Source organism: Neopsephotus bourkii, unplaced genomic scaffold, assembly GCF_033783945.1.
Source record: "Neopsephotus bourkii isolate Nb327-2 ecotype Australia unplaced genomic scaffold, CSIRO-AGI_Nbou_v1 NB_414, whole genome shotgun sequence".
Lineage (NCBI taxonomy): Eukaryota > Metazoa > Chordata > Aves > Psittaciformes > Psittacidae > Neopsephotus > Neopsephotus bourkii.
The window spans coordinates 2,164,641-2,305,797 of NW_026900918.1; the positions used below are offsets into that span (position 1 = coordinate 2,164,641).

The 141,157-nt window shown below is 50.6% G+C and overlaps 3 protein-coding genes and 1 long non-coding RNA gene across 7 annotated transcripts in view; 2 read left to right on the forward strand and 2 right to left on the reverse strand.

Moving 5' to 3' along the window:
- The first annotated feature begins 1,201 nt into the window (after positions 1 to 1,201).
- On the forward strand, positions 1,202 to 34,229 carry LOC133210289 (receptor-type tyrosine-protein phosphatase V-like). Of its 4 annotated transcripts, none has more exons than XM_061349550.1 (39): positions 1,202 to 1,307; positions 2,318 to 2,381; positions 4,346 to 4,612; positions 5,537 to 5,806; positions 6,295 to 6,561; positions 7,445 to 7,717; positions 8,089 to 8,349; positions 8,831 to 9,103; positions 9,920 to 10,189; positions 10,761 to 11,033; positions 11,214 to 11,486; positions 11,688 to 11,960; positions 13,278 to 13,547; positions 13,803 to 14,075; positions 15,121 to 15,393; positions 16,370 to 16,642; positions 17,499 to 17,768; positions 18,216 to 18,494; positions 18,714 to 18,848; positions 19,632 to 19,842; positions 21,909 to 21,994; positions 22,168 to 22,294; positions 22,594 to 22,641; positions 23,496 to 23,589; positions 24,269 to 24,359; positions 24,550 to 24,626; positions 25,429 to 25,563; positions 26,100 to 26,222; positions 27,169 to 27,329; positions 27,684 to 27,819; positions 28,305 to 28,384; positions 28,808 to 28,895; positions 29,213 to 29,303; positions 29,940 to 30,016; positions 30,330 to 30,464; positions 30,933 to 31,055; positions 31,538 to 31,695; positions 32,142 to 32,277; positions 34,087 to 34,229. In XM_061349550.1, exons 1-39 carry the CDS (start codon positions 1,242 to 1,244, stop codon positions 34,144 to 34,146), a joined length of 6,840 nt encoding a protein of 2,279 aa, XP_061205534.1. In that variant the 5' UTR covers positions 1,202 to 1,241; the 3' UTR covers positions 34,147 to 34,229. The 4 variants fall into 4 exon arrangements, with proteins under 4 accessions (XP_061205534.1, XP_061205535.1, XP_061205536.1 ...); XM_061349551.1 differs by having other exon boundaries at positions 21,927 to 21,994; XM_061349552.1 differs by having other exon boundaries at positions 16,565 to 16,642.
- Positions 34,230 to 39,980: 5,751 nt separating this feature from the next.
- Positions 39,981 to 118,108, forward strand: LOC133210219 (leucine-rich repeat-containing G-protein coupled receptor 6-like). Its single transcript, XM_061349382.1, has 6 exons — positions 39,981 to 40,716; positions 81,497 to 81,568; positions 90,882 to 90,953; positions 97,398 to 97,469; positions 110,317 to 110,532; positions 118,008 to 118,108. The coding sequence occupies exons 1-6, from the start codon at positions 40,097 to 40,099 to the stop codon at positions 118,081 to 118,083; spliced, it is 1,128 nt and encodes a 375-aa protein (XP_061205366.1). The 5' UTR covers positions 39,981 to 40,096; the 3' UTR covers positions 118,084 to 118,108.
- On the reverse strand, positions 104,024 to 112,227 carry LOC133210220 (uncharacterized). The gene is made up of 2 exons (XR_009724886.1): positions 111,205 to 112,227; positions 104,024 to 105,351 (listed from the first exon to the last, which is right to left on the reverse strand). It is a non-coding gene; the product is annotated as an uncharacterized LOC133210220 (long non-coding RNA).
- Positions 118,109 to 130,514: 12,406 nt separating the features above from the next.
- Positions 130,515 to 141,157, reverse strand: part of LOC133210288 (5'-AMP-activated protein kinase catalytic subunit alpha-1) — a 13,052-nt gene continuing 2,409 nt past the window's right edge. Inside the window, exons 2-6 of the mRNA XM_061349549.1 lie at positions 137,874 to 138,015; positions 135,426 to 135,519; positions 133,667 to 133,811; positions 131,807 to 131,894; positions 130,515 to 130,963 (exon numbers count right to left, since the gene is read on the reverse strand). Of these exons, the coding sequence (XP_061205533.1) occupies positions 130,735 to 130,963; positions 131,807 to 131,894; positions 133,667 to 133,811; positions 135,426 to 135,519; positions 137,874 to 138,015 (698 nt within the window). The 3' untranslated portion in view covers positions 130,515 to 130,734. The remainder of the gene's footprint in view (positions 130,964 to 131,806; positions 131,895 to 133,666; positions 133,812 to 135,425; positions 135,520 to 137,873; positions 138,016 to 141,157) is intronic.

A 141,157-nucleotide genomic window follows, 5' to 3' on the forward strand; every position in this document is an offset into this window, starting at 1 on the left:
GGCAGCATGCTGGTGGGCTCAGCTTGCTCCCCATCTGGAGATGGGTCCTAAACCAGGGTCCTTGTGTGCCCCTCAGCACAGGGCTGGGGCCTTCCTATGTCTTTGCCCAGGCACTGGGGCTGCTCTGTCACAGGTCCCACCTTGACAAACCTCTGAGGCTTTGTAGGAGGGAATCTGCTGTCCTGGGGCCAGCTGGGGCTTGCGTCCACCCTGACAGCTCTGTGGCTTACAGCAGCAGGCAGAGCCTGAATAGCCAGCTTATTGTTGGTGGCTGTGCTGGCTACTGGGATAGAGTCCCATGGCAACACAGGCTGCCCTGGCTTCCGGGATAGATGCATCACTGAACCTCTTCCAGCGCTGTCCCAGATCTCCGGCGCTGATGTGAAGCCAATGGCATCTCTGCTCTGAATCAGAGCTGGCACCCTGCCACGCACTGCACAGTGCAGGCCCCTCAGGGAGCACAGCCTGCTCCCGTCTTCGCTGTACTGCACACAACAGCTCCTACAGCACCCACGAGCAGCCAGGACAAGGCTCCGACGCTGCCAACCCCTCCCGTGGGCAAAGCACGGTCCAGGCATCGTTGCGCCCGTGGGATGTGCGCTTCCCAGCTCCCATCTGCCCACCCCTGCGCTGCGGGCATCGCACCCAGGAACACCGCTCCCTCCGCACCCAGCGTGACCGGACCCCCCGCTCCCTATGCACCTCGTTAAAGGGTGCACGAACAGAAGCACCCAGCGCTGCTCCAGCATCCCCAGCGCATTGCCCCAGGCTGCGCTCCGCCCCTCCGCCCGTCGCTGGGGGCTGGTTTGGGCACTCCCCTCCCGCTCGGAGCCGCCATCTGCCCTGTCCGGTCTCCTCCCCTCTCGGCACCGACTCCCACAACTCAGCGGAGCTCCCGCTGATGGCCAGAGCGGGCTCCGGTCCTGTAGAGTCCCCCCCCCGGAGGCAGCTCTGGGGCCGCAGCACGCACAGAGCCACGGCAGAGGGACGCGGACCCAAGGGGACAATAGCAAATGCACACAGCGCGGGGCACACGCACCCCCTGCGCCTCTCCCAGCCCCGCACCCGAGGCTGATGTGCACCGTGGGCCCCGCTGAGCTCATCCTGGCACCCGCACTCGGGAGGCAATGCGGGGATGCGGCCCCTCGCTGCATGGGAGAAGGGGGTGGTGACAGCCGCTGCTAAGAACCAACCCCCCCCCCAACTTGTCATCCCTCTCGTCTGCAGCCACCCCAGTCCCAATGAGGCCACCACTGCTGCCGCTGCTTGTCCTGTGGGTGCCACGGCTCCTGGGAACCCTGGCAGAGGTAAGCTCTTCTCTCTTCAACCCCTCACTTGTCCATGCAGGCTCTTGGCTCCGAGCTCACCGGTGGCAGGGGCTTTGCATAGTCCTACCCCGCCGAGGAATGACGGCATCTTCCTGGGCTGCCGCTCCGGCTCTGCAGCTGAACCAAATTAGCAACGTTTGCAATTAGGAGCTGGCTCTTTCCTCCACTTCCCCCTCCACCGCCGTGCCCAGTGCCTGGGATGGGAGCGTGGCACTGCTGCCATGGCTGCACAGCTCCTCACGCCAGGGGCTGGATGCTGTCCCCAGGCATGCAGAGCCCCTTCGCTCTCCTCCGCACCACGGTCGGTGCGGGAGCCAGCAGTGAGTCAGCCAGCAGAGCCAAGGGGGAAAGAACTAAAGATGATCTCTCCTTTGGGGCTTGTTGTGGGATAGGGAGTGGGCAGAGAGATTTCCTTTAATGTGGAGGGAACTGGACGCAACCTAAAGCAGGGCACACCCTGCTGCAAGCAGGCTCTGGGGAAACCGGTGTCCTGTGAGTGTGCTCAGCACCCACTGCGGTGTGAAGGGTGCTGGGTGCTCTGGAGCTCTCAGCCCAAGCCCTCGCTCCGCAGCACGGGGGGGATGGCAGGCTGAGGGTTGGGGTCCCTCCATCCTCCCCATGACTGTGGAGAGGTGCCTGTTGAGGGAATGAGCTTGCCAGGGCCTGTCTGGAGCTCCCTCCTTCCCCAGCTCTTCCCCCTTGTGCACCGGCTGGTTCAGTGGGTCTCCCCCAGTGGGCATGGCCCCATCTTGGTTTCTGCAGTCCCAGGAGCCATGCAAAAGGCCAGGGCAGCCCACAAGCCACATCTGCTGATCCTGTATCCCTGCCTTGGCCAGGGGAGTGCGACGTGAGCAGTGACCTGGGCTCTCCTGGGAAAAGGGGTCACAGCCCCCGGAGGGTCGCAGATGTGTGATGGGATGGGACCCTGCACCTCTCCCAGGCGCTGCTCTCATCCCATCCCTCTCTCACTTGACACCTTCAATCCCCAGGGCGAGGGATGCAACCGCACATCACGGGCAGGGCTGGAGGAAGAGGCTGCTCACAGTGATAGAGGTAAGTCAAAGCAAAGGGGTTCTCAGGGTGAAGAGGGTGGCCTTGGTGCAGCGAGATGGGTGCTAGGCCAGGACTCTTGGAGTTAAGAGTAGCTTCGTAAATGCTTTATCCTAACTGCAGGCTGCAGATCATGGCCTGAGAAAGGGAAGGACTCAGCCCCATCCTTCTCCAGCAGCCAGCCTTATGGGGAGCAGTGTGAGAGATGGACAAACCTCGCTCCTTCCCAGGGAGAGCCCCTGCAGTTGCCTGGGCAGGATCGTACCCCATGGCTGTGCTGAGCTGGCTGGGGAGCAGCACAGCCTCATGGCACTGGCCCTGCTACTGCAACCCCTCCCAGAGGATCCGCAGGCACCAGGCAGGGCACGGGGTGTACCTGGATGTGGCTGCCTGTGATGTGGTTAGCAGGGCTGCTCTATGAGCAGTGCGGTGATGCAGGGCCTCGGGGCTGGAGGATGCCTCTGGCCCATTTCAGGGATGAGTACACTTGTGCTGCAGAGGTGAAGGTGACTGGAGGTAGGCAGTGCAGTCTATTGGGAAGCCAAGAGAAGCAGACAAACATGGGTGGAGAACTCACCCCTTCATTAGGTAAGAGAGATAAAACAGTGATAACACATCCCTGTTTGAACTCCATGCAGGGCACAACCCTCCTGCCTGTCTTCAGGGGATCAACCATGCCCTGTGCTCAGTGAGCTGCTGCAACTGGGTCCCTGCTGACCCAACCCCATGGACACCCAGCTCCATTCACATAACCATTCCTGAGCAGGCTGCTCCTGAATCTGCATTTGCACTGCTCAGGGGTGGCACTGAGGCTTTTCCCAGGGAGAAAAGATGTGCCCCAGTTCCACTCATTGGCTGAGTGAAGCTCTCAGAGTGGCAGCAGGCTCCATTGCATCAAACACAACTTGTGTGCAGCTCCAAACCTGTCCAGCTCTGTGGGAAGGCCACACACAACCCTGGAGCAGTCCCAAAGGTGCCCCTGCCCCTGGGGCTCACCCCACACTGGCTGTATAAACCAGCCCCCAGGTAGACCTCCAGGGCAATAGCTGTGCTTGTCTAAAGCTCTTTTTGCTGCTCCAGATCGCATGTGAGCCTGTTACAACGTGTTCCACACCATACATCTTCAGGGCTAATTATTACACAAGTGTCTTATTAGCACTAGGGCTGTTGTGGTGTTTCCCAAAGGCTCAATGCAATAGGGAGCTCCTCATCCACAGCAAGGCAGGGATGGTGGGCACACACACACTCTGTTAATGGAGGCACAGGGACACGTTGCCAGCTTGCTCCTGACGGACAGGCTCTGTCTGGCTTCTGTTTGTGGAGGTGGTTCCAGAGCAAGGAGTCAAGAGCCGAGCTGGCCAGTGACCCACCAATTAGGCCAAGCCCTGTACGCCACTTCCTTGTCCCCAGACGCTCTCCCATCGGGATGCCACAGCACCAGCCCTGTGGCCGCAGCGTGCTTGCTGCAGCAAGGACACATCTCAGCAAGGGGGTGACAATCTGGCCCCACTTTTCTTCCACGTGTGCGGTGTCCTGCTCTTTCCGTGTCGTTCGTGCACTGGGCAGGACAGTGGGGTCTGTGCCTGGGTTGCCCCAAAGCAGCCTTTACACTGTCCTCTGTCAGAGCCCATGCAGAGACAGTTGCAGGGAGCATGTTTCTGATATAAACCTTTCTGGACAACGCACGTGATGGCCTGAAGCCTTCTGGACGTTCTCCAAAGGAGGAGATGCTCTATGCTTAGGAGCATCTCTTTCACATAGTGCCTTTGACCCTAGTCCATGGGGGTTTCTGAACCTTCCTGTGTTTTCCAAAGGCCACTCAGAGCCCTTGGGGTTAGGGGCCTGATGGAAGTGGGGCAGTCCCCATGGCGGTGCCCTCTGTGCAGTGAAAGGGGTGGGTTGGGGACTCTGGTCCTGCAGCTTGGCCACCCAGCTCCCTGCTGATGGTTTTGGCTTTGCCCCTGCAGGGACCCTCCTGAACCTCAGTGTGAGTGACCAGAGCCGGCCAGACTCCATCCTTCTATCCTGGCATGAGCCGGAGGTGGGTGCCAAGGGATACTGGCTCGCCCTCTCCCTGCTGGGCTCAGGGGCACCGCTGCAGAATGGATCTGCTGGACCCAACATCACCAGCTTCTGGTTCCATGGGCTGACCCCTGGCACACGCTACGAGGTTGAGGTGACAGCCACGCTCGCCTGCATGGAGACCACCAGCCAGACAGTCACAGCACAGACAAGTAAGGGGTCCACAGGGTCCAAAGGGTTTCAATGCTCCTACCGGTGGTTTGGAGGGTGTGAAGTCCAGGTCAGGGTGTTGGGCTTTTATTCACTTCCATAAGGCTCTTCCCTGGTCCCCAGAGCCCCAAGGGTCTTTCCCTCATCCATGTGGAGGGAGGGTCGTGTCCCTGCAGGGTTTATACTGAATCTGCTGGAATAATATAGCTAATGATGGATCAACTGATGATGTAGACTGCAGAGAGCTGAGGGGTAGGAAATGTGATGCCCGGAGGTGCAGAAAGAGCTGCAAGGAAAGAGCATCTGTTCTGTGATTTTTGGCACAACTCTGTCAGTTACTGGCTACCTTACCAAGCCTTGCTCTACACCATCCCTGGCTGATGCTAAGGGCTGAGGTAAGGAGGCAAGGCTGGTGAGCCCACAGCTCAGGTGGGGAGCCTTGAGTAAATCAGTGCAGGTGAAGGTAGAAAACCTACAAAAGGAGAGCTAATGAGGGACCAGCTTCTGATGTGGATTGCAGAGAGCTGAGGGGTAGAGAATGCCATGCCTACAGGTATAGAATGAGGACCTCAAAGCTCCTCCAGCTCCAACCCCTGCCACGGGCAGGGACCCCTTCCACTGGAGCAGCTTGCTCCAAGCCCCTGTGTCCAACCTGGCCTTGAGCACTGCCAGGGATGGGGCAGCCACAGCTTCTCTGGGCACCCTGTGCCAGCGCCTCAGCACCCTCACAGGGAAGAGCTTCTGCCTAAGAGCTCAGCTCAGTCTCCCCTCGGGCAGGTTCAAGCCATTCCCCTTGGCCTGTCCCTGCAGGCCCTTGTCCCAAGCCCCTCTCCAGCTTTCCTGTAGGCAATGGGGCTGTGCTTGGGGCATTGGCAGGTCAGCCACCACCAAAAGAGCCAGCGCCACCCGTGCCATGTCCAATGCAGGTCCTTCACCTGTCCGCAACCTGAGCCTGAGCAGTGGTGGGAGCTCTGCCCTGCTGCTGGCCTCCTGGGCACATGGCCATGGGCATCGAGACGGGTACCACCTCGCCCTGTACCACAGCGACTCCCAGACGCTGGTGAGGAACGCATCCATCGCACCCAATGCCTCCACGTTCCTGTTTGACGGGTTGCTGCCTGGCAGTGAGTATGCCTTGAAGGTCAGCACCCTGGCTGGATCGAACCAGGCGAGCACCAGCATCCACCACTGGACAGGTAGGGAGTTACAGGTCACAGGAGGGAAGGGGTGGGAGATAGGGTTTGGCAGGAGGGGTGCAGGACAGATTCCAGCTGTGTTGGGATGGCAGAGAGGTCTCCAGGCTTGGGATAGCGAGTTTGTGTAGGATGGGCAGTTCTTCACATCCTTGCTGGGAGCCCAGAGTGCAGGACCCGCAGCCTGGGTTTGTGTGCTCCATATCCCCATAGGAGAAGGGCAATCTGGCACAAGGTTTTGGCTGGTGGGAGCTGCCAAAACGCTGCATTAACCCAGGCTGCCACCAGCTCTGCAGCCTCAAGGAGTGTGACAGCATGGAGGGACCCCAGGAGCCCCCCAGCCTGCCTGGGAAGGGACATAGGAGGGACATGCTCCATCAGAGCCCTGCCAGCCCCATAGAGAGCAGCAATGGGCATAGGAGACCCTGGGGAGAGAGAAGGGTCCCGGAGGCTCCGTGCTGAACCTCGCTGCCTCCTATCTTTCCCCTCAGCTCCCTCCATCCCCACGCAGCTGAGGCTCAGCCCGGGCTCCAGCACCAGCCTCATCGCCTCCTGGATGGGTGCTGCGGGGGCCGCATGGCTGCACCTCGCGCTCCACAACCTCCTCACCCGGACGGTGACCACGACCCTGTCTGCCAGGAGGGGCCTCACCAGTTACACCTTCCAGCACCTCCAGCCTGGCACCCAGTACTGGCTGGGGCTCAGCGTCACGGCTGGGCCCTACACTGTGCCAGGGCCCAACGCCACCGCATGGACGTGTGAGTGTGATGCCCAGGAGCGGGTGACATCGGTGATGCTTCTCGCTGGGATGAGCCTGTGGGCTCTTCCCGAGGAGGAGGATGGAAGGGCAGCAGATCCCGTTGGTGTTTGGTGCAGCTTGGCCTCAGGGCTGTTCAAGGGCAGCAGAGAAAATAGGGCAAGGGGATAGCAGTTCAGCTGGTTTGAACTGGAGCATTCTGGTTCGCTGCCAACACCGTGCCCATAGCACTGCAAACAGCACTGTCCCTGGGCTTGCTCTCCCAGCTGTTCCCAGGAGAACCAAGAGGGGAAATGGAGAAGGCAAACAAAGCCTCCTGGATAGAGCAAGTTCATGCTGAATGCCAGGGAAGCGTTGGCACTCTCTAGTGGGGAGCAGCGCGCTATGGAGGTGCCAAGCTGCAGGCTCAGAGCTGTTGTGCCGGTGGCTTGCCCTGGGCGGTGATGCTGGCCCATGACAATCTCCATCTCTTTCGGGCTCTCCTGCTGGGCTGCGGAGCTCGGTGCTGATGCAGGGGGCTCAGAGCTCCACACCCTGGCTGGGTTCGGCTATGAAGTGACTCTGGATCAGTCCCACGGCTGCTGCCTGCGGCTCTGCCCTGCCAGACCCAGCGGAACTCCGCGGTGCCAGGGGCACGGAGCCAGGGGCCAGCACCGGCCGGCTCCCGGGAGCGGCAGCGCGCTCGGGGCAGGACGCGAATGGAGACGAGGGGGAGTGAGAGGAATTTCCCAGCAGCGCTGCCAGCGTTGTCTGGAGCAGGAGCGGGTGTGCGAGGAGGAGGATGTGTACGCGTGGGAATGAGGAAGCAGGGGATGCGGCTTAGGGGTGTGCGTGGGGCCGGGGCACCCCATAATCCTGACACACACAGCGCTGTTCCCTTGCAGACCCGCTGAGCCCTGGCAACGTGACCCTGAGCAGTGCAGAGGAGCAGAGCTCCCTGCAGGCTCGCTGGAGCAGCCCAGCAGGAGAGAGGGACTTCTACCTGGTGACGCTGCGGGAGGGAGAGGACGGTGCTCCGGCAAGGAACATCTCTGTCGGCGGGGACAGCGGTCATGTCACCTTCCATGGGCTGAGCCCCGGCAAGCAGTACTCTGTCCAGGTGACAGTGGTGGCTGGGCCTTACCGGGCATCAGCGCGCAGCGCAGCAGCCTGGACACGTAAGCAGAAAACCTGAGTGTCCTTTGAGGCCATTTCTGCTGCCTGATGGAGATGGGCTGATGCCCAGGGGGAGGATGAGGAGGGGGGCAGTGCAGTGGTACCTGCTCCCAAGAGCAGGTTGTGGGTCAGCCCGGTCCCTCCTGGGGTCTTATGGAGCCACACTTGGTGCTGCCGCAGAGCTGCCGTGCCAGGAAGGAAGGGATGGAGCTTAACCAGCGTGGGGATGCACTCGCCCAGTCCCTGGTGCTGGGGGTAGTGAAAAGCTCTTCCTGCAGCCCTGGCTGCCTGTGTTTGGTGGAGGGACCACTGGGAGCAATCTGGCTGCCTGATGCTCTGCCCCATGGTGTGATCCCATCCTTGTTCTCTGCAGAGCCGCTACCACCATCTGGAGTGAGTCTGTCCAGCCAGCAGAGCCCTCACAGCTTGCTAGCCAGCTGGGAGGAGGCAATGGGAGAAGGTTACGTGCTGGCCCTCAGCACCATGGAGGACCCCATAAAGAACAGCTCGCTGCTCAGAGGTGCCACCAACTTCACCTACGAGGGCCTCAGCCCTGGGACTCTCTACACCTTTGAGGTCAGCACCGTGGCTGGCCCCTACACATCCTCACCCCAGCGCATCACCAACTGGACATGTGAGTGCTACAGCCAGCCCCGGGATTCCCACTAGATCTTGCCCTTCCCTGTGATGTTGTGCCTCAGGGATGTGCTAGCATGGGTCTTCTGCAGCTTCATGCAATAAAAGGGTGAAAGGCTCAGGAAGAAAGCAGAGGTGGATGTGTCTGACCCTGGTCTGTATCCCAATCACCCAGCTCAAGGGTCAGCAGAGCCAGGTGCCCTCCTCCTCCTCCTCCTCCCTTGGGCTGCCCCTTATGGCACTGCCTTGAGCCACCTCTCCACCTTGCCCAGACCATCCCATCACTTTCAGCACCAAAGCATCCCTCTCTTGCCATGTCAACCTGAGCCCTGGGCTGTCCCAGTCCCCGCCAGACTGATGGGGTGGCAGCAGCCAAAGCGTGCCTATGGGTTTCGCCAGGGCAGGGTCTCCAGGCCCTGCACATCTGCCTGTTGACCCCAGCTGGGTGCTGCTCTGACCCTCGGCCTTTCCTTTCCTAGATCCTTTGCCGCTGCAGCAGCTGACCCTCAGCAACCAGGGCCACAGCACCTCCCTGCAAGCCTCCTGGAGAGCAGCTCCCACCGGCAGCACTGGCTACACAGGCATCCTCTGGGAAACCAAGTCCCAGGAGCGGGTCAAGGGCATGGATCTGGGGAAGGAGTGGAGAAACGTCACCTTTGAGGACCTGGTCCCCGGGCGGCAGTACACACTGGAGATGGCTGCTATGGCCGGACCCTACAGATCCTCTGTGCGATCAGCCACAGACTGGACATGTGAGAGCGATGCCCCTGCCTCAATCCTACTGCAGAATGCATCCAATGAGAGCGGGATGTTCTGGCATGGAAGCAAGGCAGAGTGTGGACCACATATAGGGGGGGCAGGGATACACAGACATGCAAAGGGCAGAAGGAGAAGCAGAGCCACATTTAGTCAGGTTGGAATTAGAAGGGTCTTCAGTGCAGGAGGAGCCCATCACTGAGCAGGGGAGGTGGGGACCCGCTCCCATGTCTGTTGCGGAGCAGAAGCTTGAGGTGCTCTGGGGTTTCACAGTATGTTAGAGATTGGAAGGGACCTCAAAAGCTCATCCAGTCCAATCCCCCTGCCGGAGCAGGAACACCTAGATAAGGTTACACAGGAACGTGTCCAGGCGGGTTTTGAATGTCTCCAGAGGAACCCACACCTCCCTGGGCAGCCTGTCCAGTGTTCGTCCCCACTGAGAAGAGTTAAGTGGAACCTCTTTTCCATTTACCCATTCCCCTTGTCCTTCATTGTTTGCCACTGGAAGAGCCTGGCTCCACCTCGACATCCCCTTTATATATTATATACACTAATAAGGTCACCCCTCAATCTCCTCTTCTCCAAACTATAGAGACCCAGCTCCCTCAGTCTTTCCTCATAAGGGAGATGCTCCACTCCATCATCTTAGTTGCCCTGCGCTGGACTCTCTCCAGCAGGTTTGATGTGTGCCAGGGCTAACTCTGACCTGAGCCCACCAGGGACAGGGGTGGAGGTGCCCAGGGCAAGCACGTGCGGTCGCTGCTCCGCACCACAGCCGCTTCTCACTGCCTTGGGTGTCTCTTCTCCCCCAGACCCCCTGGCTCCGACCGGTGTGACCCTCACCAACACCCGACGCCCACTGGGACTCTCTGCCTTCTGGGACAAGGCTGCTGGCGATGTGGACCGGTTCCACCTGCAGCTCTACAGCAGGAGCCTTCCAGTGCATAGGAACATCACAGTGGGGCCGGACACCCACAATTTCACGTTCCTGGGGCTGTCCCCTGGCATTCAGTACTTCCTGAAGGTGACCAGCCTCGCTGGCCCCTACAGATCCTCCTCACACTTCGCCACTGAGTGGACATGTGAGTGACAAGTGTCCCCAGCCCCTTGCAGGGATGGGGCACCCTGGCACTGCCTGCAAACCCGACAGTGACATGGATGTGTTTGGGTGGAGGGAGGGCTCGGGTGAGAGCTGCATGCTTCCTGCCGCTGGGAATCAGAGCAGATCATAGAATCATAGAATAGTTAGGGTTGGAAAGGACCTTAAGATCATCTATGATGGCATGAGTTAGGTGCTGTGGGATTGCTTCTGGGTCCCAAAAGACCTTCTTCCCCAGCTCAGGCGAACCTTCTGCCTAGACCCTCTGTGATCTCCTGGTTCTGGTGGGAGAGGGACATGAGAGAGGAACCATAGAGACCCATAATGGGCTTGTTGCTCCCTGTCCATGGAGCACAACAGCCCCCTGGTGAGCTGAGGGCTTTCTTCTCAGCACAGCACACATCTGCTAGCAGCACCTTGGGAACACGCACGGGCAACTTGCAAGTCCCCAGGATGTGGCAGTCAGCTTCTCCTTTAGCCCTATGCGGAGGTGCAGGCTGTTCCATTGCTCACCTCCTCCATCTGATGGGTCTCTGTGCTGCGTTTCCCCCTAGATCCACTCTCCCTGGCTAACGTGAGCCTGCAGCCTGGCCAGAGACCCCAGGAGCTCCACGTGAGCTGGATGGAGTCTGGCGGTGGTGGCAGAGACCACTTGGTGCAGCTCTCGGTGGCCGAATCCCTGTCCATCATCAGGAACGTGTCTGTCCCGCGTGGAGTCACCCAGCTCGACCTGGAGGGGCTGGTGCCGGGGTCCCGGTACCGCGTGGAGATCATTTCTCAGGCTGGGCCTCATCGCACCTCCTCCCAGACTGCCGTCGGTTACACTGGTAGGAACGGGGCTCTTCTGCACCCATCCCTGGTACCCAGCCTGGCTCTGATCCGGTGGGGGACTGGGAACCAAGAGCGGGGTCTTAGCATGTTCAGTGCTGACAGTCCTGCAGCTCCCAGCTTCATTCCCAAACCGGAGTCAGCCCTGAGCATCCTGTAATGCTGGTTCTCCCCTACAGTGCCACTACCTCCTCTTTCCCTGTCGGCAAGCCCTGCCAGCGCTGCCTGGGCTCTGGCTGTGCACTGGGAGACCCCTCCTGGGCAGAGGGATAGATACAAGCTCAGTGTGCACAAGGAAGGCTCTTCTGCACCAGCAAGGAACCTTGAAGCTGGGAAGGACAGCACTAATGTCACCCTGGAGCAGCTGGAGCCAGGAGCATGCTACCTTGTTAGGATCTGGGCAGTAGCTGGACCTTACCACTCCCCCACAAAGAACGTCACTGGCTGCACAGGTGAGCATCCATAGCCCCCATGGGTGATTTTGGGTTCGGAGCACTACAGGAGCCCCAGAATGGGATGGGGATCAGTGTTGGCACCCAGCGAGAGGAGGGCAGCAGTGTTTGCTGGCCGGTTGTGCTGCCTGCCTGCGGAACGCTGCCTGTTCAGAACTGGCTCTTTTTCTCTCTAACTCATGTGTCTCTCTTTCCTCACAGTCCCTGCTGCACCTACAAACTTGACCCTTGTCAGCCTAGGCAGCTCCTCAGAGCTTTACACGAGCTGGAACAAGCCCCCTGGCAGGAGGGACCACTACCGCATTATTCTGTATGGCCTCAGCACCCAGAGCAGGGATCGGGTCCAGACCTTGAGTCCAGATGCCCAGAACATCACCTGGACTCACTTGGAGGCAGGCAGCAGGTTTGCTGTGCAGGTCATTGCCATGAAAGGCTCATATGAAGCCTCTTCCACCAACGTCACCCAATGGACACGTGAGTCTGATGGGTTGGGTTGGACACAGCATCTCACTGTGCCACAGAGCTTCCATCAGAGCTTTGCAGAGCATCTACCACCACCTTCCCCATCCCGAACCATCCCTGCTGTGCCATGAGCTCCTGCATAGCTGTGCCACAGAGCTTCCATCTGAGCTCTGCAGAGCATCCACCACCACCTTCCCCATCCCAAACCACCCCTGCTGTGCCCTGAGCTCCTGCATAGCTGTGCCACAGAGCTTCCATGTGAGCTTTGCAGAGCATCCACCACCACCTTCCCCATCCCAAACCATCCCTGCTGTGCCAGGCTCCTGCATAGCTGTGCCACAGAGCTTCCATCTGAGCTCTGCAGAGCATCCACCACCACCTTCCCCATCCCAAACCATCCCTGCTGCGTCACAGGCTCCTGCATAGCTGTGCCACAGAGCTTCCATCTGAGCTCTGCAGAGCATCCACCACCACCTTCCCCATCCCAAACCATCCCTGCTGTGCCCTGAGCTCCTGCATAGCTGTGCCACAGAGCTTCCATCTGAGCTCTGCAGAGCATCCACCACCACCTTCCCCATCCCAAACCATCCCTGCTGTGCCCCAAGCTCCTGCATAGCTGTGCCACAGAGCTTCCATGTGACCTTTGCAGAGCATCTACCACCACCTTCCCCATCCCAAACCATCCCTGCTGCGTCACAGGCTCCTGCATAGCTGTGCCACAGAGCTTCCATCTGAGCTCTGCAGAGCATCCACCACCACCTTCCCCATCCCAAACCATCCCTGCTGTGCCCCGAGCTCCTGCATAGCTGTGCCACAGAGCTTCCATCTGAGCTCTGCAGAGCATCCACCACCACCTTCCCCATCCCAAACCCTCCCTGCTGTGCCAGGACCTCCTGCATAGCTGTGCCACAGAGCTTCCATCTGAGCTCTGCAGAGCATCCACCACCACCTTCCCCATCCCAAACCATCCCTGCTGCGTCACAGGCTCCTGCATAGCTGTGCCACAGAGCTTCCATCTGAGCTCTGCAGAGCATCCACCGCCACCTTCCCCATCCCAAACCATCCCTGCTGTGCCCCAAGCTCCTGCATAGCTGTGCCACCTTTCTGCTCCCTGCCCTCACTCCTTCCCCAGTACAGAGCCAATCCTCCCCATCCACCCCAAGGGCTCTGGGTATCTCCCTTGCCATTTCCAGCTCCAAACCCTGGATATATTGCATTCAGAGCCCATTTGTCCCCGTGCTCCTCTCTGGAGGATCTCTGGATGAGCTCGTAGTGCTGTGCAGTGAGTGGGGGCACTCAGAGGCTGACTCTCTCCCTGTTGCTTTCCAGATCCCTTGGCTCCTGCCAACCTCACCCTGCGCAGCCCCTCTGCCTCCTCCCTGCAGGCGTCCTGGGCAGCAGTGGGGCGAGGAGCTGAGGGCTACGTGGTGGATATCTATGACACAGCCTCCAGCAGTCACATTGGGCACATGGTGCTGGGTGCCGGTGCCAGGAGTCACATCTTCAGGAACTTGAGCTCTGGTACCCACTACAGCGTGGCAGTGAGGGCCACGGCTGGACCCTTCCACAGCAGCACCCCCAACCGCACCCACTGCACACGTGAGTATGATGCTCTCCTTGCAGGCTCCACCAGCTCTCCCCCTTCCTGGTTTAAATCAGAGGCCATACTAGAGCAGCCAGATCCTGCCTTCTTCTCCCACATGCCCGAGTGCCTGGCACTTGTGCCCAGCTCTGCACAGCCCTGTGGCATAACCACCCGTATCCTTGGTAGCCATCCACAGGCTCAGATGTGCAGCATCCCCTTTCCCTCCGCCCACACCTGCATCCTGGCACTGACCCGTGTCTCCTCCCCAGGCCCGCTGCCCCCGGCCGCCGTGCGCTTGCTGAGCACAGGACACCCCGACAGGCTGAGCGCATCCTGGGGAGCCGCGGCCGGGGGCCGAGATGGGTACGCACTGACCCTGTACCGCGCTGGGCTGGGCACGGCGGCAGCCAGCACCTCGCTTGGGAGGGACACCCACAGCTTCACCTTCACCGGGCTGGCCCCTGGGTACCAGTACTCCCTGGAGGCCAGTGCCACGGCTGGACCATACCAGGCAGCGGCACCCAACGTCAGTGGCTGGACACGTGAGTGCCTGGAGGAGCATCCCCTGCACAGGGGTGGGTGGGAGGTTTACAGGGACCCGATGGCTTTAGAGATGTGCACAGATGAGTGCATGGGTGCAAGGCACAGCAGTCAGTGCAAGAGCACAATCTTCCCCTCATCAGCACATGGATGTTTGCCTATAGTCTGGCACAGGTACATAGAATCATAGACTCGTAGAATAGTTTGGGTTGGAAAGGACCTTAAGATCATCCAGTTCCAATCCCCCTGCCATGGGCAGGGACATCTCACACTAGACCATGTCACCTAAGGCTCTGTCCAACCTGGCCTTGAACACTGCCAGGGATGGAGCATTCACAGCTTCTCTGGGCAACCCATTCCAGTGCCTCACCACCCTAACAGGAAAGAATTTCCTCCTTAGATCCAATCTAAACTTCCCCTGTTTCAGTTTGAACCCATCACCCATTGTCCTATCACTACAAGGACATGCTGGTGACATGTAGGTTTGCCCAGCTGTGCCCATGCAGGGACATCCGCTGCCCATGATGCCCCATCTCTATGTATATAGGAGCACTCATGCCATCACTGAGTCTCCTCCAACAGGTAGAAACCACACCACCATAAAGCTTAATCAGTGTAATACAAGAGGCTGGTCCCCAGTTCTGCCAGGAGAGCAGCTCTCTGCTCTGGAGATGGACCATTGCAGCACATCATCCAGAAAGACTTCAGGACCACACAGAGAATAGACATTGTGCCAGCTCTGCCCACACTAGCTGGGTGCTGGAGGATGCATGTGCACACAGCAGTGACAAAGGCACTTCAGCTTGGCTATGGGCTTGAGGGTGACCTGGATGAAGGGTTGGCATGTGAGGGACCACGGAGAGTGAGCAGCACTGAAGGTGAGGTGGGATGGGACAGGAAAGGGAAAAGTGAAGAGGAGGAGTGTGCTGAGGGCGCCTGAGTCCCAGCCCTCAGGAAGCATCTGCCCCATGGCACAACGTCCCATTGAGAGTCCGTTTCCTCCTACACGGTCTCCAGTCCCTAACATCAGGTTTGGTGACTCCCCAGGCCCGCTGCCCCCGACCGCCGTGCGCTTGCTGAGCACAGGGCACCCCGACAGGCTGAGCGCATCCTGGGGAGCCGCGGCCGGGGGCCGAGATGGGTACGCACTGACCCTGTACCGCGCTGGGCTGGGCACGGCGGCAGCCAGCACCTCGCTTGGGAGGGACACCCACAGCTTCACCTTCACTGGGCTGGCCCCTGGAAGCAAGCATCTGCTGGAGGTGGCGTCCGTGGCGGGGTCCTACCATGCACCTGCAGGGAATGTCAGCAACTGGACACGTGAGTGCCTGGGTTGGACTGGGATGTGGGTCACGACAGCTCACGGCAAAGGACATGGCCCCGCTGACCATGGCAGGTCCCAAGCCCTGCCTGAACTCAAGGGCATGTCGGTGCTGTGGCACTGAGCAGGGCTCTGCCCACCCTCACTGTCAGCTCCAACAGCTCCAGGTGAGCTGAAGCTCCAGGGCTGTGCTTCAGAGGAGAGGCATGGAGGAGGGAGCAGTCATCAGAGGCATTCAGTTGCCCCAGAATAGAATAGAATAGAATGAAACTGAACATAATAGAATAGTTTGGGTTGGAAAGGACCTTGAGATCATCCAATTCCAATCCCCCTACCATGGGCAGGGACAGCTCACACTAAACCATGGCACCCAAGGCTCTGTCCAACCTGGCCTTGAACACTGCCAGGGATGGAGCATTCACAACCTCCCTGGGCAACCCATTCCAGTGCCTCACCACCCTCACAGGAAAGAATTTCCTCCTTAGATCCAATCTAAACTTCCCCTGTTTAAGTTTTAACCCGTTACCCCTTGTCCTATCACTACAGTCCCTGATGAAGAGTCCCTCCCCAGCATCCCTATAGGCCCCCTTCAGATACTGGAAGCTGCTCTGAGGTCTCCCTGCAGCCTTTTCTTCTCCAGGCTGAACAGCCCCAACTTTCTCAGCCTGGCTCCATACAGGAGGTGCTCCAGCCCCTGAGCATCCTCGTGGCCTCCTCTGGCCTTGTTCCAACAGTTCCATGTCCTTTTTATGTTGAGCTTCCTTCTCACCCACCTCACTCCAGCTGGCGCAGGGCTATCTGCTCAGACAGACATCACTTGAAGCTTGCAAAAGCTTCCAGGCTGGTGGATGCAGCCGTCTACCTGAGACAAAGTGCCCTGAGCTGCATCTTGCAGCCCTTCTGCTGACACTGCTGAGATACCGAGGCAATGTTCTCAGACCTTTCACTGACCCATCTCCCATCCTGTCTCTCCAGACCCCTTGCCCCCCCGTAACGTGTACATGACGAACCAGGGGTATCCCAACAGGCTGAGTGCATCCTGGCAAGCCGAACCCCAAGGACAAGACAGTTACAGGCTCCTCCTGTATCACTGGGGATCAGGTATTGTGGCAGCCAATGTGTCTGTTGGGAAAGGCACCAGCAAATTCACCTTTTCTGGCCTGGCTCCAGGACACAAATACCTGCTGGAAGTGGTGTCCATGTCAGGGCCCTACGCAGCCTCCGCTGGGAACATCAGCGACTGGACAAGTAAGTGGCAAGAGCTGGAGGTCCTTGCATCATGCACGAGGCTCAGCCTTCCCCAGCAGGGTGGACTCAACACCTGCAGTGGGAAGGGGCATGGGCATGGCCAGGACTGCAGCCTGAAAGCTGTAGGAACCACCATAGCAATGGGATAAGGGAGTGTGAAGCCCCTTGGGATGGAGAGCAGGGCAGAGCTGCTGCTCATCGGGCAGTCTGGCAGCCATGGTTGCTGTTTCAGGAGGCAGAACCCTACTGGCTCCTCTAGACATGGGTCACTGAACAAGAGCAGGGGATCCCATAGCAGGAGTGATGCTCTGGTAGAGGACACCCACATCCTGGGAGCCCATGAAGCCTTACAGCCAGGGGGGGACATCCCACCATCCCTGCTGCCTTTTTCCCAGGCACTCCGAGAATTCCTGGCATGGGGAATAAAAGGGGGCTGGGCATCTGCTGGGCTTTTCCTCAAGGAATGTGAACTTTGCAGATAAGCATAATAAGCCTTTTCATGTGCTTGTCCCCACAGCCCCTGCCCTTTGCTTGGGTAATCCAAAGGCCTCTGCTCCCATGCTCAGCCAGCCGCTGGCAGGGTGCTGGCAGTCACATGCAGAGCCCTTCAGGCAGGTCTCTAATGAAACAGGCTAATTAGCAAGAGGGGGAGCCCGTCTCCCCATGCTCCTCACTCTGCATGTCCTCCCATTGCCATTTAAAGGTCATCTCTGGTAGTGGCAGCCGGCAGCTGCAGAACCGGTACCACTGAGCATATGAGGCTTCCTTGCATGTTACCCATCTTCTCGTGTCTCCACAGGGTGGAAGGGAGTGCATGCACACCAGTAACTGTCCCCTGGTGTGGTTCTCATTGCAGCCCCCTCCGTCCCCAAAAACCTCTCTGCGGTGGTAGAAGGGAACCGCTCGATGCTCATCTCGTGGGGCAGTGTCTCTGGACAGCAGGATGAGTGCCAGCTGTGGCTGCGGGATCCCAGGAACAGCACGCTGCCCTGGAGGCACATCCTCCGCAGAGGACAGCTCCAGCACCTCCTCCAGGGGCTGATCCCAGGCAGGAACTACTCTGTGTCCTTGAGCTGCGTGGCCGGGCCCTACTGGAGCAGCACCAAGCCATTGCCAGTGCCAGTGGGTGGGTATGCGCTGCCATAGGGATGGGGGAGAAACGCTTGCGTGGCCTCAAGACTGGATCAGTCATTGGGTATCAACGGGAGCATAGGAAGTCTTCATGGTGGGAGGTGCGGAAAGGCAGCTGGGTGATGCTCTGGTAGCCATCAGCTCCATAAGAGCCCCAACATAAGGATTTCAGAACCATCACCTTCAGGACTGGCTACCTGTGCAGTGAGTTGGCCTCTGCAGAGATCTCCTCTAAGGCACTTGCTCAGACCCTGACCCATTCACCTTATCCTGTGGCCCTTGGCACAAAAAGCTCCCAGGTTGCCCATGTCCAGCTCTGCTCCTTTCTCACTGACCTAGGGACAGGCAGTAGAGGTCCACAGTGATTCCGGGCTGATGTATGGACTGAGGTTGGGATTCCTCTGGTCCAGTGAGATCAGATCCTGCTGTATCTCCTTGACAGAGCCAATCCCAGTGGAGGATGTGCAATGCCTACCAGAGTCAAGGAGCCTTTACTTGAACTGGAGTAGCTCTCCTGGAGATGTGGAGGCTTATGAGGTGGTGACAGAGAGACTTTCTGATGGACCTCCTACCTCTAAGTATGTCATGAGCATCCCTACAAGCAAGGCCAGCCTGGAGGGGCTGGAGCCAAACTCTTCCTACCGAATCATTGTGAGCACAGTGGGCATGAACACGATGAGGAGCCAGGCTGTTACTCTGTTCTGCAACACAACAGTGGAGGGTGAGTCCCCTTCTTCCCTGCAGCCTTGCCACAGACGCCAGCAGAAGACACCCAGTGTTGCTAATTAGTAGGCATCTGGGTTCTCTTTCAGGTGCTTGTGACCCACTGCAGTGGGTCAGGGCTTGGGGCAGTCATGCTGGCATTAGTCACAGGCTGAGCAATATGGGAGTGGGAGCAGGGGACACACTAAAAGGCTGTGCTTTCTGGTTCCTCTTCCAGCCCTGCCTCCACCCCTGCGAGCAGACATCTTCCGGGTGGAGGCCAGCTCCACAGTTATCATTCCATCTGACCTGTTCAGCGAGGAGAATGGACAGATTGAGTACTATGGTGTCATCGCTACCACTAATGATTCCTGTAAGTGCCCCATTGCACATCCCAGTCTGCCCTAGAAGGGCAGCAGTTTCCCTGGATGTCATAGAATAGTTAGGGTTGGAAAGGACCTTAAGATCATCCAGTTCCAACCCTCCTGCCATGGGCAGGGACACCTCACACTAAACCATGGCACCCAAGGTTCTGTCCAACCTGGCCTTGAACACTGCCAGGGATGGAGCATTCACAACCTCCCTGGGCAACCCATTCCAGTGCCTCACCACCCTAACAGCAAAGAACATCCTCCTTAGATCCAATCTAAACTTCCCCTGTTTCAGTTTGAACCCATTACCCCTTGTCCTGTCACTACAGTCCCTAATGAAGAGTCCTTCCCCAGCATCCTTGTAGCCCCCTTCAGACACTGGAAGCTGCTCTGAAGTCTCCCCACAGCTTCTCCAGGCTGAACAGCCCCAACTTTCTCAGCCTGTCTCCATACAGGAGGTGCTCCAGCCCCTGATCATCCTCGTGGCCTCCTCTGGCCTTGTTCCAACAGTTCCATGTCTTTTTTATGTTGAGGACACCAGAACTGCACACAATGCTCCAAGTGAGGTCTCACAAGAGCAGAATAAAGGGGCAGGATCACCTCCTTCGACCTGCTGGTCACGCTCCTTTTGATGCAGCCCAGGTTATGGTTGGCTTTTTGGGCTGCAAGTGCACACTGAAGCTGGCTCATGTTCATTTTCTCATCAAGCAACACCCCCAAGTCCTTCTCCACAGAGCAGGGACATGTCACTTTGGAACTAACGCTGTCATCCTGTTCCTGCTCAGTGCTGAGGCCCACCCAGGAAATCATGTCCAGCACTTGGTATGACCACTATTATGGGACAGAAGACTCCTACCTGGCTGTGCTAATCCCCAACCCCTTCCATCCGAGCCCTGGGAGCACCCCGGAAACCTGGCGAGTGCCAGTGGGAACAGACGAGTGCGGCCGGTCCAGGGCAACGTGCAATGGGAAGCTGAAAGCCAACGAGCAGTACAGGTGAGAGGTGTCAGCATCCCTCCTGAGCAGAAGGGGCTGGCAGAGCGATGGTAAGGGCTAAAATGGATGATGTTATTTGTGGCTCAGAACCACTGAGTGCAGAGCTGCAATTGGTTTGGGAACTTCAGCTCAAGTGGGTGTCCCATTTCAGTTGAAATAGAGCAAGAGAGGCCAACCAGTGCTAGGAATCGCTGAGAGTGCTGGGGTAAAGAGAAAGACAGACGGTGATAAAGCATGTGCCTGGGGGAGAGCTTCCTTTCCCCTGTGAATGAAGCAAGAATTGGATCTGCCCTGAAGTTTTCCTTTTGTGGGATTGATTGTCCATCAAGCCCAGCTATTCATTAGTGCTAAAGGCTCCTGCCCAACTCACTCTCAAGCATTGCAGGGCAACCTTGACTTACTGAAGCCTTCTGCTTTAGCCAGCACAAATAAGACACAGGGCAGCCTGAGCACAAGCTGGGTCTGTGTGACAGCTCTTGGCTCAGACCAAGATGTGCCAGCAGCCTCAAGGGGAGTTTAACACCAGCATAAACACGCAGGGATCTGCCCTCCCTGCTTCCCAGCTGCCATTTTCACCCCAACATCGACCTCTTCTGTTAGGGCAGAGTCCAGAGGAGGCCATGGAGATGCTGCGAGGGCTGGAGCAGCTCTGCTCTGGAGCCAGGCTGAGAGAGCTGGGCTGGGGCAGCCTGGAGAAGAGAAGGCTCCTGAAGGGGAGACCTTAGAGCAGCTCCAGTGCCTAAAGGGGCTGCAGGGAACCTGGAGAGGGGCTTGGGACAAGGGATGTAGGGACAGGCCAAGGGGAATGGCTTGAACCTGCCCGAGGGGAGACTGAGCTGAGCTCTTAGGCAGAAGCTCTTCCCTGTGAGGGTGCTGAGGCGCTGGCACAGGGTGCCCAGAGAAGCTGTGGCTGCCCCATCCCTGGCAGTGCTCAAGGCCAGGTTGGACACAGGGGCTTGGAGCAAGCTGCTCCAGTGGAAGGGGTCCCTGCCTGTGGCAGGGGTTGGAGCTGGAGGAGCTTTAAGGTCCCTTCCAACCCAAATCACTCTGGGATTCTAGGAAGAGATCAGGAAGATGATGCTCTCCTGCAGGGTAGCAGCCTTTTCAGAGCCACCGGCCTCCCATGATTCAAGAACATGGATTTAACTGTCCATTTACTCAGGACTAGAAGATCCTTTTGCACCTCTGCACAGCTTGTTTTCATTTTGGCTGCCCTGAACAATGTGTGTCCTGAGTGCTGCTTTCCTTGTCAGCTGGCAGCAGCGTGGTAGAAGGCAGATACCACTGACAGCCCATGTCCATTCTGAAAGCCAGCCCTTGTTTCCTATCTTCCAGCAAGTTATTGATCCACAAGGGATGGGCTTGCAGTGCACACCGCTGGGAGGAAGGTGTAGGGCAGATCACCACTAGGTAGGGGATGCACCAGCCACTTCGTGCATATGGGAGTGTCTGGGTTGGGGCTCAGCCCTTGCAGCTGAGGTGTCCCTGTTTCAAGAAACTACCTGGGCTCAGCTCTTGAAGTTAATTAAGCTCTTTAATTAATGGGTTGACATGAACCAAGAGAGTGACTCAACCCTTGATTTTCCCTCCTTACTGCTGCCTTTCCCTATTTTTGTCCCAGAAGAGCAGAAACATCCTACTTTTGTCTGCAAATAATCCATCAGAGGAGAGCTGTTTCCCTTTGTGCTTTCTGAACATTTTGTTATGTTCTCCCAAGCACAACCACCTTGTGTAAGAGGCAGAAAAGGGAGGAAAGACCATTTCCATACATTCCCTAAACCCCGTTTCCATACATTCCCTAAACCCCGTTTCCATACATTCTCTAAACCCCATTTCCATACATTCCCTAAACCCCGTTTCCATACATTCCCTAAACCCTGTTTCCATACATTCCCTAAACCCCGTTTCCATACATTCCCTAAACCCCGTTTCCATACATTCCCAAAACCCTTTACCACAAAACTGGTTTCTTCCAATACAGCATTTCAAGACAGAGGTAGCTTCCTGTTCCCTTGGGTCTTTGTGCTGATGGGTGCTGTGCTTAGTTCAGATTGCCTTCATGACAGGTCTCTGCTTTGCCCTAGGTTCAGCATTGCTGCCTTCACCAAGTACGACCCTGTAGCCCCTGCAGTGACGTTCACCATGTTCTCAGGTAAGATGGAGATGCCATCTTCTCTATCTGGCTGTGTAGGTTAGATATAATTAACAACCTAAATGGCAAGCCAGAGGTAGATCATAGGCTGTAGCATGGTACAGTATACATAATACAGTAAATGTCACCGTTTACTGACTGACTTCTGCCTGTTCTATCTCTTGTTATTCCAGCTGCTGGGTCTGGAGCAGATGCTGCTCCTCTCTCAATACCAATAATCTCTGGAATCATCGTGGGATTTCTTTTGACACTCACAGCTGTTTTTGCTTTGGTCTACTGGAAACAGCTCAGAGCAAAGAGGTGAGGATAAAGCCATCTCTTACCCAGTGGGTGCAGGCTGAGAAACCCAACCTCCAGTGCCAGGTCAGGAGGGTGTGAAAGAGATGTAGGCAATAGGATACCTGCTGGTGGAGTAGTGCCTGGCAAGCCCAGAAGCAAAAGGCAGGGGGGGACACAAGGAGCTGCCTGTGTGCAGTTAATTCACAGCCCCTACACGTGTACAAGGCAGATGTGCCTGATGTGAGCTGAGACAGCAAAACACTCACCACATCTGTCCTGCACTGCAGGGAAGGGTAACATTTCCCATGCTTTGATTCTAGGACCAGGAAGAGCAGCCTGCCCCAGGAAATGGTGACCTACAGCTTGAGGTGAGTGCCGGAGCCTTCTCTTCTCTGTGTGTCCCCCTTGCACATCCCAGAGTGCTTCACCTACTTCCTTTCTCTTGCTTTGACTCAAGGAAAATAGAACCATAGAATCACAGAATAGTTTGGGTTGGAAAGGACCTTAAGGTCATCCAGTTCCAACCCCCTGCCATGGGCAGGGACACCTCACACTAAACCAGGGCACCCAAGGCTCTGTTCAACCTGGCCTTGAGCACTGCCAGGGATGGAGCATTAACAACCTCCCTGGGCAACCCATTCCAGTGCCTCACCACCCTAACAGGAAAGAATTTCCTCCTTAGATCCAATCTAAACTTCCCCTGTTTCAGTCTGAACCCATTACCCCTTGTCCTGTCACTACAGTCCCTAATGAAGAGTCCTTCCCCAGCATCCCTATAGCTCCCTTCAGACACTGGAAGCTGCTCTGAGGTCCCCACACAGCTTCTCTTCTCCAGGCTGAACAGCCCCAACTTTCTCAGCCTGGCTTCATACAGGAGGTGCTCCAGCCCACCTCTGTCTCCTCTCCTTCAGTTACTCTTTAAATCTCAGGCTTTCCCATGTTCAGTATTTCTTACCCAGCTCCATTCCATTGTCCACCCCTCCTCTGCAAGGCTTTTGCAGTAGAAAACTTGTCTCATTGTCCTGAAATCCCCCCCAGTACTTAAACAATGCTCTGTTGGACCCACTTCCCTGGGCAATGACATGGGCTATAAACCATCTCTATGTGTGTGTATCCAGGTACTGCAGGTCTCAAGGCTGGGCTGTCTCACTGGCCACCTGACTGGCCTGCCAGACCTCCCAATAGCTAAGGAAAGTTTTCCTCTGGACTTCATTTCCTGCAGAAACATCCATCGGCCAATTCCCATCCAGAGCTTCAAGCAGTACTACGAGATGAAGACAGCAAGTGCTAACCATGCTTTCTTCCAGGAGTTTGAGGTGAGATGAGGCTCCTGCTCGAGGTGAGGCTTTATTTCCCCTCTAGGTAGCTCATGCTGTTGGGTGGCTGGGATGGGCTCCTCCTCTCCAGGGACAGTAACCCGTGTCTTGGCAATGTTGGAGGACAGTGGTTGGATGATCAGGCACTTTGATCAGGTTCTGGTGGAAACACGGGTTGTCCTTGGTGTGGGGTCAACGCGTACTGTCCATAGCTGCTGGTGGACAAAGCTCAGGGCCCTAGGTCTGCACTGGAGGTGAAAACGCTGCGTGGTGTTGCAATGAGCTGTTCTGCTGCCAGCACCTTGGAGAGTCCCATCAGCAGTTTCAAAGCCTCCTCAGATCACCCTTCTCTAGCTTTCTTGGTGAGGACAGAGACAGAAGCAGCACCAAGGTATTTCTGGTTTCGCAGCACAAAATGCTCTGAACTTCCTATTGGATTTCTGATTTCTGAGAAGGTTTTTTATTCCCCCCATTACTTCTTGGACTTCTTTTCTTTTAAATACAAATGGTGCTGCTGGAAAAGGCACTGGCAAAAGCTCACAGTTCACAGGCCATACTGAGGGAGGAGCAGAGCAGTCCCCTGTGGGTGGGTGACCCTCTTCAACCACCAGACAGAGCTGTTAGCATTGAGCAGGAGCTCTCCAGAGACACATTTGGGCTTTTCTTCCCTGTCCTACAGGAGCTGAAGGAAGTTGGGAAGGAGCAGCCGAAGGTGGATGCTGAGCTCCCAGCAAATGTCTCCAAGAACAGATATCCCCATGTGCTGCCCTGTAAGTGCTGTCTCCTCCAGGGTGGGAATTCCCATGCAGTGCATAGGGACCGGGTCACCTTGCATCACTGCAGGGTTCACAGGGGCTGGCTCCTCTCCTGGGCTTCTCCTCATGATGTGCTACCAGGAGAAGAGGAGATGGTCGCTTGAAGGATGCATTGGGGGTGTCATGGGGGAATGGTCTCTTTCAGATGATCACTCCCGGGTCAAGCTGAGCCAGCTGGGGGAAGATCCACACTCGGACTACATCAATGCTAACTTCATGCCTGTGAGTGCCCACTTGTCTTCCCCACAGAGGGATGGCCACAGGGCACCACCAGAAAAGCTCTTCCTAGACTGAGGTTGAGGGGTGGTGGGAAAGAGCTGCCACATCCAGCACAGACGGGCAAGGAGCTGGGGGTCAGGCAGAGGTGCATCGCTGCCCTTTAGCAGGGGTTGATGGAGCCTCAGATGGCAAGTGCTGAGGTGTGTGTATGGGGAGGCTGGCTAGGCTTTCTGCTCTCTTCTTGAGGACTGCCCTCTTCCCATCATCTCCCAGCTTACTGTCCTGTCTGTCTGCCTGCTCTTTCTCCTTCTGGTCTGTGCAGCTGCATTTGAACGACCCCGGAGCTGTGCCCACGTCCCGCATCCGGGCGGTTTTCCCAGGTAACAGGCAGGGCACAGAGCATGCACACGCGGGAGCGTGGATCCACGGGGCATGTGTGTGTCACGGGGCAAAGGCAAAGGAGCAGCCTGAGGCCTTGCATGCTCACCCCACCTTCAGCAATGACTGCAGAGCACGAGAAAGACCCAGATCTGTCTTTCCCTGGTTAGGCTGAATGAGGGACTGCTTGGAGGGGAGCAGCAGGGCTCACGTCTTTATTCCAGATATGTAGAGAGCATGTGCTGGGCAGCACAGGATTCCTGTAAAATCGGCTGCTTCTGAGATGAGCTTCTTGGGAGCTGCCTGCATGTGCTAAGGGCCAGGGGCATTTCTCCCTCTGCCACAAGAGCAGAGCAGGCACTCATTCCATCCCAGAGCAGGACTCATCTCCCTTCACACCTTGCCAACTCTGTCTGCCTCTGCTCAGGGCTATACATCCCAGCAGGAGTTCATTGCCACCCAGGGGCCCCTGAAGAAGACGATAGAGGACTTCTGGAGGCTGGTGTGGGAGCAAAACGTCTGCAACATCATCATGCTGACAGTGTGCATGGAGAACGGGCGGGTAGGTCGGCACCATGGGGCTTCCATGTGCCAGCCCCAGCTGGTCGCGTGAGCCAAGCCCAGGGCTGGGTTTGTGCCCTCCACCAACCCCTGTTCAGGTGTAGCTCCAGGGTAAGCATGGACCACACAGTGTCCCTGATAGGCAGCCTGCAGGGAGCAGAGGCTGATGTGTGCAGCTCAGCGTTAGCTTGGGGTAGGAAAGGGGCAGAAGTGGAGCTTAGGTGGAGCCATGCCCATCAGCCCCAGGTATTCCTGCAGTACCTGAAGTGACCGCTTGCCCCTGGATCAGACCCCTCCCACGGGCTGTTCCTCTGGTCTCCAGGGATGATGAGACCCAAACAGGTCCTTTTCTCTGGAGGAGGCTGAGATCTAAATGAAGGGGAGGTGTGGGGAAGGGGTGCAAAGGGCACCTCTGCCTGCTCCCAAGACCTGCCCTGTTCCCCTGCACAGCTGCTGCTCTCCAGATGCTCTCAGGGAGCTGGGATGTCACCCAGTGGGACCTGGGCCCTCACTGACCCTGTCCTTCCTGTGCTTTAGGTCCTCTGTGACCATTACTGGCCGTCGGAATCTGCCCCGGTCTCCTACGGGCAGGTCCGGATCCACCTCCTGATGCAGAGCAGCTCCGAGGAGTGGACCATGCGCAAGTTCAAACTGTGGCACGTGAGTAAGGACCCAAGAGGACCTGGGGAGCTGCCAAGGGCTGGGGCTTTGCATGAGATGTGGTGGTGCCGTAATTGCTTTTCCCGTTAGCGGGGTTCAAGACACCCCAATCCCCTGAGGAGCAGTCAGAGCCTTGAGACTTGGTGGCACAGAAATATCCAACATCCATCATCGCCCTCAGTTTAAGAAGGACAGGGACCTGCTGGAGAGAGTCCAGCGCAGGGCAACTAAGATGATGAAGGGAGTGGAGCATCTCCCTTATGAGGAGAGACTGAGGGAGCTGGGTCTCTATAGTTTGGAGAAGAGGAGACTGAGGGGTGACCTTATTAGTGTATATAAATATATAAAGGGGGAGTGTCCCGAGGATGGAGCCAGGCTCTTCTCAGTGGCAAACAATGATAGGACAAGGGGCAATGGGTACAAACTGGAACACAAGAGGTTCCACTTAAACCTGAGAAGAAACTTCTTCTCAGTGAGGGTGACAGAACACTGGAACAGGCTGCCCAGGGAGGTTGTGGAGTCTCCTTCTCTGGAGACATTCAAAACCCGCCTGGACACGTTCCTGTGTAACCTTATCTAGGTGTTCCTGCTCCGGCAGGGGGATTGGACTAGATGAGCTTTTGAGGTCCCTTCCAATCTCTAACATACTGTGATACTGTGATACTATGATCGCCGAGTCCACCCTTGCTCTCTCCTTTCCGCATCCCTGCACTCAGACACAGCCTGCAGCATCAAGGGCAATCTAGGGCAGGTTTTCTATCACCTCCATGTGCCTCCGCATGGCAGGGAGGACAGCAGGATCTGCACGCAGAGCAGCAGACCTGGCACTGCCTGCTCCCTGCAGCAGAGCTGGGTTATCCCAGGTCCCAGGGTGCTCCCAGGGCTGTGGGGTGCAGCAGGTCCCTGTGCTGGGGGCTGCACACTGACCTCCAGCACCCGCTGGCAGGAGGGTGTCGGGGCAGAGCGGCACGTGTCCCACCTGCACTACACGGCATGGCCAGACCACGGGATCCCAGAGTCCACGACTTCCATTCTGACCTTCAGAGAGCTGGCTCGGGAGCATATCCAGAGCACCAAGGATGCGGGGCCGACCCTTGTGCACTGCAGGTGAGGCTCTGCTCTGGAGGCGGTGACGGGAGAGGGCACTGGGACAAGGGTCCTACTAATACACAGACTGGGAGGGAAAGCAGTGCCCAGACCTTGGCTGGTCTGTAGAGAGTCTTCTGCCTGGCCACTGGGGATAACAGGTCTTGTTGCAGACTGCCCTCCCACCCAGTCCCATGGGATGGGGTGACTGGAGATGGTCAGCATCAACCCAGGGCAATCAGAACGGTTCCTCAGCCTCACGCTGTGTTGGGACCGGTGCCCTGGGGTGCAGCATCAGGGAACCTCCATAGAAGGATGGGAGTCCATCAGCCGTGGGGTCGGGCTCTGTCTAACCCTTGCTGTCTGTGCTCTCAGTGCTGGGGTAGGCCGCACCGGCACGTTCATTGCTCTGGACCGGCTGCTGCAGCAGATGAAGCAGGAGAAGGTGGTGGACACGTTTGGGGTTGTTTATGCCTTGCGGATGAACCGTTACCTGATGATTCAGACACTGGTAAGACTGAGCCCTCTTCCCCCTTGCTTCCAACCCAGCAGGGCTGAAAGAGCTGGCTGCACAGCCCAGGCTGGTCCCCAGCCTGACACTGCATCACCATGCTGCTCAAAGCAGCTTGCTCGGCTTCATGCCTTGCTAGACCCACAGTGTACAATATCCAAGTCCTCCCAGGAGGCTCAAGGACATCCCAGAGTGCCTGGGAGTGGGATCAGAACGTTTGCAGGCCATTCTTAACCCTCACCACGTTGTTGGCCTGTGATGCTCCACAGCCCATCTACTGTTTCCAGTACTCAGGGTTAGGACAAAGTGTCCGTACTGCCCTTCAGGAGAGACAAACAGACCCAGTGGCTCTGAGACTGAAGAAGGCAAAGCCTTTTGGGCATGAATGTAGGACAACCTCTGCCCACTAGGCAGTGTCATCACCACCCTGCCATCCTGTCTGTGGGGTACAGTGCTCTGCACTGCTTTCTGCTTTTGTCTTCCAGTCCCAGTACATTTTCCTGCACAGCTGTATCCTGGAGAAGATCTTGGAGGAGCCACTGTTGGGTTTATCAGGGACAGAGAGGTGAGGGCCTGCTGTGTTTTCTCTGGTGCTCTCCCCACCCTGATCCACAGCCCCTCCAATCCAGGAATCTCACCTCAGCTTGAGCCTTGGCTCTAGGAGAACAGGACAGGGAAGCCCATTCCAACCATCTCCCCTGGTATTTTGAGGAGCCCAGCCCAGAACTGGGTGTACATCACTGGGCACACTGGAGGGGGTCACATATCTATCTTTCGGGTTAAATTGTCTACCCCATCCCTTATCCTTGCTGTGTCTTAGGAATGGGCCCATGGTTGTGGCACACGAAAGTCTTGCCATTGCCTAGGGGAGAGCAAGTTGGCATGGGTCAGAGCTGTGAGGGCCGCGGCATTTGGGGGATGAACAGACAGAGCCTGGATGCTGCTGCGTTTGCTCCACCTCACCCTCACACCCCGTTTCTCCCCGCAGGTCCTGCCCCATCCCTCTGAAAAGCTTTGCTCAGCACTATGCTCAGAAGGCAGCCAAGTCCCACGTGGGCTTCCTGCGAGAGTATGAGGTGAGAGCTGTCCTGAGCAGGGTGGCCATAGGCACTGGGGAGACCACACGGTCGGGCTGGGGGGACACGCAGGAAGTGCATCCTGAGTGGGTCCCATGCACCAGTTCCCACGTGATTGGCTGCATCCCTCTCCGTGGCATCGCATCTCCAGGCATGGAGCTCCCTCACCCATCCTGCACTGCTCAGAGGTGGTCCCATTGCACCCCACCTAAGGCTTCTGCGTGTGCAGGGATAACCTCCCCTCTGCTGAGCCCTGGAGTCCCCAGTTCCTCCTGACCCTTCCCTGCTCACGTCTTCTTCCGCTTCCACTCTGGCAGAACCTCCTGGAGGTTGTCAAGGAAGAAGCCAGCTCTGCAACACCATCCTCAGGCAACCAGCAGGCACGGCCCTCCTCCAGCATCCTCCCCTGTAAGTGCCGTGACACCTAGCAACCTTCCCTTCCTGTACCTGCATGGAGCCAGGCTGGACCAGGGCTGGTGCTCCACAAGGCAAGATAATCCTTGGACACCACTGCATTGGGTTCAACAGAAGGCTCCCAGGGTTGTTTTGGGGATGGAACGTGTGAAGTATGGGACTGAGATAGGTGGGTTTGTCCAGCCTGGAGGAGAGAAGGCAAGGGGGAAATCTTGTTTCATCTTAAACTACCTGCTGGGAGGGCACAGAGAAAATGTAGAGGCTTCTCAGAAGTGCACTGTGAAGGGCAAGAGGCAATGGGGGTGATTAGGAAGGGTAATCTAACTCTATAAGAAGACAAATGAATTCCCCAAAGGTGGCCAGACACTGGAACAGGGCATCTACAGGCTCTCCATCCTTGGAGATACGCAGCTCTCCATTGGCTTTTCCACTGAGCTACCTGCACTCTACATCTCTGCTTTGAGCAGGAGTTTGGGGTCGGTACCTGTCTTTTGGGACCAGCATCCATGAGCTGCAGAGGAGCAGAGCAGAGGGGAGCACCTTTGCAGAGAAATGATGGATGTGGGGTTGGATTTGCGTGGCTGTGGGCGCGAGGCTGCCCCGGTCCCTCCATCTCCACGTGTTTTGCAGATGATCGCTCCAGAGTGAAGTTTTCCCTGCTGGAGCAGGGCCCTTTCTCAGGTCTCCTGCAGGTGTGGCACATCCCGGTGAGTGTACCCCTATCAGCAATGCCCACCCCTGTGCCTGCATCTCCCTTCCTCATCTTGTCCCTGAGCAGCTCCACTGGTGGCTGCTGCTGTGATCCTGTGTGGACAAGAGGGGACTGAGGATGCGTCTTCCCTCACCTGCCCACTTTGTGCTCTCCTCGCTTCCCTCCCCTGGTGCTTTCTCATCACTCCTTGCTTCCTCACCCCCAGAGCTTCCCTTCTGTTCTTGGCCTCTCCTGCAGCTGCCTGGGCTGACTGGGATGCCTGTGCCACCCTCTCCAGCAGGAAAGTGATGTTCTCATTCCCCACCCAGGGCTGCAGCTCCAGCAGGGAGTACCTGGCTGTGCAGGGGCCTGACAAGCTCACCATGGAGGACTTCTGGACCCTGGTGTGGGAGCAGGATGTTCACACCATCCTAACGCTCCTGCCCTGGCAGGAGAAGGGGGAGGTAAGGTGCCTGTGCCACGGCAGGGCAGGGGTTTGTTTAATGGGGTTGGAAGCTCTAAAACCGGAATGCTTTTCACTGGTGCCTCGGTGCAGGTCCAGCTTAGCTAAAGCCAAACCTTCCCTGTGTCAAAATGCTCCCACAGCTTGTCACAGGAGGCAGGTTTTGTTTGCTCACCGTGCTATCCATGGCTCTGGGCTCTGCAAGCTGCATCTCCCTGGCACCCAAGGACAGGAGCTCCTGCCCCTGACCAGCCCAGCTGGAGAGCATTTGCTGAGCAGTCCCATTGCCAAGCAGCTCTGTGTTAACAGGGAAGCCCACTGCAGTCTGCTAGGGTTTAGCTAGCAGATGAACTGCCATGGAGTGATGCTGGGGTGCTCCTGGTCCAGCCCCATCACAGCCCCCTAAGGTGATGCCTGATGTGAAAGATGGGAACTGTCAACATGAAGCCAAACTTGCTGTTGCCCACAGGTCCCAAGTGAGGTGTGCTGGCCCCTGGAAGGAGACTCTCTCTGCACAAAGATGCTGAACATCCAGTGTGGTACAGAGAAGGTTGTGTCTGGATGGAGGTGTACCCAGCTCAAAATGAAACATGTACGTGTCAATGGGGCTGGCCTGGCTCCCACTGCTTGGGTGTTCTTCACTGCTGAGGGAGGAGATCTGTAGGGGTAAGGGTTGAAATGTCCACAGAGACTTGTCTTGAGCTGCAAGTGCTGGCAGTCCATCAATGCAGGAGGGAATCTAGACTGCAGCATCCACAACTTAGGCTGCGTGGATATAGGAGATGCACAGGAGAGGCCCTGGAGGCTTCTGCCACCCCTTGCTGACAGCTCTGTCCTACCTTCTTTGAGAAGGCCCCCCCTGTCCTCAGTCTCCCTCTTAAGAGGCAGGGATGCTGTGGGGAAGGAGGCACCGTTCCCACTGCACAAGCGATGGGCAGTGCCTCAGCAGAGACTGCACAGCTTTATAGAGGCTAGAGCTCAGGAAAGCACGTGGCAGCCGAAGGAGGGGGGAGCTGGGAGCCCTACGCATCTAAACTCACCCTCCAGACATGTCACCTCCTTGTGTCTCGCCAGGAGAAGAAAGCAAAGGAGAGGCAGGTACAGCGGTTCCTGTATACGCTCTGGAGCAGCAAGAAGCAGCCAGATGTGCAGAGCCTGGTGGAGCTCCTCACTGCTGTCACACGGTGCATGCCCCACCGCAAGCGAGCTGGTCCTCTCCTGCTGCACTGCAGGTACTGCTGCATCCTGCATCCACGGGCAGCCTTCCAGAGCTGGTACCCACCATGCTGCACAGCACCTTGCCACGGCCACCACCAAGCCCTGGGCTGGGATCCTGGGAGCAGCCCTGGCATCCTCAACTGCTTGCAGCACAGCCCCACAAGAGCCTCCACAGTTGGTGTATCAGCAGCGCTGGCTTGGGTGAGGGATGCACAGCTCAGCAGGGCAGGGGAGGCTGGATCCTGAAGGCTTCTTCAAGGGGCATTGTGGGGTCCCATCTCCCAGGTCAGCAAAGGCCTCCCTGCCACCTCCACCAGCGCTCACAGTCCTCTATCCCCACCATACCATACCATGCATATTCTCTTCATGGAGCTTATGACTTCTTGGGCTCATGCCCACTTCCATAAAGGCTGAGCTCAGCCTGGCCTGACATCAGTTGACCCTCCCTTGTCCCTTGCAGTGGTGGCGTGAGCCAAATGGGGACGCTGATCTCCCTGGATTGCCTGTTGCAGCAGATGAGAGCGGAGAGAACCGTGGATGTCTATGGTGTGACCCTCCAGGTGTCGAGGAGCTGCTGTCTCATGACCCCGACCCTGGTAGGTGGGAAGGAGGAAGGGTGATGGGCCGGGAACAGAGCAGTCATGCTGAGCTGCCCGCTGCCCAGGAGCTCCCTGCCACCCAGGAGCCAGTCCAGCCTATGCAGGGACTTATTCCATGCTTCCTCCCCATCCTGCAGCTCTGCCAGCCACCAGAGGCTATGGTCATTGTCTTTTCCCAGGGAAGAGCTTTCATGCCACATGACAAACCTTGCCACACTGGCAGCTGCCCTGCAGCCCCATGGGCTGCGGCACTATCTGACGGTGCTGTGCCAGCCCAGCCTCACAGGCCTCCATCGCGCTGCTCTTGATGGGCACTGGTGGCACAGATGCCCTCTGGACAGGGCTTTCATTTGCTGAATGAGCACTGAATGAGGAGCATCCCATGCAACCCTCCCCGCAGGGGACAGCAGAACTGGGGCAAATCTCTCTGGGGCTACCCCACTGCAGCAGCTGATTGTGTGCTTCACTAATGTGAGCCATGAGCCCAGTGGGAGCTGGAGGAGGGTCCCTGCTTCAGAGCTGCTTTGTATTTTGGCAGCGGTCCTGCAGGCAGTGACACGATGTGCCCATAAACTCACAGCAAGTGCCCATCAGAAGGCACTGCCTCCCCACCTTGCTGTGAGCAGGGGTTGCTTTGATCCCAATGAAGGACAAGAGCTGCCCTTCAGCCCCACAGTGCTGCCATGCGGGTGCCAGCTGCTGCCATCACCATGGGGGCTTGCCAGGACCCCTTTATCTCTGCTGGGGGCACCAGCTGATGTTTTAGGGAATTTAGCATCCAAACAAGGGGGAAGATGAGGGATTGCCCATGGATAACCACTGGGTATTTAAGCACCCCCAGTCCCAGCATGCTGTGTGCCTTTGGGGACATAGTCTTCCTTGCATTTGGCCAGGCGCTGAGTGTGCCAGGACTGAAGTCAATCCTGGGATGTCACTCCAGACTTCACAATCATGCCAGGGTCATTGAAAACAGGCTCTGGGTGACCTGGACCCGCAGACATTGTGTGATCTGTGGCTTTCCCAGCCCTTCAATGGGGCTAAACCCACTGCCGGCAGGGAGGAGGCTCCTCGTGACTTGCAGCTTAGCCAGCGCATGAGCGAGCTGCTCGGAGGCCCCTTGTCAAGGCCCTAATTCCTCTTTCCTATGGTTTCGACCCACACCATTTACAGGCTGGCCCTGCTTGTGCACAGCCTCCATTACCTTTGCCATGTTCTCCCCGAGCAGTGGTCAGTCCTGGGTGTTTTATAGCTGAGCATCACTTTGGAGCATCCCGGCATTTGAGCAAAGCTTCTTACCTGCCCCTGAGAGCTCGCAGAGATCTACCCTGATCCCCTGTCAGCACTTGGCTTGGGTACACAGAGACTACCACCAAGTCCTGCTCCAGAGGGCTTCCCTCCTGGCCTCAGGTCATTGCCAGACCCTGTGCCCTCCAGCAGGGCAGAGCTCTCCCTGCTTGCTGCCCTGCAGCATCACTGGGGCTGCTCTTCAGTCTTGGTTTGGATGCAGACACCATGCATGGCATGTCCAAGAGGAAGGCAGGTGACACTGTTCTACCCCTTCTCAAATGGGGAGGATGAAGCAGGAGGAAACAAACATGGTGGAACTATGACTCCAGGCCCAATTCTTCCTTTCTCATCAACTCTGGTGACACAGGACAAACGTGCGCATCACTTGGGAGAGCACATCCTGCTCTGCCATTGGACACTATTAGTTAATTAGGATCTTTTGAGGCAAATTGCAGGGTTAGTCTGCAAGGGGGAGGTCTCTGTCACAAACCTGACTGCAGCCTGTTTTATGTCTTCCAGGACCAGTACATGTTCCTGTACACCTGCATCCGGGACATCATCGCTCAGAAGCAGCCCTAACACCGCTCGGCACATCCTGGCACCCTCCTGCCCTCCACCTCTATGGGGTCCTCTCCATAGCCAGGAGGTGGTATGAGAGCACCATGGGGTGCAGCAAGAGGGGACCTGCTCTGGCACTGTCACTGTGCAGTGTTATCAGTGACATGAACTCGCTGAGCGGACGATGGGCAGTGCTGTCCCGCCACAGGCTGCTGTTGCCCCTTGCTGCAGACATGGTGATGGGCTGGGTGTGATGCTCCCCTGCTTTGTCTATCTCCCGGGATTCCTGGTGCCTGGAAGGTTTGTTAACCCCACTGCACTATGCTGGGAGCTCTGCATTGCTCTTGCCCCTCAGCACAGGAGAGGCACCCAGAGGCTGCTGAGTCTGACACAAGCACTGGGCATGTGGTCTCCATGTGCCTGTGGGTACCAGAGGTGTTGAGGTCTCAGGCCCTGCTGTGGGAGCTGGCTTGTCTCAGCGGATGGATGTCTGAAGTGCAAACAATAAACAGCCCTAGGGTAGAGTGTGCTGGTCAGGGTGGGTTGGCTTTTGTGAGGTCTCAGCCATACTGAGATCAAAAGGGCATTGTGTCCCCAGCCATCTTCATCCCAGGGTAACCCACCAGCGTGATGGGACAGGACACTTGCTGCTCAGCCTGCATATAAGTGAGCATCGCAGTGGCTTGTGGTGTTTCTGCTTCTGGTTGGATGCCAAGAGCTCTCCAGGAGGATTTGTGCATTCTTTCAACATGGAAAAAAAGGCCTGAAAACCTCAGTGGATATTCTTGTGTGCACAGAAGGATTTATGGTTTTGTCTTGGGATGAGCCTGGCACTCGGCCTTATGCTCATGGGAAGCCTGGTGGTTTATGGCTTTCAGGTCATCAGTAACTCCTAAACTACGCTTGTACTGCAGGATGGGGGTCACGGTGAGGAAATGTTCTCTCCCAGTGACCCCCAGCCTGGTGGGCATGAGTGGTGGTCGGGCTGTGTCCTGCTCATGCTGTGTGTGCACCTCGCAGCAGCACCCCTGTCCTGTTCTCCTGGGGTACCATGGGAGAGCACATGGGAGCGTGGCAAGGAGAGCAAGGATGCAGAATCAGATGTGGTCCAGAGAATGATGTGCCCATGCTCTGGCCAGGTTTGAGTGCATCTCCAGTGAGGTTTGGACCGGCCCAGAAGCACAGAATGTCACCAGTGTCTGGGTGAGCTCCCAGGACAGAGTAATCTCAAAGAACATCTGCCCTGCTGCCATATACACATGGGCACATCCTTCTTAGGCCTCCATCAAACAGCCCTCATGTCCAGCTTCCACCCTTCACCTCCAGCCAGCCTTAAAAACAGTTCCTGGGCTACAAGACATTATTGCCAGGAGCTTCAAGTCCATCCTAACAAACCCTGCAAGGATGCTGAAAGTGCTGCTACTTCTTCCCTAGAGCTCACATCTCTCTAGTGAAGGGTCCTCTCCTCACTGCCTTTGCCTCAGCACAGATGACTTGCAAAGCAGCTTGTGAGGCATGAAGACAGAGCTCTCCACACAGGAGCTGCTGATGGGGGGAAAGAACCAGTGCTCATTCCCTCAAACAGGGGCAAGATGACCTGGATCCAAGTCCAGCATCTCCCTGCTGATGCTGTTGAACAAATGAGAGTGAAGAGGTGCAAGAGGAGCCATTGCCATGAGATAGCAGGTGCCTTGGTAGGGCATCATCACAGATCTTGCATTCTAGAGCCTGGCAGTGTGAGGGGGGCTCGTACCCTGGGTGCGTGGTCATTGCCCCGTTGACTGTGCATCGACCCACAATAGTCTGGGGTCCTGCAGCTACCAGGGTGTCCCAATAGCCTGCCCAGGACTGGATCTTAATGGGGCAGCTGCCAAGGGTAAGGTAGGGCAGGAACTCCACAGCCTTTTCTAATTCTCTATCAGCGATGTTGTGCCTGGGGCTTTGCTCAAAGCCATGCTCCCTATGGAGAGGGTCTGAGTCGGGCTCTACCCCTTGTGGCACAGGAGAGAGGCCTCAGAATGGGACAGCATTCCCAGGGGCTGACTGTGGGCTCTTGCCTTTCATGGAGGATGAGACATCCCCATGAGACATCTTGGCCACCCTCTTTTCCCTTAGCTGATGGCAAGACCAAGCAAGACGAGGGGTGAGTTCTGCTGGCACCTGCCCCACAGCATCTCTCATGTCAGTGAGGCTCAGCTCTGCACATCACTGTCCATCTGCCTTCCCGTGTGGGCTACAGCACCAGGATCCTTCTGCAGCCCTTTGGGAAAGCGTCTATTCTCTCCCATGTGCCCATGCACAGAGATGGCAATCCAGGGCACAGCTGAACACAGGCATGCATGTTGGATGCACAGACCCAGGACTTGTGGCACGGAGAGGTGAGGGTCATAAGGAAGCAAGTGAAAGCCACGATGGGGTCGGCATGCTGCTGTCAGCAGAGCTTCCAAAAGTCCGGGAGCAAGTGGTCCAGAGCCCTCACATCTGAGCACAGCACAGTATTCCCAGGTGAACCTGCAGCATCTGAAGCTAAAGCACAGCTGCTCTGGTAGGTACGAAGGCACCTTCCCATCAATGGGATAGGCATTGTCACATAATCTGGCCCGCAGGTTTCACCCAGGGAGCTGGGTATGGCTGGAGCCTGCTGCTCCATGCTCCAGGTCCTGTCTAAAAGGAGGCTGCCTTGGTGATGACGATGAATTTACGACCTCCCACCCACTGGTGCTGGAGGCTGGAGCCACAGCTGCTCCCAGAGGGTGTCGGGGGAGCTGCGGTTTGCATGAATGATTTTCCAGCTCTGCAGCTCGGAGCCACGGCAGAGACAACAAAACAGCAGAACAAAACAAGCCTCCAGCTCGGGCCGCCCAGTGTGCTCTGCGCCGTGCTGTGCTGGTCTCCATAGCCTGCTCCAGCCTGGCAGCATCCAACCACCACCCTCCTCCATCAGCCCCCGTGCTGCCAAGACCCTGGAGATGAGCTGGACAATGAGGGGTCATTTGAACCCCCTTCCCATGGTTGCCAGAGCAGGGGCAGGATGGGCTGGCAATGCCAAGTTGGTACCCAACTGCTGCATCTCCTGGGGACCCACAGCTGCGGGAACCTGCTGGTGGCTTTCAGGGCACCACAGCTCCTTCATCCCACAGCTTCTCCTCTGCCCTCTTCTCTCCCATGTCCCCAGCTCACACCAGGGCACAGGAGTCCAGCAGCTGCCACATCTTCACACAACAGTAACAGGGCCCTGTTTGTCCCACAGGGACACCCTGCCACATTCCCATGCTATTAGGTGCCTGATACCAGGCTGTGGCTGCCCCAGCTGCAGCCATAGTGTGAGGATGCCGTAGCCGCTTATGGGTCTTCCACCTGAGCCATACCAGCACCAGGAGCAGCAGGACTGCAGCCTATTCCTCCCCAGGATCTCCAGTGCTGTCTTTCACCACCTGCTGCTGTCAGCACCTCCTGGAGAGCAGGAGTGCTAGGGCCAGGCAGATCCAAGCTAGGTCTGAAATGAATGAGGAATTCCCCCTGGAACAGCCACATAAGATCAGAGCTGAGGTTCCCTCTTCCACATCCTGCTCCTGCATGTGCTAGGCTTGCCATGGCTTTGGCTCCCTGAGCCATTTGATGCTGGCGGTCCAAAAAGAAAGGTCTTCAAGCATGTAGGACACTGAACCAGGGTCCTGGTTCACCTATCAGATCTTCTAACCAGCTCTGCCCCTCTTCTCAGGTTGCCTCATGGCTCCTTGGAAGTGATGTCTCCAGAGCAGGGAGTCCAAGTGCCTGAGGCTTGTGCTGTTCTATGCCCTGGGCATCAAGGAGGAACCATCCTTCACTGTGTGGCTTCATTGGCACCAGACCTTCCTGCTGCCAGGGAGCACGGGTACCTCCAGCCCCCATCCATCCCCTGCCCCAGCAGGCACCATCAGTTGCCCCATAGGAGCTTGCAGTGGCTCACATGAGCTGGACTCTGCTCCCCGTTTAGGATGTACTCTGGATTTTCCCAAGGTGGGTTTTTTCCCTGCTTGTATCAAGCTGTAGGAAGACCTGAGAGCATGCAGTGTGGAGAAATAGCACCGGGGATGTCACCTGCCACGCAGAGGTACCCAGTGCTAAGGTCCCACACTCAGCCACAGAGCTCTGGGATGTGATCCCAAAGCCTCAGCTCCATCCTTTAAAAGCAGGTCTCTGTGGATGCGGTGCAGCAGCGCCTGTTGGGGGCCTGGTTGATGCAGCTGCAGCGTGCGAGCAGCGCAGGGAGCGGGCGATGCTGCTCTGCTTGCTATGGAGCAGAGCCCTTCAGCTCCCCAGAGCGCAGCCTGCCGCTAGAGGCCAACACACCAACACGTGTGAGCCGGGTGGAGGAGCATCCATCCATCCGCGTTCACAGGGATGAGCTGGACCTGGAGCCCCCGATGCCTTCAATAAGGGCCTGGTGCAGCCTGCAGTACTGGCAGCAAATCACAGCTTGAGTAAGAGCCGGCTGGAAAGTGCCACTTCCACCCCAGGGGGACTTTGAAATCCCAGGTTTACCATGGGAACAGCAACGCTTTCTGCTCCAAACAGCTTGACTCCCAGACTCGGGTTTGCCAGGAGCCGGGCGCCACACTGGAATAAGTGAGCACTTTGAATATTACCATCTATTATCAGGTGTCAGAGAAGTGAGGCATGGAAATGAAACGCCGCAGCCAGGCTGGAATGAAAAGCAAAACAGGAAAGTTAAAGCAAAGTGAGCCCCGCAGAGCAAAGCCTCCAACTTCAGGCTGTGTCGCTCCAAAAACAACATGAAAAATGTCATTGCAGTCAATGCCTTCCTGAGGAAATGGCTCTGTTTCAGCAGAATGGCAGCTCTCAATAGGAATCTCTTTAGTGGGAGCTTTTGAAGAGCTCTATTAATAGTGAGCTTTGCCAGAGCTCTGGATCCCCAGGGAGAATGCATTAAGTGAGAAGCTGTCAGGAGCTCCCAATGCAGTTGGTGTCTGGCTGCTCTTAGGCTGGAGAGGGACAGGGGAGGTGGAGATAAAAGCTGCTGCTGCTGCAGGCAGGAGCAGAGGGATGGGCCTGACACCTTCTCCAAACTGACACCGGGTTCCTGGGTGCTGTCAGAGCAAATCTGACCATTTCAGGCCATGCTAAAGCCCCACAACAGAGCAGCGGAGGGGAAGCTTGTCAAGGAACCCAAGGAGGAGCCCTCTCTCCAAAGAGGGCTTCCCATCTCTGCACCAAGCAGTGTTTTACATTTGGAGCTGTCAAAACACATCACAAACATCTAATTAATGACATCTCCGGAACTGCTCTTGATGGAAGGGGCTTCATTCCAATTAAACCATTGCAGATCTGGTGCCCTTTTCTAAGCAGCTGCTTCTGCTGCCACAGAACTCGGTAGTTCCTTGACACCCAAGCAGGAAGAAACCCTGTTCTGATGCGCATCCCACATGTTTCAGGACACCCCAAAGGCTCTGGGCTGCACTGGCACAGGCCTGCTCCTGTCTTAAAACCCCCATTCAATGGACTATTCCTCTACTTTGACCTCCAGCCTAGGAGCAAACCAGCCGCCTGCTTGTGGCATCAGTGCTGTGCAGCTCCTGCAAACACAGCTCACACATGCTCTCGACCATGACCTGGTCATAGCAAGCAGTGTGGCTGCAAGAGGACCGCATCCCAGTGTCCTGGAGAGGTCCCACTGAGTTCCCACCATGCCACTGCTGCTCCACCCCCTGGCATCTCCCACGCCCCACATGGGGACAGCAAGGATGCTTCTTGTGGGTGAGGGTCCAAGTCCAGGACAGCCCCACAGCCCTGGGCATGGTCTCTTCAGCAAGCAGCTCATTGGGAGCTCCTCACTCCCTGGCTTTCAGTTGCAGCTGGGGTTAGCAGGCAGCACAGACACACAGAGTCCTTTAATTGGGGTTGAATTTCAGCGTCCCGAAGTCTGGAGCCCTTGAAGTGCTGGTTGGGTGCTCCTGCCTCTGTAGTTAAAATGCTCTGCCCTGTCAGAGCCAGCTTTGCCTTCCCCTGCCCTATCTCACAGCAGCATTGGACCCAAACAAGGGCAGGTCCCGGAGCTCTGAACAACTCTTTATTTGTTGAGGTTTCTTTTTCTCTCTTTCCCCCTTCCTTCCCTTTGAATGAAATTCCTGCCAGCTCCGAGAGGGAGAGAGAGAGGGGAAAAAGAGTAGAAAGTTTAACTCCTCCCATTGGAGCATCTCACGCCCCTGCCCAGCCCTTGAAACCCAATAACCAAGATCATTCAACAATGCCTCCCCTTCCCTGGCTGCATCCTTACCTCTCTCCGACCTGCCGGCGGTACCCTGCCCGCTGCACGCCAGGCAGCAGGATCGCTGCCCTCCATCCAGCCCAGCCGCAGCACCGGAGCGAGCCGGCGGCACCGGGGCAGGCAAGGATGGACACGCTCTTCTTCTGGGGCATTCTCCTGGCCTCTTCCACCAGCGTCCAGGCAGTGCCCGCAGAGCAAGGTGCTGCACCCTCCTGCCCACCCCAGTGCCACTGCGAAGAGGATGGCATCGTGCTCTCGGTGGACTGCTCCGAGCTGGGGCTTTCGGAGGTCCCTGCCAACCTGAGCCCTCTAACAGCTTACCTGTAAGTACAGCCCTTGCTGGGGTTGGGGTTGGTTCGCAACGCTTCCTCCGGATCCCTCGCCCAGCTGCAGCGTTCCTGCAGCTTGGAAGCTTCTGCCACATTTTCCTGACATTGAATTTCCTCTGGAAATCAGAAACAAAACCAAACAACAGCAAAAAGAAAGAAAAAAAGGCAGCTATGGCTCCAGGACCTGCCAAGCTAAGCCAGCTCCCCCTCCTCCCCGCAGCCCTCTGCAAATGCTGTTTATATTGCAATGTTATGCATGCTTTGCTTCTTGATTACAGTGGCTCAGAGGAGCTGATTTGCTGGGTAGATTCTGATTGTCTGGGAACATAATGGAGTATTTATACTGAGCAATTAGTGCAAACGGCTCTGGGGTCCTTCTGTCAAACATTTCAATAGCTGTGATAACTCCCGGGGTTTGGGTTGAGCTGGCCACCAGCGGTGTCCAAGGTGCCTCTTTAAAATGAATAGTAAAGTCTTAAAAGAGGTGCGGTGCTTTTGGTGGGTTATTTTGGGCTATTTGTTTACTTTTACATCCTTAATGATCTGAATATCTCCCGTCCTTTCTGGTGTTAATATCCCAATGGGTTACATTGACACAGGGCTCTGGTGTGCTTGTTTCTAGCCGCAGAGATGGTCTCAATGGTGCCATGTGACTAGAGATGACTGAGGATGTCCCCAGGGTGAGCAGGGGACTCCATGGAAGTATCTCAGGGTTTGACCAGGAGAGGAAAGACCTCTCTGCGGGAGACAAGCTGGACCTGGCGTGCGCTGGGGATGATGCTCATTGTATTCACAGAGGTGCTGCAGCCAGCAACTTCATTTGTGCAGATGGGCTGCTGAGGACCTTGGCTGTCCCAGCTAGGGATGCAGCTGAGGTGCTGCTAAGGGAAGCTGTGTGTACCAGCTGGTGGTCCCCAGGCAGTGCTGGGGATGTTCGGTTTGTGTTCAATCGTGCTGCAAGGGAGCTGGTGTCCCAGTGTGGCACTCAACCCGTGCTGCTGGCTTTCTGGTGTTGCTGGCTTCTCCTGATGTGCAGTTACTCAGCTGGTAAAGCTGAGCACCCTAACTCATTCGGGAAGGGCTTTGCAGCTTCAGGCTGAAGCTGCCACAGATGGATAAGAGCTTCTCCATTCAACCTGCTTGCCAGAGGATCGCATTGATTTGTCTGGTGCCAACCATTCGCTAGCCAGAGCTGTGTTAGGTCAGGTGAGAAAGAAATGTGATGATTTTCACTGGGAAGCATGAAAGATGATTGAAATGTGCAATACAAGCTGTGTTTCCCTGGGACGAGGAACCACAGAGCACTTGTCACACGAGGTGTGTCGTGTATAGAGCCGTCCCCTCTGCACACATCCTGGGGCTAAGTTTGGAGCCAGCTGCCTATGAGCACAAAGTCACTGTGGCTCTTGGATATGACTTGGCACAGGGAGTTAAAACCATGTGGGCTGCAAGCAGGGGGGCTGCAGAGCTTTGCAGCCCTGCCCAGCACCCAGCCCATCCTTGCGGTCATCACAAGACCAGGCACCTGCGGCTCTGCAGCACATCAGAGCCAGCTCCACTGCATGAAACGAGGGCAGCTTGGTGTTAAAGGGCTCTCAGTGCCACGGTTCCCCTGACCGTGGTGGTCGGAGCAAGGACACCGAGCCCTGGGCTGCGGCTCCCCCGTGCATGGACCCCAGCGGGTGGGTGCTTAAAGATGCTCTCGGCCTGGTGCTGCCGCCGAGTCTGGATGTGGCTGGGAGCTGGTGCTCGGGGCAAGCTCCGGGAGCGCGCCCCGTCCCTCGGGGCAGCCCCAGCGGCCGCTCCGCTCACACGGGGGCGCCAACGACAGCGATTTGCGGGAGCTGCGCCCGCAGCGCCGCCCATCCCCGTGCGGGAAGAGCGGGGCTGCAGGGACCCCCCGGTGCGAAACGCCTCGGGTAGAGCCAGGGAGGTGTTGGATGGTGCGGAGCTCCCCTCCTCCCCTTGGGGCTGGACCTGTTTGGTTTAGTGCGAGGTGTCCCTGCCCATGGCAGGGGTTGGAACTGGATGATCTTGAGGTCCTTTCCAACCCGAACTGCGCTATGATTCTATGAAAACCAGCGCGTTTGCTGCCTGTTACACACTGCCAGTGGGTTAATGGCTGAGAATGGACAGAAGTAGGAAGGCAGGATGAGCAGGGAATTATCAGGGGGTTTCCTCCCTGCTTCTGCCACCACCTTCTTGGCCAGCCTTTGGCAAGGTTAGTTTCCCAGTTATAAGGTGTGCAGTCAGGGCTGTTTTTTCAAAGCCAGCCATAATAAATGCTGCAGAAAGGATGGATATTCGAGAGGGATCCGTGTTCTTCAGGTGAATTCAGGCTTGGAAATCACCTTCAGATACGTAAAGAAATGCCGAGGATTATGGGGAGATCTGCAAGTGCTGAAAAGCAGCTGTGTGATGGCAATAGGGAGCATGGAAGCTGTTCCCAGAATCTTCCATCTTCTTTGCTCCATGCCCTGTGTTCTAAGGAAATTGCTGGTCCTCCTTTCTGTAAGGAGCAGGACTCCCTCAGGTGCAAAATAAAGGATCCTCGTAATAACCTCTGATTAGACACTGCCTCACCCACTAATGAGCTCGCATTCCTGCCCCATCCTGACAATGCTGTGTCTCCCCTGTGCCTATCTCTCTCCAAGAACCCTGTCCTTGCTCACTCTTGCACCTCCCTGAACTCAAACCTTATCCCACCATCCAAATCCAAGCTTTACCAATGGAGGCATCCCTGGTGAGCCTGCAGTTGTGGCCTGGGGGACAGTAGGGAAGCAGTGACCTCTCCTTAGGGGAACCTCTCTGATGGGCACTTAGACACACTGCTGTCCCTTGGCAGCTCAGCTGGGGTTGCCCATGTTAGGTGACAGGTCCCTGCTGGCTGCATTGCTCCTGCCAGCATCCTTGAGCTCAATGAGGGCTCACGCTGGCTCCAACAGCCCATTTCTCTGGAGCAGCACAGACCAACCTGCCTGGTTCATCACATGGGGACTGGCAAAGAGCTTTAGTGCATGGTGTATCGGAGGGGTTGAGGGTATGGACTGTGTCTTAGCCAGGCCTTACAGTCCAGCCATGGAACACTAAAGGTCAGCACATCCACTCCATCTTCTCTACACTGTCCTAGTCAGTAGTTAGAGACAGCAATAGCATTCCTCTATTTCTCCTTCTCTAGTGAAGACTGATCAAACTTACTCATAGGAGCAGTGCTTGGGACATGGATGGAGCAGGGAATATGGCAGGATGGGAGACAGGAGCATGCAGGACAGTGGGGATACTGCAGTGGAAGTGATAAGGATGAAGGATACAAACCTGTAGAATACATCAATAGCACCATGGCTCAAAGCTCAGCTGGAGGAGCCATCCCCCCCTTCCCCAGGGTCCCAGGTCCCTACAGCACCATGGAGGGTCAGGCTCTCCCTCTGCTGTGTGCCCCATCCCCAGAAGCATCCATGACCGCATGTCCTTGTCCCAGGCCCCATGCATGCCTTGCAGTGAAGCCAGGCAAGGCTTCATTGCACAGCTCACTGTGAGTGATGCTGTTGCTGTCATGGAAAGCCAGCAAAGACCTGAGGCACAAGGCAGGTGTTGAGGTTGTTGGGCTGTGCTGTCACAGCAGGATTTGGAGAAAGAAGAAAGAGCAGCAGGGAAAGAGCATCCAGAGCCTGGCTGCTCCCAGATAGTGCCAGGCATCTCAGGAGGCTGCCCAGACAAAATGCTTCTCATTCCCACAGTCTTTCCATTGAGGTGAAGGGATCAGGAGCCTTCAGGGCTGTTCTCGCTCTGCAGAGACATTTTGAGCCATTGCTTGGAATTTAGCATCCCACTGGGAGTCTGGGGGCCCCGTGTCATCCATGCTCTCCTCTGAGCTGAAGATCCCATGGGGAAGCATCTCCCAGCACTGATGAACCCTGGCACTTTGGGGTACCCAAGTGTGCCAAACCAAGATCTGCCCAAGTCCCAGGTGCCATGGGTCCAACACTGACTCTACTGCTGTTTCCCTTATGGGGAAGGCAGATGAAAACTAACCAGAAGCCATGTGATTCCCACCCCTGTGCTCCCCAGCTTGTAACGAGAAGGAAACCAACCTGAGCAGCTTTGGAATCAGGCACAGCTTGAGAGTAGACTGGGAGAGAAACTGAAAAGCAATGTGGAAAAGCACCAACCACTGAGCATGTGCTTGCAAATGGCCTTTTGTATGCTCTAGGCATCGTGGAACTCTCACCCCACCCAACAGCTGGAATACCCCAATCCCTTGGCCCATGGCACTGCTCAGAGCACTGCTGGTTTAGCAGTCAGAGAGCAGAGGACCCTCATCCCTGTATGGCTGAATGCAGATGCTGCATGCTGGTGTCCCTGGGCTCAAGGCCCGGGGCAGAGCAGTGGGGACACACTGAACCCAACAGAGAGCAGAGGAATGGCAAAAGAACCAGTGTCCTGGGGGTATCAGTGATGCTCAGAGCCAAGGCAGGGTTGCAGGACCATGAACTCGAGCTGCATGTGCTGGGATGGTTTTCTAAGCAATTCCTCATCTCTTTGAAAAGGAAAAGCTTAATGCAAACAGAGCAGTGTTCGTGGGACTGTGAATAGGGGAGATGCGGTGACACGTTGAATCAAGAGAGTTGATTTCAATGTTTTCACTTCATGGTGGCTTTTTAAAGGAAAGTTTCTGTTTCCATCTGTTCACCTGCTCGTGTTAAGGTTACCTGAGGCAGTTTAGCGTTCACATTGCAGGACTCCAACACTATCAAAGCACCCTGATGGTTCTGAAACACAGTATTGGTTTCTTTTGTTCTGTACTAAGTGTTGACTTGCTGGCTCCTTGTTCTCGGTTCAAGAGAAAGGAAATGTTCCAGTGAGGTGAACTTTCAGGTTTATGACAGCTCTTCCTATCTCCTCCTGCTTCATCCTCTTCTGGCCACCTTCTTCTCTACGGTGGCAGAGCCACCATAACCTCTGCTCCCTTTTACCTCTTGATACTATGAACTAGAAACACTTTGGGTCCAGCAGTGTTTTGCTTTACTTGGCTGCTGCTATCCCAGTGCAGATACTGTTGGGATTCAAAGGATGCTGTGCTCTCTGGTCCACAAACATGGGCTGCGGTCCCTAAATGCTTCCAGCTACAAGAGGCAGTGCTGCAGGTGACGAGGAAGAGGGAGAAGGAGCAGCCAGACCTTTACTGCACTTGCTTCAAAGCTGGCAGTGAGCGCAGCATTCCCTGGCAAAGAGGGAGCAGGTGTATGGATAAGGAGTGCGATGGGGAAGGCAGCACAGTGGAGCAGAACAAACGTGCACGGATGGGGCTGTGCTCAGGGGTGGATGGACAGCAAACCTCCTCCCTCCTCCTCCACTCTGCAACGGGAGTGACGAGAGACCGGTCCCTCCCGCTGATGCTTTGGGGGATGCCCCAGTCCTGGTCCTATGCGTCAGGGTGAGCGATGCTGGGAAGCAGTGTCCGAGCGCTCCCTTCCATCCGGCAGGGAGCAGGGTGGGAGGGAGCTGCTGCTCCCCGGCTCTGGGCAGCAGAAGCAGCGGGCTCATCCTCGCTTACATCCCCTTGGCCTCGCCGTGCCTGAGAGCAGCAGCCGCAGCAGAGCCTGGCTTTCTGCAGCGTCGCGCACTTCCACTCCAAAAGCCTTCCTCCATCCTCCCCCTCTCCTCCCTGCCCGCCCCCCAGGCTAAGCAATGTGCCACAGCCTCCCCTCTCTCCCTCCCTTCCTTGAAGAATAAGCTCATAAATCTGCCGGGGGCAATGAAAACACTGAGCTCACGGCCCTTTAGATCTGTGCGGGAGGAGCTCTCGCTGGCGATTAAAGGAGTTTAGGGTTTTCTTTGAAAAACGCTTTGATTCTGGCAGAGGCTCTGGTGCCAAAAGGCAGCAATGGGGCTGCAAATGCCTTTCCCCCTCTGCACCTGCCTGGGTCAGGGAGCAGCAGGAGGGTGGAGGAGGGAAAGGGAAGCACGGCCCTTCCCAGCTCACTGCATGGGGGTGAGGGACCCCCATCACCTCCTCAGTGCCAACAGCCGGGCACAGGGTGCTGCTGCCTTTGAGCCCAGACCAGGGTGCCAAAATACCTTCATCGCTGTGGGACAAAATGCACACCCCCCCCCCATCCTTCCTTGGAGGGCAGCTCCTTGGGAACCCTGAAACAGGAACATGAGGCCCCTTCAGGCATCACAAGGAGGAAGCTCTGGGTGGGGAAAGGGGCACCGAGAGCAGCTGAATGCTGAGACCCCTGCAGGCATCCACAGGATGCTTCCTGGGTGCCAGAGAGCCAGGGCCAGGGCAGTGCCCTGAAAAGCAGTAGGAAGGGATAAGGGAAGACTGTTAGGGCTGGGAGGAGCCCGAGGTCATGGAGAAGGACTTGGGTAGGAGCTGAAGAAGAGAGATGAGGAAGAGCCTCCATGAAGAGCAGGACCAAGCACAAGCATCCAGTGTTTCAGCCAAGCCAAATGAGAGCCAGGCTCCAGCCCAAGTGGCAGGGAGCAAAGGCAGGACCCAGTGAAGCTCAGCTGGTGCCCGTAGTCCTGCAGGGATGCATCAAGGATCCAGGAAGGGGTAACACAAAACCTCTCCCAGATCCACAGCACAAGCCCTGCTGACAGGGATGAAGGAGGGAAGCTCTGCAGTCTCCTCCCCTCCATGGGCTGGCAGAGGTATCAGCCCTTCTCCATCTCCATCTGCCCTGTTTGCAGTCCTTCCTGTAGCTGTTTAAACCTCTTTGAAGGATTTGGAAATGAAAAGCAGCCCCCATGGGAGTGGAGCGAGGCAGACACACCTGTAAGGGTAGGACCTGCTCAAGGGACCTGCTCTCTCTTCATGTGAGCAGCCACAGGTCCCACTACAAAGAGACCCAGGGGAGACAGGGTAGTTTTCAGCAGTGAACATCCCCGTGGGGCACCAATTAGTAACATTCCTCTTCCTTCAAAGGGAAGGTGAAGCCCAAGCTCCACGTGTGTCCTCTCTCGGGGCTCTGCATGCTGAGGTGGGAACCACAGGGGTGGAAGAGGAGCGGAAATGTGGTGTCCTCTTGCTGGGGGAGCAGGGGGTGCGCTCATAGGGGCAGAGAGGGCTGCTGGGAGGATGCCCACACGTGTGTTGAGGGGTTCTGTACGGTGACACTGAGCGCTCATCGTCAGTTTTACTAGGGGCATGAAAACGGTGCTGCTGGTGCTGCTCTCTCAAGGGAAGAGTGAGGTGCAGTCACATAGCTGCACTGTAAGGCTTTCTTCTCCATGTACATAAAGGTGTAGGAGTTGTCAGATATTGTCCCAAGCTGTTGTCCCAGGTATTGTCCCGAAGCGATGTCCCAACACCGGGATGCCTCCTGCCTGAGCAGTGACCCTGGTACCAAAGGACCTTTGGGTCAGGTGTGTTGATTTGCAGAATCATAGAACAGTTTGGGTTGGAAAGGACCTTAAGATCATCCAGTTCCAACCCCCTTACCATGGGCAGAGACACCTCACACTAAACCATGGCACCCAAGGCTCTGTCCAACCTGGCCTTGAACACTGCCAGGGATGGAACATTCACAACCTCCCTGGGCAACCCATTCCAGTGCCTCACCACCCTCACAGGAAAGAATTTCCTCCTTAGATCCAATCTAAACTTCCCCTATTTCAGTTTGAACCCATTACCCCTTGTCCTGTCAGTACGGTCCCTAATGAAGAGTCCCTCCCCAGCATCCCTATAGGCCCCCTTCAGACACTGGAAGCTGCTATGAGGTCTCCCCACAGCTTCTCTTCTCCAGGCTGAACAGCCCCAGTGTTCTCAGCCTGTCTCCATACAGGAGGTGCTCCAGCCCCTGAGCATCCTCGTGGCCTCCTCTGGCCTTGTTCCAACAGCTCCATGTCCTTTTTATGTTGAGGACACCAGAACTGCACACAAAGAACCAAAAGTATCACAACCAGGACAGGACCCTGATGGTAGCTGCAGGCAACGGTCGCACCAGTGTCCTATGTCAGTGATTTCCACACATGGTTGAGGTGCCTGTGCCACAGTGTGGTTTTCCATGTGCTCTGGCCTGACTGAGCATGGGATCAGCCTCACTATATCCGTGTCCCCTCTAACTTCTCTTCAAACCAGCAGGTCCTGGTGCTGCAGGTTGTGTTTGCAGCTGCAGTCCTGCGTGGGGAAGCGCCTGTTGGTTAAGGTATTGTTGTGCTTTCATGTGGTGTAAAGCAGCATAAGATTTATTAGTGACAGAAGCATGAATGCTGGAAGCCTTGATTTATTGATGAGGGGGGAGAGGAAACGTGTTGCAGCCCATGCTGGTTAGTGCGGCATGTCTGAGGTGAGCGGTGAAAACTGCCCTGCTCCTCCATGCGGTGCTCTGGTTCGTTTGGTGGTGCCATGAGGCAGACCCCGTCCTTTTCCAGGGATCAACCTCCCACTGACCATCTGAGGAAAGGAATTCTCCTGCATGGAAGGGCACAAAGACACCCGGGAACAGGCAGGTGCCCCATGAGCTTTGGCTCCCTGTTACTGTGGAGGTGGGAGGTACTGGAGTGCAGCACAAGAAGCTTGAGCTGTTTTCTAGCTCTGTCCCAACCCTATGGCTCACCCCAAACAAGTTCTCTCCTTTTCCTGTGCCTCAGTCTCCCTATCTTTAAAGCAGTCCTAATAAACCCTCCTCTAATGTGCCTTGAGATGCAGCTGATTCCAACAGTGCTATAGAAGAGCTGGAGACTCAGCCCTTTCCAGCCATGTCTGGACCTCTCAAGCTCCAACACCTTTTCAGACTCTATTAAACCATTCCTGAGCTTTCCATTTGTTCCACCACAACACGAGGAAAAGCAAACCTGAGCCCTGGGATTCACATCCTGCCTTTCATGTGCGCTGACCTCATCACTCCTTGCTTAGGGATGCAGCCGCAATCAGTGCAGCTACTGCAGTGCCCCTCTGGAGCTGCAGCAGAGCCGGTTGGAGGTCGTGGGCAGCACTGGTGAACTCGGTGGAGGAAGTGAACCCAACTGCTTGGCCAGAGCTTCTGTAAAGCCCAGCTCTTTCATCTAACCTGTTGTCTATAGGAGGCTTTTAGCACACTTCTCCCTGAACATATGGGGGAAAATAACAGCTCGTTCAGCTGTGATTGAAGAAAAAGGAGGGGAAAGATTGGCTTGGCTTAAACAAATAGATTTCTTTTTCCCGTTTCCCATGCAATTAAAACCAAACCAAACCAAACCAAACCAAACCATGTTTGCTGTGGGTACCCCTGAAATGTTTTGACTCCAAAAAGAACATGGAATGTTTCCCCATCCCTCCCCTCCTCCCCCCTTCTGTTTTCAGTGGAGCATCATTTTGCTGTGATTTTACCTTTTACTGAAACACTGTGGTTCTGGCTGAGCTTGTGCCATCACGTGTTTTTCCTTTCCACACCATTTCCATCTCTTCACCTCCCACTTTACAGACACACAGGTCTTGTGAGAGCATCACCCTCTTCCCGGGGCTGTGCTGACTTCCCAGGGAGACTAAAGAGTGGCTGGGAGAAAGGAGGAAAGAATCCACGAAGGCTCCTTTTGGTTTCAGAGAGCTCCTCTGGCTCTTCTGGCAATCTTTGGCTACTGCCAAGGCACCTTCGAAACACCTTTGAAACGTCTCCAGCATGTTGGGCACCGTGACTGGGCTGCAGGGGAAATCCACATTCCCTTTGAAGTCTGGATACTTGAGCAGTCTTAGAATTATAGGGCTGTAATATACAGGAATGTGTGGGGCTGTAATTGTGACTTAGATCCTTGGATGAAAGGTGCTATGTACATACAAAAGGTATTATCCTTATTGCTATTATTATTACTATTATTATTACTATTATTATTATTATAGGGCTGCAATATGTGGATTGGAGATGAAAGTAACACCACAAGATCCTGAAATACAAGATAGGTCTTAAGGAAATCTCACCTTGGAATTAGGTTTTGTCTACATGGGGGCAGCAGAGCTGGCTCTGGCTGCTTAGGGGCTTTTATGGAAGAAGTCCTGCACGCAGGCACGATTCCCAAGCCCAGGCTGCTCTGCTCTCAGAAGGGTGTCTCCAGGAGGAGTTATTCCAGGGCAGTTTCTGCAGGAAAAATCCCATCAGACATTTTCACCACTCTTTCTGAGGCATTCCAGTTGCTGCCAGGCACACTGGAGCTGTCATAGGGTAAATCCCTGGTGCTTGACCTACCTGGTATGAGAAGGGCAGGAACCGGTGACTCTTAGCAGGGTTTAGGGGCTGGAGTGGAAACTGGAGTGAGCTCCCAGTGTCACTGAGCTGAGAGCAAGCTCATGTGCCCATTGATCCAGCAGAGATGGGGCCAGATCCAGTGTCCTGAGCTCATCATCCTCTTTCCAGCCATCAACCACCTTTCCTTGAGCAGCCTGGGAGCAGAGCATGAAGGAAGACAGGGACCAGCTTTGATCCTTCATAGAGCCACAGCCTTTGCCATCAGCCTCAAGTTGTTTCTTTCTGTCTTGCTCTGTACTCACATCTCATTCACACGGGGGTGAAGCCAGGCGCTGAACTGGGACTCCCCATGACAGCACCCGCAGTGGTTTTCTCCTGTGTCACTGGCTCCTCAAAGCATGAAGCTTTACCCCAGTGAGCAGCTCCAGCTGCATCTCCTGGGGAGGGTGGGGGCAGGATTTAATCTGCTCTGATTTCCATCAGCTTTGAAAGCCCAAGCAAGATCAGCTGGAGTTTTCCCACCGACTTCAAACATCTGGGGAAAAGGCCTTGGCTCTCCTGCTTCAGGGGCTATGGTGTATGAGAGGGCAGAGACAGGTCTGCAGAGCACTGGTGTCGCTAAGAGCTGAGCCAGGGGCACGGGAGGCAGGTGGCAGTGGGAAGAGCTGTTCTGCTAGAACTGGACCCCTCTTTGAAGGAGGCTTTCTCCTTTCTTGGGCAGCAATGCTGGTTGTGGCTGGCACAGGCTAGCTCTGATGTGGCACCTCTGGGATGTGGCTGATGAGCTCCAGCCGGATCCACCCCTACCCTGTAGGACCTGGTCCATGAAGCAAGGCAGGGAGTGGATTGAACTGATTGCACCAATGCACCCAGAGGTTTTTCAAGCATCCAGGCTTCCATTCTTCTCCAGTGTTGTGTGAACCAGTTTAGCCTGGAAGAGCTTTCCTTTCAAGAGTGGATGTGAGATGGGATTGTGAATAATTCTGTCTACAAGGCTCATGTACAAAGAGGCTCTTTCACAGTCTCCTTAAGCCTCAGTCTTGCTGTTTCTGTGGCAGCACTTCAGTGCACAGGAATACATTGAGGCAGAGGAGCTTCTCCCAAACAGACTCTTCCCATAAGGGTGTGGAACAACTGCCAGAGATAAATGTGCAGGAAATAGCTGCATCCTGGTAGTCCTTTGGGGTGCCACCAGCTACACTTTGGCAAAGGAGCCTCCTTCTCACCTGATGCTGTTTCTGGCAGGTACAGAAAAGGAGAATTCAAAACATCTGCAAGGAAGTTATAAGTTAGAGCAGTTATTATAAGGGGAGGTTATAATAGTTGTTACGAGAAAGGGGAAGTTATACCAGTTATAACTATTCCTGGTCATTTTGGAAGAAGCAGTGAAGGATCTGCAGTGCCAGCCAGAGCCTTTTTGACTCCAGAATCAGCACAAGAGCCTTAGAAAAAACAGCTCTCTCAAGAGATGTCCAGCAGCTTAAGCTTGATGTGACATTGACATCAAACCAGACCTCGCCTGCAGAGCAGATGCTGCTTGAAGAGCAGAGCCTTGGTACCAGCACTTGGGCACAGCTGTGTAACTGAGCAGTGCCAAGCAAAACTCACCACTAAGTAAAGACAGGAACATATTTGACAGCCCTGAACCAGCAGAGGTGTCCCTGGAGCCGTTGTCCCTGGAGCAATGGATTGTCCCAAGCATCTGAATATCCAGACACGAAAACATCTCTCCTGATAAGATGTTTGCCAATAGCCTCTGAAGGGCTGCAAACTGCAGATGTGTGTCTGTGAGCGGCCTGAGCCCCTTGCTGTGCCCCAGCCAGGCAAACTGGAGGAGCCCTGAGGATCACTCCATGCATCCCTGGTTTCCACTTGGCTCTGTGGGTGCCAGGCCCTGGGACTCGGGTATCCCCATGTCCTAGGCTGCTGTGCTCCTTCATCCCCTCATCCTGTCAGTTTGCTCTGTGAGCAAAGCTTTCTGACCAAGACGTGCTGGCTTCCTGGGTATTGTATTCTCCTGGTCCACTATCGCCCCTGACTTGTAATTCCATGTGCCTCATGAAATCAGGTGCACAGGAGCAGGGAACTACCTGAAGCACAAGGGCCACAGAGCAAAGGCTGGCTCACATCAGAGATGATGCGTCACGTCCATCCACAGCAGTTTCTCCATTGCTGAACTCCCACAAGCCAGGTCTGGCTCCTCAGCAGGAGGGTTCAGCTCCCAGCCCTGCCTCGCTCTTTCCCAATTGCATTGGGAAGTGGAGCTTTACCCCCAGCACTCATAAGTGCCTGTGTCTAACTGAGGCCATACCAGGCCTCCAGCAGCAATGTGTGGAGACAGGAAGACTCTCGTTACCCACTTGACAGCAAAAGAAAGGCTTTTCTTGGGACCACCCATCGGAGAATGAGACAAGGCAAGAGCCATCACGGTCTAATGTCTTGTGGCTCCTTGGTGACACCATAGAGTCTGCTGCAGTTAATGGAAACCCGCTTGTTACTCAGGGTAGCAGAGATCACTCTGAGATGAGCCAACTCTTGGCATCTCTGAAACGCAGCCTGTCCCACCAGAGGACCTCCCAAACCCCTCCCAGGCTATTGCTGGGCTTGGCTGGAGAGCACCTCAGCCAAGATCCCTGCAGGCATCCCTGTTGCCCTTAGAAGGCGGTGAGCATGGTGAGGAATGCAGCTGGTATTCATCTTACCTTGGGCTGGGAGTTTCAGCCAAGAAGCCAAGCTGCTCCAAACTGCATGCAGAACCTCTCCATCTCTGCTGTTGTAAATGCTTGGAGTCTCTTTGTCCATAAATCACACTGCCTTGGAAGGCAGGGCTTGGATGCTTACTAGCCACAGAGACCCAGGCTTTTCTGGTTTATGGTAGGGAGGATGCTGGCAGGATCCACGGGAAAGGGTTCAGAAATGAATGGATTGTATCACTCACTGCAGCGATGGTACCACAACGGAAGTCTGCCCACATGGGCTGTGTCAGTAGAAGGAAAGACCAACAGGATCCTGGCTGCCATGTGTGTGTCCCCATGACCAAGATGGATCCCTTGGGTTGGATCCTCCGTTTCTGCTGGCTGAGATTTCATGGCTGTTAGCTTCAAAAGTCCCCCACAACAAGGCCAGGATGGCATTTTCAAAAGCTTTCAGCCATAATGTTTCATTTTAGGAAGTCTTTGGTCTGAACACAGACAATTTTCAGCCAAAAATGGCTGAAAACCACCAGCAATTCTCAATTCCAGTAAAAATGCTGTTCTCCATTTGACAGTGTCAACAGCTGTTGGGTTTTGCTCCTTCCTCATTACAAGAGGGGCTCCGGGCAGCAATGCCCTGCAATCCCAATAGTTTATCCTTTTCTCTCACCCAACACAATGCCTCCTCCAGGGACCATTTGTGTTACCTCCGAAGAGATACAGAACACTGCCTCTGGCCCATGGGTCAGGGTTCTGTGTGGATGGGAACATCATTTATAGAGCTTGCTGGCTGGTGGCTTGATCCACAGTAAGATTCAGCACAAAGAGGGAGGTTAATGGTGCTAGCTAATAAAGCCATGACTGAGAGACAGTAACAAGTGGGAAACTCAAGTGTTTTAGGGCACTAATAGAGCCCACATCTGTCTGTGAGACCATAGGAGCAGGAAGTATTTCCTGATGAAGCACATGGGAAGCAGAGCATCTCCCTCTGACTCTGTCCTGGGCTCTGCTTTTGCAGGCAGCCCATGGTTAGGGTTTTAGCAGCAGGTTGGTAAGACGGTCCCAAAAGGAAGGCAGAGTGGCCCCTCCAGGGTTATGGTGCTCCAGTCCAGGAAAAAGAAGAGATGGTCTGGGACCATTCTTGGAAATCATCACCACCATGGTTCTCACTCTGGCTGCAACGTCGCCATCCAGATAAAAGTGCAAGAGCCTGGATGAGTTGCAATAAATGTAAGGACTGACTGTGCCTTGCCCCAGACAGCTTCTCTGCATGGCAGCTTATGGGGGTTGATGCCAACCAGCAGCTCGGTACCTCCCCAGCTGCTTCATCCCCACAGTGGGATGGGGAAAGAACCAAAAGGGCAAAAGTAAGAAACCCTGTGGGTCAGTGTAAGACAGTTTAATAGGTAAAGCAAAGCTGGGTGTGCAAGCAAAGCAAAACAAGGAAATAACTCACTACTTCCCATCAGCATGCAAGTGCTGAGTCACTTCCACGAAAGCAGGGCTTCATTGCTTGTATGGGTTTCTTGGGAAGACAAATGTCATAACCACGAATGTCCCCCTTCCTCCTCCTTTCAACTTTTATTGCTGAGCATGATGCCATATGCTATGGGATATCCTCTTGATGAGTTCATATCAGCTGTCCTGGCTGCGTTCCCTCCCGGCTTGCACACCCCAGCCTTCTGCTAGGTGGGGCAGAGTGGGACAAGGATGGGGTGCAAGCACTCAGTAATAGCCAGAACACTGAAGTGTTCTCACCAGTCACAGATCCAGAACACAGCACCCTACAGGCTGCTGCATAGAAAAGGAACCCCAGCCCAGCCAGAACCAGTTCACACCTCCATCAATTTGCCACACTCCAGCATCCACCCACTTGTACTTTTCTCTGGCAGGTTTTTGCAGGCTGATGTGGAGGTCAAGGCTCTGCTCCCAGGTCCTGTTATCACTGCATGAATTTGTGGCTGCAGCCAGATTAAAATCATCCTTTATTTAATCCCATTGTTGCGCCTGACCTTCTAGATCCTGATGTTGATCACTGTTGCTGTCGTGGGCAGGATTCTGCTAACCCTTGCTAAATCAAGCCAGTTCTGATAAAGCAAGCCATAAGCAGGTGTTGGGGGTATCCAAAAGCTCAAGCAGATATAGACCACAAATGTTCAGAGCAGCTGAGGTCAGCCCTGTCACAGCTGAACCCAATGGAGGATCAGACCATTGACAGCCATACTTGGCAGGTCACTTTGATTAGTGATAGCCACCACCTGTGTGTTAAGAAGCATTTCCCTAGAGGGGAATCAGAGCTTGGCAAAGAGCTCTTAGGGATGCCAGGCACATTCACTGCTTGCTCAGAGGACGGATAGCAGGGATGTCAGCTGCTCAGCATCTTCCTCACAGATCCCAAGCTGTTGAGAAAGGAGCCTCTATGAAGGTAAGGACTGAGTGATGGCCACAGGAGTGGAGGCAACTGTGACAACATAACAGGAGCTCATGGGGGGAGAAGTTATAGGGAATAGCAGGGTGCCTGTTGGGTGGTACCTGCAGTGTTGGAGGTGCTGTGTGCTGGCATTTAACCTTCCCTTGGCTGGGTGCTACCTGGGACCTCCCCACTTCACATAGGGCAGGTGAGAACAGAGTTCTGTTTGCCCTGTGGACTCTGGAGTGGTGGGGCCAAAGGAGGTATAGCCCTCATCAACCTGGAGCCTGCCATGGTCACTGCACCTACTCTTTGCTGGTCTTCTCCATGCCAAGGAAGGTGTTTCATTGTGTACTCTGAATTCCTTAAGTGGTGCCCACCATGTGTTCCTTGAGCAAGGGCTGTTTCCAGCAGATAGGTCCTGGCAGCACCAGGCTCATGGATGTTGGCATCTTGGGGTATTGCAGGCTTTTAGTTGTTGCTCATGCTGGTGCAACTTGTCCGGACAGGACAGAAGATGCCTTGGTGCATGAGCAGAGGGAGTGCCACTGAGTCACCTGCAGGGCATCTGATTTCCAGACATGGCCCACGCACTTCACTGCCGTTCTCCCAGGAGACCGGGCCAGGGGTGCTGGGGTCATCCCTTCATTGATCTGTATCTGAAAAGGGAGGGATCAGGGCTGGCTCCCAGGGCTTTCCACTGGAGCAGCATCCGCTGCCAGCAGGCAAAGGTTCCCACATCTTGCAGCTGCCAGGGAGCTGGGAGCAAAAGTGGATGGTGCAAGGTCCTCTCTCCTTCACGTTGAGCAACATCTGGGTCAGTTCCTTACTTGCAGTTGTGGGGAGGAGAAAGTGTGCAGTAGGGTCCTTGGCAGCTCTCCTCAGCTCAGAGCTCCTGCACATCCCTTCTTGCTGGGGGTACTTGGGGGCATTTTCCCTTGAGCACTGGGTAGATGATGGCTGGGACTCTGGACTCTCAAACCGGATGCATGTGGCTTTATGCACGTGAGAACACATCACCACAGCCTAGCAAAGAGGTCCCAGCCCTTTATCAGTGTCAGGGCTCAGAGTACCTCACACCAGGGTCCTGCCTTCCACCCCTTTCTTGCTGCCCCACACAGCTTGGCCTCTGGCAGGCACAGGCTGGGAGCCCCATCAAGCCACCAGCACCAAGAACAACTGAGTAAAACCAGCACTGAGCACTCGGGCACTGGTCCAGCATATGGCAGCCAGAGATGGGAGGTTTGCACAAGCTCTGCTTACAATTTCCCAATCTGGGAGAGCATCAGAGAACGTTGGGCATGCCCACAGAGCCTGGCCATTGCCAGGGTAAACTCCCACAGTGTAAAAACTCCTTGTAATTAATGAACCTTCCCATTCAGTGTTCCATGGAACAATTCACTGTTACTGATGTGTGCAGGCTCTGCACTTCTCTGGCTCTGCTGCCTCCTACAAGAATGCAGAGACTGATCTAAATAGATGAACCCATCTCGTCTGCGTTGTCTTTGGTGATTTACTAATTCCAGGCACTGTTCTCCCACTCCTTGGCATTTACCTGCTCCTTAATCCTCCACATCCCCCAGCTTCCAGGCACTGCAGCCAAGTGGATTTGCACTGGATTACATGTGTCAAAAAAAGGGAATCAGAAAAACTGTGCTTGAGGGTCACTGTTCACAGCAGAACGAGCAGCAGGGATGTCAGAAACAGGAGCTTTCAAACTTCCCCCCAGTGGGAGCAGTCTAAATGTTTCCTGCTGTCAAAAGCTTGTTTTCCCCACAACAAAATCTCAGTGACTTGGTGCTGTTTGTGAGTTCCCTCAGTGTAAATCAATAGTTTGTCTTGCACCCATCTGGGAGTAAGTTCCCAGAGTGGCCCCATTGTGAATCTGGTGGGATGGAGATAAGAGTTGTCCCAATGTCAGCACTTGCAGACGAATGGAGCAGGGTTTGGAGGTCTGCAACAGGGTCAACCAGAGGGAAGGCAGAACAGCAACCTGTGACCATAGCAGACAGCTGTGTCCCACAAATAGCTTTCTTTCCTGTAGCTGGAGGGCACAGTGCCCGGGACAGAGCAAGGTCACCTATTAACAGTGTGCATCCGGTGGAAAGGGAATTCTGCTCTCATGCCATTCTGCACCCATCCAGCATGGAGCTGGGATCTTGCCTGTCTGGCTTGCTCTCTGGTGAGGGAGATGCAAGCCCTGAAAGCCATGGATGTAGTGGGCTACTCCAGCATGGAGGGCAGAGACCTGTCAACCACAGGGACCTCAAGATAGGGTGGATCTGCTTTAGCACTGTGCTCCCATCTCATTCGATGGCTCAACCAGGTTTATCCTGGAGACAACAGAATGAGTCACTGCTATGATTTCCTCACTGGACTGTGATTGTGTCAGGGCTTGATGGCTAGATGTGATTTTATCTGAAGGACTTATAATATTACATTCTGCTTACATTAATTCTGACTATAGAGCATGGCTCCCTGGTTAATGCATGAGTTCAGGGCAGAAGATGACCATCCCCTCGTTTTGTTAAGTCTACCTATGTGCAGGAGCTTCAGGCCCCTGCAGAGGTGGTGTGGTGCCATGTCCTCTGAAAGGCATGGCTAAGCACTGGCTTTGCTAGCAGAGACAGCTCATGTAGGCACTAGGTAGTTCAGCTTCCTCATTTCCAACTGTTTGATGCTCCATCGCTGGCATTGTTCAAGGCCAGGTGAAACAGAGCTTTGGGCAACATGGTCAAGGGTGAGGCATCCCTGCCCATGGGAAAGGGGGCTGGAACTGAATGATCTTTCCAACCCAAGCCTTTCTATCATTAGAGGGAGGGGAGTGCTTTTTCATGGGGCTTCATGAAGAATGGGAGAACTCAAAGCAGAGAAGATGCAATTCATTGGGTTGACCCAAGCAGAAATCGCGAAAGGCTCCCCACAAAAACAAGAGCTACATTTTCAGATGGGAGTGAAGTTTGTAGGTGTTTTGTCTAGACTGTCTCTCCTTTTGATGGGGTTGGAGACTCCCAACAGTGAAAATCTGGCTGGGCTTTAAAGACTTCCTTTGATTTTTCCAGAAGGGACTGTAATCCCAGTGCACAGTCTGGCCTGGCTGAGAAATCTGGTCCTCTGTAATTTAGTGTGACTGAGAGTGAAATAATTGATAGACCTCAACCTGTTAGTCCAGACAGCTGTACAGATAAATGAATAGAGGAATGCTATGGAAATTGTGCAAGCAGGATGAAATATAACTAGTCATTGAGACTGTACAATCCTAACCATCATCCCATAGTTTATTTTCTCTATTTACCCATTTCCTTAAAGTTAATATGCAACAGTGAGTAACTTTTTTGTTCCCAATAGGATAAAGATGTTCTTTCCAAAACGCAAATGAAATCTGAGGCTTTCAGTCAGAAATCACATTAAGCAGCAAGTCTACAAGCTAAGAAAAGCTGATCTGCTTCCTTAGTAGTAGAAGGATAGGTGCAAGGGTAGAAGGTGTATTGTCAAGCTCATTTATAAGGCAAAAAGAGCTGTTCTGATTCCCTAGAGATAGAAAATGTATGCTTACATCAAAAATGTAAGCTAAAGAAAGCACTTGTGCAACTAATGATGCAGGTGTTCCACTAGTTCTACAGCCTTAATATATTTGCAGGGTTCAGCGTATATAACACACTCCCAGGCATCTCCAGGCATGGCAGGCCATTCAAAAGGAATATGATGAGAAGCTCATAATCCCTGTATGACCTATAGTGTCAGAAATGTGGCTTGCCTTAGCTCAAGCCTTGAACCAAACAGCCCCTTATGGGCTTACAACTGTCTCTGTTTCCCAGCCAGAGTAAGCAATTTCACGTCTGGATGTTGTGTGGGTACCTTGCTTTGGTTGAAGACTAGGAGCCATGAGTGTGCAAAAGCATCTTCAGGTGGCTGAGTGGCCTAAACAGCCTACATTGGCAAGCTCCAGGTGGTTTGAAAGCTGGTCTCCAGGACTATAGACCAGAAGTGGTTATCTTGTGCTTCCAATACAAAGCCTGCCTTCCCCATCTTCTCAACAGGCAAAAGATGAGATGCTGAAATGAAAGATGATAAAGTGGGTTAGCAGCAGTTAAGTCTTGCAGCCATGGTGCCTTAGCCTCTTCAGTGTTCCCATCCTGGCTCTTCAAAAATGGCTTTGTTGCAGGTAGCTCATCAATATAATTCTCTTGGATTTTAGTGTCAGTCACTAAAAATGGCTTGTGTAGGGAGGAAGCTGTGGTTGAAAGGTCTTTAACTGAGTTATCGCTACTCCTCCAGCACAACGAGAAACATCTGCTTTAACAATGAACTGATGGGAAGGGTCTGTGGGTATAATGAATGGGACAATTATAAAAACCTGTTTAAAACTATCACGTTTCCTCAGTAACCAGGGTGTAATTTACCTCCACCCAAAATGCATACCTAAAATAGGCTGTATGAATCACACCATAAAATGACTTTTTTTCTCTTCAGAGGACTATAAAAGGAATCCAGAGTCTAGCTCAGACGTAGATATGTGCATTGTAGACATCTAAACAGAAGTGGTGCGATTCAAATGTCCTCCTCTTTAATAAGTCCAGAAATGGAAAGATCATTTAGTGAAGTCTTTAATTAATTGGTGATAAAAGCTAATGAAGCTAAGAAAGCCCTGAAATGTAGTAACTATCTTTGGCAAGGTCTGTGATTTCTCAGAGTGCATTTCCATTGCTGCTGGGAAGGTGAAGCAGCCCGGGAATGCAGTGGAAGACCTTTCAGAATTTCACCTCTCTAATTTGCTCTATGGGTTTGTGACCACTCAAATCACCTGGGACTGATTTTATAAGCTGCTCAGGTTGGTTCTTGTGACAAACATACTGCCCTTGTCCAAGAGTCTTGTTATAAAGGAATCCAGTAAACCTCCAAAAAACACTCATTAAACATTTTGCAAGGGAACTGCAGCGTTAGATAGGCCAAAGGGCATGACCATGTACTTAAAGTGTCTGTCTCTGGTCCAAAGGATCGCTTTCATTTTATCTTCTGAGGATTCTCCTGCCTGCACACTTTAGATGTCTCTCAGTTGTAGTTCTGTAAAGGTGTTCTCTGCAATCTAATTTTCAAGATCAAGAGTAATGGGTGTCTTTTCTCACACCTCTCTTACCTGATTTCCAAAACCTTGATGTATGATGGAAATAAACCATCCTACCTGCACGCAAAAAGAATGGGAGGGCACCTGTGGCAAAGCTGAGGGACGTGCAAACCCTCTGGCTGGCTTTCAGAGGTACTCTCCAACTGCTTTCACACCGTCTCTGGTAATGGATAAAAGAACCCAGATCTAGCTTCTAGGGCCAGTGTGGTCATCTGCCCAAAGGAAGGGTAAAGGGGAGCAGCGTTATCTCCATAGCTAAGTATTGTATTGGCATAACAAGGCCTTGTCTTCTAATTTGGGCAAGGCTGGTGCAATGACATGATCTTTCCTTGAGATCATGACTGGGATGACACTATTCGTGATGACATATTGATGGAGACAAAAACCAGAAATTAATAATGTTATCCCCTCATTCCAAAGGGCTAAATCCTGTGCAAGGAGAGCCAGTCCCTCATCCCTCCTCACAGAACTGGGGAAGGGGCTGAGCGAGCCAGGAAGGATTTAATAGCTAATGCCATCTGCAGTGTAACAGCAGCCACTAACAATAATAGACACTATTTCCAAACATACAGAAGCAGATGATCCGACAGTCCAAAAGGTGGCAGAGATGGAAAGAGCTGCTCAAAGAGTGAGCCATCACCATAGAAGTAAATCATTTTCTTTGTTGTTCCTGGGAACAGGCTGTGGGTGCTTATCACAAAGCCATTTTTAATGTGAACAAATCTGAGAACAAATGGGTAAGATGAATAACAAAAATCATCAGATGCAGATGAATGACAATCTCACAGCTTCTAAAGGCATCCAAATTTGAGATTACTGATCTACTAATTAACCTGCTTAGGCCATTGCTTAAACCAGTTCTGCTGTCTGAAAAATGCAAAGGGACAAATGCAACAAGTTTTATAAAGCCTTCAGGGCAATCCAGAGCAACGCAGACCCTTAAGCCCATCAGATGCAATGAAGCTAGAAGTAAGAAACAGAAATTAGTAGACAAAATGATGAAGAGTAGACAGAGTAGGAGATAGAAAGAAGAGGGTCTGAGAAGAGGAAACCATTCACTGAAGCTGCCCACAGGTATCTGGTCCAACAGAGATTAGTTCTTGGGTTTCCAGGGTCTCCAAGATAAGCCCCTATCAGACTGCCTTAAAGGAATGCAGTTGATATGGACTGATGACTGGTTAGGAGAAAGGAAATGAAAGAAGGGTCAGTGTGCATTTTCAGAGCAGAAGGCAAGGGGAACTGAGGAGCAGGAGAGGATCCTAGGAATCGATAGCCCTGCCAGACAACAGAGCTTTGCCAGGAGAACAGAAGAGGCAAAATTTGGTTTGGAGAAACCCAGGGACAAAATACTGTTTGTGTGCACACATGAGTGAGCTGCATGGATGTTATGGCCATATAAGAAGGAGCTCAGGGAGGCAATGCAAGCAGATTGATGAAGGTGTCAGCTTGGTCCCCAGGGCAATCAAAAAGGCAGTTGTTAGTTAGGCAGTGCTCAGAGCTAGTCTCTAAAACTATGTGATAGGTGCACTGAAGTCAAAAGGGATGACCAGAGGTGAGGACTACATTCTTTCCAAACTGCAATGAAATATTGTCGGTCCAGAGCTTAGAAAAGAGACAGAAAAAGAAAGAAAAAGCAGATGTGTAATATCCATGAATCAGTTCTTTGCACTGGTCTTGAATCCCTTCTACTTACTCCAGCAGGTCCTGCTTTACTGCCCCAGCCAGTTTCACATGCCTTTGACTTGGAAGCTTAGGAAAATGCTCATTTTGCCAGGCTTCTCCTCCTGCCTGTGCTCAGAGCAGTTCCCACGATGAAGCACTTCTATGGAAAAACTCCATTTCAGAAGGGGTTTTCAAGCCTCTTGTGGGTTCAACGTGCCCTCACTAGGTGGGAACTGCTAGTGAAATGATTACAAAACAATGGCCATTCACCCCTTCATGATAATGCCAGGGAATAGGTATGTCAACTACTACCACTTCCTTGTCTCTTCTTGCCAAGATAAGAATAACTTCACAAGAACTATGTATTCCGCTTCCTTCTTCGTGTTCCATCCTGTGCCACAGAGACCCTCTGAAGGACCCCCATCTAGGTCAGTTTTTAAGTGCCCAGTCTATTTGGTGCTGGTGTGCTCAAAAACTGAGCCGTTGTGATGACAGATACTGGTGTTGCTGCTTTCTTATGACATCCAGGCTGTACTGAGGTACCCACAAAGCAGCTAAACTTCTGAAAGGCTGGCCCCAAAACAAGCAGCTCCTGGCATGGTTTTCCTAGGTGAGTGCTGCACGCTGGCTTCTGTGTGGGAGCTGCTCAATGGGAGAGGGAAGGTTCTGATTTAGGGTTGTTTTGGTTTTTTTTTAATGGAAAAATGCATTTTATCCCCAAATTGAATATTTCCTTCAGAACATAGCGATGTTTGCCAGAGCATCTCAAGTTTCCACTGGGAAAGTTGAATCGTGATGAATTGACTGGCGTCCTCTAATGCTCAGTCAAAGCACTTGGCTGGGCTGAACAAAACCATATTTGCCTTCACAGTGACACTGAACTGTATAATGGGAGGCACCTGCTTGGACCTGTAGCTCAGATAATCCTGCTAGCAGTTTTCCTAATTGGACCCCCAGGGTGACTGTGATGTGCTAAAGACATTAATGCTGGAAATTTGTTTTCCATGTGGAAAACAGATATTTAAGGAAAGCAAATATGGTATCCTGAGCTTTGCTTTTGTTCTGAAAAATACATGGGGAATAGTTCAGGCAGCCTTGATGGGATTAGCTGGCCTTTCACCAGGTCCTTGCTGATTCATGGCTGGTGGTCTTTGTTAGGTGGAGGTAGACAAACTGTAGGAAACAAGAACAAAATCCTAGAGGAAAATACTCCAACTGTTCTCACAAGTCAAAAAATAGGAACAATTGTTCTCAGTTGAAGAAACTGCTTTGTCTGAACGGATTTCAAGCAATTCGATCTATTTAACTGTGTCACTTTGGATCAAGACTGATGTATTCCAAGGGACTTTGTGAAAACGGAGCATTTTAATGTTTTGCAGCCTTTGCCCCACAAGTAATTGCGAAGCAGGATGCGGATTTGCCAGGTCTTGCATTGTCATTCCACGAGTATATTTGACAAGGCAAACGTTAGTCAAACCCCCTTTTGTCACGTCTGGGTAAGCTGATTGCTTTGGCCCCTTTGCTGCTGGCTGAGTCCCCCATCCCAGCACAAAGTGAGCACAGCAGGAGGCAATCCTGGCTTTGCATGGGGACATGCAGTCTGTGAGCTGCCCAGCAGATGCTCCTCTCCAACCACGAAGGGAAGGGCACATGGAGGGAGCCCAGACATGGGGACAGCTTTGGAGACAGAGATGAGGAGATCTGGCACCATCCTCTGGCAGGGAGCATCGCTCGGTGTAGAGCAGAGCTGGGCTGGGTGCTTGCTTCTCCCCTGCTGTCAAGAGGATTTACAGCCTGTGGTAGGGAAGGCAGCAATATTAATAGTGCAGAGCAGGAAAGGAGTGCTTTGAAGACACAAACGGAATGGAAGGATGGGCTGGCATGGCTGGGACCTGCACCCTACAGCCTTCCTGCAGCCCCAGCCAGGACACCAGCCTAAACCCCTGCAGCACCAGGGGCTGCTACTTTCATAGCAAAGGCAGTTTCTGATGAAATCACTGCACTGACTGCCCTAGTCAGGGGCCAGAAAACTCCTGATCAGAGTCAAGAGGCTTCCCAGCCAATGTACCCGTGCTGGAGGTGATTGGGCACCTCCAATGCTCTCACTATAACATTATATGGTTGGGGTTTGATTCAGCTCTTGAGTCATTGCAAGTTCAGTTTTCCTCATTTCCCAGGGATCTCAAGGGCCCAATGAAGGGAAGGCACCATCTGAGTGTCCCATGGAAAGACAGTAGCACAGCTGGAGTTGTGGGGGTCAACCCCTTCCAAACCTCCCCACTGTGATCTTCCCAACCCACTGCCTGTGCAGTACATGGACACACATACATGGCAGTAGATGTAGGCACACCCTCCACCTGGCAGGACGTGGCCATTGGACTCCACATGGAGCATCTCTAAGAGCAGCCTGTGGTGGCAGGGGACGTAGTGGTGCTTTTCTTAGGGTTCTTTGTTCAACAGGGATAAAGCAAACAGAGTGCAGACTCTGAGCACCAAGCACAGGGATTCTCTTTGCATTTATCTTGGTCACAAGGATCAACCTGGCTTTGAGAAATACTACTCACAGCATGGCTGAAGCATGGCAGGCTGGTGAGAAGGGAAGGGGGAGATGGGTCAGATATCCAAGACTTGCTGCGTGGCCACTGCTTGTTCTGGGAGTACCACAGCAGCAGCCCTAGGTCTTGATTTCTCCCCTTCCATCCTCCCCAGGCATTAGGAAGTGCAGTGATTGTCTCTGCAAAGTCAAACATCATGGTCCCAGGTCACTTTCTGGAAGATTGGTTGAGAAGGAGCTGGGCAGGTGTAGATTATGGGAGCAAAGAAGGCAGCACACGTGTGACTGATGGCAATGTCAAACCCATGCACTTCCCTAGAGCTCCTGGAGCCACACACAGCGAGGGACTTTGCTTTAAAAAAGGTGCTTCCCAGGCCTCTAAAGGTTCCCAATTCAAAAGGTAAATAAAAGAAACCAAATATTCTTCATAAAGAACAGCAATAGTTAACCCTTTTGCCCAAGCAAGTTGACAATATCCCAAGTCATGTAGGGCTGGTTTTGTTAGGATGAAAAGTAAATTATAGGAGTTGGGTGTATTCTTGATGTAATCTCATTTATTTACCAAGAACACATGCTGGGGCCTGTTCCCCTGTGCATTGCAGAGCAAACACCACCAGCCTTGCTCAGAAATCCCACACCTGCCCCTCCGTGCCCAGGAAGCTGTCACCTGTCCCTAAGCAGCTTCTCCCTATCCCTAAGCAGCTTCTCCCTGACCAAGCTCCAATGCTCGCAGCCTGGCTCCAGGACCTGATGCTGCCACTCCTGCACCCACACAGCTTTCTGGCCAAGGTCCCTCTGTGAGAGTGGGTAGTAACTATCGGGAGGATGTGTTTTACACCTGGTTGTTAAAACTGAGTTGACTTTTGGAGGCTGGATGGATGTGTTTGGAACCTACATTGCAGCTGTGGCTGGAAAGGAACTTAATGCACTGTGGTTGCCTTGAAAATCTGATGTCTCCTTAAGATAAATTAATATTGGCATCATTCTGCAAGCATATGGGGAATTTGAAGGCTGGAGATGGACATCTCTGGTGCTGAAAGCAAGATTGGAATTGCTTGCACTATTGTGACTGGAATGCAGTGATGCAGGTGGATATAACAAGGAGGTGGGAATGTACTATCTGATGGAGCAGGGAAACTCAAGCAATGCCAGGCATCTAAGCATTATTGGGATATTGAGTTAGTAGGGCTATTACATGTTTTTTCAGAGGCCAAACAGGCAGATCTGCACCAGTACAGTAGTCTTAGCGTGATTCAGGGCTCATTCTGCTTTTCTTTTGCAGTTCTAAGCAGAAGTCTGCTTTAAAATGGTGCCCAGGCACCAGGACCCCTGGCAGCTGTGAACAGAGACAGTGGCTCCCTGCAGCAGGCCCTGCTCCAGGATAGTCCTGTCATCGCTCACAGTCCCCAGGCTGTGATCACAGTGTGTCACACACACCTTCTGTGTGATGGGAACCCCGTGCTCCCATTGGAGCTATGAGGTATCTGTAGCATCCAGTGCTGAGTAGCTGTGACCAGAATGTTCTTCTTTCCTTATCCCATGCTTTGCTGCCTCCGAGATACACAAACCTGCTGAAGAATGGGATTAACCTTGTACAAGAGCTTTCCAACAACATCCATACATGGCTGGCTTCTGCCTCCCACCAGCCTGTGCAGTCTTTTGTGCCCTTTCCCTGACCTGCCACCACCTCAGCTCTAGGATAGACTTGAGGCATGTCCCGTGATGGCATAGCTCAGTTTCCAATAGCAAGAATTGAGTCTGCAGGCAGGGACAAGAGCAGGGACAAGGCTGCAGCTCTCCAACAGAGGCTTCTAAAGTCTCCACTGCCAGCTGCCAGTCCACATCTCTGCTGTCCTCTGCATGGCACTGGTTTCCATGCAAGAAGCTCAGTCACTGCTCAGGGTTCACAATGCTTGGATTGCCTAATTCTACTGCCAGGTCCCCATGCACTTTCCATTTCAAGCACTGAAGCATAGAGATGTTCCTGCTACAACAAGCTGATGCGACTACCCACCTCTTCCACTGGGGCACTGACAAATGGAGAGGTTGTGGGCACAGTCCCAGTCCCACTCTGCAAAAGACCATCCATCAAAGGCAGCTTGACCCAGCCCTGCCAGCTGTGAGGAGCAGTGCAGGAACCACTCAGCAGATCTTGTAGGATGGATGACCTTTGGTTTGTGGCAATGAGGAACAGCTCAAGATAATGAATGGACGCAGCTGGCTCAGAGGAAGACATCTGCACAGCACCTGTGGAGTCTGCTAATGAGAGTGAGGTCTCCCTTTCTCTGTCAGGCATCATCCATCAATCCCCACAATTGCCTGGGTTAGCACATCACTTTGTGGCAGTGATTGTGGTTTCAGATTCCCCCCACAACGTTCAGCAGATTGGCAGGTCATGGGAATTGTGCCAGCTCTAAGGCGTACTGTAGAAGACTCCTTCTCTCTGTGCCTCAGTCTCAGGGCAATGAAAGGTGCTGATCCCAAAGCTAAGTTGAAAATGCAGGGGACAAACGACACAGCCACTGATTTCCTCCAGGCACAGTTCATACAACTGAACTGCACAAGATAAAAGCAAGCTCAGACTGGAGCTGGATAGGAGTTGGGGATGCTGCTTGTCTCACTGTCATCTAGAGATGCCTCTTCCACCCTGTAGGAGGAGGAACCACGGGGACTTGGAGCAAGGAAGGTCATGACTCTGAAGGTTTAGGGAGGATCAGGCTGCCAGCAACCATTCCAACCATGATAACGTGTCTGCCCATACCCCAAGGAGTGTGGCCACATCCTGAGTGGGAAGGCAGTCAAAACCCAAAGCATTCCCTGGATTACCCACACAACAGCCTCAATCTCTGTGTCCAAGGTCAGCTTCACTCAAACAGGGCAGAGGAGTCATCTCAGGCTGAGCATGCAGCCAAAGCATTTCTATGTCTCTGTTGCCCTGCTGGGCTACAGGTGAAGATGCTTTTGGCCCAAGCTGTCCAAAAAGTCCCTGTTAATATAACTGGGTAAGTTGCTTACCCACCCAAGAGGAAGCAGAAAAATAGATGTCACAATACTGCATCAAGGCTGCAAAGGACAAGAGGTGCCCACTGTAGCCAAAAGGCCATTGAAAGCATGGAGCAGAGAGGAGATGGCAGCAAAGTTGGCAGACAGACCAGAGAAGTGTTCTATGCTCTCCTGGCATTGGTGAATTGAGTTGCAACTGCTTCATAGTCCTGCATCCACCTCCACCTGCACACAGAGAGGCTCTTCAGGGCACGCTGCAGGGGATGTGCCCTGTCACATTACCTGTCCAGAGCTCTGCAGCCCTCAAAGCACTTGAGAAGCACCCTGTGGTCCTCAGAGCAGATCTGGTGGAGTGGCAGCAAGAGGTGGTGGTCATCCATCAGCCAGATGGGGTGCAGCCAAGCCAACAAGCCTGGCGTCTGCTTCTCACTGGTTATCCTCATCATCTTCTGATTTGCACAACTCTGGGCTCTCTCTCGTCCCATCAGAGCTTGCAGAAATCCTTTTTCATACAGTTTCCTTTCTCCTACTTTCAGTAATTTTCTCTAGCAAGACCAGGATTGGGAGTCTGGCCACAGCTTGGCTTGAAAGGCAGAGCACTGTGGATGGAGGAACTAAAGCTGGGAAGCGGTTCAGCTTCATCAGCTCGCAGGTGCAGTTCCTGGTTCTCCCAGACTGCTGACAAACCCTTGGAAAACAGACATTACCGCAGCTGCTGCTTGTGTCTTGCACAGATATGCAGGATACAGCAGGCAAACAGTGCCCTGATGATTAAGCATGGACTGGGTTCATATTTAATCCCACAGGACCTCGGTCTTTCCCAGGAAAAGCAGTGCCTTGGGCTGTCTGAAGGAAGGGTGAGGCTGCTCATGTCTGGTTTCAGCGAGACAGATGAGGGCACCAAGCAGCAAGGCTGGAGAGGGCACCTCGTTTGCCACCCATTGAGCCTGATTAACTGGTGAGCACACAGGCTTTGTGCCCTTCTCGGGACCATCAGGACTGATGGCAATGATTTGGAGGCACTGCTCTCCAACAGCCTGGATCTTGGCTGCACAGGATCTTTCCTTGCTGATGAAGAGCAGTGCCTGGCAGGGCAGAGGAGGCACCAGGAGGTGCTCACCTGCACCAAGGGGCTCTTTACCACTGCTCCCAGAAGACAAAGCAGCTTGACCTGATGGGGAAGAAAGCTTTAGATGTGCAGGCAGGATTTGGGCAATGCTGTTGGGCAGCAATCCCTTCTCTGATAACCTCCACACAAAGGGGTCCCCACTCCTGCCCTGCATGACCCTGACCAGCACCCAGCCTGAATGACACCTGCACCAGGCAGGCAAGGCTGAGTGCCACTGCACACCAGACACCCATGGGATGGAGCAGCCTCCTGGGGATCTCCTCCCCACCCAACTCTCCTTGGCCCTTTCCTTGTTTTATTCTTCCCTCTGTTGATCCATCGGATGTTACTCAAGCCCACTGATTGTTCTCCCTTTTGTGCTGGGGCAGACAGACGGGCTCCCCAGACAATAGACAGGCTTCACCAGTGACTGGGAAAGCGAGGTGGAAGATTTACTGCCATGAGGTAATTGACTGGAGGAATCTGAACTTTCTTTGCTTTCAGGAGCTGCCTCCATTGTGCTGCCTTGTCAGCAAAGCAGAGATAGGGAGGGTCCTGAGCGCGGTGTGCTTGCTACGGCTGAGATTTGCCTTCTGTGCGCCAGCTCCATTCACAGGCGATCCCGAATCCTTGGGCTGTGACTGGTTTGTGCCTCTGGGCGCAGCTCACCCCACCTGCCGAGACACTTCTTTTGCCAGATTTCTCAACCATGTCTGGTTGCTGACCCCCCCCTCCCTCCCCTTTATTCAGAGCATAAAAATGTCCCAACCCTTTCCCGCTTCTCGCAGCAGTAAGGATTAAGATAGGGCACTAGAATGTGGACCGGCAGCATCACCCATCGCATCATGCAAGTGCGTGGGTGCATGGCAAGGCCAGGGGAAAGTTGGTGCAAAAGGTGAGGTCTTGTGGGCTGTGTGGGGGTGAGAAGGAATCCGTTTTCAGGTGGAAGAGCCGCTTTCACAACTTGCAACTGCCCACGTGGCATTTTTGTGCTCCCTCTTGCTGTGGGTGTCGCAGGCATGGATCGGGAATTGCTGAACCAGCCAGGCCAGCACTTCATCAGCCTTTTTTGCTGTGAAAGGCCCCTTTGACTGGACCCACAACAGCTTGGGGCTGCCACGTTGCTTGGAGTGTTGACTGCTGCAGGCAGGTGCTTATTCTTTAGTAATGGGTTGGTTTAACCCAACCACTGGTTGCAGCTGCATGACTTTGTCTCATCTCTCGATGGCTCTGGGTTGCTAAGTTTTCCTACTATCTGAAGTTGTGTCCTTGGACACACTCAGGTCATTGCCTGGGTTAGTTAGAAAGCTAACAAGAAGCTTCAGGATGTACCTGGTTTGGGGGTGTTTAGCACACCCTTGCACAGACACTGCCAACAGACTATGTTCTGTTTCCTTGAGTAAGGGGATATTTCACTTCTCATGCTGCCCAAATCCATCCTCTCCTCACACAATAAAAGGGGAAGGCAGGAGTTCCCCAGCGTTTATGACAATCCATCCATACACTTGGCTGCGGGATGTCGGAGGGGCTGGCCACCTCTGATCAACACCAGAATCATGTCTCCAACAGCAGCTAGCACCACCCAGCTCCTAAGCAATAGAAGAGGGTGATTTGGTGCACTCCTTTCCCAGTTGTGGTAGTTAATAGCTGGCCATGCCACAAAGCGGAATGGTTTAAACTATTTTGGGGGCAGGTTAAATACAATAGAAAACCAAACTTCCGTTCCATAGGAGCACCTGCCAAGCCCATCTCTAGAATAAATCATCTGCAGTGCCAGACCATCCCAAGCTAGTCCTGCTCCGGAGTGAATTATTGCCTTCTGTTCCTGCTTCAGTGCGTTAAATGCATTCAGCCTTGTCATGACGTGATTGTTCCTTCTCTGACTTGTTTTGGCACAGAGAACGCTGTTTCCAATGCAAGTGAGCTGAAAAGCTGGACACTGCCTCATTAGTAAGGAGGTGTGAGGTTATGACATGATTTTCTCAGCCCAGGGCAGACACTCAGGTGTCATAGCATTGCTGTTTGCAATTTTCAGAGCTTTATTTCAGTTCCTTTGAAAATCCCAGCCTGCACAGGTAGCTTTCTATATCTCAACAACAGCTTCTCTCTGTCATGACTAAAGCAGTGCCACAAACCAGTCTGAAAAGCAGAGTGCAAACCTTAAGGGAGGTTCTGTTGTCCCATCATTGCAATGGCCAGGTCCTCTCTGGGCAGGACGGGCAATTAGGAGCATCCTGTATCCTGCAGCGGAAGCCGGGATACAGGGAGCTGAGCACCAGGGAAGCAGAGGAGTCCAGGTCCATCATCCCTCAGCTTTTTACTGTTCTCCTCCTCAGAGCAGAGGGGACAGGGACATGATTCCTAACGTGGACAAAGCCTGAGGATGCAAAGGACACTCACTTCCCTATCACTGCTGGTGCCTATGCAGGGCACACATTTGCTGTACTGGGCAAGGATTGTGCTTACTGCACCCAGGTGGCTGCTGCCTGTGAAATAAACCTATGGTGAGAGCCAGCCCTGTGCCTCAGAGCCAGATTTGCAGCTGGATTAAGAGATTTGTAACCCATTTTAAACCCAAGCCAGGCAGTATGAGAGCTGGGTCCTTGTTTGGGGGGAGGGTTGATGCTCACGTAATGTGTCCCATGAGCCAAAAAGGAAAGATATATCTGGTTCTGCTTGAAAATCAGGATGGCCGGGAAGGGTAGAGTGGTGACACTGCATCAGCAGTCTGGTATCAGGGCTGGGTTTCCCAGCTGATGCCAGCTCCCCCATTGCTGCTGCGGTCCAGGGGCAAGCCCAAGCTCAGGTTCCTAGCATGGCTCTGAAAGCAGCACTCGTAAGAGAATGGCAGTGATGCTTGAGGAGCAGCTTTGCCTCCCAGTGCACCACGAGCCAAATGGGAGCATTCACCACAGCCCACCTTCTCATGTGTGTCAGCCAGCATTGCAACATAGCTGGCACCAGGGCTGGATAGAGCAGTGTCAGAGACACCAGAACTGAGCCTTCCACCCGTTCCAGGCATGAGAACACAGCCTTGGCTCTTTCGGTTGTTTATGACACTGAATTGTCTTTGCTGGTTGGTCGTGGTAGCTGGGAGCATTTAGGAAGTGTCATTTAAACGCAGGCTCCTGCCTTTCCAAACCAAACGTGGGAAGGGCCAAGCGCTTTAGAGTTTCTGGGGACTGTTTCCTGAGACAGAGCATCCCCTCCCTTGGTCTCTCCTGCCAGCTCCCAGCCTTGGAGCAGCAGTTCAGAGACCAGGGGACCGTGCTCATCAAGGCTGCGTCTGGTTCAGCACATCGTGGTGCTAAACATGACATTGGGCACAGAGGAGTTCAGGGCTGGCTCAGCATGATGGTGCAAGGATGCTGGTGTAGGACATGGTGCTGTAGCCAAGGTGATGTGGCTTCTCCTCACCTCTTGGCCAACCTTTGTTAATGGGAGAGCCTCTGTCCCCAGCACAACCTCCCCTGGATAAATCCCACCTAGGACCTTAACTCTTGGAGAGCTGCACGCTTCCTTTCCACAGAGCTTTCTAACAAGTACTAGAGAAGCACTCCTCCATCAGGTCAAGGATTTGGGTGTAAAGCTATCAACTTGCATCTGGCACATTAAGTGCTCATTTTCCTCTGACCTAAGACTTTTTTTCACCTCCTGGGTAAGGGAAATCAGTTATCTCTGGAGCTAACAATCTGCTCCAAGGAATCACAGGCAGGAAGGCACAGGCTTCTCGTCGAGGTTTTTCCTATTATTTCTTGCCAGCAAACCTCTTGTGCTTTTCCAGGAACTTTAGAGAATCTGTCCAGAAGTGCCAAATCAAGTACAAGCCTCCATACCCTTGGTAACTGGATTGCTGCTCTTTGAGAGAACGATGCGCAGCTGCAGCACTGACATCAGCTTTTGGCAAGTCCAAGAGGTCACATGCAAGGAGAGGAAGCCCATGCAGAAGTCTCCAAATGCCAAGGCCTAACGCCTTCTGCCAGCTTTTTGTTTGTGCATTGGCCTCTCCCTAACACTTGAGCCACTGCTCCACCCCAGTGCATGGGGTTTCAGATCAGGGCATGCACAGCCCTGCAGTGTGCCAGTGAAACACAGAAACTCACCTTCCCATCAAGGGGAGATGGGGAACAATGGTTTAGGCGATATCTCCTATGTCTAAACACAACCCAGCACCAAGGTTCCCATGTGGCCATAGACCTTTTTCACAGTGGTAGAGTGCCCTGCTCTTCACCACATAGAAAAGTTTTCCAAGCAATGCAAAAAATGGGGTTGAAACTTTTGAATGAAAACATATTGGAGATGTTTGGCTCAAGGGAATGGTTTTGTTTCAATTCAGGTTTCATTTTACTTTTGATTTTTCCAAATTTACCCTCAGGTTAACACGTGCAGGTGCTGCCTGTCATTAAATATTGCATTGTCCTGGCTTGGCTTTTAGTGAATGAAATGTTTTGATGTCAGCAGAAAGCATTTCAATCATCCATTCTGACATCTGCAATGAATCAGAATTTGTCCACATTTTGCCTGCTTCTTCCATTTAGTAACAGACAAACTCCTCAGAGGTTTGTCAGTAGGACAAGGGAATGTCTTGAACCTGCTAGAGGGGAGACTGAGCTGAGCTCTTAGGCAGAAGCTCTTCCCTGTGAGGGTGCTGAGGCGCTGGCACAGGGTGCCCAGAGAAGCTGTGGCTGCCCCATCCCTGGCAGTGCTCAAGGCCAGGTTGGACACAGGGGCTTGGAGCAAGCTGCTCCAGTGCAAGGGGTCCTTGCATGGAGCTGGATGAGCTTTAAGGTCCCTTCCAACCCAAACCAGGCTGGGATTCTATGATCTCCTCTTTGTGCAGACCTTGCGCAGTCAGAGGAAGGACGTGGATGACAGTGGTTGCATGTGCCCCTGATATGCCATTGGAAGCACCTCTATGGCACGTGTGTGGAGAGCACGCTGGCTTCACCCTAGCCTGCTCCTAAGAGGAGAAGCAGAGCTTGCAGCAAGTGCTCTGAATGAGGCATAGGTACCAAGCTGGCAGTTCAAAAGCCAGTCCCAGTCAGGAAGCACTTGGGCCGTGGAAGTTTCCACCCGGAAGAGCCAACAGGGAAAGCTGAAAGCTGGCATCCAGCAGAGCCAGGCTGTCCCTCTCGGATGTTTGCTCATGAAAACTCACCAAGAGCCACCAGGAGCAACAAGAAGATTACTTTTAAACACCTCTTCTGCATTGCCCTCGTCCTGGCTGGTACCCCATGTTCCATGTCCTAGGAATCAGCAGTTTAGGCACCCTTGAGCCAAATATAGCTTTAGACAATCACCCTGAATAGTCACAGGTAGATTTATCCACCACATCTTCTATCTTTGTCTTGTGTCTTTATAAGGGGACCCCAAAAATTCTTCACCAGCAATTTGTAGGTAAAAAGTACATCCTCCTCATGCACCAAACCAGCATCATCTCTGTCACACCTCTCCTTACATACGTCTTTGCCAAGCAGAGCAGTTCTGTTATCTTCATGTCTGCTCTGAGCCATTTCTTTAGACCCTGTTCCCTCTCCTTTGATCTGTCTGCTCCTTCCATCTGCTTTTTTGGCACAGTCCAACAAGCCTTGTTTCCCAAATGGATCATTCGCTCTTCCAGGAACATCTTGGTAGCGATTCACTTCCCACCACACGGGCACCAACAGAGGCTCAACCACTGTGCTCCTCTTCTTTCCTCCCATGTTAACTGTGCAAATGCTGAAGCCCTTCACTGTCCTGTGCCCACTGCACATCAGCATGAGCCATCCACAGAGGTCTTCTTGGAGGTGCTGGGCAGGAGCCTGGAGCAAGCAGGGCAGACTGGGATGAACAAGCTGCCTCCTCCGGTACCGCAGGGTGCAGAACAGCTCCGTCCTGCTGGCAAGTGCCTCTGCCATGGAGTTCCTGGCTCCCTAGAACAGCCTCATGGCTTACAACCATCCCTGGCTTGCCTTGACCCGCTTTCTACCCTTCTGCATTGCTCTTCCTGGGGCACAGCACTGTGCCCCCCAGCAGCCCTCAGGCGAGCGTGGCTAGTGTCCCAGAGCAGGGCTGGGTAAGAGTTTCTCAACACGTTTGTCTTTGTAAGAACCCTGCCTTAATCAAAGCAGAAGATGCCAACTTGAAAGCACAATATTTCCATGACTCAGTTGATTTCAAGGACACTTGCGTGGGGAACGTGACGGATGCACCAGTTACATTTGTTTGCTGTTTACTGCTCATTATCTCGTTCAAAAGGCTTTGGCTGGGCAGCAAAGAGGAAGGTGCTCCTGGGTTTACCTTTCCCTGATAGCTGCTCTGGGTGTTAAGTAGGTACCTGCTCTGGCAGGGTGAGAGGTTTTGCTTTCCATGGGAGTGACTTAAGTCTGTTCCCAAAGAGCCCAGTGAGTGGGGAGCTAGAGCCCAGCAGACACCTACGGAAGGGCAAGGAACAAACCCACAAGCAGGGAGTGTGAGGCTCTTTCTAGTGATCTAATAGAGACCATTTAGTGGCTTAAAGTCAGGATATCACTGGGCTGCTCCAATGGCACAGTGGGCAGGAAGGATATTTGCTTCCAATGTCGTTTTTGCATGCTTTAAATTCGACATCCAGCCCAAAGCAGCCTCCTGCACTGACTGCCCTGTGGGCCCTGCATGGGATGGGATCCACTGACAGCCCTGACCTGGCACTTGGTTTCTAAAGATGTTTCTTCTTGTTCTCACATCAACCATTCCCAGGGGCAGAAACACATTGCTCCTTCGCTCAGCCCCTTTCTGCTCTGATGCATGGAGCATCATAACACAGTGCAGAGCCAAAGCAGTTACAAGAGGAGCTGGAAGTGGAGTAGCCAGAGTGGCATGAGAGTTGAGCTTGCTGTAGGTCACTGGTGAGCTGTAGGTCACTCCTGGAGACCTGGTGGTGCAGGGATGGGCTTAATCTCACCCTGGCAAACTGGCCTGGAATGAGTCTTTATTATTGAACCATCTTGGAGATCTTGGATAGGGCCTACACATGGGGGATGATTTAAGATGGCTGATCTATTTTCAAACATGGAGAGGTGGGAGTAGAAACACGTTCTGCTCTTGCCTATTGCAGTGATATGGGATTGAAGCAGGGCTGGTGCCTCCAGATATGGTGTAATACAAATGAGCTCTTTCTGCTTTGATCTCTTTATCTTCCCTTTCTCCTTTTCTTCATGGAGACTACCTTTAGTGTAGCATTCAACCTGCAGGCTTTTAGGTTCTATGGCTCCGAGTACCATTCCATGATCAGACCTAGTTTTGCCCTGAGCAATTCAGGTATTTTGTGGTGACCTCGGAGATTTAAAGATAAAGAGGGAAGGAGATAACAAGAACCTTTATGAATCACTCTAGTATAATCCGAAGAATTCCTAAAACCATCATTCCTTGCCTTTGGGCTTCTCTCCTAAAGGTGGTGTAATTGTGCGTTTTTCACTGGATGCTAATGAGAGCGGCCAGAAGATAGAGACGCTGCTCATCAGCAAGCGATTTCAGAGAGACAAGAGTATTTCATGCCTTGCAAGAACAGGTTTAGTGTTGGACCTTTGCAGGAGGATGGTCTGGTTTGTACAGTTCCCCCAGCAATCAGCCTGCTGGCTTGGGAGGCCTTCATGCTGCAATTGTGCAATTCACTAACCAAGAGGATAGCAGCTCATTGGCTTTTCCCCACAACCATCTGAGTGTAAGGAAGGGGTTTATTACAGTCCAGGAACCCCTGGCACTAATGCTGAGAGGAGCTTCAATGAGTCTGTGCTGGGAAGAGAGCATATGAATATCCTAAACATCTTGAAAATCATGAAGATGTCCATTTAGTGGAGCAGCTTAGGGCTTGAGGAGGTTGTCACCATTTGAGATTCTCAGTAGCTTCCTGTAGGCTCCAAGCCTGAAGACAGCAGTCAGATGTGTTCTCTGGGATAGCCATGCCTCTGTGCAAACGAGGAGCACAAGGTCCGTTTCCTTAAGTACTGCAAGTCCTGTCCAGTGGCTCGGGCAATGTCTGTCATCAATTCCAGCCGTTGCCACATACATGGGATTTCTCTGAGGTATGAAAGAAACCAAAAGCCCATAGAGTACCCATTGCTGACTCCTTCAAGTCTTCCCCTTAAAACACACCCTGAGCTTGCGGAGATCTTGTAGGTCAAAGATCAACTTGCAGAAGGAGGACGCAGGCTTCTCATCATGCTAAGTGACAGTGGTACCCATAGAGAACACCTAGGGGACAGAAGCTGGTGTCCAGACTTTCTGCCCCTTTGGGGCACGTAGAGAGATGGCTGGGGAATGTCTTCTCCCAGCCATAGCTGGAAGCTGCTCTTTCTGTAGGACATCTCCATGTCCCGTGATGGAGAGCACCAACTCTCTGCCAGTCACATGCGATTTGTACATCGTGACCCAGATGCGCATCTGGCTCTGAGGGCGATGTGCTTGGCCTCAGCCAAAACTGTATCACTGCAGGTTTCACCTTCAAGCCCTCCTGCCTCAATAGCCACAATCTCTTTGTGCTACTCTGCTGTGGTTTCAACCTGGTTTGCTTTAGGTCTGCTGACTTCTGGTGTGAAGTCACATTAGAGTGCATCTCTGGGGAAACATTCTGCTTATAATATGGGGAGAGGTATTCCAGGGGCTTTGGGGATCACAAAGTTCATCTCTCCCCAGTTTTGTGGACAGCTTTTAGAACACCCTAAGTGTGTGTGAAACATCAATCCCTCTCTCCCTAGTGGTATCTTTGGGGCTATTGCTTAGGGCTACTTTGGGCAAGCAACACAGAGTGCCCTTCATGCAGACCCATTTGTAGCATAGAAACCTGAGGTTTTGACCTGAGAACATGCACTTCTACAAGGTCCCACAGGTGAATTCACCAGAGCTGAGCCTGCTGGGAGGGACTGTGCTGCTCTCCACAGGGACATCCATGGCTCCGTGTTTCAAAGCACAGCCTGCATCCCACCTGCTTTAGCGATTATGCCAAAGAGAAATCCCTTTGATCTTTAAAGCTCATATTATCCCTGAACTAAAATACTGTGGTAAGCATCTCACAGCACTGGTAGTGAGCACGGCAGGCAGTGCTGCCGGGGTACCCAACGCGTGGTGTGCATCACTTCATTTTTTGGTAAGAAACATCAGCTAATCAGTGAATAATCAAAGGTTGTTCATGAAAGAAGGCGACATCAAAGCAAATAATTTAAGGAACCCCTCGAGGGCCAGAGGAGTTGTAAGGTCTGAGGCTGAATCACATGAGCTCAGTCTCCATGAACTGTGTCTCAGTTTTCCTGCAGGTACAAGTTAGAAATGCTTACGATAAATGTTTAGAATTAGTTGGGGAAGGGGGGATGTTAAATCACAGTAATTATGAGCTGTGATGGCTTTGGTGCAGTGCCATTTGAAAGCATAAGTGATTTTAACACCTAATGCAAGAGTCCTTAAAAGACATTGCTTCCTGGGTAAATGGGGGTGATACCAGAAGAGTTTCAGTTCCAGTAGCAGTTTGCTTTACTGTCAGCATTGCAGACCACAGCCATGCAAAACCATTTGACAGCAGAAGGTTTCCTTTTTAGCTTGATAGCTCACAGATAGGACAGACAAGCCAGTGACTGGGGAAAGAGGAACACAGGAGTTCTAGGACAGGAGAGGGATGGCTTGTCTCAGTGCACCAATGCAGTCTGGTCCCATGAACTAGAAGGCAAGAATCTGGACAGTTGCTCTGCTGGTCCTACACTGCAAGCATGGATGAAGCTGCAGCACCCCATGTCCTCTTTTCTAATTTCTTCTAGAGTTTTAAAGGACTTTGGGATCTGAATTATGTTATGTATTTCTATAATATCCATTATGGTTTGGTCCCCATCTTTATAGAGGTTCCTTCAATGCAAATGGTGATAGCCATGCTTAGATATGAATGACCCAGCACTTGGTTGACTCCACTGGATGCTAGAGACTCAAAAGGAAGAGCTATTCTCCAAAGTCAGTCATTGACAGAGCTGAAAAAGGTCAGAGGAGTCCCTCATCCATTCAGTCCATGCATCCCTGATCTTTCTGCCAGATGGTGCTGAAAAAGAGACAAAACCAAATCCAACAAGGTTCAAATACCATGGGTTCCTTTTAAATGTAACTGAAAGTGTCTGGCTGAAGTAACCACCCCCAGCCACTCAAAGAGATAAATAGCTTCTCTGATCATGCTGACAGGAAGCATTTCCATTCTTGCATGCACTGGGGATGTACATAATACAAGCAACTTTACTAAGAGGAAAAGCATGAGCTTGGGAAAACACAGCAACAAGTCAACAACATCTTTACATGAGTAATAAGACAAATATTTACTCCCACAACACTGGAGGCAGGAATCCTGTGCCTCAGCTTTCACACAATCATGGACAGCCTGTGGAGAAACATCTCATCCTTTTGTGGCCAGCAAATCACTGCATCCAGGATTGCACTCAGGGAGTTGATTTCCAGCCCTTGGAGGAACTCGTTATCCCTTCACACCATCTGTCCTTGCACCATCCCCTCTGTGTTGTCCTGATACCATGGGGACATGGCACCATCCTTGCCTCACTGTTCATTAGCTAGCAGAGGTTTGCACTATGGGCCTCCCGCTCTCAATCCTGTGTCAGTGAGTGTGGATAGGGTTAGGGTTAGGGTTAATCACTTAAGTCCTGCAGGACCGCAAAGCACCAGAGCATCCAAACACCCAAAACATTGGTGAGTTTTAAAGAAAATGACCCAAAATGTTACTCATGCATTAGCTTTGGAAATCAGGGCTGGGTTTTTCTTCACTGCCCCAAGAGATGATGGAAGAGCCCCTTCCCTCAGACCTGGCTATGGCCATTAGCCCCAGGGGTGCGAGAGGGTGAGAGGGAAGAGAGCAGGGCATTTCCCAACCCTAACCATTCTGTAACTCTATGACTATGATGTGAAGAAAAGCCATGTGAGGTGGAGCCGTGAGGCTGTCAGAGTGATGGGATAATGGAATTTCTCCTCCACATTTTGGAAGATTTCTTCAGAAAACAGTGTGTTTTGTTTCTCTTTAGGGTATGGTTCAAGGGGGAGAAAAGAAGGGTTCAAAACATCTTTGACCTCCCCATTACCACCAGCCACATACTGCTGGGTAGGACTCAGGCTGAGGGTCTGCGCATCCCTGCAACCCCTGCCCACCCAGGGGTGAAGGGGTCCCCATCAGACCTGGGAAAAGGCTGGGCACCCAAAATGCAGTTCAGTGAGGTTTGAAAAGCATCTCCTGTGGTGAGCAAAGAGTATTCCCTACAGCAGAAGGCAACGTATGGAATATGCCTTGGAGTTTCAAGGAGATTGGATGTTTCGGATCCGTGTTTTGTTCCGTAGCCTTTCATTTTACGTTATTTTTCGTTATTTTTGCATTGTTTCACAACATGTCAAAACATCAGACTGATTCATTACAGCATAAACAGGAGACACTTTGATGTAGGAAAGAAGATGTTTTAATGGGTGCTAAGTAGCAACTGCCCTTAGGGATTTAAAAATAAAAATAGAAGCAGCACAAAACGCTATGTTAACCCTTCTCTTGTATCCCGGGATCATCCAGCTACATAGAACACTGCAGATAATAACTGTGTTTTTGCATTCATTCTGCAAAAAGAATTTTGAATTCCGAAAGGTCTTCTTGGGGATTTTCCCAATCTCTGGAGAGGAGAAAGTTATAAAGAAGAAACCCAAAACCAGTCTCTGGCAGGAGTAGCTTCAAGTAGGGCTCATGAAACCACTCGGTTTTGTTACAGGATGACTCTCCAGAGAAGCTGTAAAGGAAAGCTTTATACCCTCCCTAGGTGTGATGTGAGTCCACCAATGCCACTGATACTGCTTGTGGTGTTAAGACGGGTTGTAACTTGCTCTATGACTTGGAGACGCTCTGGCAGAGCACCCTGAAAGAGCAAGGGGCTCTCTGGTTACTGTTCTCCATCCTTCTGCAGTCAGAGCCTGAGCTGTGATAAAACTGATGCTGGAATCCCATTTGCAGGGGCCACAGAGCCTGGCACTGGGGGTTATTCTGTGACTGACCAGAGACTTCTGTCTTTGCTCCCCACTAGAGATCTGAGCATGAACAACATCAGCCAGCTGCAGCCCAGGACTCTCCGTCACCTGCGCTTCCTGGAGGAGCTGTAAGTATGGAGCAGCCACAGCAGGCAGAGCTCTGTTGGGGTGGTCCATGGGACATGGGGAGGGTGTCTGTGGCTCCAATAGCAACCCCAAGTGTTGTCACTGGGGTTACAGGCTGAGATGGAAGAAGGCTGCACACCAGGACAGAGGGGGTTGCTACTCTAGCTTAGGGGTTTGACTGCAGTCATTACCTTTAGGCTGATGGTGAATGTGCCTAGAGGCAAAATAAAACAAGACCCAATCCATTATGCAATAACCAACAGTGTACCTCGGAGCAGAGATAGCAAACAGGGAGCTTCATTCATCCTTCTGAATACAGGGGCCAGTCACAGCCTCCTGCCATCCACAGACACAAGAGCTCATGGGCACGTTGCTGTTTGGATGGCAGTAAGCCTGAGCAATTGAAGTAAAAAACGTTTGTCCCAGAGGCTTAGATGTTCCATTGGGCATCAGTGTGTGCTGCAGCTTGAGCAGTCGCACTCAGACACCACAGCACTTGCAGTCCCCAGGCACTCATGTGTGGCTGTGTGTTGGTGAAAGAAGGACTCCATGTCTGAAAGTGGGAAAAACCACTTAGAAACCACTGGAATCCCTTGGGAGCCCCAAAAATGGGAACCTGGGGGGCAGAATATTTAGGTTGGCCCTTTCTGCCTGGGTAAATTGCTCCTGTATGGTCTTATTCAAGTTGACCATGAGAAACGCCTCCAGGTGTTGTTCTCATGTTGTTGCTCCTTTCAGCGCAATAGCTTCTGTTCAGAAACAGTTTCTTCAAAACACATTTTCTACATTTAGTGAAATACTAATATTAATGCTGCATTTGATCTATGTATTGTAAAGTTACTCTCTACTACTCTATGTAACACTCACTGCAGATTAACCTGTCTAAAAGAAACACACGACTGAATCACTTCTTGCATCCACCGCCATACACAACATCAACACTACAAAAATGGTGTTTTCCAGAGTCTCTCAATTTCCTACAGGATAAGTGTTTGCAGCACTTTGGAAGGAGGCACTTTCACTTCCCAGATGTTCTTGGCCATATGTTCTGCAGTGGAGAGACCCTGAATCATCAGCATGCAGCACTAGAGCACAATGGCAGTGATAGGGACAGGTTGTGGTGACCTGCCTAACCCCCTGCTGACATGAGCCTCTTCACTGCGTGGTGATGTGCCATGCTCAGACACCGCTGCTGGGAGCAGTAAGTCCCATCTGTGCATTTAGAAAGAGTTTGCAGGTGACTTTATATACTTACATGGAGACACAAATGCAAAGGCAATCTTATTCAGTCTTGACTAATGGGGCTGGACCAGATATCACTGTTCATTATTCCCGTAACAGCTCGAATCTCATCATTACCAAACCATACCATGGGGTTTTGATTTGCAGCTCTTCATCTGTCTGTTATTCCTATTCATCAGACCTGTAAGGACCTGAGCTATGCAATCTCCCCTCCCCATTAGGCATTTACAGACTGACCAGGAGTAATCTTCTACCCTTCTTTAGCTTTGGAGCTTGAGCTGTGCCCAGAGGTGGCTTTTTCAAGACCTCACATCCACCTTGCAGCCTTTCTCTTCCCATTTTGTCAGTATCTGCATGAAGTGTGGACACCCAAACCATTCACTGGGGGTAGTACAGCTTTTCATACACAGAAACCATACTCTTTTGTAGACACTTAACTCTTGTCTTGCTGCAAGCAGTTGTGTCCTGATTACACGTCAGGTACAAAACAGAACAGTCTCAACCAGCAAAGAATAAATATTCATAGGCTCCAAAAGAGCCAGCTTTCCACAGCCAAAAATAATTAGGAATGAAACAGATGAAAAGGAAAACTTTAAACAGGAAAATCTGAAAAATAATTGGAAGTTGTTAGAGAACATTTTACTAGAGGTTCAAAATGCCACAAGTCGTCATTTGGAAAGCAAAGGTATTTTGACTAGGAAAAAATATCATGGGTAGGAAAAGAAATGGAAAATGGAGCATTATATGCCTATGTATAGCCAAGTTCCTGCTTGAATTTGACATCAATAAGACAGTAATCCTATTTATGGAAATCAAGCAATTTATATGAAACCAAGCAAGGAAGGATTTTTATACACTATCAGGAATTTAAAGTGATTCTTTCAACAACATCCTGACAGGGACACTGTGTACATTATTCATAGGGCTGTCATCAACCAGTAATGCAACATGCCTGGCATTTCCCCTGCTCTTTTCACTTCTATCTTTACCAGACTTTCATCCCAAAACATTACATCAGGACCATGACATTCAGGATGGGATCACGCTCTGTGCCAGGATGTGCACAAGAATCAAGTGAGCAAATCCTGCCTGTTTACACATCCTCAATAGAAGTTTGTTCAGGTTTAACAGCTCAAATCTCTGCAGATTTCGTCTATGCAGAGCATGATTCCTTAAGTCTACTGGGGTGACACGTAGCACATGAGACCAAGCCTTCTGTCTGCTTCCCCATGGAAGAACTGCCCATGCTGAGGCATGCAAAGTGAGTGAAGACCAGAAAGCTAAGCAATGAGGGGCAATCCAGGTATCCCGGTGTTAGTACCTCCTAAGGAGGAGGAAGACCTGCCTGTCCACCTGCCAAACCTGAGAAGTAAATGGTATCCCAAATAATACTTGGTTTATTGCAATGATGCCTTAAAAAAGATGCTTGAACCTTCTGAAAAAAAATCACAGGTTCCTCAGCCAAAAATATTTGCCAAATTCAACACATATTTTCAAGTCTTCTTTTCAGGTCCTCTGGAAATTCTTACGTCTTTGGGACATTTTTACCTTGGTCTAACACTCCAAAACATCCTAGAAATTCCTGACAGCCTTGAACACATGTGAATGTGGTCTGTAAAACTCATCTTCTTTGACAGTCAGAGGAAGTCCATGTTCCTCTGCCTCCTCCACAAGCTCCTCATAGTTTCCCTCTCATGTTCTGCTGTTGCCAATATCTCTCTTGTTAGATCTAGTCCCAGTAGCCCAGGGTCATGGGAGCTTGGAGGAGAGCTGGTGTTTCACACCTTTTACGATGCCTCCTCTTTTTGTGCCTCTAATTTAGCACCATCTCAGGCTCCCCATGGAGATGAAACTTCATGAGCTTCAGAGATCCGCTAGATGAAGGCTCAGCTTGTGCATGGAGCTGGGGTTCAACCAAGGAACAGGAATAATGGAAAGAGGAAAGGAAGCTGCAAAAAAGATAATGCACGTGTCCCATGGACACTGAGGACAAATGTGCCTCATTGCACATCCTTCCAGCTGCATGGAGCACTGCGAATCCACATTGCTGGATCCACCTGAGCCCATAGTGTGTTAATTGTCCGCACGCACCTATGCTGGCTGGGAGCATGCAAGGAACAAATGAGAGCAGAGTGGCACATGAGGGTCTTGAGGACAGCAAATCGATCACCCAAGCCACACCATGATGTCCAGCTGGGCTGTGTCCCACAGGACATTCCTGTATTGCCTCAGATCCCCTCAGGAGACCAAACAGCCATGTCCCACAAGGGATTAGAGTCAACAGATGAGGGCACGAGGAGTGCTCCAGCTCAAGCTGCTTGCTCAATGTGTGGTCCTGGTGAAGTGATTTTCCCTGCCAGTGCCTCTATTTACCCATCCATTCAGCAAGGAGAATGGGCCTCTCAGGTGTGCCAGGACCTGTTAGTCATTAGTTTTTACTGCAGGCTGCTTAGGAAGGTCTTGCGGATGCAATTAGCACTCGTGCTCAGAGGGTGCCAAGAGACCAGATTCTCCAATCTCAAATGGCTTTGAAGAGCTCATACCACCATGGACTCCTCTCCAATGGTTCTCCATCAATCTGCGCTCCCCTCTGTCACCACCAGCATCCAGCTCCAGCGGGGAAAAAGCAGAGACAGGAGAGGCTGTGCTGCAAGCAGACACAATCTCAGCCCAGGCACTCACCAGTCCTCCTCTTCAAAGGAAACTTCCATTGACAGAGGTGTTCATTCAGAGCCGGGCCTCACACAGGCAGGGAGGAGGCCGGAGTTTAGTGTGTCTCCTCTTTGTTTCTTTCTCTATTTTTCCCCCTTCTTCTCTTTCTTTCTCTCTTTTTTGGCAGCAGGAAGATTGTTTAAAGTTGCTAATAAATTCCAGTTAATGAAGCCTGAAAAGCCAGAGCTGGGAGCCAAGAGAAACAAGAGCAATCAGTACAGAAGGAATAGAAAGAGGATCTTGAAAGCCAGCCTGGGAATAATAACATGTTGAAATGTGTTTGCCGGCAAGGGCTTTGTTACCTCGCTTTGAATCCAAACAAGAGCACTTGGTGCCAAGAAGAGAAACTGCAGCCAAAGGCAGGTGTTCATTGCCATTCACCTCTTGCTTCAGGGCACAGCGGCAAGATCAGACCCCTTCCCAGCCACTGGCTCTTTCACCTGCCTCTTCTCAGGCCCCCAGGGCAGAGGTACTCAGCATCACGGGGAGTGCCCTGCCTCTGCATCAGCGCAGGCACAGCAGGCTCAGGACCCACACCGTGGCCTCCCCTTGCAGGCTGTTCCCTTTCTCAGGCAGCTCTTGGAACCAAAGGGACTGGAGGGGAAGAAACAGCGTAAAGCAAAGCAAAATGTAAGCATGTATGATGGGAACAGAGCAGCCCTCTTCTCCCTTGCACCAGGGAGGGAACCCCCTTCTCATGCCTCTTACCATGTGGGTGCAAGGACCAGTGGAGCCAGCATGGGTCACAGAGCACCAGCACTGCCCATGCCTGGTGTTGGGGCACCCACCATCACCCACATCAGCTCCTAGACATCCAAAGCATCCACCTTTAGGGGTGTTGTCCCACACAGGCTCTCACCCCAAGGAAATCTCATGCTTGTAAGAGGCAGCATGGTGGTAATGCTGGCCTTGGGGCATGACTCCTTCAGCAGTGATAGCTCTGCTGTGTAAAGGGTGCTGACATTTATAGGCAATGTTCAAGCGTGCTGGCACCACAGTGCAAAGCCTTCCCTGGAGCAGTGCAATAACATCTCTGGAGCTGGGTACTCCTAGCAGAGCAGCTTTGGTTGGTTTCCATGACACAGCAGCCTGTAGAGGTCTATGGTAAAGAGACAAATGCTTGTAGAGCCATGACCTTGCTTTGCCATGCTGAAATTTGGAGGCAACATTGCCTGACACAGCTTTCCATTTCCAGATGGATGTGGGTGAGAAGCTGCAGCTCCCTGCTTGCTTGGACTCCATGGTTCCCTCAGGATGCTGCCTAGATCCTGTTTCTGAGAAGGCCCCAGGATGCAACTTGGTCTGGCCCTGGTTCATCCAGGACTTCTGTCCTCATGGTTGACATCGATCCTTGGCAGAGGACAGCACTGGTCATCAATTCAGTGGGTGGGCAAAAGCACAGAGAGGGTTCAAGGATAATTCCTCGAAGGAAGCCTTTCAAAGGTCATCCCTGTGCGATCTGGCATGGTGTGGAGGCAGACCTTGGCTATGCTGCAGGTGGGGAGAGGAGACAGGGGTTTCTAAGAGGTTCTCCATCACCATGAACACTGAAAACTGAAGCCAAGTTATTGCAGGGGGTCAAGTCAAATTCAACATGTAGTGAAAATGTTTCAGCTCTTTTTTTACTCCATTTAGGCTGGGGTTCATGTGCAGCAACTGAAAAACCCTTGCAAGTGAGGGTAGCTGGCCCCAATTGTCCTGAACACTGCCTTCCAAATACTAACTCTATTCTGAGGTATCCCAAGAGGGGCAAACAGAATAGAGCCAAGGGTCAAAACTGCTCGGAAGGTTTGGAACTAACAAATACCCCCTGAAAAACTTGTCAGTTTATAATATAAGGGAATGGAGTGAAGGCATTCAGTGTCCTGCATTGGGTTGTTCATTAGGGAGCTGTGTCTTGGCAAATGAATCCAAATTAGCTTGCATGCGAACATTCATGTGGGTTGAAAACTGGCTTGAGAACCATAAACAAAAGAAACGAATGCCATCAATCTATCGAGTTGGAACAGGCATTTGATGGGGGTACAGGGAGCAGAATTAGGAACAGGCCTGCATAGTGTTGTCCTCAGGGATGGAGCAAGGAAGCAAGGAGCACGTTAGAGACACCTCCAGGTGATGCCGGACTACGACAAGCTGCAGATGCCTGTGAGGGAAGGGAGAGTTCAAGCCTGGCTTTTTCCTCAAACATGCGATGTTTTCATTTGTATGACTTAAGTCAGCTCCATTCCTCTTTTGCACCAGCACAAGGACAAACTCCAGCAGAACACAGAGCCCTTGTCCCCTGTGTGCCCAGGGGATGGCACAGTCTTGGCACGATGACACTGTTTAGACAGAAGCATGGAGTAACTGGGCACAGATTCTGCCTTGACAGCGTTAGTACTTGAGAAATGAAGCAGAAGATCAAAGGGGGAGGCTGACATGCCCAATAAAGATCTGGCACGGGGAAAATTCCACTGGAATATGGACACACATGTTTGTCCTGTCCTGCCAATGGGCAATGTTCCTGCCTCCTAATGTGAATGATAAGAGCATCATCGTGTTGCCTGAGCACATGACATGAGCGATCATGCCCAACAAACAGCCTTTGGGTGTGCCATGGAAGTTGTAGCATGACCAAGAAGCCCAAGATACAGGAGGGGGTGGGAGCCTGTGGTAACTGAACTGCAGCAACCATGAGGTGGTAAACCATGAGTTTGTTCCAACTTGGAGTGTATTGGGAATGCAGATCAAAGCCTGGAGGAATGTTCCCAGAAATCACGGGAGTGGGGAAGGTGGGGGAGACCAGGATCCGAAATCCACTGAACACAGGAGCTTTCCAGAGCAAGCCAGCCAACACCAGCTCTCATCCTCCCCTTCCACCTGCCCCTTCTCTCCCTCTTCTTCCATCGTTCACTTTAAATCCAGAGCTTTCCCTTTCTCCCAGCCCTATTTCAGTGTCAGCTCCAGGACACCAGGACATACAGCTGGATTGAATCTGTCTATCCTAAAAAGAGACCTAACACCTGGGGCTGGGCGATGCTTTGTGCCTCTGACTTCACTCAGAGATGGTGCCCATTGAAACCAGGGTATCTCCCACAGAAAGCTGGGGTTTTCCCCTCATGCTCTGTTTTGCCCATGGTGCTGAGATGCTCACACTGGTTCAGCCAGCACATGGGGCTCCCTGCCACCCTGTTCTGAGACCAGGAGCCCCAGCCTGGGCACCCCAAGCTCCTTTCCTGCTAATCCTGGAGGTCCCAGATCCATTTAGGTACTTATCAAACACACAAACGCACCCAGGGAAGTGAACATAAAAGTGCAGAGCTGCCAGGAAACAAGTCAAGAGCCACATTTAACAGTGAATATGTGAGGTCTGCTGCCAGCTAAGGCATGGGGGCAGGCAGGAGCTCCAGGGAGGTGAGGACAGACAGCCCCTCACTGAGCAAGCACAGCCTGGTAGGATGGATGCTGGGAGCAGGCTGAGGATGCTGCCCAGAACACCTCCCCTCCAGTCCTCTGGACAGCACTCCCTCCCATGTGGAAATCAGCAATCAAAAGGAGCAATTACCCCAAATCACAGCCCCCAAGTGACAAATAGCCCAGCCTGCCAGGCAGCTTGCACACTGCACAGAGGCAGGTTACAACCTGCTCACACACATTAAAGGGACGACCCTGTGCTGTTTATGCTGTCAGAGGCCTAATTATGGGAGCAATTTTCCTTAGATTCCGGAGGGGAGAGACAGGGAGGGAGAGGGCTCAGGCACCCACACACATCTGCTCTGCCACCGGGCAGTGTGGCTCCCAGAGCAGCCCAGATCCTCCCTATGTCCTCACTGCAATACACTCTGCTTCCAGCCTGGGGGACCCTGCTCAGCCTCGACACCTACCTCCTTCACAGGCAAAAGGTGTAAAAAGGAACGAGCTTTGTCAATGCTAAATGAATATAAAAAGCTTGGCAGCATCTATGCCCAGCATCTCGGGCCTGCTTTGGACTGGCTGAAGATGAGTCTGGTCACAAATGATGTTCACTGTCTCCTTCGGGGAGATGCAAGTCAAGTGGGCAACACGTTTCTTACTTGTGACCATTGGAGAAGCCCAACCTTGACCTTTGTTTGATCACTTGAGGATCAGATAGAGAAACACAAATGCAGTAGCAATTTGGGGTCTTAATAGCTTGTTAAACCTGTTTTCATGATTTCTGACTTGTGGGGACTAGGAATTGGTCCATGTTTTCTCACTGGAAAAACAAGAGAAGATTCTCCTTAGGTCAAGCCTAGACTCGAGCCATGGACATCACTGAAAGTGATGGTGACAGTGGTGCATTTCCAATGTCAGTAAAAATTCCAGATCCCTGCTAATGTCCCAGCCTGCTCTGGGCCTTGCTAAAGCCTGGATGCTCTGACCAGGTGATGCTGTACAATGGTGAATCCCACAGGTTTCCATGGACAAATTCTTTCAGCCAGTTCTGAACATTGTCCCTTGTTTTTCATTCTGCCCCCCTGTTGGTTCCACTTTCCTTTGTGATTCTGCTCTTCACTTTGCCTTCCTTTCTCATCCCTTCACATTCATCCTCATCCAACAGCCTTCCCAGGCTGCATTGTCCCTATCCTTGTCTTCCCCTTGCAGTTATCTCCAGCTGTAACCTGGTCAAGAACCACTTCTGACTTTTCTGTCCTGGTTTTGGGCAGATGAGCTGGCTCTACTGTGGTACTACATCATACACCCCATCTCCAGCCCCTTCCCCTGTCTCCCCTCACAGCAGTGATACCGAACTCCTGTGTTGGATGAACTGGGCCTTAGCTGTGACTCCACAGCTCAAAGTAGAGGTGGCAATGAGGGGGTACATTAAGTGTCATTGAGCTTTGATGGACAGGACAAAGGAGAGCCTGCAGGATGCAGAAACACGCCACATGCAGACAAAAGGCACAGAAAAGGGTCCATGATTTAGGGACATCCTCTCAGGACCATGAATGAGCAAGCAGAAAATGGTTCTTCCCCCATCCCACACTCACTGCCAGGTGCCTGGCATAGAGCAGGGTCTGTTGGTTGGCCAAAGCCCTCGAGCAGAGGTCCCTCTCACAGGCAGCCTGGGCTGTAAAATGGAGTGGGGTCCTCTGCAGGTATCCAGGGAATGACTCGACCTGTGGGCCGTCACTGGAGCTGGATTCAGGTCTGGAAGGGCTAACAAGCCATCATATTCTTTGGCCATTCCCCAGCTGTAAGGGAATGAAAGGCAAAGGTACCCCAAGTGTGTGACCATGGCTCAGCTTGCAGGTGCTGCAGCCTCCTCCCCACGGCAAGAGGAATGAATCTTTAAGCCTCTGCAGACAAGGGACTGTCATTACAAGGATGCTGACACATTGCTGGCTCTTCTCTTCACTGCAGACGCCTCTCTGGAAACCAGATCTCCAGGATCCCAGGGGAAGCTTTCTCTGGCCTCTACAGCCTGAAGATCCTGTAAGTAACTCCCTCCCTTCTGCAGAGCCACCACCTCCCCAGCCCCTGGTAATGGCCAGCCTTGGTAGATGAAAGCCTCTGCCTATAGAGTGGGGAAAGTCTAAGCAACAAAGGCTACCAGCAAGTACTTTCCTATGGGCCAGGTTGTCGTACCACTCATGCAGTCACAGTGGTTTTGCATCCACATGACAGTCCCACAGGGTCTGTGCAGGGTACTGAGGTGAGAATCCATTTCTCCCTTTAAGAACCATCTTAAAAATCTCCTGCAATAAACATTTCATCCCCAAGGGGATGTTTTGAACTCAGCCACAATGTGAAATTGTTGTAGCTGGTCCAGTTTATACAGAGCGAGCAGGTACAAACCTGCTTCCAGGATTAGAGAGCATAGGGCTGTTTACTACGTCTTCTGAAGATGTAAAGTATGAATCCTGCCCTAAATCTCAGGGCTTAGAGATTTATCCATCCCCTGCATTAGGCAACAAATCAAAGGAACTGAGGAAAAACCGCAGCTCTCCCACCCAATTTCAACAAGAGGAACTTTCTCCTTCAGGAACGCAGGAGCTTTTAAAGCCGCTTTTGATCAATTCCTATTTGTGTCAGGCCCAGGTAACTCCTGATGCAGAGTGCTAGAGCAGTGCCTCCCTTCTGGAGGCAGCACAGGTTGCACAAAGGGGAGCAGCACGCTCGCTCTGTCCTGCCACCCAATGTACTCCACCACAATGCAGTGCCAGTAGCACATTCACCGGTGACCCTGTTGTAAGGAATGGCTTGAAGGCTTAGAGCGTTTCCAACTGGGATGGATGGAGAAGCTTGCCCAAGGCTGTCTCGTGAGAGCTGGAATCGGTGTCCTCATGCTTCAGGACAACCTCATCACCACTCCTCGCCAGTGGGGCAAGGCAGGGCTGGGCATGATTGAAAATGAACCCTCTGCCCATGCCCTCCTCCTGTGTAAAACTGATCCATGGGCAGCACAAATAGCCTCAGATGTCTTGGTGCATGCAGAGGGCAGTCTGGGCCTTAGACACTGGCAGCCTCAGATCCCTGCTTCATCAGCTCCTCATTTACCTCTAATCACTCTGTTGTACCCCACTCCCACCATCCTGCCATCCTCAAGACCTCTCTTCACCTTCCCTGGTGATCTTCTCACTGCCTGCTCTGCATGGACACAGGCCAAGTGCAGGGACCACAGAGCACCACGAGCTTCCTCACTGGTGCACTCAGAGCCAGTTCCCACTGGGTGCAAAGCTGCTGGGACCCCTCTGAGAGGAGTGAGGTAGTGGGGCAGGTGGGAGAGGTGTGAACTGTGTAGGTCCATGGTCATCATCCGTGGCTTTCCATACTTGTGAGAGGGCAGTGTAAGCCCCAGTGGTCAATCCCATCAATCCCACAGGTGCTCACTGCAATGGGGAAGCTTATTGAAGTGGACAACTTCACAGGAGGACCAACACATTTTCTGGGGCTCCTGGTCCTGCACATGGGTGCCTGGGGTGTGCTGGAGGGATGACACTGGGTCCTGCAGCCCAGTGAAGAAAACCAAAGTGCTTCATTCAAAAACAGTGAGAAGGATCAGGGGTCTGGTGATGACCTAAAGGAATAATGAGGGAACTGAGGTTACTTAATCTGAAGGAGAAGTGAAAGAGGATGAACATAAACCTTTAAGGACAAGCAGCTGCTGCAATAAGGAAGGAAATACATGTGCTCCATATCTGCAACAGGTTTTGGAGCAGATGGCACCAGGGACATTCAGGACAGTTTATATCTAGAACCATGGATGCTCTATCAGAGGTTGCCTGAGGGTTGGCAGTCACAGGCATGGCTGGAGTTGGGAATGGCTGCCTCAAACATGAGCAACTGAAGCCTGTAAGCATTCAGGAGCTGACTCACATCAGTATCAGAGATCTCACCTCTGGTGACAGGAGTGTCCCCCATGGAGACAGGTTGGGGATGGTAGCGATTTTCATAACTCAATATTAATGTGCTAATTGCGGTCATGTGCACGTCCATGAGTAAATGCTCGCGTTCATCTTGGGCTGTCAGGGGGCCTGGTGCATTCCTGGTCTTTCCAGAGAATTAGTTTATGCTTTAGAAAGGATGGGAAACACCCTGGGATTTCCTCCACAAACCTGCCTGTGCAGATGGTCCTCTCCCTGCCCTCACAGTGAATCCCAGAGCTACTGGAAGCAGGACGAGATTCTTGGCTCTGCCTCCTCCAGCTGCTTCCCTGCACAAAAACCACCTGGAAAGTGGCCATGGAGATAGGCCTGTGCAGAAACCATGCAGGAGTACACCCAGGGAGGCAGGTGTGTGGAGACTTGAAGGAGAGAAAGCGAGGAGCCAGGCTACCCGGCTGCAAAGCATGGCGACATAGGGATTATGCTGAGATCCTCATACACTGAGCCTTGAGCCGAAGGCGAGGTGAGATGTGGCCTCCTCAGCTCCCCTCAATGGGTGCAGACTGGCAGCAGTGGCAGCTCCGAGGTCTTCTCAGCCGATGGGAACATTCCTTTGTGAAAAGACATTGGGAGTGCACCTCTCCCAGGGGTGCTGGCCAACCCACACCTTCCCCACAGAGGCTGATGCTCTTGGGTCCATGCTTCAGTACATCAATAGAAACCAGAGCCATCGGTTGGTTTGTCTGCTCTGGAAAGGTCATTCCCTTACAAAATCAACTCTTTGGTCCATGCTCTTTCAGCCTTGGAGCTTTCCAGCTGGAATATGCCTCCAGTCTCCGGAAGACTGGAAAGGTGCCTGTCCTTCCAGACCTCCTCTTGAGTTGCCTGAATGCCCCTTACCTCCAAGTGCCCTGAACGGAGCTCCATCTGCCAGGAAGCATCCATCCCAGCTGGCAATGTGGCTAAGCTTGTACTGCCACAACTTAACGTCACATCCCACCCTTGCACTCTTCAAATGCTCTCTGCAGCACAAGCAGGATTGCCAGGCCTCTTACTCTCCTGGCTGAACATGCTGCAGCAGCAGCAGCACCTACCAGCCAAGAAGGAATTCCACACCAAACTCCACAGGGAAAGACTCCAAGTACAACCACAACCTGAGCCTGCCTCACCCCAAAACGTGGAGGGCAAAATGCTTGGATGCATCCTTTTGGCCGCAGACCCTGCACCCACAGCAGCCAGCTGGGGTGGCCCACGCTGCTCCTCCATTCCTCAATGAGCCCATGGAACATCCAGACCCAACACTGCCCACAGCCTGCCTGCACCAGCATGGTGATTCGGTGCTGCCTGCAGCCGCTCCCAGTGTTGTCCACGGTTGGTCTGCATCCAACTCCTGTTGGATGGAGTGAGCCCAGCAGGATGGCCTTGCTCTGCACATGCCACGTTTCCTGTCTGGATGGACTCTACCCAATGGCCACCCCCACTGGTCCCTTCTTCTCTTCCCACCTTGAGCTGCAATCATAGCATCTCGTGTGCTCCAGGGCAAGCACTGTCTAGCCTGGCTTGTTGAGCATGCATCAAAACACCACCAGAAAGCCATGTTGCCTCAGGATGGCAGGTCTGCAGGTGTCTTGGGACACTTCAGGAACCCCCAGAGAGACCTTATGTCTACCTGTGCAGAACAGAAATAACTTTGAAACAAAGGGAATGGTGGGGTATATCCAAGAGACGCTCCCATGGGGAGGGAAGAGAAACGTGCAGAGGTTGGAATGTCTTTAATCCCCATGCACAAGCTCCAGGCACAGTTGCCTCAAGCAATAACAGCCCTTTGACTGTGCTGGCTGAGTCACTTCAGCCTCCCAAGATGGGGACATTTTATCATGCACAGGCCTGTACTTCTGAGGGCTGTAAGTCTGCTAAGACTGTCTTGTGCAAGGATGCTGGTGTGATGGGACCCGATCCCAGCATTTTTCTGGTCGTTCAGGTATGGTCTCTGACAACAAAAAATCCTCCTACTTCTGAAAATAAAACATGACCTCTGAGGAGCTGTGGTTTATGCTGGTTCCAGTCAGGCTGCTGTGGGTAGCAGGTTGCGCTTCCATGTCTGCAAGTGTCTGCAAGCTCCAGTATGGTCACCTCAACAGTGTCAACCAAAGGTGGCAGTGCACTATCCGGACCTGCTTTTGAGCACTTGCTGGCCTGAGTGGTCCTTGCTCACCATATTCATAGAATCACAGAACAGTTAGGGTTGGAAAGGACCTTAAGATCATCCAGTTCCAACCTCCCTGCCATGGGCAGGGACACCTCACAGTAGCCAGGGGTGGAGCGTTCACAACTTCACAGGGTAGCCCATTCCAGTGCCTCACCACCCTGATAGTAAAGAACTTCCTCCTTAGATCCAATCTAAACTTCCCCTGTTTAAGTCTGAACCCGTTACCCCTTGTCCTACCACTACAGTCCCTAATGAAGAGTCCCTCCCCAGCATCCCTATAGGCCCCCTTCAGATACTGGAAGCTGCTCTGAGGTCTCCACACAGCCTTCTCTTTTCCAAGCTGAACAGCCCCAACTTTCTCAGCCTATCTCCATACAGGAGGTGCTCAGCCCCTGATCATCCTTGTGGCCTCCTCTGGACCTGTTCCAACAGTTCCATGTCCTTTTTATGTTGTGGACACCAGAACTGCACACAGTGCTCCAAGTGAGGTCTCACGAGAGCAGAGCAGAGGGGCAGGATCACCTCCTTGGACCTGCGGGTCCCGCTCCTTTTGATGCAGCCCAGGACACGGTTGGCTTTCTAGGCTGCGAGCACACACTGAAGCCATGTCACTGACAAAGATGTTGAACAAGACCGGTCCCAACACCAACCCCTGAGGGCCACCACTCGTTACTGGTCTCTAGCCGGACACTGAGCCATTGACCACAGCTCTTTGTGTGCGGCCATCCAGCCAGTTCTTTATCCACCGGGTGGTCCAGTCATCAAATTGATGTCTCTCCAGTTTAGAGACAAGGATGTCGTGTGGGACAGTGTCGAACTCTTAATCAAGGTCCTCAGCTTGTCCAGATGGTCTGGTCCTGCATTTGGTACTGCCTCATCAACCAGCACAGTCCTGTAGGACTTTACTCATCGATACAGATGCTTGAAGACAGAAAAATGGACTCAGCAATTGAGAAACTGCACCAACCAGGGTGGTCACAGAGCTGTGTATGTAGTGACATTGCATGCAGCCATCCAGCCAATCCTTTATCCAAGTGGTCCACTCATCAAATCCATGTCTCTGCAGTTTAGAGGCAAGGATGTCATGCATGATGGTGTCAAATGCTTTGCACAAGTCCAGGTAGATGACATCAACTGCTTTACCCCTGTCCATCAGTTCCGTAGCCCCATCGTAGAAGGCCACCAAATTGGTCAGACAGGATCTCCCTTTAGTGAAGCCATGCTGGCTGTCACCAACCACCTTGTTGTTTTTCATGCTTTCCACATTGTTTGTCTGTGCCAAACTGGCTTCATTTTGGAACCAGCCCATGCTGCTGGTGATCTGGAAAGTCTGTCTGTGTTACTGGTTGGAAAAGGGACTTGTAATAGATGGGAGGCGGCAGGATCCAGCACCAGTACGACAATGGGTTTTGCTTAAATATTGGCTCCAGATACTCCCACTCACCAACTCTAAACGCTGAGCTCAGATTTCATAGAGCCACTGAGATCCAGTGTGTTTCCCACCAAAACCCCACCAGCACTTCCTAAAGGCCCATTCTGTTCAGCCGTGCATCTTCTTAATTTTTAACAAACCTGAACTGTTGAACTCCTGCATGGGGCTGCAGGATGTCTTATCCCTCCAGAGCATCCCAGATGCAGAGAAACCCATATGCAGGACTCAGAGCCCCTAAAGTTGTGTTGGTCTTTGTATAAAGTTGTCCACCTTGATGAGCTTCCCATGCCCGATGCTCACTTCCATTCCTGAGAAGTCCTCCTGGGTCCTGCCCATTCAATCCAACAGCTCCAGTCACCCGTTCCTCTGAAACTTCTGGACTGGTTTGGGTTTTTCCACAACAGCTCCAGTTACTGCTTCAACTTGTGCTAGTGCCCCAAAGCCCCTTAGCAAAGAGCTATGGAGTGGTTCCTCACCCATTGTGTTCGCAGATGTCCCACGAGCCACATAAAAATCCTGCCCACAGGCCAGTTTCCATAGACCCTGCAGAGGTAACCACCACTGGCACACACTGGGAGTTTATCCTTTTACACAAGTATTAATATGGACAACTCAGCTGGGAGCACTGGTAGTAAGCACTCCAGACTAACTGCAGCGGAAAGGCCCCCTTATGGTCACATCCTTCCCTCACCAAGCTCACCTTTGGTACCCCTGTCCTGCAGCATCCCAGGGCTGCAGCTGGCCTTAAGCTTGTTTAAGAGCCCTGAGTGACCAACAGGGTGCTTTCCAACCCCTTCAGCTTTCCAACAGGAGTCCAGAGCAGCTTCAGAAACAATCAGTGATATCCTCCGTATTGTGTCAGGGTTCTGGCTTTTTTCTTTTACATAAAGTTTTCCTTTTTCTAATTCTAGGATGCTGCAGAACAATCAGATGAGCTGCATCCCTGCAGAGGCACTGAGAGATCTTCCAAACCTCCAATCTCTGTAAGTCATTAAAAACCACTGCTGTGAGCTGCACGGTCCCTTGGGGGCCTCAGGGCTTCCCAGCACTTGAGTCATTAGTTCCTTTGTCAAGGATGTTCTGTCCCTTCTTCCTTTTCTTTTCCAATTAAAGCTAAGATTACTGTCACTTAGCTTAGAAGGGAGAGGAAGGCAGTTTTCAAGGAAGGAACATTGTCTGGGTAAAGGATGTTGAAATTACAGCTCCCCATGTGTGCACTGTGATGAAAAGGCCACCAGCGCCAATGCATATTTCAAGGAATGCTGGAAAATATCCACCCAAAAAGGGCTCTGTCCTCTCTGCTGTGGACCACAGTGGGGCAGGGACCTGCCAGGGAGCACAGAGGATGCTCTGATCTGTCAACATGTGAGGTGGGCTGTTTTACCCAGGTAGAGGGTATCTATGCCAGGGTAGAAATGCTTTAAATCACCTCTAGTGATTGAGCCATGAGAAGAAGCTGGGTCTGCAACCATGCTTTTCCTTTAAAGTAACTATATCCACAGCAGGTTTGTCCTACTGTATTCACAAAAACATCACACATCACTGAAATAGCTGCAGTTTCCTGAGTCAGGGCTCACTTGCAGTCAGATCCTGAATTTAGGGAAGGGTTGTTCGGTAAGTGCCCAGCTTGTATGATCAGCACTGATGATGAGCATTCTGAATAGGGCCGAACCACTGCAAACCATAGCGGCACAGGGTGGACAGTCACTGTGTTTGAAGGCAGATATAGAACTAAGATGCTCTGCTTGGTTTTCATTGGTGCTGCCATGACTTCTCCAAATGTAGTCGCTAACCTTGAGCCAAGAGCCTCCAGTGTGGGTCTGTGTTAGAGACTTTTTTCTTCCCTCCTTTTCAAACATCTGAGTCATTTTCCACACAAGTTTATGAGACTCTTGTGTATTCACTGCCAGCCTGGAACACCTATAGGTCACCTACAGCATGGTTTCCAAGCATTACCAGTCAGACTACCTAAGACCCAGTGTACTCGTGTTGCTCAGACTATTTGTTTTCCATTCAGAAGGGGAAGAGCCTTCCTAGCACATCATGACCATTGATGAGTTACTGTCCTTGTGTGGCACCTCATGGAACGTTAACTCTCTGCTTTGCAAGTTGGCAACGTGCAAAGCAGGCAGGAGAGCTGAAACGGGGGGTGAAAATGGGAGCCAGCATGAGTGGAACAGAGAGCTGTACTAGACAGAAAGGGATTGTGTGCTGGTTATTTTCTTGCTCTTTCAGGTATTTGCATTTGATGTCCCCATTCGTCATCCTGGGATTCAGGCAGGATTTGAAGGGAAAGTGTGTACCTCTTATGGACAAGCTGGCACAGGAGAGGAAAAACAGGCTTTTCAATACACAAGTCTTTCCTTAGATTTATGATAGAAGCAGCCAACTGAGAGAACAATAGCTCTGTGCACAGTTCTACCAATAGGATTTATCAGGCAATTCAAGGATTAGGTGGCCAAACAAGTAGGACAAAATGGGAGGCTTCAATAGCCACTGTTGGACAGGGAGAGGTTGGTATTTATTGACTGCACAGCACCAAGTTGGAGCTGAAATGTAGCAAAACCCTAATGCCTAGATGAGGCTATACTGGTTCTCCAAGTAATGGAAGGTACCGAAGAACTGTTCACAGGACAGCATGCCAAAAAAACTGGCTTTGATTCAGGCAAGCTTAGGTGAGATTGGAGGGACAGGGTGTTCCCCTGTGGATGTTCTCCAAGGGGATATTCCCATTGCCCCATACGTTTTCTAACTGAGGTGTAGTCCTGAGTTTTGGCAAATACTATTTCAAGCACACTAACAGGGCTTCCTCCTGCAAACGCTGACACAAGCACTGGGAAGGGGGCAAACTGGGCAGAGGTTTTCACCCATCAACTTAACTCTGTGCCAACCAAGGGCACCCATTCCCTGTCATTTCACGTGCTGACCCAAAGCTTGGCTGCTCCAGGTTGTCTGACTGCTCATCACCGAGTATCACTTACCAGGGACTTCTTGTGCTCTGGGCCCCTCCTCTTCCAGAGGGAGGCATCCTCTTATATGGGTTCAGCACTTCCCAGCCAGAGGTGTTCATGATTCACTCTGCCCCATGGATGCCAGCCAGCCTGAGGAGGCAAGTGTCAAATCCACCCAAATACCCCCATCCACATCAGACATACCTGTCCTTACAAACACCCCTCATCTCAGGTCCTCTGAAGCTGCAGCCATGCCCGTGGGGCCAGAATCAGACCTGCCTTGCTCCCTGTCAGCTACAGGATGCGGAGGCATCACTGCCTGGAGCCCGAGTTGTCAGGAAGGAGAGACCTTGGCAGGAATCACTAAATGAACACAAAGAGGAATTTAGATTTCAAAAGAAGAGAATACAACACTGGAGCCTGAGCTTCCTACCAAGCAGGAGGGAGCTGCTTCCCAGCAGGCTTGCTTTATCTGGGAAGCATGTTGGGAAACCTGGTGGGGAGGATTAGAGAGAACATGCACACCTGATGGCAATGCTCTGAGCCCTGCTACGGGTGCCAAGGCTTTACGTAATGCTCTGATCCAGTTGTGATCCCCTGGCAGGGTATCTGGTTACCGGTGGTTTATAGGTGCAGTAACAACACACCATGTGTATTCTGGAAGAGTCGTGTGTCAGTCTAATTAACGACTTTGTGGTTTGTGAGCACTTACCTGGAGCAGATGGGCACTGTGTCTGTTCCTCTGCCAGGCAGAAGGAGTCCAAGGTATTTCAAAGTGAGCAGGTGTTATAAATTATAATTACCAGGCTTGCAGAGAAAGCAAAGAGAAAAGAAATCTGATGGATTAAGAGATCAAGATAAACTCTTGGGTTTTCTTCTTCAAATACTTATGGAAAGTGATGAGAATGGCTGGCTCTTTCTGGAGTTTCTCGCGCTTTGGGAAGGTGCTAAAGGTGTATCTGGCTCATCAGGGTGGGTGCTGTCTACAGCAGTTTGGAAGGGGAAGGGGGACTGGTGCCAGCCAGAAGAGTGTCAGAGCTTTTCCAGTATGGGTGGCTGTATGGTGGCCTCAGGACACACCTCAGACAGTGTGGCTGATCCAGCTGCTGTTCCATCTGTATATGGTTGCAGTGGTGATGCCTGGGGAGCAAAAGGCTCTAGGGAGAGGTTATAACAGTCTTCCAATACCTTACAACAGCTTCCAATACAAGAAATCTGGAGATGGACGTTTTACAAAGGAATGAGTGGGACAAGAGGGAATGGCTTTAAGCTGACAGAGGGGAGATTTTAATTAAATATTGGGAAAAAACCCTTCCCTGTTAAGGTGCTGAGGCACTGGCACAGGGTGTCCAGAGAAGCTGTGACTGCCCCATCCCTGGCAGTGTTCAAGGCCAGGTTGGACACAGGGGCTTGGAGCAAGCTGCTCCAGTGGAAGGGGTCCCTGCCTGTGGCAGGGGTTGGAACTGGATGAGTTTTAAGGCACCTTCCAGCCCAAACCCTTTCAGGATTCTCTGATGGACCTATACCCAGTAGGTCCCATTCTCCGGGATCCTGGCCTTGCTCTCGTTTCGGTTCTCCTTTCTCCCTCACAGTCTTTGTTCATCATCCATCTGAAAGGTTTTCAGGATTCACCTGCCACTCTGGCACAAATCTGTTGTTCCCAGCAGAAGTCAGCCACAATCCAGTCCCATCAGCACTGGTCCTGCTAACTTCACCTTCCCATTCCAGATGGAAAAGCATGACAGCAGTGTCTGTCCTCTTTACATCTGTCCTGAAGAAGGATTTGGCGTCTTCATAAGCTGATGGGATGCAACCTGCAGGACAAACAGTCTCATATACATTGTTCTTATAAATATTGCAAGCACTTTCATGTTTTCTACAAGTATTTCCCATTATATTCTGGTTTCACTCCAGGTTTACTTGACTCATAACCTCTTAAGGCTAAATCAACCTGATGTACAGTTCCTGCATACAGGTTCGTCTTGCCTCTATCTAAAACAATCCAGTTCCTCCAACCCATTGGCTTGCCACTTCTCTGACATCTTTAGCAGGAACCTTTTGGACTCTTACGGAAATGCACTAAAGACTACTTCATCCCCTGTTCCTCAAGGCAGGTAATGGTTTTTATACATATGACCAGAGATTAAAATGCAAAGGATGAATTATAGCAATTCGAGAACATGTGGACTTTGATGTAGACAAAGGCGGAAAGCTCTTCCCACCTGATCGGATCCTCACAAGCATATAAATTCTTATGACAGAAGGAAGAAAAATATTACTTTGGAATCAGCATGGCCTGAAGAACTCATTCTATTCATTCCTGGTTTCACTTCTTTGATCTGTTGGAGATTTGACAGTTTGCTGTTAACAGCAATAGTCTTCTCTGTCGATCACACGTGATGCAGTAAGGTTTAAGAAAGGTGTTGTTTCCATTGGGTGTTTAGAAGAGAAAAGCCATGGAAAAAAAACCCGAAACAAACAGAAATCTATGAAAAGGTCACATTTCAGAGCCTTACAATCTGCTGGCATAGAAGTTGTCTTGTGGCAAGGCCACCTCAGTCCTGTAACAACATTGGTTGGCTACAGGGTCTTTCTGAAGCACAGTGAAAAAGAGGGCAGGGAAGAGCAGAGAGGCAGTTCTTATCTGAAAATAGACTGAAACGAAGCAGCTCCAAGTGCTTGCTTGGTGATGAGCATTGCTGAGAGCACAGAACCTTGAATCCCACCTGTTACAGGCAGCAGAAAACCTGTCTGTGGCAGGAAAGAGAGCCCAGAATAAGCACTAAAGAAGTTCCTTTCACTGCAGAGGACACTCGCTGTTTAAACCCTTCCTGCTCCACATCTGAAATCCCCTGTTTTCCCTCAGGCACCTCTCCTCAGCAGCCAGCTCTGCACAGGAGCACAGCTAAGTCAGTGGAGTCTTGTCCCCATTCTTGTTTTTAGAAGCCTGGTCTCCATTTTGGCATTTCAAGTGTTCAATGGAATCCCTGCAAAGAAGGAAGTCTAAGAGCGACCACATCCAAGTGAGCACTGCAGACAGAGGTGCCATACATCTGGATGTACTGCAGGTAGCCTTCATGCAGTGATGTACCCATGGTGCAATGAGTCCTTGCTGAAGTCTGGCTGCTGTCAGTATTCCTCACAGGCTGTATGGAAGCAGGAACAGGCACCATGTGCTGTAATCCTTCCTCCCACTGGCAAATCCACTCGGCACAAAGGGCATCACACTCTTTATAGGGGCTTGGTCACTGTGCTCTTGGTAGGACCCAACAAGCAGCTTCACTGCCTCCCTTTTGCATCCCTCAAAGAACAGCAGTGGGATCAGCCACGCTGGCATTTGGCATTGCAATAGAGCAGCCTGAGCCTGTTCTGTAGTTGGGAAGTCGAGTGGCTGGGACCAGGAGGCTGGTGTCTTCATGCCTCTGCTATGACTGGAGTGCTAGATCCTTCCCTCATGGGGGAAGATCCTAAGACACCACCAGGAAGGAAACCAGATTCTTCTGAGTCATCCATTCTCCATGGCCTCACTCCACAACTTCCCTTCCCTTCAGGTAAGCTCATGCTGTGCCCACGCCTCCCTCGGGCAGACCAGGTGGATTTGTCTCCTCTGACCATAGCTGTCTAGATATTACTCATCCCAGCTAGTCAGCAGTGGAAAATTATCAGCATCTCCAGAGGGTGAATCATCCCTGTTATCTCAGAGCCCTGTCTGGAGGCATGAATCAGTCTCTGGAGGACTCTGGTTTTCTCTTCTGGCTATGGAAAGACCCTATCATCAGTTTCAACTTCTGTGTGAATAAGGCTGGCTGAGATGTGTTTTTCCTGCCCCTGGAGAGCAAAACCAAAACATCCCTCTCCTCATCCCCCACTTGTATCTGGCAAAAACCGATCACTAAGCAACACGCATCATCAGAGCATGGGTACCAAAGCAGAGCTGAGCATCTCTCCAATGCCACTGCATGCCTCACCTGTGCATGCAATGTGTAAAGAGCAGCAGTTCCATCTCTTCATAGACTTTAAAATTCTCTGGAACGTGCTCTGATTCCTCTCTTGAGACTTCATTTTCCAACTTTCCCATTCACAGAGCTGGCTGACAACACTTGTAAAGGGGTGGTGGTGAGTGACACCCTTGCCATGCCCCGGCACCTCTAGAATTCACCGGCTGTGCTCCCAAGGGAAGAGGTCACAGCACAGGTTGTGTGGCTTGAGCTCTAGTTGTCTAGCAGAGGTTATACCTACATGGCCATGCCCAACATGTAGTGTAGTCACCAAGCTTTTCTATACTGACTACTATATTGTTCCTCCCTTTCTCTGCAATGACTGCAGTAGCCACCTTTCAATAAGCAAACACCCCTTAGAAGAGACTGTCAAACATCGAAGCAATTCCACCTTCATATCCCTCTTATATGCCCTGTCAGCTCCAACCTCAGGCTCTAATGGCTTTCAGGAAAAGACACATGCTACCTTGACTGCCCTCCCAGTACCTAGAACATTTTAGACACTAAAGAAATAACAATAACCCCAGCTCACATCCACAAGCCGCACACACACACACTCTTGCCTATGAGTCATATAGTAAGTTCCAATGTGTTTTCCATTGACCTTTATTATGGGGACTCATGAACCTTAACTCACTCGCCCATACACAGAAGTACCCAGGGCATGCTGCATTTCCCTAGGGATGACTCAATAGAGAAGATGGACAATGGGTCCCAGATGTTACGTACAGTAGATATAGCCGCATCGCGGGGAAGATGGGTCCCAGATGTTACATACAGTAGATGTGTCAGTGCAAAAGGAAGATGGGTCACAGATGTTACATGCATTGAATGTGTAAGCATTCCTGATGAACCACAGAGAAGATTCAGGTAAACTCAAGAGAGGAGGCAAGCAAATGAGCCTTGGATGGGCACAGGGGATGCTATGGATGTTCACCCAGCACAAGGAGGCACTCAAACACACTACAGTACAGTCCAGAACCTCAACAGGAGGAAGAGCCACCCAAGTGCCCATCAGAACAAAATAACCACTGGTCTAGCAATGATTGCCTGAGTCAAGCACCACAGACTGGACGTTTGGATCCCATGAGTGGGAAGTGGATGGAGCAAGGCAGATGTGAGCCCAGCTGTGACACCCTGCAGGTCCCCACTGCCAGACAGGGACTTTGTGATTCATCTGATCTGGGCCTGGTCCCTGTGCATCAAGCTCCTGTGCAAACTCGTTCTTTTGTCCCATTACATGCTTGGCCCTGAGGATCTGCTGGGGCACTGTGACCTATTCAGAGCCACTCCCCCCAGAGCCCTGTTCCTTCTGTTCCAAAGAGCTGTTTTTTCCTTCTCTTTTCCAGACAGCTTGTATGCTTGACAAACACTGTGTTTCCCATCAAGTATGCAGGACCCACACTGCTTGGTGGGCCTTTGAGGAGCTCTGTTTCTCTCTGCCTCCTTTCTGTACACTCTCCATTCCCCTGTGCCTGGCACTATGGACAAGGGGGGCAATGCCAGGCACACAGGGACAGGGCTGGTAGGGGAATCAGAGCAGCAGTGGGGTGCAGATGTCCAACTGTCAGCAGTTTCTGTACCTGCACTGAGATCTTGGCAATCCTGCTCTGCACGGTTCTGACCTGAGGGGTTTTGGAGGTGTCTGCAGCTGGGGATAACAAAGCCCTCTTGTCTCTACCAAAGGCACTTTGTGTGGAGCCCAGGTATTGCTCTGATTTCATTTCCTGAGCATCCCTCACAGAGGGCTTCCCAGAGGTACTTGTCCCATTAAGTCAGGAGTGAAGACTCACTGCAGTCTAAACAGAGCCCTGCAAACTTTTCCAACCAGTTCCTGTTCTGCAGCCAACTGGGAGCATGTTTGCATCTTGGATGTTCATTCACTGCCTAGGATGGTTTACTCAAGAGTTTTTAGCCTGGAAATGGAGCTAAGGAACTCTTGCGAGTCCTGCTTGAGGGCTACGAGCTCTTCTGTGGCAGAGGCAGAGAGCCCAGGCATTGCAGCAAGCCTACAAGACAATGTTTTACCTGTTCAATAATGTGTCTTTCATAGAATCATAAAACAGTTTGGGTTGGAAGGGACCTTTAAAGGTCGTGTAGTCCAGCCCCTGCAGTCAGTGAGCAGGAACATTCTCAACCAGATCAGGTTGCTCAGAACCCCAACCAACCTGGCCTTGAGTGTTTCCAAGGATGGGGCATCTACCACCTCTCTGGGCTACCTGTTCCAGTATTTCACTGCCCTCATCATAAAAAAATCTTCCCCTACATCTGAATGAACCCTCTTTTAGTTCAAGCCATTATTGTCCTACTGCTACAGACCCCACTAAAAAGTCTCTTTTATAAGCCCCTTTTAAGTATTGAAAAACTGCAATAAGGTCTCCCAAGAACCTTCTCCAGGCTGAACAGCCCCAACTCAGCCTCTCCTAAGACCATTTCTGTACCTCTCCTCTAGACCAATTCCAACAGGTCCATTCTCCCACTGTATCTGCAGTACGCTATAACCACAAGGGCACAGTGGGCAGAGCACAAATTGAACCCAGTTTTGCACCTTCCAGGTTAGCACTGCAATCCCTTGCTGCCTTTTCCTATTCCATTTGGTCTCAGTTGATGCAAGAACCTTTGCTCCTCACCTGGGCTACTTGGGCAGACTCAGGGACCCTTGTGTCAGGCCAGGGTGCTTTGAGCAGGGTGTTTTGCCATCTGGAGCCATCCTCCCTCCCTGCACAGCAAGCTCCCCAGGAGCTCACAAGCCAGGTACTGACTCAGTGTGTCTGGGAGTTTTGCTTGAGAAAGGACCTGAGGTGTTGGCCCCAGTCATTAGTAAGTTATCGGAGCAGTTTAGCTGCAGTGACATCATCTCCTTCTTATGTTACTACAAGGAACTTAGATCCTATTATGGGATAGGAGGTAACTCAATCGAGCCTTTCAAGATAAACTCAGACAGGAAGAGAGACATGATTGCCTGAAGGCACCAATTAGACATTTCTGGTGAGATCAGCTCTGTTCAGCCGACACACATGCACGCTGGGGCCAGGAACACAGCAAGTACCTTGCTCCCCAAGAAAGGGGTGGTCTCAGGAACGGGTGTGCAGCCAGCTCCTCCTCGCACTGCTCCGGGTCAGTGACCCTCCAGACCATCCCTTCCTCATGCCCTATGTTGAGCTGTTGACCTATAAAGATGCAGAGAACCTCACCAGTTTGGAGAGAGACCAACCCAGCTCCCTACCACCCCATGCTTCATATGACCTTTGGTGGCAAGCTTTCTCCAACTTTATCAAGGCAAATAATAGCACAATAACACTGCAAAAAATACAGGGAGGATGGCTTGGAGCTTGAGGTCCCATTGCCCTGTTGTGACTTGGCTGTGGGCAGTGGAGGAACATCAGAGGGTCTGTTCTGCAGACAGGTTACTCCACATAGTTTGTCTAAGGCAACCAGGCAGCCAGCTATTATTGGCACTACTGTGTGCAAGGAGGAGCAGCAGCAAAGGTGTGGGTTATTTCCTGAGAGCATGGCATTGTGCACTGTTATCGTTTCCAGTCTGCACGCCCTGCAAATGCTCCACATCCAGAAGGAACTGGAAAGATACGGATGAAGGTGCTTCTGCCAGTCATAGCCTGAGATTTGCACCACATCTGTTAGGGAACGGAGAGGCTGTTTCTGGTTATCCATTGGTGCAAACCTCTGCCAGTCATGTTGCAGACAGCAGGATGCATGTGCTTATAGATAGCTAGGAAACACACTTGTACACCCTCTGAAACACCCGGGAAGCAGTTCCTGGAACAAGACAGTTCTTAGAAAGAGATGGGTCTGTGGCACAGGAAACCAGAAATCTCAGATTATAGCTTGACCTGTTAGAATTACTACAAAACTTATGACATGCTCATTGCACTAACTACACACACCCACCCCACACCTGCACTGATTGCACTGGCTTACTTTCTGCACACTGGGAAGGAGGACTATCCCTCTTCTGACAGTTTGCTCATTAGAAATGAACTTCCTTACCTGCTTGGGTCCTTCTAGGAATGATTTAGATCATAGCACCAGTGGGGCAGCGGGGCCAGAGCAGTGATCGTCCCCCTGCACTGGGCACCAGTGAGGCTGCACCTCAAATCCTGTGTTCAGCTCTGGGCTTCTCACTGCAAGAGAGACATTGAGGTGCTCAGGCACTGGAACAGGCTGCCCATGGCAGTGGTGGAGTCACCGTCCCTGCAAGTGTTCACACATCATGGAGACGAGGCCTCAGTGCCATGGGTTAGTGGTGGCCTTGGAAGTGCTTCATAGAAGAGGCATCTTCCTCTGTAAGCAACAAATGGGTTAATCCTTGCAAGGAAAACCAACTGAGTGATTTGGTGAAATAAAGATTAAAACATCCCCGTGGAAGGTGAGGAGCCAGCCCCAGCCTGTGCTGTCCCATTTACCCACTAATCGGACCAATTATCTTAGGTATAAATCATAACACAAAACACTTACGGAGCCAGAGTCACACACTGAAGAAAGGAGAGAACTGTTGGGTTGGTTTTTGTTTAGTATAATTGATATAATTACTAACGACTCTGTGCCAAGAACTTCTCTTCCAGAAGAGAGTGGAGAGCTGTCTGAAAGCCATAGCAATTAGCAATCCCCACATGCACAGCTTTTATTAGAAAGAATGCACCTCTATTCCAGAAAGAGCCAGCATGTCCCTGAAGAGCAGTTAAACAACCCAAAGACACTTTTGGTACCAGGAGCATAGCCATTACCTAGTCCATGTTCCCTTGTCCATGCTGCAAAGGCGCATAAGGAATCCTGCCCAACATCCTTGTTCCTAATTTTAACTTCATTAGCACGTTAATAAACTCCTTAGATGAATCCAAATTATTGTCCCTGTACACAGGGATGCACAAAGACAGGGAGGTGTCTGAGTCCATTCAAAATCCCATAAAGGACCCATGCTACCTCACTGGCTTTTCTCTCCTACCTGTGGAGCATGGATGCGAAAAGGAGCCTTTCCTGGCCATATGCTAAATAGCCATGGAGCAAACCCATTACCATTAATGGTTTCTCCAACACTTAGTGCACCATCATCTTGAAGTCAAACTCCCTTGTGGTTCATGTTGGTGCTTTCATTGCAGAGGTTACAACTCGGAGTACTCAGCACAATGTACCAGCCTTTGGCTCTGTTTTAGAGCCTTCACAGAAGCATGGAATGGTTCAGGTTGGAAAGGACCTTAAGGTCACCCAGTTCCACCCCCCTGCCATTTAGTTCTTAAAAGCTACCACTATTCTCAGTGGATATTTCATTGTCCGTTCTTTAATTAATTAAACTTGATACAGAGCATTCACTTTCAAACCATTTTCAGTGAAAATATAAAGAGTTTGGTGAAAGAATGTCTCTGAGAGAAGTAAACAGCACTTTTTTTGGTTTGGGGAAAGATATGATACCAAAACCAAACAGAATCCTTACGCCGAAGAAGGAACGGGAGAATGAAGCAAAGATTCACATTTCCCATTCAAGTTTTCATTTTAATCAAGAAGTTCTTGTTTGTCCCAAAACATTTGGATGGAAATTTTCAACCAGAGTCTTTAATCTTCCCCTGCTCTGCTGCAGGGTTTGCTTTTCTGCTCCTTATTATTTGGATTTACCTCATTCCAGGGGGAAAAGTGGTTGGGTCTGCTGCAATGTCCAACTTCCATCAAAAATATTACTTTAAGTAGTCAAAACTACCAATTTCTATACCCCATTCTCTTGGGGAGGTTTGTTGATTTGAGGGCTGTTAACTTCCTTCTCTCTTGTTTCGATAAGGGACAGGGTGCTTTCTCTTTGCAATTTGAATTCAGAGATCTTTCCTTTAGATAGCTTGGAAAAACAGAATAAGCTCTGTTGGTTGCAGATGGAAATCAGAATTTGCTTTCTCCCTGGATAATTGGTTCCTGGTATTTCATCCAGATTTGAAGTGTTTTTCTCTTAGATTTTGATTTTGAAATCTACAGATAACGCATTGTATCCTGCTCACCATTGTTGAAATAACAGATCTTTAACAGAGATGATTCCCAATCCTAGGTTTTTAGTTTCTCTTTTTTTTCCATAATAAGCCTGCTATTTTTTGGCTTCTGATTCTATTTTGGATCAAAAACGAGTCTTAAAAATTAAGGTTTCTCACCAAATTAAATCTCAAATTCAACCGCCTTAGGTTTCCATAGTGTAATAAAGGAAACAGAGAAAAAGCAATTGGCAGATGCAGGAGAAAAGAAAGGCCTGAACATGTGCAATACAGTGAGCACAAGCTTAATTCCTGCACCATGACACATGGTCTGACTTGTTTGCGGTGCTGCTGCAGGTAGCTCTAGCTGTTCGGATCAAACACAGACCCCAAGCAGGGCTGCCACATATTTCCCATTTCCAGACAAACCCTTTTCTTTGGGAATGAGGCTTTGGCCCCACGGTTTGGCTGTCCTGCAGCAGTGGGTGTGAGCAGGTGTGGGGTACCCCAGGTAGGGCTGTGCCTCTGCAGATCAGCTCAGGCAGATCCATGGCAAGCCCAGCCCCAGGGGATGCAGCTTTGATGCTCATTTTGAAGTGGGGTGCCTGCAAGCCGCTGCTGGCCAATGTCCATCTGGTGGGTCCATGTGGAAGGACTTAGCCCAACCGCTTGTTTAAGAAGCTGCCATTAGCTGGCAGCGCTCAATGGCCAGCAAGGAGGGATCATCACCGGCAGTGGTCAAACATCTCCAAGCACAGCCTTATGCTAATCACTATTTACAGCCTAATCCAATCTCCCTGGCCATCAATCCATCCCGCCTCGGCATCAAAATTCCCTTTGCATAACACTGCGGGCACATAAAGCAAAGCTAGATCCATCTCTCACTTATCCCCACCCTGTTTCTTTCCCACTCAGACGCCTGGATGCAAACCTTATCTCTGTGGTGCCCGAGAAGAGCTTTGAGGGGCTGCTTTCCTTGCGTCACCTATGGCTGGATGATAATGCCCTGACGGAGATCCCTGTCCAAGCTCTGAACCACCTGCCAGCGCTGCAAGCCATGACCCTGGCTCTCAACCAGATCTGGCACATCCCCGATTATGCCTTCCAGAACCTCAGCAGCCTCGTGGTGCTGTAAGCCTTCTCTGCTTGTTACTCCCTCACAGCCACAGCATCCTCCGGCTGGGACAAGGTGCTGACCGTGCATGGCAAATGGGGTCCTCCTCGTGTGGCCACTCCTCTGGAGCAGCTATTTGCTGCAGGGGCAGCGGGCAGAGGTTTTGTTCACAAGGAATCGCTGCCGTTTGAGATGAAATGCTAAAATTGCCTAATTTGGGGTGGTTTTTTTTCATGTTTGCTCCACTTTTCATTGAAAAGCCAAAAAGCTCCTCAATATAATTAAAAAAAAAAATCTTTTCATTTAAAAGAAACCCCAACCAACCAAAAAAAATAAACCACAAAACCTGGAAACAAAAGGATTTTATTTTACCTGAAGACTGGAGCAAAAAACAGCTTCTAATTTCTATTTTCCCTTCAATCCCTGTGTTAAAACTACAGGAATTTCTATCCACATAAACCAGCATTTTTTGTCATTATAATCCATGCCAAGAAAACTTTTTGACCAAACATGATTTTGAACTAAAGGTCCAACCTCAACACCTTGTCCGAGTCTTTGCATGCTTATTTGCATGACTGTATTATATATGCAGATCAATCGTTCTTTGCAGTGATCGCGACCCCAAGGTGCATGTTGTTGTCCAGTTGACTGACAGCATCCAGAGCAATGTAGGGAACAGTGCTATGTACGTGGTCCAGGAGGGAAACACTTACTCCATGGACAGCAAGACACAATAAAACACTCCGTAGTCAGGAAACAAAGTGATGCCCTTGGCAGTTAGGTCAGGAGCATCCTTTCCATCAGCAGAGGCTTGCAGCTTATCTAGCTCTTCAAAGGAAGCTCACATGTGCAGATTAGCTTGTCATTAATTTTTGGTGTTGATTAGCAAGTTCAGGTGTGATTGCCAGCTGCTTTTGAGCTCCTAAAATGCTACCATTGAGTTCTGTGATATGTATTGATAGCAGGGTGTTAAGTAACCTCAGCATGTGGTGCCTCAGTGAAAGTTTACCAATTACTTTGCTTTCAAAATCTGAAGTGTTTACTGAAGCCATCTAGCACAGAAAGTGCTTGGACAAAGCAGTCTAGAGCTTTATTAAGCATCAGCTTCAGCTGTTTAGACAAAGCATAAAGGCTTATTTAGGAGAAATGCTAAAAGCAACTTGGGAAATGTCAAATAAGTAGTTTTCGCCCACAATAGTGCTCCTTCTACAAGGCATCCCATGACCATCATAATGCAACCACTTCATTCAGCTTTAATAGCTAGCCCGGCGGGTGAGCTGACATTTGGGGTTTTATTTTCAGTCTTAAAAGCATGCTGCTTTCATTCTGGCTTATCCCATACTTTGGGTGAGAAGCAACTCCTTAATTAAACAGGCAAGCTCAAGAAATAAAAGTCATTGACCGCTAGGTCACAAGGGAGAGAATAATGTCCCACCACAGACAATTGGAAGGGAACACATGTGTGATCCTGCCAGGCACTGTGAGACACGATGAGAAATTGTTGTGGGATCACAAGTGTTTGGCAGAACTGGGCCCATAAATCTCTCCCAAGCTTCCATGCACACCCTTGTCAGTGCGCAGCCAGTGCAAGGTCACCCAGTGTTTCTCCTGCACCCCAACCAAGGATGCTTCCCTGCTTCAACCTTGCCCATCAAGCTGAGAAGACGGCACAGCTCAGTGGTAAAGTTCATGAGGAGACCTTTCCTACCAGGATGCAGAGGGTACCTATCCACATTCCTCTGCATGGGTTCCTATGCACAGGTACCTATAGGAACCTACACAGGTTCCTCCACGTCTGAATCTCCATGTGGATGGAGAAGAGCTGGCTGCTGTCCTAACGTCGAGAAGCTTCTAGCCTGAAGAGGTATTAAAATGACCCCCTGGGGGAGCAGAGCCAAGGGCAGATGTGGAGGAGCATGGGGGAATCTCCCATACACAGCCTGATTAACGCTCATAGACACGGCTGACCATGGCTGAGGGCACGACCTTCCCAGGTGCAGAGATGTGCTTTTCCTCCTCCACACACCTTGGGCCTTTGGGAGAGACGTGGGTGATCATCCTGCACCAACATCAGGATATGCAAGGCTCAATCTGGAATAAGTTAAGGGGTTCGGTCTCTGCTAATAAATTACACCTCTGTTGAGGAATTCACTGATCTTATTCCCATCTATTGCTGCTGCAGGTTTCTAACTAGAGCTGCAGGGCGTTCAGTAAGCAGAGCCTTGTGTAAATCACTCGTGATGAAATCTGAGTCTCAGTAATTGGCACCATCCTTCCCCCAGCTTTGATAACAAAGGCTTCATGTGCTGTGATGTTGGCACTGTGCTGCTGATGGCAGAAGGGAGACGGCTTGTTTGATCAGGGCGGCTGGGGAATAGGATGCTGAAGATATTACCTCCAAGTCTGATCTATTCAGGACTGAATGCGTCTCAGCATCTGCAAGTAGAAAGAGTTCTGAATATTTTTCAGCTGATGATTTGTATGAGCAAAGGGGTTTTTTGCAAAGAACATCTCCTTTCTTGGGGCAAAAGAAGATTTTTCATTTAGAAGCCAGCATCTGAAACCCCCATGCTGCTGTGCTGACAGGCTGATAAAGTGCATGACAGCAGCTCTCGTTAGCATTCCTCATCTCCTCTGTTGACTGATTTCAGCAAAGTTAACTCTCCAAACAGGAATCACAGCACCTCTTTCAGCCCTGGTCCCCAGAGGGGTCTGCTAGCCCTGCAGTAAAATCTCACACGGACTTACTCAAGCGTTCCTGCAATGCTGAGCATGCTGCTGTCAAAAGGACCCAGCATTTGCTGCTTCACATGCAGTGAGCTTGGAGCCACTGGGTTAACTTGTCCCCATAATGCTAAAAGGATGCTCTGCTTGTCTTACCTGGCCTGACTTCGTCTACCTGCACACAAGTCTTTCGAATACAAGGACTCTGAGAAAGGTGTTTTCATGCCACTGCCAGTTAGTTTGGCTTCACATCTTCCTGTTCTTGCACTCTGTCTCTACCTCCTCTATGCCATCTCTGTATTTATCACTGTCTCATACCCTTCCCTCATCGCAGCTTTTCCAGTCCCCATCCCATTAGCCGGTTTTAGATCAGAAGTTACTTTACATATCACACTTCTTTGTTCCTCCACACCTTTGAGGTGGAGCCATCAGAACCACACGCTGTAGCAAAGACAAAAATTAATGCCAATTTATACGATGACATAATGCTGCTCGGCAGCACATTTCCTCTTTTCTAGTCACCCCTAACCATTTGATTTGCTTTTTGGCAGCTACTAAACACCAACACCCCCTTCCTTTAGATATGTAAAGCCTGTTACCGCATATGCTCCTAGAAGACTGGCTTTCATCCCCTCCCCAGCACTTTACATTTATGCAGCCTGAATTTCAGCTGATGTTTTACTGTTGAGGATGAGACACCCACCTGCAAGTGGCTCCCTCCTAGGTCAAGAGCTTCCAGCTCAATGTGTTGATGTCTGAATACAGTAAATGAAGGATATTTAGTAGAATTTCTCTTTCTTACAGTTTTGATTATGGACATGAAGTAAGGACATGATGCAAGTAAGGACATGATGAAGCTCTGTCTCTAACAGTATGGTCTAGTGACTAGAGGAGAAAACTAGTTTCAAGACTCCTGTGTTCCCATTCTGGTTTTGGTCCATGTTCTGATATTACTCTGGCCATAAGTTTCAGAAAGGACTATGGATTTCCAGTGTCTTCCCTGCCTGGGAGCAAACATTAAACATCTCATCCCTGCTTTCCAGGGGAGCTGAGCACCAGCAGCTTCAGCTGACATAGAATCATAGAATAGTTAGGGTTGGAAAGGACCTTAAGATCATCCAGTTCCAACCCCCCTGCCATGGGCAGGGACACCTCACACTAAACCAGGGCACCCAAGGTTCTGTCCAACCTGGCCTTGAACACTGCCAGGGATGGAGCATTCACAGCTTCCCTGGGCAACCCATTCCAGTGCCTCACCACCCTTACAGTAAAGAACTTCCTCCTTAGATCCAATCTAAACTTCCCCTGCTTAAGCTTGAACCTGTTACCCCTTGTCCTGTCACTACAGTCCCTAATGAAGACTCCCTCCCCAGCATCCCTATAGGCCCCCTTCAGATACTCCATGGTACTCTGATCTCCCCAGGATAGCAAACCCCAGTCTGGTAGGTCACTGTCAGGATAAGCCTGTGCATCGCTACCGTCACCTGCACAAGGGAGTGAACAAGTCCCTCTTGAGACCCTCGGTGTGGGCAGAGAGTGCCAGGCATGTGCGGTTCATTATTACTCAGAACAATGTCTCCTGGAACATCAGGGTCCCATTCACGGGCTGTTCGATCTGCAAAAGTGCTTTTTCTCTCTGCAGACCGAACCTGCTGCCTTGGCAAAAGTGAATTTCCCTCTCCAGCACTTGAGGAAGAAGCAAACAGCTCTCCGATGCACCCCTGAGGATGTCACTTCTGCTGGAGCTTTGTTCTCCGCCAGACGAGTCCCATGCTATTCCTTCACTGACAGAAATAATCCGTGGGAATTGGCACCATTTATGATTTAGTTTTCTCTACTTATCCATGGCCAAGTTGAGGAAAAGGACAATTTTGCTACAATAGAGCTGGAAATTCATCATGGCACTGGCTGGTCCAGTGAGAGGATTCATATCATGTCAGATTTGAACTCGGTTCGAATCATTTAACACAAATAGTTGTTGGAAAATACTTGCATTTGTCCTTTCTGAGAAGAAAAACTGGAATCCTTAAGAAAAGAAAGGGATGGAGAATCCACCACTTCTCTTTGTACTTTGTTCCAACCATCTTTAGTGTTAAAAGAAAGGCTCAGACTTCCCATTTGAGTTTTCTTTGGCTTTGACTTCAGACATTTGTTCTTATTCTTTTCTCCACTAAATCACAGAACCATTTTAGTACCCATTTTCTAACTAGGAAGAATCCTATACATCCTACTGCGCACATCATCTTATTTGTATTCAGCTAAACAGATTGAGCACTCTAAGTCTCCATCCTTGGGTTTTTTCAGCCCTTGGATCATTTTTATTGCTCTTCTCTACACCCATTCCAAATTAACAGCACCCAGTTAACAATGTGGGTACCAGAAATACATTTACCCTTCCAAAGCCAATTTTGCCAGTTCAAATCAGGTAAACTGGGAAAATCACATTTATGCCTAATTTGTGATAAGAAATTGTTGTCAAGGGCAGAAAATCTTCCTTCTAGAAACTGTTGGATACCAGCTCCAACAGGAATAGGAAGGGCTTAAAGCCTGGTCATGTTTTTGCATCACGAGAGGGCTGTTTATAGCCCAGAACCGAGCATCTCGAGCTGCTATCAAACCAGCTGTAATTTACAGGGCAGAATAGAACGTCTGTGGGCTGAGCTCAAACTGACAAACCCTGGAGATGTTGCAATTCCACTTGTTGAAATTTGTTTACCAGAGGAGGAAGAAAAAGAGGCAGGGTGGAAGAAAGGGGCATCTATTCAAGTGTTTACCTTTCCAGCTCTGTTGCTTCTATTCTTGCCATGTGGCTGGTGAACAGCTCCAGAGCTCAGCTTGGACAGCAGATCTTTTTATAGCTCTTTTCTGGTTGCTCATCCTTTTCTCACCAATAAATAACTTCCTCCTGATGAGTTTCATTACTTCGCCTCCAAACAAAGCACTTTAGAGCCAGAGAACAACACAGGAGGCGATTGCTTTTCTATCCTGTTGCCTGACTTGAGTGATGGCACTCAACTGCTTGGCGTGTCCCATTGTACCACCCCGACAAGGCTCCTTGTAGCTCACACCTTCCCCAGCATTCAACATTCCCTTTCTCCCCACACTGTCCACTTGCAGCAGACAGAGGTATGGGGCGAGGGGTTTCTGTGGTACCTCTTGCTGTGATTGCAGACTCCAGATCCAAAGCCTCTATTTGCAGTAGCCAGTGCTCAAAGGGACCCAGAATGGTTGGTACCATCTTGCACTGGAAGTGCCAAGTGAAGTAAGGGCAACACGGTCTGGAGCTAACCCATAGTATTTGACAGAGAAAATCATCTGGACTTGAACTCCTCTTCTTGTGATAAAGAGAAATTTCTCCTGTAAGATTCTGATTTTGAGCTCTGCTTCTTTTCTCCCCTAAGAGCCACGATCAAACCACTTGCAGGCAGCACCCTTTTCTTTTCTTTTCTCCCATTTGCTCCAAGGAGCACACATACTTTTTCACACATCTCTCCCCTCCCTTCCCCTTCCTCTGAAATGTTTGTATGTTCTCATCCCAATGACAAACATCCGTCTTGGGCTGGTTTCTGTTTTGCAAGCCCCTACCAACCTGCCCTAGAGCCTGCCTGCTCCTCCCCTCCCAGTTCCCTCCTGTTTTACCCTAGAATATTTGGCAGTGGGAGCTGCCTGTGCTCAGCCAAACAGCTCGCTCTTGAATCCAGGTGGAGTGAGAGATTTTTCAAGCAGAGACAGATTTAGATCAAGCAGCAAATAAGGAAGCAGTCATTGATCCATCTGCCAGCATGGAGCCTCCCCAGGGCTCTTGGAAGGAGGCAGCAGTGTTGGACAAAGGCTGGTGCATCCTTGAGCATAGGGAAGGGAGAAAAGGACCCCAGAGGCAAGCGCTGTGGCAACAGATTCACCACACAGGACTCTGTGTTAAAGGAGAGCCCAAACTGTAAAATGAATGGTGGGGAAGCCTGCTCTGGCAGAGGTCAAAAGGGCCCTGCCCCATAGGACCCCATGTCTTCGGTGGGCATTTCTCCATAAAGACCATAGCAAGCATGGACATAATAATAAGTCTAGGCTGGGAGAAGTGCAGCCTGTTTTTCAGCAGACGTTCCTCAAGCTGCTCTTAAGCACTAGATATTCATCATGTGTAGCACCACGATGAATGGGAACAAGGGGAAAATATGCTGTCTTTGTGTAGAGAATATGCATGCATCTCACATGGCCCCTGCACTCTGGAGCATTAAAGTGAGGCAACTTTCCTTGCAATTAAACTGGAGCTAATCCAGTCACTGGCAACTTATTCAATTCATTGCAAGATAATAAACCGGGACTAACAGGATGATTTGGGGCTCAAAGCCTTCTTGCCACTATGAAGGCTCTGAGGAGTCCAGATATAACTGTCCTTCAATAGTGCTCGGTGCCCATGAGTGAAGCCACCCAGCACTTTGTAAGGTTAGACCCAATGTAAGGTGAGATCTAGGGTGTTCTTGAAGCTTCTTGCTTAACCATGCTCATCCAAAGTCACCTGGCAGCTGTGAAAGTGGAGGTCTTGGGGGAACTCCTACCTCAGCCTGGATTGCTTGGGAGAAACAGGAGCTCTGTAGCTGTCTGCAGGCACCCAGCACGTGTCTCATGGGGCACGAGAGGAGACCTTATAACACCCCTCCTCATCCCAAGCCAGGCTGTGTTCAGCTTGCAGGACATCCCTGGGCCATGGCTCAGGCTCACAGGACAGGTCAGCGTGCACCTCCACTGACCATCTCTGTTTTGTCCACAGGCACCTGCACAACAACCGCATCCAAAGCCTGGGAGCCAACGGCTTCGATGGGCTGCACAGCTTGGAAACCCTGTGAGTCCCCTCTTTTCTTCTCTATCCTGTAGAGTTGTGTACATTCATCCCCTCCATCAGTGCCCACAGCAAAGATCCCCACTGCACATCCACTCCCCACCACACACTGAGGGCACCGGCCCAGCAAGCAGATGCCCAAGGCACGATGCTTCATGGGTGATGGCAGACTGGACTTTCCCCCTGCATCTGTGCAAGCTGGTCCAGCTGCAGAGGGGTCTGCACGTGTGGGTATTGTCTATGAGGGGGCTCTGGGGCCCTGGACACAAGTGCAGTCCAGAGAGCTTGCATGCCTGCCCTGCTCAGGGCGGTCTCCACCTCCTCACCAATTCACCTGGTCCAAAAGCTTCCTAAACACCAGCCCAAAGTGAGGGGATCATGGCTGGTAAATCCTCCAGAACCTGTGAATCTCTTTGAGATGGTCTCTCATGTCACTTGGCATCATGTTCAGGCAGTCTGTCGGGAGACAAGTGGAAAACAGGAATGAGCTCTCCTCCAGGACACATCTTCATTAGCAGGAGATGGGTCACCCTGAGCTCAAAGAGAATTAAATCTGATGGTCTTGCCTTGCACACACCATGCCTTTTAACTGCAGTATGAACTACTTGGGTCTCATGTGTCATGCATTGGACTAGGAGGGGACATAAGCAAGCAAGCAAAGAAACCAAGGCTCTGAAAGAACTGGAAGAGGTGCCTGTTGCCCTCAATTGTGTAGAACATGTCCCTTCATGCAGGCCTTGGGGTCAGAGTCAGGCCCTTGCTCCTTGCCAAGGAGACCTAGGGGGTCTGGGTCATGGTGAAAAGAGGTGATGCTTGCCAGCATTCAAGGGGACAGGGCCCCTCTGTGCCCAGCATGGTGCCAGCAGCAGCGATGGGTTGAGAGTGGAAGCATCAGGCCAGCCCTTGGTCCCTAGAGACCCTCCTGGGGGGCAGGACCACGACACGCATTGTCTCTTACTTTCAGACTGGCACATACTGGGGCCACCCAGAAGGGCTCAGCTGGGGAGAGGTTGAACCATGCCAGGGATGATGCAGGAAGGGATCCTGCTGGATTGTCTCCTCTGGTGACCCACGGATCTCCCCCATCACTGTGCAGGCTTGGCTTTGTCCCCAGGCATTTCTGGTGGGTAGAGGCAAACATGAGGGCAGAGTCGTGTCACCCAGGCAGCACAAAGGCAGGCAGTTTGTGGGAGGGAGTGGAGCACTTCCTGATGGAAGTAAACCCTGTTCGGGCTATAAGCACAGGCAGACCATGCAGCAGCATCACAGCCTACATCAGAGCGACCTAATTATTCAGCCTGCTCATCCCAAGCAGGATGAGGATGTAGAGAAGCAGCTGCCCCCTTGTTTACTGCTGGAAAGGGCTTCCATTTCCCTGGGGGATAGTTCAGTTCCCACAGAGGCTGGTGCTGAAAGCTCATCTTCAATCTCTTCCTCTCTGCTCCTGCGCTATCACTTTCTCTGCCTCCTGTCGCCCATCTGAGATGCCACCCAGCGCTCAGGGGAGCTCAGCATCTGCCTCTCCTGCTCTCAGTGCCCGCAGGGACACGGCTGCAGCAGTGGATGACCAGGCAGCCCTGGGACCCCCAAGGGTTGTGCCCTTGGAGCAGAGCTCCACATGGCTTGGATTTGCCCTGTGAGCATCCCACAGCCCGCATCCTTCACGAGCCGCCTGCAGCTCCAAGCACGGGGCTGTGGATGCGATCTCCAGACTCCCCTCCACATCTGGTCACACTGGAGTGTCCTCAGGAGGCAGTGAGGGGCCTTTTGCTCCTCCTGACCTAATTCTCACCTCCAGGCCAGCAAGTATTGCAAGCCTTTGTTGCTCCTGCCAGTGGAGCCATCCCCGTCCTGTCCATGTCCAGCTCCCATCTGCCCTGCTGACCAGAGCTGGCCAAGCTCTGTGCCCAAAACCAGCCACGCATTTGGCTGCAACAGCCCTGCCAAGCTTCTAGAGCTGCATCTACCTACCAGCTCCCAGCTCCTGTTAGAGGCTCCGCACATACCCTGTAACTCAAATCGTGATTACATTCTGTTGACAGCATTTAGCACATTCTCTTGGCTTGTGGAGGCCAAACTGTGCTCTCAGTTACCCCGTAGGCGTTACCTCCTGGAAAACAGCAAGATGGGAAGAGTTTGGTGAAGACCAAAACTTCTCCAGGGTTACTAAAATGAGTGTCTGTGGCCAGATGCTGATTACAAACCAGGCACAACAGCTGAAGACGTTCAAAGGAGACAAAAATTGTCTGGCTTTCCAGCAACGCCTGGGAAGTTTTAGGTGCAGGAACCTGTTTCCCTAAGGAAAATGTTTCTTCTCATATCCAGCTAGAGAGGGAAACGTCTGCTTTTATCAAATGCAGGTAAAACTGAAAGAGAATCCTCACCCATTTCTCCATGCAGGTCTTGGCAGTGGGCAAGATGCTTACACACATTCACACCGCATCCCTACCCTGGTCCTATCATTTCTGCAAAAGCAGGTCCCAGTGGAGCATCTCTGTTCTTGGAAAGGGCTTGGCCCCCATATTTTAGGAGGGCAGCAAATCCAGAAAGAGGCAAAGTAAAGGCGGATGAATGACTTCATGTTTCCCCTGCATTGACCTGCAGCTACTGTGACAGGTCAGCTTCGCCAGATGCAGAGCAAGAACAGCTCCATGCTGGTGAGGGGCAGGTTGATGTGCAGCACCCACCAGGTTTTAACTGGTCAAACACCAGCACATTGTCCTAGTAGTTTTGAAATAGCCTTGAAACCTAGTGAGGTTCCCTCACCAGTTCCCATAAGCCTGAGTCATGAAACACAGCAGCCCTGCAGGGCTGTGGGAAGAAACCAGGTACTAGATGGTTGAAGTGGGTGATAACCTGCCATGTTTTAGCGCTCTCCTGATGCCATGACCTTGACACACTTGAGAGGTGGCCAATGCCAACCTCATGAAGTTCATCCAAGCCAAGGGTCAGGGCAATCCCAGGCACAGATACAGGCTGGGCAGAGAAGAGATTGAGAGCAGCCTGAGGAGAAGGACTTGGGGGTTTTGGTTGATGAGAAAGTGAACATGAGCCAGCTTCAGTGCGCGCTTGCAGCCCAGAAAGCAAACGTATCCTGGGCTGCATCAAAAGCCACCACACATCCCCCAGCACCTGCTCAGGGCTTGATTTTGAGCCGCTGAAGCAAAGGGAGAAATGCAAAAGTAAGAGCTATGGGCCTCTCAGTGGTCCTGTGCATGGACATGGCCAAGTCCCTTACACACATGGAGCCTGGGCTGAACTGAAACAGGGGCAGGGCTCCTCCTGCCCTGGCACATGCAACCAGACGAGACCCTGATGCTGGCAAAGGGCAAAAACATGTCCCACCAGTGTCCCATCTCCCCACCCTGCAGCAAGACCAAGGTGGCTCCCTGGGGAAGAGAGGGGTGAGAAACAAACACTGCTCCCCAAGACCAGCCCATAATGCTGAAGACCTCAGGGCTATGGCCAAGAGAGCAATGATCTGCCCCCAAATTGCTGCTCTTCTAATTGTTCAGCCATCTCCAGCCCATCGCTGGCATGAATGTGATGGGGAACCAGCTCAGACTGGCCCCACAGCCCTCGCCCATCCCCTCTGCCTAAGATGACCCTGCTGCTTCCTATCTCTCTGACTTCTCCCTCCCCATCCGCACCCCTGGCAGCTCCTCCACTCGTCAGACAAAGGAGATAAATCACTTGGGAAGAGCAAATCTCCATTCATTTAAAAACCTTTTAATTTCTTTTCAGAAAATAGCACTAATAAATTAAAAACGTCTCCCAGAAGGGCTGGATCCAAACCCTCTGGCTCCAGGCATTCTATCTGCCTAACCTTGCCTCACAGGAAACGTTCTTACCACAGCCTTTCCCAGTGTGCTGCCCTATTATCTGGGTAATTAGAGTAGTCTGTAAATGCAGAGAAGAGTTGGAACCTAAGGAATCCTCTGGAGAGCTGGATTTCCTATGGGAGAAAAAAGAACAGAAGATTAATACAAAGTGCACCGTGGGCAATGAAGGCAGGAAGAAGGAAGCGGGAAATCTCTCCCCCATAGCTCATAGAAGGGTTGTTTCACCCTTTTAGGGCCAGGCAGGCTTAGCTGTTCTGCCAGCCTTGCTCCTCAAGTGGCATCCGTTTCCATCAGCATGTTTCATTTGAAGTGTTTTGTGCAGTCTCTCGATGCTAATCCAAGTCTGTGCAATTCCCAAAGTGGCTTTGTCTCCTCTGAGGATGCTGCACCGAGATGCTCTCTTGCTTCCTCAGCATCCTGATGCTCCAGCCCTGCTGTGTGTCAGCATGGACCCCTGTGCAGCTCGTCAGAGCCTTGGCTCTATGGTCCCAACCCTGTTCTGCCACAGGGGACTTCAGCAGAGGCTTGGGTACCCAAATTCAGGGGGTGGGAAAAGGAAGGGGTAGGTGGCTTTATGAAGAGAGGGACCACAGCTCAGGGCTCTGGTTGCATGGGCCCCTGTGTCTGGTCCATGAACAGAGCTATAAAGTCCATTGCCTGCTCTGATCATCATGTAAATGGAAGGTGCCTCTTCCAAACAAAGACACCTGTAAAACTGCATGGACAAATGCACAGAACACTGCTTGGAAGCATGGGGATCAGACACTTCCTTCCTGTGGTCTCCTTGGGCCAACCGGTCCCAGATTGCTGCGTCTTCTTTCCCAAGAGCAGGAGCCTGAACTGCCAGGAATGCATCCTTACTGGTGCAGCTCAGGCTCTGAACCAGTCAGGTACCTCCCAGCCGAGCTCTGAGCTTTGCCTGAACACGACCCCAAGCAGACAGGATATCTTGCAAATTATATAGAAAAAGAAAAAAAGCCAGAAACTGAAGGCAGCTCATGTGGAAAGGTAGTTCTGGAGTCACTGTGTTTGTGCATGGGTTATGGCTCTGCTGTGAGCCTCACCTCCTTCACCTCCCTTTGCCCTCCAAACCCTCACACCACCCTGCTTGCACCCTGCCTGGCTCCCTCTGGAGCTGGTGATCTTGCAGTGCCAGAGAGCACTGAGACTCCTCCAACCCATGGGTCCAGCCATGCTTGCTGTGACCTGTCAGGGGTCCCCAACTCTTCTGGCTCCATTGGCTCCATCGGGCTTCACTGCCTTGCACAGAGTGAGAGCAGCGACGGGTGAAAGTGAATTGCCTGCCTGTGAACAGGAGGAACAACCACTGCAGGCAGCAGCAATGGCAGGAGAGGCAAACCATGGGCATGTCCTCACCATGGATGTGCTGATGCACAGAAGCTCTGTGCACGCCACGCTCCCTCCATCCAGGAGCACACAACAGCACACTGCAAGGGGACGGGGGGCAGAGCAGCAGCAACTTGTGCACATTAGGGGGTAGGAAGATGTCCCCAGCTTCCTTCCCGCAGCTCGGAAACGCTCTGCTGTAGACCAGGCTTCCTCGAGCCTTCTTTCCCTGCCTGGCAAAGGGCAGCAACCTCCTCCGTGCCTCCCCTGCTTGAGTCATCAGCTCCATGGTTATTGTCTGTGCATCCCAGCGACCAAAGTCCCCGCTGCTCTGCTTTGCGGTCAGCTCCTTTTGTGTCTTGTAAATGATATGTGCATGGCAGCGCCTGTGCTCCCCAGACCCCCCACGAGATCCCCTTCTCAAAGGCTTATTTCAACCTTGTTAAATAAATCAGACGGAATTGAAACCATATTTGATGCAGTACCTTTGTCAGTCGGAGAACAGACAGAAATACTGGTTGGAACAGACACATTCTGGGCACCGCTGCATTTTTAAATGGAGAACAGAGCTGTGCAAAGAAGGATTGGCAGCTGCAGGCAGACAAGGCATGACAGGTCCCCCCTGCCCCAGCAATACATCTGTCAGTGCCACGTACGTGCTGCAAAACGGTGCAGCACCGTGTAAGTGAGAGGCTGGGATGTTTCCAGGCCAGGCTGTCAGGATGAATCCTTGTACAGAGGTTGCTGCTTGTTCCTGGCATAAATCAGGTACCGTTAGTGCCTGACAACTTTCCCATGGTGCGGGGGCCCATGGCTGCTCCATCGCATTCCATCACAGCCTGGCTTCTCCTTAGAATTTGCCAAAAATGGTTCTTTCTAGGACATGATGAGTTTCCCAAATTAAAGCATTGACCCTGGCAGAGGAATCCCATGATAACCTGATCCCAGGTTATTTCTCCCTCGTGTGCACATCTGAGCATCCTCCTCTTGTGCGTCTCCATTTAGGCAATGAGCGCACAGCCCCAGGCTGACTGGAGTCAGACGTGCTCTGGGTCCTTTCGCATCCCCCTTCCCTCCTTTTGCTTATTACAGACCCGTGCTGCATCCCATCATCCAGATGGGGATGGGGAAGGGCACATACTCACCACACAGGTTGGTAGCTGCCAGGAGAGCAGGGCTTATGGTGATGCTACACACCAAAACTAAGGCTCCTAATGGTACAGTTACTGTGCATCCTCGGGACCAATCAGGCAGCTCTTCCACAAGCTCAGCCACAAGCCATGACCTTGGTATAAGGCATCAGGGTAAAGCTGTCAGGTCAGTGCAGGGCAAGGGGTCAACCTGCATGGTCACATCTGTCCCCTTGGGCTTCCAGACTAGCAATTAAATCATTCCCAGTGCTTGCCTTGCCTGCAGTCACCAGGAGAATGACGAGCAGCAGCAATCACATCTATTGGCATCCTGATTCGATGCCAGCACAGGACAGGTGGAAATGCAAGTCCCTTATCAGAGCCTGCACAAAGCTTCCCTTCAGGGCACCGCAGGAACATCTCAGACTACAGTGGGACGGAAGCAGTCAGCAAATGTCCCATCTCCAGCTCCTAATCCTACTGCATCCTCAGGTTTATTAGCTGCAAATTTGCGGTGTTTTGTGGCTTATGGAAGAATTTATAGCACTATATAATTTTTTTGTGCTTCCTGTGTGGAACCACTAATAATCCCTCACAGGCACAAAACTGACCTGTGACTCTTTCCCCTCCTGCTCTCCTTTTGGTCTGCCTGAAGATATGAATAGTTCCAGGCTGCGTGTTGTCAGCTTCAAATCACCCTGGCAGCTAAAGCCCAAAATAACTGTGCCTTTGATGTCGATTTACTCTTATTTCTAAATAAACAGGGGGGGGTTAAGATCTTCCAAATACGAAGCTGTAGGCTCATTCTAGAAACAACAGCAATGCAAAGCCAGCCAATTGTGCCTTGGGTAGACCAGGTGACCTTTAGGAGGTTTTCAGTTTAACTAAGAGAACAGACAGGGCTCCTTTCAATGTCCTATAGTGATGCCTGGAGCTGGTAACTTGGAGCCCGGCTAAGGAAAGTGATGTTTTTATAGTCATTTCTCTTGCACAGCATTTCTGAACGTCTTGGCTGGGTAGTTTTGCTTCCAAAAGCCTCTGATAATGGGGAAAACTCTTCTTTATGCCATGCCCATTATTTCTGTTGTGATGATGATGATGAGGAGGAGGAGGAGGAGGAGGAGGAGGCTTCCCTATTGTTTTGCCATGGCCATGGTGCATTGGCGTCCTTCCACCAGGTAATGCTGGCACTGGGTCCACTTTCCCAGGTGTGCCAAAAAGGGCAGAAAGCAGAACCCATGCCCAGAGACCCCATATGTAGCATGCAAAGTCTTAGGGCAGACCCTAGAGCTTGGGCAGCTGGGAGCCACGTCTGGGGTGGATGTATCCCTGTGAGGGTGCTGAGGCGCTGGCACAGGGTGCCCAGAGAAGCTGTGGCTGCCCCATCCCTGGCAGTGCTCAAGGCCAGGTTGGACACAGGGGCTTGGAGCAAGCTGCTCCAGTGGAAGGGGTCCCTGCCCGTGGCAGGGGTTGGAGCTGGAGGAGCTTTAAGGTCCCTTCAGCACAAACCACTCTGGGATTCTGTGATCTGTGGAAACAGCTCCATAACATCCCCAGCCCCATGGTGGAAGCTGGAAGCTGTTTCTGGGTCATTGCTGGAACCAGAGCCCAAGTTCTAGGAATGAAGGAGAAGGGTGAGGAAAGCCACCGCTGTGTCCTGGTCTGGGTCTGAGCTTCAAGGGCAGCTGCCCCACTGCAGGGAAGAGATGACACCACCTCAGGACCCGTCTCAGGCAGTGGCTTCTCCCAACCTCCTCCAACCAGATCACCCACACACACACCCTGGTACCTGCAGGGCTTGGCACAGGGCAGCGCTGGAGGCAAGTCATGGCTGTGGATCAAGAGCAGTTGGCTACAAGCATCACTCAAGGGAGCTGCAACAACCACAGCTGGGAGAGAGGCTCACCTTACCGAAACCCAGGAAGCACGGGCAGGAGCCAGCACAGGCACATTGTCTCCAATGAGCAGAGCGGGGTCGCTGGCAGCCAGGTTGGAGCAGAATGACTACACCTGGTTGCATTTCCACTTTCCAACAAGCCCAGTATACGCCAGCATTCCAAGATGGCTTTTGTACCCAGAGGGAGCTGCTGAACACAATGCTCTTTGTATCTGTCAAGCACAGGGGGAAGGGAGAGGAGGAAATTCTTTCCTGTTAGGGCGGTGAGGCACTGGAATAGGTTGTCCAGGGAGGTTGTGAATGCTTCATCCCTGGCAGTGTTCAAGGCCAGGTTGGACGAGGCCTTGGGTAATACGGTTTAGAGCAAGGTGTCCCTGCCCATGGCAGGGGAGTTGGAACTTGATGATCTTAAGGTCCTTTCCAACCCTAACTATTCTATGATTCTGTATCAAAAAGGTCACTCTGATCAAGAGACTGGAAATAATTTGGCTGATCATGAGGCTAAATGGGCAGCAGAAACAGACAGAGTTGAGGTTATGTCCTTAATTCCTGACAGTAGTCTGGTAATTGAGCAAAATAAACCTAGGTACTCCAAAGAAGGTATGAAACTAATTGAAGACTTCAAGGGACAGGAAATGAAAAGGGCTGGATAAAAATACCTGATAGGCAAGTAGTGATCCCCTATAATCAGTTATAGAAACTGGTACAAGAAGAGCATAACGAGTCATTGGGGAAGTAATTTCTTGTATAAATATTTAAACCAACAGATCATAGGAAGCAATTTCTATACCATAGTGCAATTAGTGACAATGTCAACTACAACTGAAATATAATCCTAAAAGTGAAAACAGGAATCAGGTTGGGACAACTAGAAAGGGGAGTTATCTGGGATAGCAGTGATAAATAGATTTTTCTGAATTACCTAGAAAAGGAGGTTATTGATATTTGTTGTTATTGACAGATATTTTTTCAGGTTGGCCAGAAGCGTTCCCTTGCAGGGCAAATAATGTGAAAGAAGTGATTAAGGTGCTATTAAATAAAATCATGCCTCATTGTGTAGTACCAGCAACTATCTCCTCTAACTGTGGTACACATTTCAGTGCAAAGTTATTACAAGAAATCAGCAAGAAATTGGAAACAGATTGCCAATTACATGTTTCATATAGGCCTCAGGCCAGTGGGCAAGTGGAAAAAATTCAGCAATTAAACAACAACTGGGAAAGATTTGTCAAGAAACTAAGTTATATTGGTATCAGGCATTACCATTGGCCTTATTAAGAATCAGAACAAAACCTCAGTCAAAGGAAGGAATTAGCCCATCTGAGATTCTATATGGAAGGCCATACCAATCTCAATTTAAAGGGAAGAACCTTCAAGAAGTAGAAGGATACCTTCAACAGTTCTTAGTGAAGTTAGGAAAACCGTTAGTAGAAATAAATGGCAGAGTGTTAGGGACCAGGGCCAGAGGAATTCATCCTTTTAGGACAGGAAATTTGGTTTATATTAAGAACTTTACAGGTAATCCTCTTAAGGAAAAGTGGAATAGACCATATCAGGTGCTGCTGATCACCTTCACTGCAATCAAGATAATAGAGCAACCTGCTTGGATACACTATGCAAGAACTAAGAAGGAGCCAGAAACAGAACTCAGAAAAAGTATGGCACATTGAGTCTTCAGGACCTACATGTGTGAGACTACACTGATCATAATTTGGACTCATATAATAGTAGGTGTAGAAGTATGGAATCAAAACCTGTATCTGAGATTGATACAAAATGTTAGTAGTGTCTTAAACAAGAGTGTTGGATCTGTACTCAACTACCTAAATCAGGAGGGAGACTGGGTATTCCTTTAACTGGCCTCCCTATCCCCTCTAAGACAAATGGAATAGATTGTAGAAAGATCCTATTTATACCGACAAGAGCCACACAAATTTATAGGTTTTAAGGATTCATGCCTCGAATATGTCATAAGTTAAATGCAACCACAAACAAAACTCTTAAGGTAACATGTCAGTAGGAAATCACCCATATTGCAGCCAGGCAATGCAACTTCACCTTCAAAAACCTTTAACAGGTTATTAGAATGTTCCCGAAGGAAAAGGGTGGTATTGGTTATGTGGAGAAAATGCCTGCAAGGCTTTGCCTCCTAACTGGAAAGGAACATGCACACTAGGAGTAGTGCTTCCCAACTCTACAGTATTTGACATTCATCCCTCTGGAACCTGGGTTTGTACTTTTAATAAAAGAATCAAACGAGGATATAATCCCATAGCAGAAAGAAACACTGCTTTCCATAACTTTGTTAGATGGCTTATTCCATCTCTAGATGTCAGTGAATTAGAGAAAGCGATTGTAAATATCTCAGCTGCAACTGAGGAAATAGAAAAATCAAACTGCTGATGCTGTTCTAGCATTATAAGAAGAAGTAACCAAGCCTGACTAAAGTAGCACTCCAAAACTGAATAGCATTAGGTACACTGTTAGCATCCTAAGGAGGGGTTTGTTCTGTAATCAATGAAAGTATTTCATAAGGTGGCACAGGACGACACCTCGTGGGGATTTGAGGAAATCTGGAAAAAATTAACATCATGGGTACCCAATCTCTCCTGGTTGAAACAGTTGGTTTTAACTATATTAGTAATAACAGGAATGGCTTTGATTACATGTATAACAGACCAATGTTCCTTTTGGTGTTGCAAACAATCAATAATGAACTAAGAGAACAGTTAAACATCAGATAGAAAGTGGAGAATATTTTAGAAAAACATTAGAACATAACAGGATGATTTAAGAAACTTTTGCAAAAGAATATGCAGAGGAACACAAAAAGGGGGGATTGAAATAGAGAAATATAGGCTGAAATATAATCTGTTATAAGTAAGTAAATTAGTTCTGCTTAGTGATCATCCTTGTATAAAATAAACGACTGTAGTTGCATAGTTCTAGGACCCTGTAACCTTGCGCAAAATTTACGGTAAACAAAACAGAATGTATAGATAAAGATTAGCTGAAATTAGCAGATGTTCAGGATGAGTTGTAGCTGAGGTAACTGATAAGTAGAAGGACAAGGAGAAACCATTCAATTATGTCAGTGGTGTTACTAAACTAATTAAGCTGGCATAAGCATTTATCTATTGTGCATGCTTCAAAGGCTGCCAGAATGAAAGTTCAAGGAATGGCCAAGTGATGGAGACTGCTGGACCCCCAGAGACCACTACCACATTTTTGCACATGCAGGAGAAGCTTTCTAGAAGAATGATGCAATACATGATGCCTCATGAATATGCATATATGTAATTAATATGTATGATTAGTGACTATATAAAGACGCACTGATTAGCACTTCAGCAGAGACATGCTGGAAGGAGCTATTTCCCCCCCCCCCCCCCGTGTCTCCCAGCACTGCAATGAAGAATGCCTGCTTGTCAACTTAAAACTTCATTGGCGAGTTCCTTGAGATTTCTCCAAACCAGCACCCCTGCTCTGGTATTTATAAAAGGGAAAAGGAAAGGTACAGAAGGAATCAAATAAGTGCATTACCCAGTCATACAGAAATGATTGGTTTGTGTGCCCCGAGTAAACTTCCTAACTAGCTGAACGGTACATCTCGACACCAATTATGACAATATTCCAGACTAGAGCACAAACACTACAGATTTATGAGCAGTTACATGGCTTAACCCTAACCAGCAGCTAAGCACCACACAGTTACCTGCTAACTCCCCACCATTGGGATGGCAGGAAGAAAGAAACCTATGCATTTCTCCACAGCTGAGATGCAGGAGAAAGATGGAGGAATCAAGATCCTCTTCAAATTCTCAGAGCTGGCTGTCCAATCCATCTACAGGTGGTGCCTCCATGTCTGTCCAGCTCATTAACACCAGGGTGTTGACATGATATCAATGCACTTAGTACGAACTTGCACCGCATAGACAGTGTGAACCAAAGTCTCAACCAGTCTTTGGGTACCTGTCAGGATGCTACAAATCACCTCCACTAAGACTAATTCCCTCAAATAATGAATATGTCTCCTTAACAGCAATACATTTGCTTAGGGAATTTGCAAGATCTTCTTTAAAGGCATATCCACCGTCACCCCCTGAAAAATTAAGGTATTCAACTGAACTCTGTTTGTCCCTCAAAGTGTGAGATGACATGTCATATGGCTAACAGGACAGAACTATTTATGATTCAAAAGCTATCTATGCTCTGCAACAAAGGTTTTCAACATCTTGCACAACACTATATAACTCATTTTACTACGACTCCTGACAGAAGGCCACTGAAGATGAGAATCAGAGGTAAAACCAAACCATCAGCAGCTGAATTTTTCCTCACCCTACAAAACACAGACTAGCTCTATGAATGACTTCTTTGTTCTGCATATTTGCACCGAGATTATCATTCCAGCATCCTGTGATCAGACATCAGTTAGTATTTTACCTAATGTCTCTGACTGTTGCTCTCTTCATTGGATCCACTTGCAGCATATGCTTCAAAAGACTGATTACAGATGGATTCAGATACTGAGGGGTATAAAAGATACCATCACATATCTTCTTAAAAAGGGTTGGTACATGATCATCATCAAATGGAAGTGTTCCACACAACAAAGCATAGAGAATAACCCCACTGCTCCAAATATCTACTTCTGGACCTGCATATAATCTGGGAAGAAAGTTAACTATTAGTGATTTGTGTTTAATACATTTAAGTATTTCCTTCTGTAGTTTCTTACACTGTACCACAGTAATTTAAAGTGTATTAACTTGGGACAACTAATCCACGACTACTGTGCCATTTCAGTTCTATGACATGCTTCCCTAAATGTCAGTGTCCTTCCATTTCAAATATAAAACAAGGCACAAGTACATAGGTTTCCTCTGTAGTTTATAACAACAGTCCATAAATGCAGTTTAAGTCAATGGCAAACCCAAAGAAACTTGCACCTCCTACTAAGAAAGCCCATGTTACATATTGTTATAATGTGCAAAGTCAACTATCCCCCCCAGATTTGTGAGACTGAAAAGTTATATAGCAGAACTTGTCATGTATCCTGTGGTGCTGCCTGAATAAACAGACATTTGGCATCCATCAGCAAGAGGCAATATTGAGTGGGTAGCTGAAGGCAGCAAAGAATAAAAAAAAAAAAAAAAAAGGGGAAAAAAAAAGGAGGAAGTTACTCATTCTGAAAGTACCTACTCAGCTTCATAGCAGACTTTGCCTTTAATTCTATTCACACCTCTACTTCCAAGGTCTGAGCTGTGAGATTTTTAAGATCAATTCAGGCACACAGCATATGGTGCAACAGACATCACCTCCACCTTGCAGAAGCTATCCAAAGGTAGTGCACAGAAGCCTTAAATCCTCATGAAAAATTACCAAGCCAATTAAAGCTCAGCCCATGGTTTCTCAGCATCAAGCTTGTCAAATAAACTAGCTCTGTAGACTTTAGAATCAAGCAGCAAAATGAAGTACATGTACACATGTATCCAATACAAAAGAAATTACCTTCCTGAAATTACTTCTGGCGCAGCATAGTTAGGGGAACCACAGCTTGTTCTTAAAAATTCTCCATCTGACATCATATTTGATAGACCTGAAAGTGTATAAGAGTAACTATTAAAAATTGGGAGAGCAAAATGATTTCATGCTGCATATACCATCTAGAACAAATCACTAGCAATTCAAATGAGAAAAATCAATAAATATATCCCAGTAAAGAAGTAATATTGTTTGGAATTACTGAAATTTTTACATGAGCATGCCACATAATCCTCCATTTAGTTTATCAGAAATTTGAGTAACATCAATTCATTATTGCACACAACCCAGAAGTACTTGAGAACATTTTAATTCTAAAACAAAAACCAGTCTGATTTGGATGACACAGACATGACTGAGAACAAAGTTGTTCTAAGGAATATGGAACCGCATAGCAAGCTAGGATTTTGGTCATTAACAAGAAAGTCTTAAAAATTACATTTGTTTCTAAATGCTAAAGTGGAAGATGCTACACAGAACTAACTAAAGTTTTGTAGAGACATGGAAAATATGGGAGCTGAGGACTACACCTGACTTCACAATTTCCTGAATCACTGTAGTTCATTAGTTTTAGATATTCCATTGAGTAATTAAATTGTACTTTGGAACTAGGCCATCTTCATTCACCAGCCCTCAGTACAGTCTAAGATCAGTAAAGAACTACCACTTCTAGAATGGCTGTAGAAAATGCCTTTAGTTTCTTCAGCGGAGGCTGCATTATCGAGACTACTCAGTCTCCAAGAAGGAATTATGTCCTTTTACGGTGGGAAGGGGAAAGATGAAAGAATACAGTTTGGCTTGTTTCCATACTCTAATATGCAAAACCTTCTATTAACATCTCATTTGATGCACTAGTAACAACTAAGTCCTATAGCTTTGCTGATTAATAAGCTACAGGAATATAGTTAAGTTTCTGTAATTCATTTCTTCACCAGATAAGCATTTTCTACACACAAAAAACACAATATAATCCCCAGTGCCCACGTATTTGAACAACGTACTTATAAATATACTTAGAACACTCAGTATTACCTAGCACTGTCCAGAGAGCTCTAAGTGCTTTACACAAGCAGGCATTATCCACTATGTCTACAAGAGATATATTGTGATGCTGTAACAGTATGGATATCTTCCTATGCTTATATGGTGAGGTTTCCTGATTCAGATATCTCCAAGAACTAGCTGTTAGTCTTCAACAGCTGTGTCACAAATAAGGTTGTATAAACAATTAAGTTTTCTGATCAGTTAGGCAGGTATACAGCAAAAAAAAAAAAAAAACAAAAAACCATGAGTTCAGAAGATTAACTGTTCTTATTTTACCTCTTACATTTTCATTACATTTTTTCACTCACAACTTTACAGAGTTTTTAAAGCGAATTTACAGTAGCTTGTTTGGAGGACTAGTGTATTTTACCATACCGATGTAGTTCTTAAACATTATGAACTGCTCCTGCACTGTATTTCCAAGAAAGCTAAGCATCTACAAATGGTGAAACAGGCAATAGGAGTGAATTTTGAAGTGGAAAGGTCAGGAACCAAATCTATGTAGCATTTCAGAGAAAATATCGTTACAAAAAAACAAACAAATCAGTTCATAATATCATCCAGTCACAGAAAATTCCTGAAGAGAAAGCTTCAGAGAAAAACAAGTTCTCCACATGTGCATGAAATATAATTTTGCTTTATATTCATACTCTTCAGGTTCTTGTATTGTGTCCCATCACCAGGATATTTAAAAAAATGTGTATACTTGAATATTTCCCATAGTAATTAACAGGAGCTAAACACCAGCAGCAACATGATCAGGTATAAAACAGCAATGCTTACCAAAGTCAGCTATCTTGGCATTCATGTGTGCATCAAGCAGCACATTTTCAGGCTTCAGGTCTCTATGTACTACCATATGTCTGTGACAGTAGTCCACACCAGAAAGGATCTGCTGGAACAAACGTCTACTTTCCTTCTCATCCAGCTAAGGCAGACAAAGGTTTTAAAACAGTTGAGACAGTGGAAGATAATTTGGTTTATTATATATGTGAGTTAAAGGAAATTTTCCCACCACCTAAAGTTATTATTTATCATTGATATTTTACACAGCAGGTTATTAGAACTTACAGAAGCTCCATAGCTTACATCATTTTGATTGTACCACAGCTCAAAAATGACTATAAAACATACCCACCAACTCACAAAGTCTCTGAAATTTCTAATTGGACTTTTGAAATTGGTTAGGCAGATCTTACATAGTCTGTAATTTAGCAACCCAAAGTACTGCGTAAGATTTACGTTGACAAAAGCTGCTGACATGCATCACAGAAGTGACAGTCTTAGGTAGTATAAGCAGCTAGCCCAAAAAGCAGACTTAGCTGGACATTCCCTACAAACATGCCCTAATCCATGTCAAAGTATGCTCTAACAACTAAAGTATCCCGATTTGTCAAAAGTGACTTCGGAGCTTCCACAGAAACTGTTCTACTAGTAGAAGACGGTATTAAGGCCACAACAGTAGCTTTCCAGTAACGGGTTATACTCAATAAATATTTTTTTATACTTCAGCTGGATACATATACACCCAGTCTGCTCCCAGTAATTGTAAATTAACAGATCAGCATAGAAAAGTGCTATGACAGTCATGCATAAAAAAAATGAAACATGTTAACATTCAGAAAAAGATGTAGTCATACAGTATGTTTTAACTGCTAACGGCAAAACTAATGCCAAATACAGAAAAGCAAACCCTCACTTAACAGGGTGTGACAGGTACACTCTGCTCCTGGCCCTGGTAATTTGATTAGCATAACCAACACCATTTTATGAGGCAAGCAGCCATTTTGTGCCTAAGTGAGTCACGTATTTGAGTCCTTTCCCTCACTGTCTGGCCCTGAATGGTCCTGTAAACCCAGCAGGCAAACCAAAAATTTCTTCTTCCCATCTCTACTGGCCTCAAGGTTCCAGGGAAGCAGGCTGATAATGCCTTTCCTTAATGTTCCTGAAGGTCCATAGCACCTAACCAGCCTGGTGGTAGTGATAACACCACCACAGAACAGGCAAGCGTAACAACACCCAGAGCACTGTCTGTGACCTCAATTACAAGTTCTAAGTGTGGAACCTCAAACAGAACCACTGCTGGACAACACCCACAACTCACTGGTGGCAAGATACACCTCCACTATCCTCTGCTTCCTCCAAAGACTGAGTGACTCATGTTCTTCCACATGATTTTCAAGTCCAGACTATATGAATGTTGTACTGATACCATAAACCATGTATTAAGATTTGACCAGATCTGCAGAGCGTCCACGTGATAAGAATTCTAGAAGTTAAATTATATTATGAATTCTGCATTACACTACTGATAAGTTGTACTACATTGATTCTGCTTGTTGAAATCCTGTACCACTCTAGTCATAAGTTCTGTGCTACACTAACTATATTATCTTGCTAAGAAAATAAAGCTTTAATTATATCCCCAAAAGGATCCCCCAAAAGAACCTGCCTGTACTTTCAAAGGCAGATGACACAGAAGTGTTGCAAAAGCAGTAACACAATACAAGTCATTGATTTGTAGAGTCAGACTACTTCTTACCCTTCCATTTTTACAGATATAATCAAACAATTCTCCTCCTGAAACATATTCCATCACCATGAAAATATCAGTTGGTGTACTGATGACCTGGTACCTGATAAGAGAAGGTATTTGTTAGTCTACACACTCAGTAAATGATGCTAAATTACATTTAGCTAAAAAACAACATTGTACAAAGAGTCAGATAAAAGTATAGTTTAAAATATTTATCAGCTAGTTTACAGCTGTTGAAATTACATTATTTTTCAGAAGCAATTTTCTCTTTCCACTGTGAGATGTCATCACTGCCAAGATCAGTAGCGTACTTATATTCCCAAACAGGAATATCAGCCTTTATAGTTTCAGAGGGTAAGCTTAGTCCAAATGATTCCTCTACAGTGCTGCCTTGAATACAGCTTGGTTCAGTGAGGAAGGAATTCAAAAGGACTTTGCTAGCATCTCAAATGTATGCTTCCCAACGTGCTAAAAAAACTTGACTTGCCATAAATAAAACTACACTTCAAGACAAATGGGAAAACAGATGTGCTTCAGCTTACTGAGAAGTTATTCTTGAACTATACACAGCAATGAGTTCAGACATGCTACCTTTATCAATTTTCTCTAACACCATGGTTGAACATTAACAACATTCTAAAACCATGGCTAAGAGACTACTACAGAGATAGTATTTTAATCAATTTAAATCCAAAAGTTACAGCCAAGCTTGTCTACAGTCAGCTCATTTTTCTGGGTATGGACAAGGAGGTTGTGGAATAGTTACATACCTATAATATAAATAAGATTATCAACCCATACAGTGTAGATGCCAGAAAAAAAAAAGAGAATTTTAGGTAGGAAAACAAGATGCACTCTATTGCTAAAGGTCAAAAACTGCAGAAGGAGATGCTCCAAAGGCTTTATTTAAAGCATGGTATAGAATGAAAATCTTATTGCAACAAGTTGGCAATTGTACACACTGCTAAAGCCATGCATGAAATTTTTCACAAAGCTCAGGAATGTTTCAAATTAGACATTGTCTACGTTGTAATATTAAGCTGAAGAGATCTGTTTACCCCAGATATCTTAAGCTGCTATCTAAAAGTTCCCCAGTCCAGTTCCTAATATTATGTGCAGCATGATCCCAAACTTCCAGCTATCTGCATAACAATATCAATTTTGTCTTATATGCTACATACATACAAGCTAATAATCCTTCTTCTTTAGAAACACAGGCTGAAAAGTTGGTGAAAAAATTGATGGAATACCATCTCCTCCCTTCTCTTCACATGCAAGAGGAAAAAAACTATCTCCCCATAACTCCCTGAGAAAGAAACTGCCATCCGAAACCTGCTACGCTAACTTAACAGTTTAGCAACTTCACAAGTACACATTCCTGTTCCACCCCCACATTTCAGTTGGTACACTGACACTTCCTATCTTGTTTTGGCTACAGGTATGTCCTTTGGACTCGTTCATGAACTCTAACTGGCAGCACCAGCAGTTCTGTTGTCAGATCGGCTCAACAGTCTTCTGAAAACTAACCCACTGAAGAAGTGAGTTGATCTTGCAACATCAAATTTAGTTTCAGTGTTAAGAGCTGTTGCCAAATTAAGCGAAGTGTATAGTGCTGGCATATGTCAGTGGCAGCAGCATCTTAAGAGGAGAGACTGCCAATAAAAAAAAAAAGAAGAAAAAAAAAAAACAAAAAAAAGATAGGACCAACACCACAATTAAGACAAGGAAAATCACCCACACTCTGGAGATGCAGATATATACTACAGGAAATAAAAGCCAAAAAAAAAATCAACAGCATTTATAAGACCACAGATGAGGAGTCTACTCTGGGGCATATTTAACTGTCCCCTGAACTCCACTTTTGAATTACTGATCAACTAACAGATGTAAACAGACACACTGTAAACACCACAGTTAGACAAAGTGGTAGCAGCTTTACTGAAGAATTCCAAAATAATTTAACAAACTGCACATTCCTAATTCAGAATGTACCTCACAGAGCACCAACTATGCTAGAAAACCATAGATAATCGACCAGCACATCACTAAGAACACATTTTGAGTAAGAAAACACAATAAACTTACTACAGAAATGGTCCTTCACAATCTTTTTTACAACTGATTTTTGAAGCAGAAGAAAGGTCAAATAAAACCATAAAAGAAAACTGAAGCATAAGCAGAAAACAGACATGGATGCTACTAGAAGCATCTATCATGGCATTACCTTTTACATATCCATTCAAAGAATCTGTAAGTAAAGATCTAAGGGAAGCTCTCCAGCCTGCAGAGCAGATCAGTGTTATGAAAACACATTAGAGAGGACACCGAAAATTGTTCTGTACTTGGGATGTGGTATTTTCATGACAATATACTCCTAGAATTGCCCTTTAAACATATTTCAGATCAGTGAGAGCAAAAAGAGATTACTGCTTAAATATAGCAAGCAAAACTTACAGCTTAATTATATGAGGATGTCTGAAGAGCTTGAGGTTCTGAATCTCCCTGCGGATTTTTCCTACAACATCAAGGCTGCGAATCTTCTGTCGATTCAGGATCTTCACTGCAACTTTATGCCCAGTTAACTCATGTTTGCCAACTGCAAGAAGAAGGAAGTATTTAGTGAGGGTTTTCAACTACTCCATAGGACAATTTGTTCATTTCAACCATAGCCAAGAAACACGAAGATGTTTGCAGTCCACATACCCCCATTATCTTAAAATGCAGTTGAAAACCAGATGGCATGTAATTTCTTCTGCCCTACTCCAATTTCTCCCACAATTCTATCATTAGAAGATGAATAGGCTATGTAAGAAAAACCTTAAACATAGCCCTCAGATGTCTTGCAGCATGACTCCATTTTTTGCACTACTGCTACCAAAGCACACACCAAAATGCTATCCTTGCTAAATGCATCCTTTCTGAATGCATCCTTGCTAATTAGGGACACCATTTTCTCTCCCTGTATAAGTCACTCCAAACTTTTAGCTCACCTGGAAACCAACTCAGACATGCTGTCCTGCAGCTCTCCCACTTTATCTGCAAGTATCCCTCTTACTAAAGAAATCATTATTGTTCCCTCAAGAAGCCGGATTCAGCAATTACTCTGTATTACCGAGAGTATTAGTTTACTTCAAAAATAATTACCTGTCCTTGGAACAGTCTGACCCTACAGTCCACAGTCCGCGCAGTAAACACCAGGGTTTTATTACATAAGTGGTAAAAACTACAGGAAACACACAAAAATCAGTTGTAACTACGAGAAGCAATGCAAACATCCAACCTCATATTCCTCAGTTTCTTTCCTACTGCTATAAGGGTTTAATTTTCTTTCAAGCGAGGAAGTGTAAAACACTTTTCTCGACACTTGTCCCTCCTTAATTTGGAAGTGCTATGTGAAGCAACCACAACAAAGTTGCCAAAAATATTTTTCTCAAACCAAACACTGGATCACAGATAAAGCATAGAAGGCTTTCTGTTCCACTGTAAGTTTTCACTATCTGCATGGATTTCTGCACACAGTTATATTCTAATTCAGTTATATCATATCCATTTGCCACCCCAATTCCTGGTTTTTGACGATTAGTCAGATTCCAGGGACACCTATTCTGACAAACTGTCAAATTCCAGGGTCCCTACCATGGACCAGTGTCCTTGCCCACCTGGAAACTGCTAACAGGCATATGCTGACTCATTCACCTGGGTTCCTCTCCTCACCTGAGCAGTTAACCAGGCCCCAGGCTTCAAGGTTTATTTAAATATATCCACAGGAAACTCTGATAAACAGTAATGATCCACTTAAACCTTCCTGCATTCAACAAATAATTTGGATGGAATTAGCAAACACCTATCAATCTGTGAATCTCTCTTCCCAACACAAGACTTTCCAGCTGCCTTTATAAAAAAAAAAAAAAAAAAAAAAAAATTAGAAAAAAAAAATGCAAGTGAGAAGAAATTTAGCAAAGACACAGAGAGAACAGCAAGACAGCCACTATGTAAAATAAAGCATCTTGTCTGAATTCCTAGAGGTAACTACATAGTGGATTATCCAAGACCCTGAACCATCACAACCTGAAAATACAAAAGGGCTCCCACTGCAAGGTGAGAAAACCCCTCCTCTCACTCAGAGGAGCCATTACCTAAAAATGCCCACAATAATCAAAACACTGGACAAGCACATTTGCACTGCTGAGGAATACAGAACAAAGCCCACATCCACCACAAGTTCTAGACAGCCAACAAAGCATGGACAGGCCAGTACCTAGAACTGCAAAATCATGTAACATATGAGAATTAGTTGCTTTCAACATCTACAATTAAAGTAATTGCACCCCATTTGCGTTTTTTCAGTTCAAATGTGACTGAAGTTTTAAAGGAACCTAACAAATTATACCACACATGCTCAAACCCCAACAAATAACAAATTATCAGCATAAAACATCAGAAAAGCAACTATTATATTTGAATTACAGAGTTTCTGCTTATCAGTAACATAAGCTGAAATAAGGCTATTCTGAGGGGGAATTAAAAAAGTTTAAATTTAACATTAATTTTGGTTAGTCAGGAACAGCTTCCTGAAAACTAAACAAAAAGACATGAATTTGCATCTTCCTTTGCTTTACAAAGTACATGTAGTAAGGTGTTTAATTTAGTAAGTAGCACATATATCTGAACAATTCTACAGCTTAGCATATAAATATTCAGTTCTGACATGCACTGCATTACAAATTCTCATTTGGGTCAATTTGTTTCATTTCCAATTTGTCAGTCTAAATTAGACAAAAAACATGGAATTTCATTAGAACTCAGAAAAACAACTGAAAGTAACTTATTAGCTACAACAATCTTATGTCACATAAGGTCTTCAATACACGTTTTTCCTTTAAAGTAATTAAACAGTGACATTTGCAGTTGACTGAAACTAATTCTAGCTGTCACAGCCATCAAGATTGTGCACTTCCAGCCTTAGTTTTGTTCACCGACTAGGAGAAAAAACATTTTTTGCCTCAACTGTTTGCTGACTTTGAATAAATTATTGTAATGAAAATATAGGGTTGCTTTGTGCAGGTGCAAAAAGATCCCCAAAAGCCCATTCACTTGCTTAAGACACTTCAAACTGAACTACTTTTTTCTTCAGTAATTTTTGCCTCCCTTTTTAAACTTAAGATTTTAACAAAGCTTTTTAAGTTTCAAGTAACTACTTCGGCAAATGAAACTGTTTTCTTGTATTTGGTTCAAGGTATCTGTTAACAGTAAAACAGCAGCCACTAACTGGTAACAGACCACTGACTACTTCTGAATTCAGCATGAAAAACTGAATGCGAGACCTCAAACCATAACATCATGAAAAAAGGTAAGCAGAGAGTGTTATCTTTCAGAAAGCTACTTTGTATAACCTCTTCACAGAAGTCTTACCTATAAAAGGGAAGTCTTACAAATCACAATTAATCAAAATTTGAGTCACCTTCATGCTCAATCAGCTATCAGTCCTTCAACAGAATTTCACTGCAGTAAGTTCACTTTACAGACCTGATATTTCCCTGTACTTCTTTATTCTCTGATAACACCCACTGCCTTCAAGCTTCACTATGGATACACGTAACACCGATTTCCAAGATACTGGCAGAGTCTCAAAGTAGCAGTGACTTCTAACTGTTGAACTGCGGTAGCAGTGGTCCCTAAACTCAGTTCAGCAGGTCTTCAGATATAAAAGAAAACCGATTACGAGGCCATACATAACA

Bases quoted from the DNA above. Each gene is read 5' to 3' on its own strand.
- LOC133210289 (XM_061349550.1), top strand. From the start codon at position 1,242: ATGAGGCCACCACTGCTGCCGCTGCTTGTCCTGTGGGTGCCACGGCTC. The intron at 7,718-8,088 runs GTAAGCAGAAAA...TGTTCTCTGCAG, and splicing joins CAGCGCAGCAGCCTGGACAC to AGCCGCTACCACCATCTGGA. The intron at 28,385-28,807 runs GTGAGGGCCTGC...TTCTCCCCGCAG, and splicing joins GGTTTATCAGGGACAGAGAG to GTCCTGCCCCATCCCTCTGA.
- LOC133210219 (XM_061349382.1), top strand. From the start codon at position 40,097: ATGCTCTGCCCTGTCAGAGCCAGCTTTGCCTTCCCCTGCCCTATCTCA. The intron at 97,470-110,316 runs GTAAGTCATTAA...TTTCCCACTCAG, and splicing joins CTTCCAAACCTCCAATCTCT to ACGCCTGGATGCAAACCTTA. The intron at 110,533-118,007 runs GTAAGCCTTCTC...TTTTGTCCACAG, and splicing joins CTCAGCAGCCTCGTGGTGCT to GCACCTGCACAACAACCGCA.